General features: G+C 39.9%; 5 protein-coding genes across 11 annotated transcripts; 2 read left to right on the plus strand and 3 right to left on the minus strand.

Moving 5' to 3' along the window:
• Positions 1–2,042: 2,042 nt before the first annotated feature.
• On the minus strand, positions 2,043–4,491 carry kcns2 (potassium voltage-gated channel modifier subfamily S member 2). The gene is made up of 2 exons (XM_040165577.2): positions 4,197–4,491; positions 2,043–4,005 (listed from the first exon to the last, which is right to left on the minus strand). The coding sequence occupies exon 2, from the start codon at positions 4,001–4,003 to the stop codon at positions 2,564–2,566; it is 1,440 nt and encodes a 479-aa protein (XP_040021511.1). The 5' UTR covers positions 4,004–4,005; positions 4,197–4,491; the 3' UTR covers positions 2,043–2,563.
• Positions 4,492–8,928: 4,437 nt separating this feature from the next.
• nipal2 (NIPA like domain containing 2) lies at positions 8,929–28,422 on the plus strand. Of its 2 annotated transcripts, none has more exons than XM_040165579.2 (11): positions 8,929–9,142; positions 15,939–16,007; positions 16,529–16,697; positions 20,919–20,978; positions 21,708–21,829; positions 22,717–22,813; positions 23,047–23,182; positions 23,354–23,442; positions 25,595–25,658; positions 25,738–25,835; positions 25,992–28,422. In XM_040165579.2, exons 1-11 carry the CDS (start codon positions 9,029–9,031, stop codon positions 26,099–26,101), a joined length of 1,128 nt encoding a protein of 375 aa, XP_040021513.1. In that variant the 5' UTR covers positions 8,929–9,028; the 3' UTR covers positions 26,102–28,422. The 2 variants fall into 2 exon arrangements, with proteins under 2 accessions (XP_040021513.1, XP_040021514.1); XM_040165580.2 differs by lacking the exon at positions 8,929–9,142 and adding an exon at positions 14,587–14,765.
• Positions 28,423–29,546: 1,124 nt separating this feature from the next.
• Positions 29,547–41,646, minus strand: pop1 (POP1 homolog, ribonuclease P/MRP subunit). 4 transcript variants are annotated; one of them, XM_078094154.1, is made up of 17 exons: positions 41,428–41,646; positions 41,127–41,259; positions 40,698–40,841; positions 40,348–40,523; positions 39,999–40,262; positions 39,832–39,919; positions 39,523–39,701; positions 39,140–39,402; positions 38,934–39,027; positions 38,752–38,860; positions 38,541–38,660; positions 37,181–37,305; positions 36,864–37,055; positions 32,460–32,614; positions 31,312–31,551; positions 31,005–31,119; positions 29,547–30,631 (listed from the first exon to the last, which is right to left on the minus strand). In XM_078094154.1, exons 1-17 carry the CDS (start codon positions 41,434–41,436, stop codon positions 30,578–30,580), a joined length of 2,460 nt encoding a protein of 819 aa, XP_077950280.1. In that variant the 5' UTR covers positions 41,437–41,646; the 3' UTR covers positions 29,547–30,577. The 4 variants fall into 4 exon arrangements, with proteins under 4 accessions (XP_077950280.1, XP_040021923.2, XP_040021924.2 ...); XM_040165989.2 differs by lacking the exon at positions 31,005–31,119; XM_040165990.2 differs by lacking the exon at positions 31,005–31,119 and having other exon boundaries at positions 40,348–40,520; positions 41,428–41,643.
• Positions 41,647–45,500: 3,854 nt separating this feature from the next.
• On the plus strand, positions 45,501–54,811 carry LOC120810736 (uncharacterized). Of its 2 annotated transcripts, XM_078094161.1 has the most exons (4): positions 45,501–45,833; positions 47,959–49,263; positions 51,466–51,531; positions 51,660–53,510. In XM_078094161.1, exons 1-3 carry the CDS (start codon positions 45,746–45,748, stop codon positions 51,525–51,527), a joined length of 1,455 nt encoding a protein of 484 aa, XP_077950287.1. In that variant the 5' UTR covers positions 45,501–45,745; the 3' UTR covers positions 51,528–51,531; positions 51,660–53,510. The 2 variants fall into 2 exon arrangements, with proteins under 2 accessions (XP_077950287.1, XP_077950286.1); XM_078094160.1 differs by lacking the exons at positions 51,466–51,531; positions 51,660–53,510 and adding an exon at positions 54,561–54,811 and having other exon boundaries at positions 45,506–45,833.
• Positions 54,812–55,496: 685 nt separating this feature from the next.
• On the minus strand, positions 55,497–62,232 carry LOC120810737 (lysosomal-associated transmembrane protein 4B). Of its 2 annotated transcripts, XM_040165567.2 has the most exons (8): positions 61,950–62,232; positions 61,241–61,352; positions 59,933–60,006; positions 59,586–59,708; positions 59,346–59,444; positions 58,156–58,251; positions 57,997–58,026; positions 55,497–56,619 (listed from the first exon to the last, which is right to left on the minus strand). In XM_040165567.2, the coding sequence occupies exons 1-8, from the start codon at positions 62,106–62,108 to the stop codon at positions 56,539–56,541; spliced, it is 774 nt and encodes a 257-aa protein (XP_040021501.1). In that variant the 5' UTR covers positions 62,109–62,232; the 3' UTR covers positions 55,497–56,538. The 2 variants fall into 2 exon arrangements, with proteins under 2 accessions (XP_040021501.1, XP_040021502.1); XM_040165568.2 differs by lacking the exon at positions 57,997–58,026.
• Between the last annotated feature and the right edge of the window lie 81,417 nt (positions 62,233–143,649).

The following is a 143,649-nucleotide window of genomic DNA, read 5'->3' on the forward strand; positions in this document are numbered from 1 at the left end:
CAAAAGGAGGCTGATATAATTGGCCTCTGAGGGTGAATGTCAGTTTAAATGAGCTCCCAAGAAAAACCTTGAATTAGTATTTTCTAAGCAAGCCCAACCTTGTTGCCACTTGGTTATTCTCCCATCATCCCTTTAATGAATACAACCTAACCAAACAGCTTGTTGGTGTTTAATAATTTAGGACTTATAGGTATTGATGCATTTTGTTTCAGTTTTGCAATAAAAAAGAAAGTGACATGAAACTAATTGTATTTTGGTCTCTGGGGGTCTGTTGGGAGTTCCAGTACTGCAGGTGGCTGCTGTCAGTATGCTCAAACTAATTAGTTGTGAGTGCCAATATGTTTTGATGTTTCTTCTCATATAAATCTGGAGACAGTGAATTTAAGATGATCTTTGGACTGCGGGAGCAGATTGGTAGAGCTGAAGTGCCTGAGATGTGCATAAATGTCTGAATTATCTGTGAAAAATCATGGACAGTGGTGAAGATTTTTCCACCGTAGATTCTGCTAACAAATAAAGGATCTGTTCTATGGAAATCCCTCTACTGGCAAAAAAAATCTGAGATTAAATAACTGAAATCCTTGTGGCTATACACAATATAAGCTAATAAAACGATTTATTTTATAGAGCTGTTACTTGTACCAAATGACTCCTTAGATATTAAACTGTAATTTACAACGCTGCCAAGAGACTCCATTGTGTTCATGCCAGTTACAGAAGCTGGAACTCCTTTCTAAAATAAGAAAATGAAATCTTATCTTATCTTATAGCTATTAAGCAAACACCTTGAGAATCAATCTAAATGGGATATATTTGCATGTATTTTTCTGTTTACAGGCTGGAGACAAGGACACAAATTACTTGAGAGAAAAGGCCAGTATCTTTTCTGCTGTTTTCTCAGAGGGCCTTGGGGGTCTCTGTACAGTTGAATTCAGAAACGTAAGCAACACTTGGTGTGACATCGCTCATCATCCATTTCACATGTTAAAACAACTGCTAAGAAGATGTCGAGTTACACAAGGGTTTTGGTGTCCATATTGATAGCGCTCTAAACTGAAATATTATAAATGACTTGGATTGTTCTCTATGTCAAGATCATTTTTTTGACTGGAACCAAAAAGCATGTTTGTGTTTCATAGAATATCTTCCTCTCTAAACCAACACAATCTAAATGATCACATTTAGTTGGCTCCATATTAACCCAAATTCTGTAGTATGAGAATAAGCTGCTACCGCTCGGCAGATGATACAGAGCTCAGCGCTGCACACAGAATCGGTTCCAGACCTCCTTTGTGCTCGTATCAGTCAGAATTCTATAATAAGCATATGCCTCGCTGGGTGTATTTCTGTGCATGCTTTATTGTCAATGTGTGGATGTGACAACCCATGGGGACGAAAACATATGTATGTATCAATCCATTGTGATTTACGTATGAAAAGTGTTTTGTCTGGCCTATATGCCAAACATGCCCCCAAGAAACCCAATCGCTAAAGACCCATGTATCTAACATGTCACAGTGGTTGCCATTATGCCCATCACACTGTTACAAATGTCAGTCACAAAACATAAAACCCCTCCAGGTTCAGAGGTTTTATCTCAAACAGCATCCTGATCTCCAAAACCTGTTCGAAAAAATGTATACGAAAATCTTGAAGATACAAATTCGTAGTGATACATACTAAATAAATACGGACTGCAACTGATGACGTCACCCTATTCAAAGTGAATGGGGACCTGCACCCCGTAAACACACCTCATGAAGTCTAACGATGTAAAATAAATGTGTTATGATTGCATTTTTAACGATAAATCAATGTTAAATTGTAAGAATACAATACTAACCCTAACCCCCTCAAAAAATCCAATATGGCGGAGAGACGTTCACTCAAGAATCCAACATGGCGGAGAGACGTTCACTCAAGGGGCGTGGTTAACCACCGGCAGTTAGTATGTATTGTTAAGAATGTCTATGTAAAATATTTTGTATTCATTTTTATGAACAGGTTTTGGAGATCACGTCGCAAACAGTAGACGCTAGAAATGTTGTGCATTTTTGTTTAATACAGTTTGCTTTTCACCACACATCTGAAGTAAACCTGTTGCAACACAACAATTACACATCAACAACTATGAAAGCGTGAGAGCTGCAGTTACTGTCTGACATGACATGTACAGCTGGAGGATGGACTACAGTGTGACACCGTCTATAACTGCAAACAAGGCAGCATTCGCGTTTTTCATCTTACGTGCCCACGTTTTGGCGTTTAGATTGGCCATCATAAAGCACAGTGAAATATCATATTTATGTATCATCGCAGACTGCTCTGTACCTTCTCCTGCTTTTTCCTTGTCACTGTCACATAGAATAACACGTTATTGCACTGAGCTACAAGGAGACAAACGGTCAGACATCAGTGAAGGGAAGGAGTGTTTTTTTTCTGTCAGGGGTTTCAGCACCCTGGATAGCTCCACGTTCAGGGCCACGTTGAATGAGAGGCGTCACCTAGCCTGACCCCACCCCCACCACCCGTCCCGTCCCCATGTCCTTGATGAAACTCCGTCTCAGTGTATTGATTCGTTCAGGCTGTGCTCGCTTGGTGAGCTCCGGCTCATGTTAGACAAGCTCGCCATGAGGGATTTGACTTTATGCGCATAATAGTTCCTCAGGTTGACCGGGGGCACCTCCTTGATCCCCTCGTCGAAGTCGCAGCTCCTCATCGCAGCCTCCAGCTGCTTCTGTCTCTTGTAGAAGAGAGAGAATTTGTTGAAAATGAGCGTGATTGGAAGCACGACAACAAGGATCCCGGCCAAGATGCACGCCGAGGCGGTAAGCTTGCCAGCTATGGACACCGGCACCACGTCCCCGTATCCAACGGTGGTCATGCTGACGGTGGCCCACCACCAGCACGCCGGGATTGTGGAGAGATCGTCGCTGTCCTCTTTCTCCACCGTGTAGGCCATGACGGAGAAAAATGACACCCCGACGGCCAGGTAGAGGAGCAACAGGCCCACCTCCTTATAACTGTTCCTGAGGGTGGCCCCCAGCGAGCGCAGTCCGGTGGAGTGACGCGCCAGCTTCAGGATGCGGAAAATCCTCATCAGCCTCAGCACTTGCGCGACGCGTCCCAGATTGGCCAGCGTCGGGCTGCTCTCCACCACTAGGTTGACGAGGAGCGTCAGGTAAAACGGGAGGATGGACACCAGGTCGATCAGGTTCAACGGGTGCTCGAAGAAATGCGGCAGGTCCGGCGCCACCGTGAACCGGGCGACCAGCTCGAGAGTGAACCAGCCGATGCCGAAGTGCTCCATGGTCTCGAAACGGGGGTCTTCCGCGGGCAGCCCTTCGTCGTCCAACAGGCAGAACTCGCTCATGCTGTTCAGGCACATGGTCGCGATGGAGCCGAGCACGACGAGGATGGAGAGGATGCTAATGATGCGGCTGGCCACGGAGTAGCCGGGGTTGTCCAGCATCAACCACACGCGCCTCCGCGCGCTCCCGAGTGGCTGCTTGTCAAACTTCGTGGCGTCACTGTAAAACTCCAACAGCTCGTCGAAAGACGACGTGGTGCTCCCTTCGTCGCTCCTGTCGTCCCAGTCCTCCCGGTCCTGGTCCATTTTCCGGCAGTGGTAAGCGCTGCTGCAGCACGAATCGATGAAGAACTCGTTGATGCCCCAGTACTCGATCTCCTGGCTGAAAGAGAAGATGCACAGCTCGGCCATGACGTGCAGCCGGCCTGTGTTGTAGAAATTCAACACGTAGGGGAAGAGCGCCGGGTTCCTGTCGAAGTAGAACTCCTTCTCCGTGTCGTCGTAATCGTCGCACAGCTCCAGGATGGACTCTTTGGACTGGCAGTGGAGCAGGCGTGCGAGCCTCGTCTCGGGGAACCGGGAGAGGGTGTGGGACAGGAGGCGCTTCTTGAAGCCGCCCACGTTGATGTGGATGGCGGCGTTATCATGCGCGCGAGTCCCGCCGCGCAGCTCACCCAGGGCCTGACCCGTCATGTCTGGGGGGTGAAGGGGACATCGCACAGAAAGAAATGAGAAAAAACACATGGACACAGACGAAAAGACACACGCACATTCAGAGAGAATAAGACACATTTTTTACACCAAGAGAAACAGAAATTATTATTATGTATGGCAAACGAATAACAGAGATTTACATTGAGAGCAATGACTGAAACAAAGAACTTACTTTAAAGCGCTCACCGAACCCCCCACGAGAAGACTCCGCGTCTGAATCCGGTGACCGCATCCTGCACTTCGCGGACAAGTTGTGGCCCGTGTATCAGCCGGTAGTCCTTACATCCTGCACCCACCGACCAGACACCTCCTTCAGCCACAGGTTACATCTACAACAGAGGATTGTGGGGAGCCGCAGGAACACATCTACGCCCTGGCAGCCGCTTGTGATGTGAGAGGGAATCTCTCTCTCTCTCTCTCTCTCTCTCTCTCTCTCTCTCTCTCTCTCTCTCTCTCTCTCTCTCTCTGTGTGTGTGTCGCTGCGCAGCAACACGTAGTTCTCCATCTGCACCGCCCACCAGGAGTGATCTCAGCAGGAGATGGGTGGAGGCTCTGCGAGGACAGGAGATTGAGTAACCAACCAACAAAATAAACTATCGCAATGATGCGTTTCCAGTAGGCTTTCTACCAGATCCCTATAACTTCCAAGTACATATTTACCTCATCGAACGAGAGGCTAGATGTATTTACAGCATTTTATATCCGATAAGATCAATGGTTAACATCTGCAATGGGGGTTGACATAACTTTAAAATTAAATCCTATCTATTCTATTTCTATCGCTCATCTATTGGTCTAAATCTAGCAATTCCAATCACACAACTCATTTGTGTCTTACACCTTCCCTAATGCCTTGAATCTGACCCCCAGTTTGGAATGCAGGATTTCTGTTAAAACTTTAAACAAAGCTGTGGTTATTTTGTTTTATTGTACAACTGTTCCCTCGGGCCGAACAATAGACCTGGCTTTATGTCTAAGGGTGCGGTACACCTAACCTGTTTGGTTTGGTTTAAACAAACTCCCCTTTTGTTTGCTGCACAGTTTTCGTCCCAACACAGATGCTAAGCAGCAATGGTGAATGTTGTCGACATCACTTCATTCCGTTCTGTCCGAAGAAGGAGATTCTAATAGCAGCTATTGCTCCTCAGGCTGTGGCAACGACTGGCTGCTAGAACGGTTTACTTCTAAATAGGATCCATCATTTGCAGATTGTTACACCCAGGTAGCCCGTACATTAATATTTTATCACATTTGCTATTTTCCCCCCAACAGTTGGAGCTTAACACAAGCACCTTTAAAACCATGAGATTGCTCATACTTATTGGGTCTTTACAGTCATATTCACTCGCAGCGTCTTCTCGCACTGGATGCATTTTAGCCATTTAATAAAAACTAACCCTATGCTCTTCAGGTGCGCCCAATATGCTATTATAGATGATGTCATAGGTCGACAGATCCCCTACACCAGGGGAGTCAAACATACGGCCCGCAGGCTAAAGGCTGGCGCATGCTTCTGCGCCTGCGTCGTTGCGTCAATGCACTCGTTTCAATTCATGGTTCTAAAAGGCTTGCATGTGTTGCAGAGCAATTCCCCGCCAGAACAATAGGCGGAGTAATGTGTTTTTGTTGAAGACAACCTAGAGAGTCACGTCTTTGTGTGGGGAAGTTGTTGGTTTGTGTATTTAATTTATCATAGACATTATTGCCCCGTGCATCGCCACTGTTGCTTTTCATTGCGGACACATTTGTCCCATATTTTCCTCCACAACTTTGTTCACCCCTCATTAAAAAGAAAAGGCACGCAAGGAACACGCGAGGGGCTCTTGCGTCTGCGTGTCCTTGCGTCTTTCTGAAAACGCAGAAGCATAAACTAGGCTTTAGTACGGTGGCCCTGAAGTGCATAACACAACGGCAAATGGGAACGCTCAACGCAAATAGGAAAGCACAATGGCAGATAGGAAAACACAACAAAATTAACTCCTTACGGAAAGGGTAGTGCCTTATAGCAGAGGACGGACCCTTTTGATTGGACAGACGGACTGTCTGTCTTTTAACAGGAAATGATACAGGGCTCTCAAGTGTCACGCATTGAGCGAGACAGTCACGCACTCCATCCAATTCCTCACGCCAAGGAATCGGAGTCCGGTCCCCCGAACCACGGTGTAGCGTCCGCGGTACCCCCCCATAGCGTCCACGGGCCGTAGCGTCCGCGGTACCCCCCCGTAGCGTCCACCGCACTCCCCCCCACCAATTTATTTACAACAACAACAAAACACCGGCAAAACAACACTAGTAGGACACCTTTAAGACACTCGTAAAACAGTCTGTCTGTCCAATCAGAAGGGTCCGTCCTCTGCTATCTGCTATAAGGCCCTACCCTTTCTGTAAGAAGTTAATTTCGTTGTGTTTTCCTATTTGCAGTTGTGTTTTCCTATTTGCCATTGTGTTTTGCACTTCAGGGCCACTGTACTTTAGTACTTAGTGAGCGCATGCGTTAGACCAGTTTGGCAAGGCACTTAACCCAACATTGCTCCTTTAGCTGCGACTAGTGTGTGTGAATGTTAGTTACTGATGGCAGGTGGCTCTGTGTATTACCATACACATCATCAGTGTATCAGTGTCAGTGTATCAGTGTATGAATGGGTGAATGATGTCATGTAATGTTAAAGCGCTTTGAGTGGTTGGAAGACTAGAAAAGCGCTATACGAGTACAGTCCATTTACTCTGTGTTTATAGTACTGTAATGTAGTAATGCAAAACTGCAAAAAAATTTGAATCAAAGGTTGTTTGGGGATGTTATGTATTATGGGGTGCCTGTGCATCATTACAGGTCATTTAGCTCACACTTTTATCCAAAGCGACTTACATTGCATTTTTTCAACCCATGGCTTTTACATTTTTTCCCAGGGAGCAATTAGGGGTTAGGTGTCTTGCTCAGGGACACTTCGACGGGGGACATGGAGCAGCCAGGGTTCAAACCACCAACCTTGTGGTTCCCAGCGCCACCTGTCGACCCATCATCAGTTATCATCAGGAATCAGGAACATTTATTACCAAAATATGTTAGACATACAAGGAATTTGACTTGGCGGTTGGTGCATAACATCAACATGGTAAGACAATGGACAAGACACATAAGACAACTTAGTGCAAGAAAATAGAATAAATTTACAATTTTACTCTATCCTCTGTTCTCCGAGGTTCCTTAATGTTTACGATCTGTAGTGTTCTGGATATTTCCTACCATGTTTCCTCTTATTTCACACCATATTTCCTCTCAGAGTAAGCCTTATAATCCCAGAAAGGCGCCCACATGCCTTTTACTATTCCACATTTGGAAGGAGTTCGGATGTCACAGCTTTTAGGATTACATTAGGCTACAGCCAGTGTTTATCCTTTACCTGCTGGGAAGTGTTCATCTTCTGTGCAGCATATCTGATTTAGAGTCTTCCCGCTTAGTACTGAAATGTATCTCTGACGGCACACCTCAGATTTTATTAGCATGGGTGAAGAAGCTTGATGTTTGTATCAACTGCTCTGTTCAGGATTACTGCGGCTGTTTGTTCAGATTATTTGTTGTCTGCTTTCAATTGAAGCGGGCTGCTTTGATTAATTCTTCTCCCACACGGCTGTGTTTAATGGGCTGCTTTGTGGAGGGGGGACTATTCATGATAGATTATTCCGGAAAAGAGGTTTCCTTGGATCTGCTTCCTTGTTTGCAGGCCTTGCCTTCTAAAGAAATAGTTCTGTAACATTTAATTACAGCGAGATAGCTCGAGAGACAGCTTGAAATATCACAAACTACCAGTAAAGGAAGAAACACTATGAACACACTATGAAAGCCTCATTGTTAGTGTTCACAGTTAGATATAAAACAAAGGTTACATTGTTAAAGTTAGGCTGTGGAGGAGAACAGTTAAGATAGGGATTCTAAAATGCCATTTACATTTATTATTGGTTCCCACTCAGTTAAGCCTAGTTTATGCTTCTGCGTTTTCAGAGCGACGCAGACGCAAGACCCCCTTGCGTGTCCCTTGCGTACCTCCTAGCGTGTTTGCGTGTGCAAGCAACTCAAGCCTCCAGCAGCGCACAAGGCTGCGATTGGTCCGTTAACTACATCCTTCACGGAGTCTCACATTTCCGTTTTCATAGCCCGATACCGCCATTATTAAAACGAAAAATGTTTACGAGAGAACGGATCAGATTTAAGAACTTTTGTCGGAAGAAATGCGTACATATGACCACTTATACAAGCCGTCATTGGCGGGTTGTAGAAACGGGTTGGATTCACGAAGGGAGATCGCCGCAAACGCCGGTTTGCCGGTCGAGAGGTGCACAAAGTTGTGGAGGAAAATACGGGACAAACGTATCCGCGATGAAAAGCAACAGTGGCGATGCACGGGGCAATAAAGTCTATGATAAATAAACAAACAAATACATAAATAGACGTTACTTTCTAGGTCGTCGTCAACATATGTCATATGTATAATCATATACATATGTCATATGTGTCGTCTTGATTGCCTGCCAGCAGGGGGCAACGTGCTTAGTTACCGGGATGCAAATACATGTCCAGGTCAGGACGTCATGGGCCTCTGCGCGTGTACCTGCGCTGAAGCGCTCTTTGCACGAGCCACAGGAGCTGCACCCGTCCCCAATTGCTGCGTTCAAGGGCACCTAGTTATGTCGTATGTCAGCTAAGTGACCAATGAATACCGACAAAGTGGTTCTAGTAACAATGTGATGACGTACTTGAAGTTTAAGCAGACTATATTTCAAACTTGATTTTAATCAACGGCAAAATGCAAATCAATTTAAATAGCCTTTAACGATCTCAGATGTGCGGCCAACAGATGGAAACGTCTCATTTTTCCCGATAGCACGTGAATTGCGCCCCCCCCCCCCCCCCCACAACGCCCAACCTCTCCGGGCTCAAGCGGACGGGACGTGCAGGACGGAATGAGTTGAGCGGACGTCGCTGTTTAGCCCGACTTTTTCTACATCATGTCCGTATTAAATGACACGGACAACGTGGCAAACTCCAGTGCTCCTCAGCCGGCCCTCAACACGAGCTCCCCGGGGGCTCACCGGGCCGAGATCCTGGAGAATCCACTCCGGGTGAGTTTGATTCACTTCCACGCTGTTCGGTCGCGTAGCTTGTGTGGATGACCTACCAGTACTTGGTTATTTCATTGATTGCAGAATAGCTTAATGCATAACATAGACGAAAACACGCGTGTAATGTGAGATAAAAACGTATACTTTCAAGGACAACAAGAATATCACAAAAAGTACAGTGTTGTAGTGAATGTGACTGCATAATTCACCTTTGTTCCACAGTGTCACTCTAATCTTTTCCCACCAAATACCACTTAAAACAGCCAGTGTATTAAGCTAATTTCTGTGTCAGTGTGTTATTCCTTCGTTATCTTCATCTGTGATATAAAGCCAAGCTAAACCTGTTTCAACTGTCCAGATACTATCAGGACTGAAGAGATAAGAGGTAGGTGAGGATGCTCCCGGGCGACTAACTTTGAGGATCTCAGGAGGTCACAAACTAATGTGTAAGAGGAGATAAAGTTGGTCTGAAAATATTGTAAGTGCAAGTATAGCCTGCAGGACCAAAGCACTTTGGTTAATGAGCACTCAGTGTGAATCAGGTAGCCACGCCAGGCTGGGCTAAATCTGTTATGGCACCTGTCACGACTCTTTTCTAAAGTGATCGGGTCAAAGTCATTGTGTTGAAAGGTCTTTTTTTGCAAGTGGACTTGTAAGCTTAATTGAGCTCTGTGAATGTTAATATGTGCGTGTGTGTGGGGGTTTTGCTAACCCTAAGACTGACTCACAACAGGTGTCTTTTGTCCTTCCACTGCGCTGCTCCCATTCTCTTCACGCTCATCTTCCCCAATCGGTGGGTTTCCTGTGTGTGACATTAGCATCGGAGGGCAGAGGAGGCGTGAGTAATGACTAATGGCCCACGTGTGGGCTGGCAGAGAATGGATCTACTGTAAGAGTCCTGAGCCAGCTGGCTAATGGTCCCAGCTACCCACCATCCCAGAGAGAACACTGACAACCAGGGGACTGTCTGTCTGTCTGTCTGTCTACCCTGGTCTCGCCTCCCAGGGTGGGAACGCGTTAGTGCTGCGAGAGTGCATCAAGGTGGTCTGAGCTCCCCTCGGCAGTTGGCTCACGTGTTAATGGATGTGAACAGGAGTCATCTACGCGTCCCAAAGACATAACTGGCTCTTGTGATGGACTATTTCTCAAGCTCATTTGTTCATATGGAAGTGATTTGTGGCAAGGTTTAACAGGATTTTGAATAAGACATTTATAGGCAACTGAAATGTTACAATTCACTTTCTTGAAGCAAAACTACTCTGTGTGAAAGGGTTAATGTTGAAAAAAACATGTACAGCTCCGATACCCACATAGGAGTGCCCTCAGGGGGGCTGCCTGGTGCAAAGGGGGCTGCCTGGTGCCTCTTTGTCTCAGCAACAGACATGGTCTGTCTGTCCATCGCTCTGGTTCTTTTTCACAGCCACTAGCTCCATGTTCTGGTCTTGGATATTTAGTCCTTAGGGATTCTTAAGGTGACCACCTGATAATATATGTCTCATACACAAGATACATTGCCATTTTATTGGCATTTTGCCATATCCTTTGCCCTTTTTTAGAAGGTCCTTGAAATAACAAAATTGTGGGTTTGCTCCATCATCCCCAAGACATTATGTATTATGGGATGTACATTACAATATATATATATATATATATATATATATATATATATATATATATATATTGCATGTGTTCCCTAATGGTAGGTTGGGATTTGACCTTGCTTACAGCCTTTGTTTCAGCAGTCATAAAGTTGTTTGAGCTAAAGATGTTAGCAAGTAGTGACAACATGTTTGGCTTAAATTAGCTGTCAGACTTTTATTCATATTTTTATATAATCCAATGATAAACTGACAAAATAAAGTTCTCTGCTTCTACTGTGCCCATCATCTCTGTGTGGAAACTGACAGGCCTCATCCAGGGATCCGCCCATCGCAGGGACAGACAGATCCCCATTGTTAGTGGACACAACGGGCCATGCTGTCCATCTAGCTGTCTGTCTCTCTTTGACTCTGTGTTCTAGCGAGGACGAGGATCAATGCCGACCTTAGCTTTACATTAGCTTAAAGGCTCATTTCGTTGCTTCATCTTTAGTTTAGATTCAGGTAGGAGAGGTGTTCTGTTCTCATCCAGTGGTCATAATTTATTTTGCGCAAGTACTTGCTTATGGAAAATTGCTTGTCACAGGAGTGTGTAATATTTACAAACGCTCTTATGAAGATATATGTCCTTGTGAGGTTAGATGTAGGTAACAGGGTTCAGACCCTGAAGGGTTCTGAAGGGTTCAGAGATGTGCTAGTGCTGATGTTTTGATGATTTATACTGTTCAGTAGTTAGATACCCTTAGTAAAGTTCCACCAGATGAAGTGGATCCCCAAGGTCTTCCCATGCAGCCTCTGAACAATAGCACAAGAAAAGGTCCGCTCTATTAAACTTCATTGGTGAATCAGGAAAGCCTAAGGAGTACAGAGCAGTGCACTACTTTTGGTTTCCTTTAGTCACGTCAAGTGGGTAATGTTTGCTAAGTAAGTTACAACCCAAAGCCACTCCTAGTGTACCAGCCTCAGCTGCGTTTGTTTGCTCTTCCTGTGACAGGAACTCTCTCTCTCTCTCTGTTTATCTTCCTCTTGCTCTCCCTCTGTGGTATTGAGCTTCAGGCGCTCTCCGTTCCTCCAACACTGAGACAAAAACAGACAAGAAGAATAATATATTGTGCTAAGATGGAATTCACCTCCTTGCAAAGCTTAATGTAATGGCAGTAAATCCAGTTCCACAATTATATGAATATCTCCTCACAAAGACTGTATTTGTAACATGTGGACATATTTGTTGTGCACTTGTTACACTTAGACATCATACATGGCTCTGTTAGCAACCTGTCAATCCTAGTAGTCCTGCCTTAAAGTATACTCTGCTTTTCATTTGACTCTAAATGGACTATTATTTACTAAATTAACATTGTGCTGTATTAAAGAATACTTGAAACTAGAAATTGAGACCATAAACTCCTGTTTACTGAGGGAATAAATCAAGGGAGTCATCGATTCTATAGGACCAGGGAACCTGGTGGTCAGTAGAGAGAATTCATGTTTTAAGACACTTTTACATTGACTTCACTTGGCAGAACAGGGGGTTGCCGCCTGTCCTCACACTCCAAACGGCTACATATCCCGTGTGAAGTGTTTGCATCCAGCAGTGGGCTTCCACACACAACCCCTCAATATGCCCCCTGGACCCCTTCAATATAAACCTCGCATTGGACGCATTGCTCTTAATGTGCCGGTAATGATGGTTGTAGCTGGTTGTCATCTACGGTCCACTACAATTACCGAAGGGGGGCGTTTGTTTTTTGACAACGTTTTATCTCATAATTTCGACTTTCTATCCCCTTTCTTTAGTGCGGAAATGGGCTTCTATAGTTGTGTGAATGCATCACTCCAGCCATTCCAAAGACAGGGTTTGTAACCAATCAGATGTAGATACCTTGGTGACTGGCTCCGCCCCCCTTACTGTCAAAAAGTAAAACAGCGAGCGTGTAGAAAACACCTTCGAGCTCAACTCTCGAATTTTGACAGTGATTTGCCGCCATAGTAAACCCTGGATTGGTCGCCAGCCAATCGCAGGGCTAACGCAGAGACATACATTACCATTCACACTCACATTCACACACCTACGGGCAACTTAGAGTTCCCAATCAACCTGCTCCCCGGAGCATGTCTTTGGGCTGGGAGGAAGCCAGGGGAGAGAACCCACGCAGACAACATGCAGACTCCACACAGAAAGGCCACTGGGCGAAGTCGAACCCAGGACCTTCTTGCTGTGAGGCGACGGTGCTAACCACCACACCACCACGCCACCCACTGTAAACATAACACGACAAACTAACATGTTGAACATGGTTAACATTACCTGCTAAACAATTTTACAATAACCTTGTAATTTTCTTTAGGATGTAAGCATGCTACTTACTATCTACAGTATATAGCATTTGAGTTCCACATGGATGTACTCTTAGGCTTTCAAGGGAATCAATTAATTACTTTTGTATCGTTAATAATTGATAGGTAAATAAATATAATTTGTAGCCAGTTAAAGTCAGCAGCGCAGTTGTTGATCTCAGTGGGTCTCCAGTATATATTATTATAACACTGCTGTTCCACTTTGCCCTTGTGATAAAGCCCACTTGAGGACGAGACCTGCCTCTCTAAAAGAGAAGGTAATAAAACTGTGTTTGCTTTCCTGTAGTTTCTGAGGCTGACGGAGAGAGCAGAAGGCTCTTTTGCTCCCTCAGAGAATGTGCTTTGGTCTTTGCTTAATGCTGAATCAAAGAGCTCTATTCAGAGGGGAAGGAGCTCTAATGACAGCTCCTTCCCCTTAGGGTGCGACGACACGTTTCCTATTCTCTCATAATTTCCTCTGACAGAGCTCCAGAATAACTCTGGATCCTGTGTTTAGCTTTTGGATAATGTGACCCGACAAATTCAATCAGGAATCAGGAAAAATGTATTGCCAAAATATGTCAAACATACAAGGAATTTGTCTTTGCGGTTGGTGCGTGACAGTAGACAGTGTAACAATAGACAACAAGACAGCAGTGCACAAGTAATAAAATAAAGTAAAATGAAATGCTAATGCAATGGGTTATATGGGTTAGTATAAAACAAGAGAATAAAGTTAAAGTTAAGAATTTAAAATATTAAAAATGTAATTTGTGTCCACACGAATTACGAGTTGAATTCATTCAATCAAACGTTACAACAAATGTGCCTTTTCTAGTTGTATATGTAGTATTTACTTGTTCACACAATCTGGTTCTTCCTCCCTTTCATTTAGCAGCTTCTCCACCTCCTAGTCTTTTGTTTTAGTTCCCATCTCGCATCCTGCCCCTCCAGCCCTCTCTCTCATAATGCTCTTTCAAGAGATAAATACTTGGCTGCTGTTACTTCTTCTGCAGTGATTGAGTTTCTTTCTTTTTCCTCATTCATATTCCACCCCCACTGCATGCTTTCATTTCTTTGTAAACTTTGTCCACCCACAGCTACCTGTGTGTTTATGGCTTAGAATTAAATTTCCTCCTGGCAATCATTTTCTAAGCATATGAGGGAAATGTATCCTGACGTTTTCTTGAACACTTTGGAAGAAATAGATTCTGTTTCTCTTTTCGTCTCTTATGCACCAATTATCTACAAAAACGGTATCTTACCTTGTATCATGAGGTTTTTGGGCACCATGGCCAGTGTGTGATGTAGGTTGAAAACATTGTTTAATATGCAGGAATAGCAGAGAAACTAGTTTTCTGTAATGGTTACTGGTACCGATGCATGCTGGAACACAAAAGCACGACTCCGACACCGATGAAAGAGACAGGTAGCTTTACTCAAGTTCAGGCAGGTTCAAAACCGGAAGATCCGTCAGAAGGCAAACAAATCCAGAAGGGCAGGCGAGGAATCCGTAGACGAGGACAGGCAGGGTCGCAACCAGGATGGCAATAAGGCAGGCAATCAAATCGGAGTAGGAGCAGGCATGGAAGCAAAAGTATATTGGGCTAACTGGGAAAACACTGGAAAAAGTGGCAAATACACAAGACAATCTGGCAGGCAACAACCGAACGTGACAGGCTTAAATGGTGAGTGGCTGATGCAGGTGAGAAGGGCAAGGAGAGCCAGGTGAGGGTAATGAGCTGATAATGTGTGAAGATCTGAAATGACAGGAGAGTTAGAAAACATGCAGATGAGATGGCAACATACCAGGATGTGTCCAAATGTATGACAGTTTTTGTTTTTTTTAAAGCTTACTAAACAAAATGATTTGAATGAAGTAAATTCAACTTAGGAACCCCAAAAACAAAATGCCTTACAGCAAGCTTGATTTGTACCTTCTCAGCCGTGCCTATTGCCCAGAGCAGAATAGGGTGAGCCAAAAAATACACACGAATGAACAGCTGCTGCTGACATTTCAATCTGTCTACGGGCAGCTCTCCAAACCAATGTTCACACTAAATATTAAAGTATGTTATTTTCAGCAGACCACGTTACCCACCTACAGTCAGTCCCTGATAACAAGGCATCGAACTCAACAAGCTTTGTGTAATTTATTCATATTTATGGATAATTCATCAAATTAACTGGAACATTACTGAAATGAATAATTATGCACAAAAAAGTTGGTGAATTACGCGGTTACATAATAATTACATAACGTAGTAAAAGTGGAGTTAAATGCTCTGGGAGCCCTAAATCCCTAAATCCTTTTGAATTCTCCTTCGCATCTTTCATTGAAACTTCACTTCAGTAGGGTGTCACTCCACTGCCCAGTAAATCGCCCATTCTCTGCTTCTCCACCCTGCCTACTGCAGCAAGTGTGAAAATTCTCTGGAAAGTAAATGGCTCAATATAAAATATGGACATGTCATCCTTGTAGACAGCTGTGTTGGGTTGTGTCCCCTCCAAGGCCCAGTCCATATTTTTTAGGCATGCTAGTGTCTTTCGTCGGAAATATCTGGTTTTCACTTTGCCGCAGTTCTATTCCCCAAAATGTATTTTTGTGTCCAAACGTGTGCGTTAACCTGCATCCATGCATCTTTGTGAGGCATCGCATATCGGTGGGGGAATGCAGAGGATGGCCGATTGTTTGTGTTTGTGCGGCAAACATACAAGCGCAAGTGCCTTGGAGCAGAGCACCAGTGTCTCTGTGATTGTCGCGGAAATGACAGAGGTGTCAGACTTGCACAAAATATTGTGGGGTGTTTGTTGTGTGACGAGTAGTAATCTTGTGCCTTTTAACTGTTTGTTCCCCACAGACCTATCTCCTGGGAATCATAATATCCATATGTGGCAATATCCTCATCAGCATTTCACTTAACATACAGGTAGGAAGGCCCTTGACACCTGTTAAGACTCATTTCTCGAGTCTCTGAGCACAGCTAGACTTCCTCCCAAATAGTTGTCCAAATAGCTAATTGTTATGTAAAAGTAAAAGTAAAGGGTAAACAGTTGAAATAGTCTATGTCTAAACAGATGTTTGGCACATGCTAAACCTCCTTTTAATGCAGGGGCAGAAACTGGTGTGTTTGTGGCAGCCGCCAGGAGGGTCTGTAAGACAGACCAAAAGCTTCCACTTGATAAGGGCTGGAATAGGCTCAAAACCATTGTTTAATAGCATTAGCATCCTAGCTCATTGATTTGCTTAATTAGTGTCATTTGTGAGATGAAATGCTAATCAGCAGGTGGTGTAATGATGTGACAGTCTCTGTAATACTGGATCAAGATGTAATATATATGGCTGTGAAAGCTGTGGTTATTTGGGTGCTGTATGTTGTCTCAAGCAGCTCTCCAGTTATCAGCTGTGCTACTTCTGACTGATGCCTGTGGCTCCCTCTCTTCCCGGCAGAAATATGCCCACGTCCGTCAGTCTCAGCGAGACTCTAAGCCGTACTACACGTCCGCGGTGTGGTGGTGCGGCGTGGCTCTCATGGGGATCGGGGAGCTGGGAAACTTTGCCGCCTACGGCTTCGCCCCAGCATCGCTCATAGCCCCCCTGGGCAGTGTGTCTGTCATAGGTGAGTGCCACCTCTTCCCCCCTCATAATGATACAGGAAATGTTGCTTCCCCTGGGAACAACTGGAGGCAATACTATGCTAAAATGGACCGGTTGTATATGGGGGGAGCAAACTCTGTACTATGAATAGAGAAAGGGAGTTGTAGTATAGAACAGATACTATGCCGTTCCAAAAGTCTGGGAAATAGTTTTTTTTTCACTTGCTCAATAATAAAAAAATAGGCAATGTTTTGGCAAGTTCTTTGTTTTAAATATTGGGCATTTCTTGGTATATAATTAAGGTACAAATCTGTACAGTGCCTTGTAAATAAAAACTGAGAACTGCAATAAGAATGTTCTGTATTTATAGTTGTGCTATTTCCATCCTCGCAGCCATACATCTGGGCTGGCGAGGCAGATACTGTGCGCCTCAGAAACCTTTTTTACCACTAGTGGGTTGATCTACAGCCTTACACAGCAGATCAGTGTGTAGTTGCATGTTCATTTCTGTTCTAATTTCCTACATCAAGATGATTTCCACCCTTCAACTGTCGTGGGTGATTGAGGATGCCAAATTACTTTTGACGTTATAAATCCAACAAACCTGCTCCAGATATGATTTTTCAATTTTCTATAGCCCACAGTATGAACTTAAGCTGTCATGAGCTGAGCCCAAATCATTAGCCAATCAAAACAAAGGCCAGCCCGGTTGCTGCAGCGGCTCCATGCGAACACACAGCTCGCTCCTTGCATCAATCACTGGAGGAGGAGGTGGCGGCACTGAGTCATGGATATAAACGACAGCTATTACCCCAACGCTTTAAAACCATCCGTTTTTCCCACGGTCACGTCCCACCAAGCAGATGAATGGTGTTAAATATAAAGGTCTCCTGCGCCTCGTTTTCCGTAGATCTGTGACCTATTGGTGCTGTCCTTAAAGCCACGGGTGTTAGAGATTCCTGCACTCATTTACGTTTTACTATCATTATGGTCCCTAGGAAAACCAGCAATTGTTCAACACGAGGGTAGCTTGAGAGCAGCTGGAATGTGTCTTGGAGAATTAATGAAGGGAGTCGGAAAAGGAGAGGACGATGTCTGCTGCTGAGACAGTCTGTCCCCCTCAGTCTTAACAAGTGGAGACCGTCTCACATGTTGTACAAAAATGAGCAGACACACACAGAATGGGTTCCTAACTGGTTTTCTACAGCTTCTGCGGGAGGCCTTGTGTATGTAAACAAGAGGGAGGCTAGTGTCTGGGTTGTGTAAAAAGAGGGGAAAGGATTTTGGAGGATGGTGAGATGATGATGAGGAAGATCTGGGAAGACATTTCATCTAATGAGACGACCGAGGAAGAGGAGGACGGTTGTCGGACGGGGGGGGGGGATGATGCTGCTGTCATCCGTCTCTCCCAACATGTCACATCAGCACGCCGACACTCCACAACGAGTGAGTTCCACTGCCTCCTCCACGGAGGCCACTTCTCTCTGTTGGGAATGACAGCTGGTTGGACGGACCAAAGCCTCGGCCTCTGCGTCACGTAACAAGTCATCAGAAAGAGGAGGAAGAGAAATGGTTTTATTAATCAAAATAAATATTTGTCTTTTAGCGGGAAATGTAAACCTGTGACAAGGAAAATATCTAAAACTAACACTTCTCCAGGTTTAGATCTTAAAACACTTACTTACCAACTAACAGGATTAATGGGTTGAAATAACTACTAAAGTGGCATCACTTAAATATGGAAGTCATGTGACATATAAATCAACGCTGAGGACTCGTATCACACACGGCAGACCATTGGGTGCTCTTTCTTTGACCGTTTTCTTTGTTTCTGGTTAATTATAACAAGAATTATGTGTTTTACCACAAGGAGGGTCAATTACGACATATCTGAGAGAGCACAAGCACACACACACAGACACTGGAGCAATGACAGAAGTGTGGACCCCAGCGGTTATCACATTCTCATTTTATCAAGCCGTGTGAATCTCACTTCTTACAGAGTTGCTATGGTTACTGGTTGGATCCAGTTGGGCCCAGAGGCAAAGAAGGGGTCCTTAATGTATGTGTGAACATGCTCGTAGTATGAGATATTTCTTTCTAAATGTCCCCATTGACAGTAATGTCCCAGAGGGATTGTGCACATCCAGTGTTTCCCATACATAGACTAATTTGTCATCTCACACACACACACACACACAGTCCCTCCCCTCCGTGCACACGGCGTCCGTCTCCCGTGTCTTTTTAGCAAGCCCCGCAAAATCCTCTGACAGAAGTTGCGCATGTAGGCTGTAACAACAAGTAGTATGAAGTTTGTATAGGCGTGAATCCCTGTTTTGTATTTACTCCAATAAAGTTCTGTGTTACAAATTAATATTGAAGCAATTATTCCAGTTCAGCCGTTAGCCCCCACACATTGACGTTGGATCTCTGGGAAACACTGACATCCATGTCTCAAACACACTTGTCCTGTTGAAGAGGAAAATGTTTCTATATTCCAAAATATATCCAGCACCCTTTTCTATGGAATTGTTTAGGGATATAGCTATAGAATATATCCAGGTACGTAATGATTTCCAGTTGGACAGAGGAGGGAGAGGGAAAGCTAGAAGATGGCACACAGTTTCATTCTGTCCACTGCCAACTTGTCTCAGGGCTTGTTTTTTCTGTCTCAGGCAGTGAGTGCCTTTGTGTAGTCACTGATCCGTGCACGCCTGTCCCCGCCACAGTAAAACCATGTATACAGACCCCGGCCCTCCAGAACAAGATTGATCTGGGCAAGGTGACCCTGGTTGCTCTCCAGCGTTGCTATTTTTGACATGTATGATATTGACTAATAGCTTTACGGGAAGTGTGGCGAGGAATAGCCGCCCGTCGCGATTTGATGCTTATGAATTCATAACGAGTTCCATTTATCTGAGCACGCTGACACATTTGATCACGCTGATCAACATGGACATGTCGAGCATTGTGTACATATGAATTTATATAAATACACGTTCAAACACACTTGTGTGTGTCTGAGGGCTCTGTGTGTATGTGTTACTGCATGTGATTTGTTTGTACATACAATGTACATTATATATGAGTATACATTGTAAAATATCATTACTTTATATCATGTGATATTGTTAGGGATTTAAGCCAGAAGTTCACCCCTAGTGGTGGAATTATAGTATGTGTAATAATGTTTAGTGTTAGAACTGTAGTTTGTGATGTTAGATATTAGTTATTACATTAACATGTTAGATGAAGTGAATGCAATTTGAATCAAACACAATGTATAGTCATTTAAATCATATAAACTCTGTACATATTAGCATTCTGTCACAATGTGATGTTAAAACCTGGGGGTGGAGGCTAATTGCCGTCCTTTATGGATTTCTCCCAATTTTATCCCCAAAGAGGAGTTTTTAGGAGTTTTTTCTCCTGTCAGGTAGTAAATGAACAACTTAATGTAAGGCAGCCGACTGAGGCAAACGTCTTGAGTATTGGACCACATGAACTATTTAGATCTTATGATGAAGTGTGATGAACGGTGATCATTAATGATGTGTTGTAATTAAGGTGTACTAGTTAAAAGATGAAGACAAACTATGCATGCTTTGTTATATTCACTCATTGAGGCATAAAGCCAACTGTATCTACATTGAATGCATTGGAATGTGAGGGACAGATAGGACAGTGAGGTTTCAGGTTACAGCTACAGCTTCACACCTTGATGTGAAGGGGACAGTCCATGAGGGGACACTTTGAAGGAGAAGCCAATGACATTCAAATGCACCAAAGAAGACACACCTCAAGAGTTTTCAAAGAACCAAAGCGGGGAAAGGACTCTTAGAATTTCCCTGCAGCCGCTTTGATAAGTCGCTTTAGACTTGCTCAGAGAATTCTCTATCTCTATTCTCTTTCGCAAAATATTTTACTGTTCGCTTTGTATTTCACTTTGTAATTGTATTCCTTATATTGTTGTTTAGTTATTAAATACTTTTTGATTTTTGAATTTAAGCAAGCTGACTCTTTTGATTCTTCGTTTCCGGCCGGGACGAGAACAAAGGAGTGAGGCCTCCCTCGAGAGCTTTCCGAAACCCTAACAATATCAAGTATAGAGCCAGTGTGTTTGCAACGCTCGGGGTTCAATTGCTATTTTTTTTATCAAGTCAATCGTCAGTAAAGAATCCAGAAATGAATCCAGTTTTTTATTCATGGTTAAACTAACAGGCGTATATTTTTCTCTTTCCAGCCAGCGCTGTCATATCTGTGATTTTCCTCAAGGAGACGGTGCGTGTCTCTGACGTTGTTGGTAAGCAGATGCTCCGGTGTGGATCGCTGAGGACGTACTTGGAAGTGACATCTTAGAGACGAGACATATCGGAGTGACTTATCTCAGTGTGAAATCCATTGGGAGAGGAAACGGAAACATGCTGTCAAAACGTCTGCTTCTGCCAGTTGGGGAATAAAGTCATGTATTCAACAGACATTCTGTCATATTGTTTAATGAGAAGCTGCTGTTTGTCATAACAAACTGTGGAGTGCTGCTCAATGCTGGATTAAAAGTGTCCATCAGCACCTCAAAACGATCAGCAGCATCTGGGTTGTAGTCCTGTGGTTGACATATATCGTAAACATTTAACTGTATGAATTATGCCCAAAGATGTAACAGATTAATGATTTGTATTACCGGTATATAGCATAATATAAAATAATGTATGACAAATAATAACATGTGACATATCAAATTAATTGACAGCAATATCATCAATTGATGAATAATCTTTAAATGTTCTGTATAATAATAATAACCATATCCAAGAACTTTCATTCATATATAATTTTCACCATGTATGATTGGCCTCATTACTGAGCAGCTACATGATACACTTTGTTTAAAAAAATATTCACAACAGGAAGCATTTCAGATGTTTTAGTGGCTGTTTTAAAATCCTCTTCATTTAGTTTTTAGAATTTACTGTAGTAGTTAATTGAGACTGAGACTAAAACCATTTGACGACAATCTCCCTCTCCTCCACAGGTGGAAGCCTAGCAATAACGGGCACCTACGTCCTGGTGACCTTTGCCCCCCACACCATCACACACATCACAGCCCATCTGATCCAGTACTACATCGTCAGCTGGTACTTCGTGCTTTACCTTGTATGTAACCCTTACAGAGTCCAGTGTGTATGGTCCTGGGGAGTCAGTTTAGTAATTCACGCTGTTGTCCACTCAACATTTAAGCTAAATACTGCCCTCTCCTCATGGTTCTGAAAGGGAATTACCACAAACCTATTTGCTATCCTACTTCAAATGTTCCCTGTATGCACGGACGGCACAGACTTTGCTATTACCAAAGAGATTGCTTTGATGCAGAATGAAGCAGAGTGCTTTTTTCTCTCAACCTGCTCAGCGCAAAAATGTTAACGTCCCCTAGATGGTTTTTAAAAGGAAAATTTCTGTAGCAGAAGGTCAAATCCAGCTGCTTTTCCATTAACAAAAGAAAACCAAAGCCCCGGCATGAACGGCACCATTTCTATCAGTGTGTCATGAATACACATCAGACTTTCAGAGGGAAGACCTGTGGCTGCGCGGGAGGAACCGTGGGCTGGCCATTAGTCAGGAGAGGGAAATATCCAATGCTGTCTTCTGGCTAGTCCCAGGGGTCGTGCTATTGTCAAACGCTTTCATGTGTGACACTATAAAACAACCTCATTCACATCGTGTGCTGGCCTAAATTCTCCACGCACCTTTCCATGGAGAGGAGTGAAATAAGCCCACTGATTAACATATTTACTTTAAAGTAAATATTTATTTTAAAGTTCTCCTTGACATTTTTTTCCTTCATCCGCATTCTACCTTTACCTCAATTATTCTCCATCCAATAGAGCAGAATGCTAAACACCAGGCAACTCATTTCATTTCTCTGAATCTACAATGTTTCAATTATAGTTTGACACTCAATGCAGCACTTTGTTACACAGACAAGACAGTAAAAGTAACTCAAATTTCATGTTATTAATGATTTGTACATCCACTCTCAACAGTCCCTAGAGGTGCTTTTATTTTGCATCCTGCTCTACGTGTACAAGAAGAGGAATGTGAAGCACATCGTCGTGGTGATGCTGCTGGTGGCCCTGCTCGGTATGAACACATCAAAGCTGTCTGATTGAGGCCAGAGGTTCTGAATAAAGCTGTTTTTAGGCAGTTTGCTGTTGTTGCCTGGCTACCGAAACATGGACTCGCGCTCTGCCCATCGCTTCAGTCGAGAGCTGAGCAGAGCGTGATAAAAAAAACAACTAAAACTGCTCTACAAATCAGCATGAGCCTGTTGTGGCTCAATCCTGAAGTGATCTGTTGCTTGTCTATTGCTGCAGCCTCTCTGACAGTCATCTCAGTCAAAGCCGTGTCAGGAATGATCACAGAGACAATAAAAGGCCAGCTGCAGTTCATCTACCCCATCTTCTACGTCATGCTCGTCATCATGATTGCCTCCTGCGCCTTCCAGATCAAGTTAGTCAAGGTTTTTCTTCTTTGTCTAATCTCATGTCGTGGGTTTAAAATGGACTTCCCGGGTACCGAACAAAGAGGGAAATGAGACTTTGGGTATGATGATAGAGGAATAGGCCGCTACATGTTGGGATTATGTTCACTGCAGTTCTACAATCTCCTCTCTCTCGGCAGATTTCTCAATCAGGCAATGAAAATGTTTGACGCCACCGAGGTGGTTCCTATCAACTTTGTGTTTTTCACTGCCAGTGCCATTGTAGCAGGTATGTCACCTTTAAAGGCATCCCTCTTTGCAGGGATTGCACCTCACTCACTGCCTTCTGTTATCCTATAAAAAGACCATTACAACGACATGTTTCTTTAAATCCATTGTCCCGGTGCCACAAATTAATAATCAACCATTTTTATCAGTCATAACTACTCAGGTAAAACCAATTAAGTGGCAGAATTCAATATTTTTGACTGTGCAGTAGTAGTATGAGAGGAGCTCCTCAGCTTCGATTCTATGCAGATCCCCGACCGGGGATCAGTCACCATCACCACGGCAACCTTTTATTGCTGCTAGACACACACAAGTTACACACACACACAGACTTTTTTTCTACTCATTTACTCTTTCAACAAAGAAAAGCTTTACTATGTTCCATATATTTTTGGTATTTTTCTTAATTTTAAAAAGAGCAATAGGGCTGTCACAGTTTGAGACATGCATGATTAGGTTGAATGGTGACTCTAAATTGCCGTAGGTGTGTGGATGTGAGTGTGTCTGTCTCTGTGTCAGCCCTCCGATCGAATGCCGACCAATCCAGGGTGTACCCCGTCTCTCGCCTGCGGGATTGACTGTAGGCCCCCTGCATATATAATCACTAGCTAACAGAGTGACTTGTCCAACTGAAACAACTGCTGCTCTGAAACTGCTTGTGTTGTTTTAGGTTTGTATTCAGCTCATGAACTTAAGATGCCATGTTTTTGAAGCCTGAATGGAACAAGGTCACAAGGCTATTATTGTTTACCCTGCGACAGCGTGTGAATATAGCAGCTGTGAAAAGGACACACCTCTTCCTACCTGCCTATGGAGCTAGACCTGCCTATGGAGTTTCAATATAAAAAGCCACAATGGGAAAACTCTGAATGGAGCTGTGTTTTTTCATTTTTCAAAATAAAAGATCAGGATGAGGCTTGTTTTCCACCCTACTGCTTTGTGTCCAACAATCACCTGCAGTTTAAAAAGATTATTCCATCCCAAAACTTAATTCAACATCCACAATTAAAAGTATAGTTTTAGTTATAGTTTTTTATTTTATTTCCATGAAAGTTCAGTGAAATTAGGAAGTTATTCTTAACGGAGATGACGATTTTTGTAGTTGGTATTAACCAACAGGCTGAGTACCACAAACAGCAAAGGGAAGGGAAAGAGTATTACAAGGCATTTTTGTGTTTTGGTTAATTGGCGTCAGAAAAGGAAAAAAAAGATTCCAACTTTTTCTGATGTGTTTTAAGACTCACTGTAATATATTGAAATCAATTCATGCCACAACTCACTGTAAAGATGGTGATTCACTCGTATGTGTGAACCACTAGCGAGTACTAGCGAAAGCCCCAAAGTATTTATAGCGTGTGTTCTGCCAGGTCTCCATCTGGTCGTAATAGTGTTCTTTGCTAGTGGGAAAGACACACCCTATAAACAATTTATTATTATTGAACTGGACCTGTCATCAGTAAATCCAATACCTTCTTTGTTAATCTTCAAGTAGATCAACTGCTAGTGACGTGACAACCAAACGTGCCGTTTTTGCTCTGATGGCCTATAATGTACATCCATCACAGAGGGGAAGCCACAAGGCGTGTGGGGATTTGAGCTATATTACTCTGCCCACCCACACATAACCAGCAGTTGACTGCACTAAACAACAAGGTGCTGATGTATTGGATCTGGCATAAGACCTTAGGCTGGCGCATGCTTCTGCGTCTGCGTCATTGCGTCGACGCACTCGTTTCAATTCATGGTTCTGCGTGTGTTGCAGAGCAATTCACCGCCAGAACAGGCGGAGTAACGTGTTTTGTTGAAGACGACCTAGAGAGTCACGTCTATTTATTTATTTGTTTATTTATTTATCATAGACTTTATTGTCCTGTGCATCGCCACTGCTGCTTTTCATCGCGGACAAAAGTGGCATTATGAAATAAAAGTACCATGAAATAATTAAATGTATTTAATATTTATGTATTTATTGCCTCATTTATTTATTTCATGATGTATTTCAAATGCATATTTCATGTATTTACGTATTTATTCATTTATTTAATTTTGACTAAAACGGCATTCCATATTATCCCAGTGTAGTGCTTGATCGGAATAAACTGCACTACGTTACCTAGTGAAATGTATTTTAATGGACTTTCTCCCTTTTGCAGGGATAGTGTTTTACCAGGAATTTGAAGGCTTGGCGTTACTAAACATTTTTATGTTTCTTTTTGGGTAAGTATTCCAAAAGCAAACCAGTATCTGCAGCTCATTAAACTAGCATTTACAGTCGCTCCATTAAACTCTTTTGCAGCTGTCTGCTGTCTTTTCTGGGAGTTTTCCTGATAGCCAGAAACAGGCCAAAAATAAAGCAACAGGATCCAGATTTTATCGCATTGGATAAGATTCCAAGTAAGTTTTTGAATCAGCTGTGTTCCTGTTACTATATATTGGTCAGCGGTGACTGCTCTCAATCTGCTGGCAGTAACCATGGATTTTTCCGAAGGCTAATGTCTGCAACCCGGCCATCACGATCCCTCTAATGAGCTCTGCTGTCCGTGTTCACAGGCAGAAGCCACACAGACAAAGTGCAGCCGGAGGCCAACACTCAGACATACGGATCGCTGGCAGCCAAACTCATGTGCAACAGCGCCAGCCGGACCCGCCACAACTCCTAAGAGCGGCTCCATTGGGACTGGGCCTTTGGGGGGGGGGATCTGTATGTGTGCAATAATAGCTTTATTTATTAATTCCCAGTTGGCGACCACATTATATTTTTGAAAATCAAATCTAAATATTTCTTTAAATATTCCATACGTGTCTAGAGTTAAAAAGGTATAGGCAGCATTGTTACGAGATGAAGTCAATTTGAAAAAAAGTTCAAGGCGGTCACTCTGATGTCTGTCTTCCAATATAACATGCGTGTTAAGTTAATCAATTAGTTAGTTTTCAGTTTTCAATAAACAAAGACACAATCTGATGTTCCAATGGTCTGTAAACTTCCTGGAGTTCAGCAAAACAAGTAAACTACTTCCCTCTAGTGGTGGTGGGGGCTCAGAGACCATTACACAGCTCGGTACATGTGTGCTGTTGATCTGGAGAAGGGACACACTGGAAACCGATCGGTTTAAGCTCCCAACACTCATCCAACAGGTTTGACTCATCTCTCAAACCAGATAATCTCCTCAAACACCAATGCAATCCCTACACTGCTACCAAGCTAGTGATGCAAAGCATAGGACAAGATCAGATTATGGCAGCGTCGGAAATACACGAGGGCAAAGGCCAAAATTGCCCCCAAGAAATATAATTTTGCCCCCGTTATCACGAGGAGAGGGGCAAAAAATGCCCCCATAATTTCCTCCAACAGTAATTACAATTTAGTTAACTTTGTCAAAAACATCGTAGCCGTAATGACCTGGGGTGTATTCCAGAAAGCTTGTTATGTGAAAACTCAGAGTAAGTTAACCCTGAAATGAGGAAAACTGAGTTATCCGTTCCAGATAGAGAGGTAACTGAAACTCTGAGTCAATCACCATGGTAACAGACTATGTGAACATAACCTGCTCGCTGGCAGGTTTACTATAAGAAACCCAGAGTTTCTACCCGTCTCCTCCCACATGAAGAAAGCTGGTAGACATGGATTGCCCATTCCTACCAAATGCAATTGACATCGAAGCCGTCGTGATTCGAAATGCTTTACGTCGCGAGAGAGTCTTCCGACCCAGATTAGACGTTTTATCATTTCCAGAGGAATTTCTGTTAGAACGCTACCGCTTTACTGGTAACTAGGAAACATATGGACAACATTTAATTCCTACAGTTCCACATACAGATTTAACATGGTATTGACCGAAAATCTCATTGTTTCAAGCTGTGCTGTGGGTTGGTGATGCCCAACCATGTTCTGTTCAACGACAAGAATGTGCTAGTTATCCATTAACTATGCTCATCACTTTAGTCTACATGTCAAACTCCAAATTCCACTCAAGAATGTGAATGGGCAGAGCACTGCCAGTAGATAATATTAAGACACACTTCAGTAGGCCCCTTCGGATCTCTCCCTGTGGCAGCAGACAGTTTCCTCATCATCATCCTCCTCCTCCTGTGATGCAGGAAAAGATACTGTTACTGTATACTTTTAACTACCATCTGAGGCAAGATCTGAGTATCTGCAGGGTTTACAACTGTGCAGATGACACCATCCACAACTGTTGGGTGGGTGGATATATATTAATTAAAAAGTAGGCTATATATATACACACACACTACCGTTCAAAAGTTTAGGGTCACTTAGAAATGTCCTTTTTTTCAATGAAGATAACATTAAACTAATCAGAAATACACTCTATACATTGTTAATGTGGTAAATGACTATTCTAGGTGGAATCATCTGGTTTTTAATGAAATATCTACATTGTATTGGTGTATAGAGGCCCATTTCCAGCAACTATCACTTGAGTCTTTTAATGGCACATTGTGTTTGCTAATTGTCTACATTTCCACAGATTACCTCAACAAATGAACAGCTAGAATGCCAACGGTCTGTAATGCTATAATTGCTGCAAATGGAGCATTCTTTGACGAAAGCATAGTTTGAAGAACAAAATTAATATTTCAAATAAGAATTATTTCTAATGTTGTCAATGTCTTGACTATATTTTCTATTCATTTTTCCAACTCATTTGATAAATAAAAGTGTTTTCACGGAAAACACAAAATTGTCTCGGTGACAGGTTCGGAAGAGCTTCCCCCAGGGTTACCTTCAGCCACCGGGCGACCACTGTTTTGTCTGAGGGCCGGCTCCTCCGCCTCTGTCAGAGGTGGTGGAGGTGGCTCTCCACCTGTTTTTCGGGCCTCTGCCTTCTTTCCGTTGTCTGAGCAGAACTCAATGTTTCTTTGTTTTTTAATTAGTATTTTAATGTGTTGGTGTAGGCTACAGCGGCACATTTTAAATGACTTCGATAGGTATGAAATAAAAATGTGTCTGTAAGTGTAAGTGTTGCTCTTTTGTTTTCTGTTGTCATGGTGACTCGTGGGGCTCCATTGATGATGGCTTTTTATAATCGTCATGCACGCGCTTAACTCAAGGTGAACATGCTCCGAGTTGATTGAACTAACGCAGATCAGCTGTTCTGGAACCGGATACTCAGAGCTTCTCATCTCAGAGTAAGTCAACTCGGAGTTCAGGGATAGACTCAGAGTTTGTTGAACCTCCTTTCTGGAATACCCCCCTGATTAAGTTGCCTTTGAATGTTTTGATTCTCGCCTTGAAGGATTTTTTTTAAAGGAGCGCTTCTTGCACTTGTTCTTGTGCAGGAGAGCGATTCCAGCCTCCGTCACAGTTTTCTGGTTCAAAAGGAAAGAAAGATTAAGAAAAAAAACATTGAAAGATGGAAGACACATTAGCTTGAGGTGGAGGAAAACAAGAGAAAACATTAAGAAATACGCATCCTTTCGTCACCAGACGATTATTTTGAAATGATTTAGCTAACGTTGGCTAGCTCTGATTGGCTATTTAACTGACAGCTACGAAGACTTGCTAGCTAGCTAACGTTAGAGTGCAGTCAATGAGAGATGTTTCCACTCTCTTCTCATAAGTTACTGCCATCTTGTGGTTAACAGCCAATACTCTATTTGGGTAAAATACAATTAGTTTAGACTGCAGTTGCACTGCAAATGTTTTGAACAGGAGTAACCAGCTCAATAACAGACAACTGTGGAAGCTGTGAATCTGATGCAAAGACAGCGTTCTGCAGAATGGTCAAGCAGTTTGACATTGCTGAACATATTGCTAAACATGAGAAACTACAAAGAAATAATAAAATTGAATGAGTCTGATCTATGTTTTGGTTTAAAAAAAATCTAAGAAAACACTTTGAATCTGTAGACTGCCTAATAGGCTTATTCCTGCCATTTGATGAAAAATGCAAAAAATGTCCAGTCACTGGGGGCAAAAAGTGCCCCCTAAATATGTAAATTCCCTACCCTGGATTATATATGTGTATAGTCAGTATAGCTATGAACAGAATGTTAGAGTACCAGTTCAGTGCAACTTAATGTGTGCAGTCACACTTGTGTGGTTTTAAATCTAAGCTACAGCAACTAACCAAAGATGACCAATTTAGTTGTGCAGAATGTGTATTTTATTAAGATGTTTAAAGAAAATTCCATTCAGTGATTTTTTAAAACAAACTTTTTTTATCTTAAAAACAAACATAATTACTCCTAACATATTGAGTGTGGTTTTAAAGGGACTTAAATGAGCTTCATTTTGGAAACCCAGTTGTATTGAACGTATTCCTTTGTAGAGCAGTCCTCTGAGTCAGGCGTCGATATGAAAACCAACTTTCCTCAACTGAAAATTAAGAATGCCTATTCCAGAGTAAAACACACAAAATAAGCTGTTCCAACATGGCCACTAGGTACTTTTAGTCAGGCCTGCTGCATGCAAGAAATATTCAGTTCAGAGTGATCACTTGGTGGATTGCTCTTGAATTCTGTGAGGGCTCAGCTGCTTCCATCACACCTCAAGGTTGACTTTAGCAAAGCGGTAATGCATGGCCGCGGGGTTGCGCAGCAGCAACATTCCTCTGTGTTCCATCGGCTGGTTGAGGAGGGTGTGGAGGAGAGCGGCCACGCTGACGAACCCCAGCGCCTCCCCGCATCCGGCAGACAGCGAGAAGTCGCCGTGCGTGACCCAGCCCAGCGTCACCCGGGAGCAGTGAGAGGTGACGCTCGGCAGAGGGTCTGACCACAGCCCGAAAGTGAGGTCCGGGGAAGACTGGAGGGGGGGGGGCACTGAAGACAGGGGGCCTTCAGATGTGCTGGGATTTGGTTCAGGGGAAGGGTCCGACTCTTTAGCCTCCGTCTTCTCAGAGGCAGCAGCCGTCTTGGTTCCCTTCTGTTGGCGTCTAGTGCGTCTTTCAAAGGGCTCTCTGTGTGGCGGCTCCACAGGGCCACAGGCGCCGGGTTCTTTGCCCAGCAGCTTCAGGTCCTCAGCAGTCGGCGCGCAGACCATGGCGTGGAGCTCTGGTTTGCCCTTGGACAGCAGTGACAACCGCACCCACACCAGACTGGTCCCATGTGCAGAGAGAAACCGCGTCATTGCCGACATGTCGAGGGGCGACACCCCGCCGCGTGCCCTTTGACCTTTAGAAGTTGTTGGTCCGCACCAACCAGAAAGCAGCCTTAGGGACTTCCTGTTCCTGGGGAAAAAAGACAAATAATTACATTTAGAAAATTGATTCATATGCCAAAAGAAAAGTTAAAACACCACCAGAGGGACAATGCGTTTGGTTGAAGCCCAGTTTTTATTCCAAATGCTGAACACAAAAAAGGCAGCAAGTGGACAGTGAAAATCCATCTCATTTATTCTCATCAGTTCAATAATAATAAGTCAGTTTTTACTCAAAGCTGCTGTGATGTTTTATGAGGATCGATGAAAGTCTCCCCCCTCCACTATATAAACTGCTGCAATACATAATACGTCTGATGTATTGCAGCAGTTTAAGGCTGGATGTACTATGGGTGTTCTCATCAGGGACGTGATGATTAAAAAGGTAGGGAGAAGCACCATACCTCAAGCCTGTCAGAAGCTGCGCTCTCATTGGCAAAAACGAATAGGAAAGAAGTAATGATTGAGGCCACCGCCCCCACCCCCCTTAAAAACAGTGCACATATCTTCTCAAGGGACCTTTCAAGTCAAGTGTATTAACATAGTTAGAAGTGTGATTTAGAGGTGCAGAAGTGTGATTTAGAGGTGCAGGATGTAAAGAAGAGTTTGGCATAAAGCTGCAGTGGGTGTGTCTTAAGTTAAATACTGACATGAGCTTATTCTCACAATAAGACCAAAAATGAATGTTAAGTATACAAGACAAGCACTTACCTCAGTACAGTGACTTGCCGTGGAGGCTTTGTGGCGGTGGTTTCTCCGCAAGGCCTCACCTCCTCCATCATCATCATCTCTGCGTCAGCCTGCGTTTTGGTTTGGGTTTGTCGTTCTCCTTCGTTCTGCTCTCCTTCGCTCAAGATCAGATCCCACTCCTCAGCCAGCTGTTGCCATGGGCAACAGAATGGGGCCAGACAGCCATGTTTAATGTAATTGGGCCTTTTGGCAGGCGGATACCTACAAGAAGAGGGTACGGTCAAAGAAAGTATTTGTATAGTACATTCCAAAGTGCTTCACTAAAAACCATTAAAACAAAGGAAGAATACATTGATTTGAAAGAATAGACATTACGCCAAAAAGATGCCATGTAGTTTAAGACATAAGATGCAGTAGTAGATGGTGAAGGTAAAAGCAGCAGTCAACAGAAAAGTCTTCAGTCTTAATCTAAAGCCTCGTAGTCTCAGCAGACATGCAGCTTTCTGGGAGTTTCTTCTAGATGTGTGGAGCAGAAGAACTGAAGCTGCTTCTCCACATTTGGTTCTGACTCTGGGAACAGGAAGGAGACCCTAACCCGACCACCTGAGGGGTCGGGTTAGGGTCTGGGCCGGGTTGGTTCCTAAGGTAGCAGCAGGTCAGACATGTCCAGCTGCTTTGGAGCAGTCCTACTAATTTCTAAAACAAATGAGTGCTGCTCTGGCAGATAGAAGAAAAGCCCACCACCGTCACCCTCTACCTGTGTGCATGCCAGTAAAATACCTGCATAATTAACCTTTATCACAGCCAATTCACTGACCTAATGAGCTTGAGCTTGATTGTAGTCAAAGTAAAACAGTACAAAGAATCTCTAGTTCAAATAAGCTCAGTATCAACTGACTGTTTAACTGAAACATGTTCCTTTGCAATTTAAAAAGGTCATGGGAAGTTTGCCAGTGGTTCATTAGAACATATTGAAACAACTCCATGAGTAAGATGGAGCCCTTTTATTCGGTTTTTCAGCAGTAGGCTGTCATACCAATGACAGTCAAAAATAATATAATATGATACACAACCTCTATGTCAGAACAACATGTGGCCACAGTACTACAATAGAGTATAAGAGTTACACAGCATTTATATTTTGGGTTCCTATCCATTCTTCAGCAGACCTTTTGAACTTTGACAGGAGCTGGGCCTCCTGCTCCTCCTGAAAGCGAGCGCCTGCAGGGCAGTCTGGGTAATCATGGGGGAAGTGTGCAGCTCCCTTATTCTCAGAGTGTTTCAGACTCATGGTCAGGCCTCCAATGCCAACTCCTCTGTACACCTTGCAGAGGAAGAGACAAAACAGATGGGTGAAAGTTAAGCAAACCCTACGGGCTTTAAATTTCAAGGTACATTTAACACGTCACAGTGCTCGTTGAAAATAAATGGAACCGCCCCGAAAAAAGAACAAAATCACAAAATTTAATCACTCAAGCTATCCTATTAAAACAGCTGAAATTGTTAGCAGAATACACTGCAAAGAGAAATTGTGGACACGCCTAATTATGAATCCCAACAGCTCTTCATGAAAGACCCTCCCTGCGTAGCTGTTGTGAGGCATAGATGATTGGTTAAGGTTAGGCATTGACCTTGAGTATTAAGGGTCAGGAAAGCCCATTGTTCAAGGCACCAGACCCTAACAAATTCGGTTAACAGGAAATCTGCAGGCATGGACCCCTATTACAGTGGTTGAAAGGTCTTGCCAAGATGAGCAGTGAGATGTATAATAAGTTAGCTTGTTATGCATTGGAACAACGCAAAAAGAGTCACAGGAACCATCAGCCTCCAGCCAACTGTTTGACTCATATCTGATCACCCGTTTCTATGGAGGTTAGCCAACAGAACACATCAAAATGGCTGCTGCTCTGGGGGCTATTGCACAAAAGTAGAATAAAGAAATTTGTTGCACATTTGCCGAGCCAGGATGAGAAGGGGGAGCTAAGCAGTGGTGTTTTCCTGCAGACACCAAGGGAAGCCAGGCTTCAATTTTTTTCAGAACTTATTTAAATCATCATTAATGATTAATAATTTAATAAAAACGTTTTAACAGTTTACGTAATCCCTGTGTGTTGCATCTGTCGTCTCCTCCTCGTCGTCTCTCTTCATTCATTATTGAGCCTTTTATGATGTGTAAAACAGCGCCCCTCTAAATGTTACGTGGTGCATGAGCATTGAAAACATGGTACTGCATGCTGTTGTCTCAGACAAGTTGCAGTTGTCTCCATGAGTTGGCCTCCCTTGATGAAAAAAAAAAAAAAAAAAAGATTAACCAATCAGTTGAGGCTATTGTGACGACACTGCTCCCCTGTGATTGCTCAGGGGGGTATTCCAGAAAGTAGGTTCAACAAACTGAGTCTATCCCTGAACTCCGAGTTGACTTACTCTGAGATGAGAAGCTCTGAGTATCCGGTTCCACAACAGCTGATCTGCATTAGTTCAATCAACTCGGAGCATGTTCACCTTGAGTTAAGCGCGTGCATGACGATTATAAAAAGCCATCATCAATCCAGCACCGACAGCACGAGTCACCATGACAACAGTAAATAAAAGAGCAAGCTATTTCACTGCGATGGAGTTGGAGGTCCTTCTACAGGCCTACGGTGAGCATGCGCATGTATTTCGCCGTAAATGCAATACAGCTGCAGCAGCGAAGGAGAGAGAGACTGCGTGGGGAAAAATTGCTGCCCGAGTCAACGCGTAAGTTTGAATGAACTGTTCCATTGACATAAAATTTAACCGTAAGATCGTGGCAGCCTATAGATGCAATCCAACAGGGGAAAAAAGGACCTGGAAGCAGCTAAAAATGAAATATAAAAACATAATTGAAAAAAGGTATGGCATATATAGCTAGGCTATGATTGCACCTCACTTTAATTTTAATTCATTTAATTGACTTAGGCTATTAAACAAAGTAAATTAATTCAGTGGCTACTTGAAATAGTAAATTAAACCCCTAATAAAATTTTGTTTTTACAGGTATTTTCACTTAATACCCCACTTAAGTATAAAATAAAAATGTGTCCAAGTGTCTCCTATTAAAGTCATTTAAAATGTGACACTGTAGCCTACACCAATACTCATTAAAATACTAATTAAAAAAAAAGAAACATTGGCGTTTTGCTCAGCCAACAGAAAGAAGGCGCAGTAATAGGAATGTGTGTCCCATCTATGCATCCTATCACATTTGGAAGCCCTGCAAAATGACAGCTAATTAAGCTTCTGAGGTCGCAGCAGAATGTACAGCATAATTTAAAATAATATATGATTTCTACATCAGTCACCTGCAATCCTGTGGAATTCCTCTTTGATGGTTCTAAGAGGTTTGTGTCCGGGAAACACCACCATCACGGGTAACACGTGTTTCAGTGCGAGAGGAACTTTCCTCAGAGCTCTACAAACTGGTGCCTTGCCAAAGTGCTCTGCATCCCCGATGTTAAAAAGAAAACTACCATTTGCAAAAAAACACAAAGACTCACAAGATGTGCTCCGATGTGAGTGCACGTCCGCGGTGTGTGAGGTTGGTGATATACGGCCGGAGAACGTTCGTGAGATAAATGATACCTTGTGAGGAAAAGCGGTAGCTTTCTAACAGAAATTCCTCTGGAAATGATAAAACTTCTAATCTGGGTCGGAAGACTCTCTCGCGACGTAAAGCATTTCGAATCACGACGGATTTGGTAGGAATGGGCGATCCATATCTACCAGCTTTCTTCATGTGGGAGGAGACGGGTAGAAACTCTGGGTTTCTTATAGTAAACCTGCCAGCGAGCAGGTTATGTTCACATAGTCTGTTACCATGGTGATTGACTCAGAGTTTCAGTTACCTCTCTATCTGGAACGGATAACTCAGTTTCCCTGATCTCAGGTTTAACTTACTCTGAGTTTTCACATAACCCGCTTTCTGGAATACCCCACAGGACAGTGTCATGGGAAGTTGTTGGCATCACACCCCAAATCAAATCACAAATCACAGTATGTCATAAACGTCATTGAATGAAATAACGGAAGATTTGTGTTGGTAAGCTAGTGAAAGTATTAAGCGCAATGATGGAGATTTGTATTATTTAGTAAAACATAATTTTACTAAACTGCCTTTAGAGCAGCAATTCCGAATTAAATCTGCGATCTGATTGGCTAGTGCCTGTTCTGTCGTATTTGCATAAAAGGTGCTGTGAGTGAACCGGTGCCCAGCTTGAAAGCTCCTGTGGGTAACTTTGCATTGCGGACTGAAAGATAATGTCTTCTCCATCAATTTATCAGTTCGCTACAATATGTTGGATTCATGTTAATGTGTATTTAAAAGACAATAAATACAACAAGAAATTTAAATTTGTGGGGAAAAAGAAATCCAAGAATTTGGCCCCCCCGCCGCAGTACCTCCGCGGACCCCCTGTTGAAGACCTGTGCTTTAAGTAGCTGGTAGAGAGAGAGCTCAAAGGGTCGGTTAGATAACAAGCGTGTGCATATCAATAACCTGCGTGTGTAAATCCCGATAAAATGATGCTGGACACTGTAATAATTCACCTGACTACATGAAATAGCAACATAAAATTTTCTGCCCCCACCCCCGTAAGAGGGGTTGTGTCTCACTTTTCACGCTTCCTCAACCACGCCACTGGAGCCAAGTCAATCTGGGTGTACATAGCTGGGATAAGCGTGCATTCACAGCTTTCATAAATAGACCACGGTATAAATCACAGATTTACTCCAATCCAATCCGGTTTATTTTTAAAGCTCAGTTTAAATTAACACAAAGGTTCCTAAAGTGCTGTACAATAAAATAAACACAATAAAACATAAATAAATCAACTGTCCTCCCCAGATAAAATATCTGTGCACATAAAATCAACAACCTACGTAGTGTTTAAAAGCCAAAGAGGTGCATTTACTGATGCAGAAATGGAGAAAACGCACGCGGCATATTTTTCACCTGCTGAGCAGCAACTAATTACGGAAATTTATGAGGAGGTGAAGTATACAATATGTAAAAAAGGAAATACGGCTGCTGTAAGAAAAAGCTTAGCGGACAAAGTGTCTTTGCGTAGCCTACCATGTAAAGCATTATATAAATCAAATTATTTAGCCTACTTAGGGAATAGATATTTCTCTGAAAATTAACCCGAAAGACTAGGCCCAATCCAAACCCAGGCTCGTTTGAACTGATTTACTACAATATATGGTGTTGTCTGGTAACTGTGTGGAGTCTTTGATTTCCGATGTAACTTTGGTAACGTTTGTGGGTTTAAAGGGGAGCCTTTGAAAAGTATTTGACATTTTATGCCGGCAGGTTATAGTTTCTGTAAACCCAGATACCCGATCCGCCATTTAGCTTTCATTTAGCATATTTACTGTAGGTTGATAAGGTAAGCTGATAAGGGGAATTCATTACAATTGTAACTCTAGATCAAGTTAAACAAACACTACTGTTGGTAGGTAAAATAAAAGTGTTCGAGAATGGATGTGCATACTCCTTCCTGGCAGAAATGAAGATATAATGAAGTAAAATCCACTAGACTGTTCATGTTACCTACCAGTGGGACCCAGAAGGCCATGCCCCACCCTTTGGGAAGCAGCAGGTCCCATCCAGCCCCCCAGCAGCTCATCTCATGCCCCACATGCTTGCCAGGCTGGTGAACCAGGAGCACGGGTACCCGGCCCTGCAGGGGAGTGGGGCTGATCCTGGAGCCCGGCACTAGCACCTCGCTCTTCATGCGGTTCAGCTCCTTTAAAATAATGTGTATAACATACTCGAGGTGAGAGCCATCGCAGCTCAGTCAAGCGGGTGAGATGGTATTTAAGAAAAAGCTCAATAACCACCTCTGAAAAGTATGGTTAGATATATAACTACCTTTTGGGATATCTTGTTATCCGTGACGTTGTCACGAACAGAGCGCTCCCACAGGCTGCTCTGACAGCAGGGTGCCGGTACACCTCGCAGCATCAGCTCCCTCCTCTTCACTTCCTCTCCCACCTCTGAAACAAACAGCACACACATGACTCACTCCTGTACATCTGCTACCACTAGGGCTGTCACGATAAATTTTTGTTGTGCGATTATTGTACCAACATTTGTTGCGATATTATTGCGATTTTCAGACCACTTTATGCCACTGATAATATAATAGGATAGTAATACAAGTATGGTCTTTCAAAGAATAAAGAACATTTTATTCGTCAGAGTAGTTAGACATTAGTTGATGTTTTAGCCGACACGTTATTGGCTTTCTGCTCTCATTCTGCTGACAGCCAAAATGTTCCCACACCGGAGCTTAAGATTGTGGCTTCGTAACCAAGTCCATTTGGACTTGTCTGTCCTAATTGTCTGTAGATGTCACGAAAAATAACTTCATAGCTGTAATTGTATTCATTACTGTATTGTAATTCGCTTTGGACAAAAGCGTCAGCTAAATGACATGTAATGAGACAATTTCCACGGCATATCAAATGATATACCAAAATCATTAAAAGACATCTCATATGAAAACCTGTTCCAGGTACCCTCTGAAAATGAACACAGGATCTAACAAACAAAGCTGACCTTCTGTTTGCCTCACCCACAGCCCTTAGGATATATATAGAATATGAGCAGGTACTAGCTAAGAAAGCATGCGCGTGTGTAAGCATCGTCCTAATGCTTAGTGCATTTATTTTGGCCTCTTACTGTGATATTCTGAAATGTGCAAATGTCCTTTTAGAAGTGAGCTAAATGAGTCAGACGCTGTCGGTCACTGAGGGCGTGTTTGGAGCACAGGGTCCTGCCAGGAATCGAACCTGGAACATCTGCATGGGCAGGCAGAGGCCCCCTGGAGCACAGTACCAGATATGTACTCACTGACACGACCTCATGACCATAAACACCAGACTGATTCTATGCTCAACAAGCAAGGTGGCGTGTCCACCGACCACTGCTCGAACGTTCATCGAATGAATGCACCCGACGAATGGTGTTCATCGAATGAATGCACCCCACGAATGGTTAATCCCCCCCAGTGTGTTGCACTCACTACTACACTGTGTGCTTTCTGGTAGTTCTGTCCAAACCCTCACGGCCTATAATACCTATATGCATGTCATATTTAATGTCAAGGTTTTGCCTGCACGTCTCAATCCATGTGCACACTATAGGAAATGTAAACATTCATTCCCCCTCAACCCTGTGTAGACAAACTGCTCACTGTCCACTGTGCGTCTGGTAGGTCAGATTTTACCTTGTGCCTGCTTCACACAGGGTAAAGCTTTAACCTTCTTTGTAGGTAAAGTCAGCCTGGGGTCATCAACAGTCAGACCCAGCACTGTGCCTGAGGGGAGCTCTCCAGTCGAATAGATGCCTGGATGATCACATAGTTGCATTAACATGCATACAAATACCTCACTAAACTGTAAAAAGTAGTATTATGAAGAATTTTTATTCACATTGACCTTTCAGCAGGTGAAAGACATCAGCTTGTTGTCGATGCAGATTCATCCTGCTCTCGTTTCTGCACTGCTCGGGCCACCAGAGGGGAGAGGGCTGGGATTTACTAATTTCCTTGAAAAAATAAACAACTCACATTAAACACAGTCCTTCAGCATGAAATGCAAACCTCTTTTGGGAGTCTTACATTACAGTCTGTAGCCGCTTTCATAGTTTCCACCAGAACAGAATGAGACTGTGGTCCAATCAGACGGTAGCGGACAATCTCCATTGTGAGGTCACTGCAACAGATGTCAATTAAGATTATCTGCATCACAGGTGGGAGTGATAATAATTAGTGCCACACTTTACTCAGTTTGCCTCTCAATGAAATGCCCCACTAACTACTCTAACCTTATAACTATCCCATTTGACGTAGACTTCCAAGTTATTGGGGTGTTGGGAGATCTCGTTCCATCTCCCAGGGTCTTCTTGGCAGGAGGTCCTCTTTCATTTTTACAGGTCCGCTTTCTTTTGGTGCCAGTCATCTGCTTAGCCTCAGGGGTCTTTCCAGGTTCTGACTGTGGTTCTAGAGTGGGAAAAACCTCAGCAGGTGGAACTGGAGGAAGTACAGCCTCACAAACCTGGCAGACGGTTTGTAACTCAGGAAGAAGGTCCTGGAAGGAGCACACAGGTTAGAGTTAATGGTCATCAGATAAACCACAATCAAACCTTTCAACTACTTTGTCATCCAATCAGACAGTTACACCCAATTATTTTGTAAAGCACCCCAGCACCTGTTTAATAGTGGGATGAGCCCAAATCCACAGCTGCCTGTGGGTTGAGCCCTGTACACGGGGTCTCCAGAGGAATGTGACAGGGCCCAGGGGTTGCGTCGGGTACTGTCCTGCTCTGTACACCACTACACTGCCCTGTCTTTGCCCTGAGAGACACAGTGCTGCAGCGAACGTAGGACCTGGAAAACACACACCACTCGCATGTTGCACCAGTAGTTCTATCTAAACTTGAAACTTCACTCTGAGAAAAGCCCTCCCCCCCATCTGAAAAAAAAACCAAATGGGTTTTTTTCTGAATGGTGTTCTCACCAGCCTCCTTGCTAGTCAACTGGGACAGAGAAGACAGCAGCTCGACTTCCTCTCCTTGTAGTTCTATGCAGCAGTAGTAAGACAGGTCCTGAGTAAGAAAAGAAAAAAAAGTCATGTTTTTCGTACTGCCAGTTAATAATTGTCGCACATGAGTGAAAGGTGGTTACCTGCAGCAGGCAGTGGCTGCTCATTGCCCTGTAACTAGGCCTGTAGCACTTGTATGTGGGTCGGACCCCAAGGCAGTAGCCCCACCTCTTCACCATGTGGAAGCGCTTGGCATGCCAAATGTGAGTCTCCAGCCAGATGTTCTTCCTCTGGCGGCGGTTGAACTCCAGAAGCAGATTTCCGTGGTGGCGGCGGGCCTTTCGGCTCCTGCCCTTTGCCTCTTCCTTCTTCTTCTTCTTGGAGCCGGCTTGGAGACTCTTCTCTCGCTGGAGGAGGACACAGAAATGTCAATGTACTCAGAGAAGGACGGCTCATGGAACACCAGATGTAGAACAATATTTTGAGCATTACCAATCTGTTGGCCAACTCTCTGAGCCTGCAGGGGAGCCGCTTGGTGTTGTGGCTCATGGCCCGTCTCCTCATGTGTTTGGGTAGGGCTCCAAACACATGGCAGCTGCCCGTTGTCTTGGTAACTGCTTTCAGCATGGTGCTCACTTCCGCTGCCCGGGCCCTGGCAAAAGCTCCTGCTGAGTATCGGAGAGGCACGGATATTTATTTTCGGATCGTGTTCTACGGTTTGCAGTAAGAGTAATGGTGTTAGTTGGATGTTCATGGCTAAAGGAAAAAAATCAGAGTGATGGAGACATGCTTACTTACTAATTAAGTAAACTGTGAATTGGATAGCGGGACAAGGTGTTTACCAGTGATGTGGTTGGGCATCTCCTTGGTGTAGACTCCACCATCTCTCTGGTGTCCTCGGACCCACCCACCCCGTGGGTGAGGGTTCTCTGGCTGTTCTGTGTTAGGATGGATGCTAGATGGATCCTTGCCACCACCAGCTTCGCCTGGGGGGGAAGATCATTAGGTTGTCATCTGCCTCATGCTTCAAGAATGCGTTTGTTAGAGAAGCATGATGATCAACTATGAACAACTATGGAAGGGGTTCCGTTCCAGGACTTCACTGAATAAATCAAAGTTTAGAGAAACTGCCTCCACAAAAGGCGGATCCTGGAACAGTGAAAGACAATGACACCGAAGCTGACATGTGCAGAGCAAGCAGCAGCATGAGACCTCGAGGAGCGGAGACAGACACGTTGGACCAGAACCGGGGAGAAGAGAAGGCAAGGTACCGGTGACCGGGGAGTCCCCGCCGGTCCTCCGTGCGCTGTTCTCCGCATCGCCTGGAGAAGATGGGTACTGGACACTGGCGGGCTGGTTTCTCATCTTCTTCTGGCGCATCTTCACCTTCGCTGCAGACATTTTCTACAGAGAACAACACGTTGCCTGTTAGATGTCAGCTCACCGACGGGCTGCCAGTGTACACTGAGCTAACGTTAGCACGCTAGCTAGCCAATGTCACTCCGCGGTCTGCGTTGGTCTGTTTAGTTTGTTTTTAACAACGAAGGTTACGTATTAAAGAAAAGAACACACAGTTTCCATGACGTATGTTCACAGCTAGATCCGCCAGAACAATTGCAGAAGTGAAGCCTCCCTCCAGATACAAGTCTTCTCTTATCCCATGCAGCTACCATGTGGATCGCCTCACTGGTGACGTAATGCTGCTTCCTGGCAGGTTGGGTTCATGGGATTTGTAGTATGTCGGCGCAACTTAAGGCATGCTTCTGCAACTGCGTCTGCGTCTTTACGCGCAGGAATCAAGCAGCAAAAGAGTGTTTACGAGAGAACGGAGCAGATTTAAGAACTTTTGTCGGAAGAAATGCGTAAATATGACCGCTTATACAAGCCGTCATTGGCGGGTTGTAGAAGCGGGTTGGATTCATGGAGTGAGATCGCCGCAAACGCCGGTTTGCCGGTCGAGAGGTGCACAAAATTGTGGAGGAAAATACGGGACAAATGTGTCCGCGATGAAAAGCAGCAGTGTCGATGTACGGGGCAATAAAGTCTATGATAAATAAATAAACAAACCAACGACTTCCACCCACAAGACGTGACTCTCTAGGTAGTCTTCAACAAAAACACGTTACTCCACCTGTTATTCTGGAGGTGAATTGCTCTACAACACACGCAAACCTTTTTGAACCTCCGTAAGTGCGTCAGGGTGCAGATCGGGACTGGCATTTCTACTATGGAGGACAAAAAATTACTTAATTATAAATAAATACAGGAATAAATAAATAAATGCGTCAATAAATGTATAGATAAATGCTGAAATAAATATGGAAATAAATAGAAGTTGATAATCAAACAGGTCATAAACAAATGCATATCATATTTATTTGATTGGGTGACGTGGCGCAGGGGTAGAGAGGGTGTGCTGGGAACCGCAAGGTTGGTGGTTCAAGCCCCGGCTGCCCCATGTCCCATGTCGAAGAGTCCCTGAGCAAGACACCTAACCCCTCCCCAGGCAAAATGGGAAAAAAAATGCCATGGGTTAAAAACAGAAATTTAGAAATACAACTTACATTTGCTTTGGATAAATTAATGAATGTAAGTTGCTTTGGATAAAAGCGTCAGCTCAATGACCTGTAATATAATGTATTTCTAAATTTCTGTTCGCCTACATTTCTACATTTATTTATGTGAGCATCTGTATGCTAATGAGGTGCTTCTGTCTGAAGCAGGATTGGTTACAGGAGTGTGATCTCTCCTGGTCTACTATTTCTGTCTTGAAGTTAGCTCCTTAGCTGAAGTTGTTGTTGGCATTTGGCTACATGGTTTTGTTTTTACAAATCATTTCAAATCAATTGTTAGCAAACAATTTAGAGAAGCATGTGAAGGACACACTTTTTACACGGTTGCCATGGAATAAACTCTTCAATATATGACAATGCAATGAAGTTAAATGGGGTCTGATTTGAGACATGTTTAATTAAGTACAATTGCATCGGTTTGACCCTGCTGCGTTCATGAACTCAACAAGGGAAATATTTTTAACTTAAAATATAAATTACATGTAAAATGGATATGACAGAGGCATCAGGTTCAAATTAAAGCTCTGGTTACATTTCATTTATTTCTACAGCACATAGCTGGGTTCAGATTAACACAGGAACACGCAGTCTCTTAAAATAATCTCAATTTTTAACTGCAGTTTACTACAGATGGACGTCGACTTGTGATCAACGTGTGCTATTTTACTGTGAGTTAGGTCACATTTCTTTGTTGTCTCTTCTGACTTTTGTCCTGTGGTTTTTGATGACCAGAGTCCACGACCTATGAACTCCATTAAAGGACAACAATTTGCATGAAACTGGGACTCAAATTGTACAGCAACATCCCAACACTGGATACCAAATGATGGTTGGGCAATTTAATCCACAACGCACACATATACAAGGTAAATTACAGTTGTCATTATTTGTTGGATTATTTACTTGTGCAGTTTTAAACTGTGATCAGATGAGATGCCAACAGTGTTAACTCTAGACTAACCTTTTATTTCTATTGTGGAGTCTGAAGGAGAGCTTTGCTAAAGTCGATTTTGATTGGCAAACAGTACTTTTCAAGAGATTAACACAGATATTTGTAATAAACTGTCATTGTAAGCAGACTAAATTATTTATTTTCCCATCAGGATAGAAAGGCTCTGGAGAGACGTTTATAACGGCGTACATGATCTCTTCTACACCATCTTTAACAACCTTGAGGGAGAAGACCTTCTCAATCAGCGACTACGTACCGAGGGAAACCAGTCCCACTGAGAACGAGGGAAACCAGTCCCACTACGCACCAAGGGAAACCAGTCCGCCGCTGCTACTGTGGACCCAATACGTGTGTGAATTCATTCAGTAATTTTATTTTTATTGTGACCGTACTTTCCTACATGGGACAATGCAACATGAACCTGCGCTTATCTAACATTACACTAAGTTCTTTTGTATATTATTAATAATGTGGGGAAGGTTCATTCAAAAGTGCATGTATCAGAAGCATAATGTAACTAACAGAGAGGCCTGTACATTATTTTCAGTCTGCATATCATGGGCACTTGCTAAAATGTTGCGATCAAACGAGGAACAGTGTTTTAGAGAGATCATTATACATCTTAGCTCTTCCCTATATATTAATTAATTTGCTCTCTGGGATTGTAATCCATCTCTTTCTGATGTCACAGCTGTTCATATGCATCCAGAATCCAAGGAAGTGATATTTACAACAAGGTTCTATAAAATTAACTCACTGAAAATGGCTCCGTTCTATAGAAATGTTGACCATGAGAACGTAAACTTTTGGCTGAACAGGCTCTTTAACCTCAACCCTTTTAACTGGAGGTCGACATGGAGGTTGGAGTTGACGGACATGGCCGTGTGGTCATCGTCGGCCTGGTGTTCTGGTACCTGAAGTTTAGCTGCAACGCTGATGGGCCCCTGTCCAATGTGTTGGATATCTTTGTACAAACTGTATGCTTAATATGAGAAATGCTCCAGTAAATGCCTCTTGTCACCTGCTGCATGATGCAGGGGGAAGTTAAATAAATGCTCTGATGAAGCATAGATTTGAAATCACTGTTGAATTGCACTCTTATTTCCCAAACTCTATTCTGTTTCACATGAATAAAAATATCATTTTTTTTTTTTTTAATAAGCAGGCTTAGACATTTTTCTCAAATGACACTGAACATATTTGAATCTGAAAATATAAGATTTGAATTTGAAAATATAAAATCTGCAACCGAAAAATATAATAGAGTGAAAATCAAAAAATATATATGTGAAGATTGAAAAGAAATGTTTTATTAAAAAAAATATAGAGCTGCGTCAAAACTATATTCATCCCGAAAATATTTTTCGTCCACTTATTTTTATTTTGAATACATTGTTGTATTTTTCAATGTTCAACAACAAAACTTTCAGGTTCACATTTGTTTTTCAAATGAACAAAACTTTTGACCTGAATTTGGCTCCTAGACGTTGCAGAAGGAACTTGTTGGTGGTTTGCGGTTCTCGGTGCTGCAAAAAAAATAAAGCAGTGAACGCCACACGGCTATCTAACAGTTTAATACAACGTTAGTATGTTGGCATCTTGAACAACAGCATTTAGGAAACGTTAGCTAAACACGTTAAACAGGAACAGTTCTCAAGCTGCAGCCACATGCCAGCCGGCCGAAGCCACGAGCGCCGCTAGCAGCTTTAGATGTGCTCTACAGGAGCGATGGGCTGGGGATCGATTGCTTCTGTCTCGCTTCTCTACTTGACCAATCCTGCTCAAGCATCAGGTTCGGACCGCCTGAGTGCATTACGGACACAGAAATACAGACATAAATAAATAAATACAGAAATGTATAAATAAATGAATGTAGAAATACAGAAATGTAGCAATAAATTAATTTAGAAATACAGAAATGTAGAAATAGATTTATTTAATTATGTTCTGTTTAGGTATCAACTTATATTAATACATTTATTTATACACGTATTTAAGCATGTATTTATACATTTATTCATTTATTTATTTATACTCATTTTTTGTCCTCCATATTCTTCTCGATGGGACACTCCCACAAAGTTGGAGGACACACACTTCACTCGCACGCTTTGTCCCGCCCCCTTCTCTCCTGTGTGAATAGTGTGTCTGTGAGACAGTCGGTGAACACTTTGCTGCTTTCTGGGCTGGGGACGCACAGGGCCATGCACTCGCACAGATAATAGTCCCCGGTTCCTCTCAGTGACCGTAGAGCAGTAGCGTGCAGTAGTGTTCTGCGCTCACGGAGAGCCGTTAACGTCACATAGCAATACGTGCCGAGTGTGTTGTTCTTCTGTTTGAATTCGTCTCGGCTGTCTTTTCCGACATGGGGTGCTCTTCATCCAGCGCGCAGACCCTCGACCAAGAGAACAGACCAGGTACGAAGCCGGAGGAGAGCCATGGCGACCCGCTGGGTGAGTATGGGCCCTGTGCAGAGGTTAACTGCACGTACCTGTCATTCCTGAAGCAACGTGTGTGTGTGTGTGTGTGTGTGTGTGTGTGTGTGTGTGTGTGTGTGTGTGTGTGTGTGTGTGTGTGTGTGTGTGTGTGTGTGTGTGTGTGTGTGTGTGTGTGTGAGAGAGAGAAAGTATACTGGCTGCTCAAGAACACTGTGTGCTTTCCTTTTCCGCTCTGTATTACTACAGAGGGACCTCGTTTTATTCATTTATCTTATATAACGTTAACTCAGACATTTATGTATGGACCAGCAGGACCAGCTTCTGCCACGTAACATTACAATGGTCTGGTTGCATACATTTGACTAAAGACCCCCCAAAATAAATATATTTTACTAGACCAAACGATGTGATCCAAAAGATGGCCCCCGTCATGCCATACATGATAAAGAGTGCCTGGTTGCAAAGCAGAAAGAGCAGGGCCGGCCGGGAGATGCCCGGTACCTTCAGGCTGCTCAGACGTTCCTCTGCATGGCGTTCAGCATCTAAACCTGCAGTCGTTGTGCTCACATGGACTTGGTTTCTAAGCCTGTACACGCCCCCCGAGCAGCCTGACACAGAACGTGATTGTTGATTTATGGGTTCAACCCACTGGTACATGGCTGTGTCATGCCTGGCACAGCTGCATATACAGTGTGTTCGTCCTACATCTCTAGACATATGAAGGACTTCTTTGAATGGGTCCCTTTAGCTATGATTTGAACGGAGAAGAGATTACACCTTGTGGGGGAAAGAGGGCAAATGAGCAAAGCCTAACGGACCACCATGCCCTCATTCCACTTGGCGCACTTCCTCTGTATTTGTGTCCAGCCTTTCAATCTACCACTACGTCACCGTGTGATGTTTGTGTTTGGCAATGTCTGTCACCTGGAGTAGCTCGGGCCCATCTCCAGGCCCCTTACATCACCCCAACAAGAGAACCCCTTATTTGCCCATGAAAAGCTTCTCTAAATGTGGGTGGAGGATTTAAACCATACAGTGTGTGTGACCACACCAGCTGTATGCCATCCAAAGCCACCACTGTGCCCATCCCCTGTCCTCCACCCCCCCCCCCCTCCTTACTGTGCACTGTTTTGACTGGGATCTCTGTCAACTCTGGCTGCTAAATTGTGTTGACGTGCGAGTCGTCCATGCTTGGAGAGGCCGTCTACACCCAAACAGACTTTCTGACAGCAGGTTCTGGCCTGCTGTGCGCAACAGCAGCTTAGGTCGTAGTGCGAGGCGGATTTCTGCTGAGAGAACGGCACGCTGGTGGACAACATTTCCCTAAAAAGAAAGCAGATCGAATTTAAAAGTTGCCAAAACGCATGTCTGAAACCTCGTTCTTATTAGAAATCGTTGACTTGTGCTGTTGTACACTAGCTTATTTGAGTTGCCAAGCCGTCGCATTCCCTTCCACCCATCACTCTCATCTGCTTTCACTACCTCTGACAGGCAAATAACATCAGGAAGCTACAGCGTCCAAGCTATCCCCCACGCTCTCTCTGTCATTTGTGAACAGCGTGCAGCCAGTGGTTTCTGTAAAGTAGTTGGCTGTGAAACATCTACTGAGGGGAAACCTCAATGAGACACTCTGTAAAGGCTCCGCTCGGCTTTTCCTAGAACTTGGATGTTACAGTTCCAGGCTGCAAAGCCATTGTGGCGTGTATTTCATTTCCTCCTCGAGAGGCTTGCGCCTCATCTGGGCTTTAGACGGATGCAGGTTTCAATATGAGGCATTTCCATCTGCGGAAATTAAAGGGCGGGCACGGACTGATCATCATTTTAAAACCAGTTTATGAATGTACACATTTTATGGATTAAAGACAAGAACATCCATAACATAAATTACGACAGAAGACTCATGGTTGAATGTCGCAGTTAGGATGGATTTTTCTACAAATGTTGAAGACGAATGCTGTATTTGCAGATGTAGTCATTTATTACTAACATCATTCAATGTTTAGATTTCCTCAAGGATCCTCCAAGGTGTTTCCAGAATTTTCTTTAAATGTCACAGATTATTCACAAAGGACTGCTGGTGCTAGATGTCCGCTCGCCATATATGCTAATCGTGCTTCCTTTGTCGTCCCTGTGTTGACAGCTGTCGGAAACGGCTTCATTGCGGAAGACGCACAAACCATAGAGGACCAGATGCAGTTGCCTGTGCAGACGGCCCTACTGGATGATCTCCAACGGGGAGCCGATGAGGAGGCGGAGGCTGTGTTGGTAGCCCTGGAGGCCCAGGAGGATCTTGGCTCTGGAGAAGATCTCCTCACCGCCCTCGAGCCTCAACCAGAACCTGTCAGCCCTCTAGAGCCGACTCCAAAGGCTGGCTCTCTAGCTGAAGTTGCTACCGTGTCCCTGCAGCCTGTGGAGGAAGCTGTGCATGTAGGAAGTGTAGTGCCTGAGGCTGCTGCGGAGGACCGAGTCCTTGTGGAGGCATCAGAGGAAGTCCCTGCAGTTGAAGCCGTCGCGCAGACTGAGGCCCCTGCAGTTGAAGCCGTCGCGCAGACTGAGGCCCCTGCAGTTGAAGCCGTCGCGCAGACTGAGGCCCCTGCAGTTGAAGCCGTCGCGCAGACTGAGGCCCCTGCAGTTGAAGCCGTCGCGCAGACTGAGGCCCCTGCAGTTGAAGCCGTCGCGCAGACTGAGGCCCCTGCAGTTGAAGCCGTCGCGCAGACTGAGGCCCCTGCAGTTGAAGACGTTGTGCAGACTGAGGCCCCTGATCGTGAAGACGTTGTGCAGACCTCCCCTGAGGCCGCCGCCCCTTTTGCTCAACTGGTTATATCTGAGCCAAGGGAGGCTTCAGCGATTCTGGAAGAGGTGGCGACTGGGGCGGCCAAGAATCCCGCTGAAGTACTCGCTCCTTTGGAGGCTGATGCACCAGCCAATGTCTCTACAGCGCCTTGTGAAGCTTTGGCACCAGCACCAAGTGAGGCTTCTGCAGCAGGTGATGCTGCTGTTCCAATTGAAGGTGTGGCAGCAGGTGATGCTGCAGCTCTGGGTGACGGTGCAGCAGGAGGTGACGCTGCAGCTCCGGGCGAAAGTGCACTACCTGAAAAAGCTGAATCCTCAGCCCCAGTAGAGGCAGCACAGCTTCTGATAGATACAAAGATTGCTGCAGCAACTATTCCAGAGTTGCCTCCATTGTCTCCAGCCACCGCACCTCCTGCAGCCTCAGCAGAGAGCGCCCCACTAGCAGAACCCTCATGCTCTGCTGAAGCCGTGTCTGCTCCAGCTCTAGGGGCTGAATCTGCTGCTGTTGCGATCCAGGACGCCCAAGTTCCAAAAGCTTCAGTGGAAACTGCAACCTCAGAGCCTGCAGCAGACTGTGCAGCCTCAGCGGAGGCTCCCGTGGTGGAGTCCACCCCAGCTGAAGCACCTTCAGCACCTGAGCCTTCACCTAAAGGTATGTCAATCTGACGAACACCCCGATATTGCTCTCATTTTGTTTAGCTTTCTTTTCCATCAATGGGAGGGATGATGGGTCGTGGCTTTCATTTAATTTAATGATTTCCTGCCAAACCGGTCATATTGACTGTGATTTTGAGGCGTTAAGCCACACTTTTATTTTATTGTTGCACCAATACTGAAAGAGGGCTGGGCTTTTGGGTGCATTTCAAGGGTTGCCCCTTGCTGACATTATATATATTATATATATATATATTTTTTGTTTTTGTTTTTGTTTTTCCATTCTTTTTTTTGAAAGAGAGGTTGACCGTGGTTGCGACTTGCGTAACGATGGTCCTTTTCTATCAAGGTTTGACGTGATCTCACCCGTCACTGTTCATGTGGGGGCACTTGTCCTGCCCTTCCTTACTATTGGGTCCTTGGAGCCCCTCTTCGGGTAACGGCAGTACCACTACAGCAAATCTGATGGAGTTTGGCTCAACATTCCATAGGCCACCAAACTAGGTCCTAATGTCCCTATGGTCGTAGTACTCAACCTTCTGTACGCAGCCTCCATTGAGGTGATGCAGGAGTCGATGATGGTAGTATCCAACACCACCACCCCACACATCGGCGTACACATTTACTTAACTTGCACTGATGGTAATCATTTAATGAATAAGCTTCAAGTGAACATGGGAGGGTATGTTTGTGAGTGTTTGAGTATGTGTAGTGTAGAGTTTGTCAACAACAGATTGTCCTTTTTAAAATGTTCTAATTTGTATTTTTCTTTATTTTTTATAAATTATTATGTTCAAAGGGCAACCTGTGGACTTTCTGAAGTCTTTTTGCAATGTGAATTTGCAGTTCTGTTTTAGAATAAAGGGTGTAAATCAAAGCTTTTTTTTAATGTTGATTTTTATCAGATTCATCGATGAATCAAAATAAAAATCGACCGATTAATCCATTATCAAAATAATCGTTTGTTGCAGCCCTAGTGCTAACCTACGCCCCCCTAAAGATTGCGGAGGTTCGGTCTTTTGCCGTAGGGATCCTTCCCCACGCGGCGTGGCCCTACGTTACCAGGGTCACGCCGCGTGGAGGCAGCAGACTTGCTTGAGTAGGTAATTAGCCCACCCCTCGTACAATCCCAAAGACATCTATGCAAACATGCCTTAGGCACTAAGCATATGCAAACAAGCAGAGAGAGGGACACTTAATATAGGTACACTATTAATGGTCTTGGATGTTGGTAACTAAGCATGTATCAAATATACAAAAAACTCTTTTAATGAAGGATCTCTCACATCGGTTCCCGTCCACACTCCTCCTGCGATTAGTCAGAGCTGGCAGGATGAACAGGATATTGTTGGGCCAAAACGGATGACGCAGTTTGAGGAACCTGTTGATTATAGCAGGAGGGAACATGTCAGCACAACGGATCCAGTCACGCAACTCTCGCTCACTATCCTCCATTGTGAACTGACTCTAGAGTAATCATGCCCTGCTGCTGTCTATTGCTTAAGGCCATGTAACAATGCTCTGCAAGCCAGACTGCATTCTAGGTGTCATACAGCGTGATAATTGAATCATTTTACGGGGCTGACAATCTCAGTCAGTAGTCATGTGTGTGAATGCTCTGATTCTGCTCAGATTATCATTCACTTAGACATTTCCTTTAGAGCATGTTGTAGTTTGTTCCCTTTGTTGGAAAAATAAAGTGACAATCCAAAATCAATGTGTCAAGTCTGCATTCCAAAGGCATTACATGCCCAAGTCCTCCTGCACCCACTCTTCTCTCCGAGAACACCCTGTACTTTTAGGGTGGAGACCCCCCCTCCAAGCAGCTCCTGAATAATACTAGCCTGGTGTGAAAGACCCATTGCACATGAGACTGACTCTCCCTGGAGGCTGTGCTGTGTGCATGCCACCCCAATTACAGTATTGTGTGTGCCTGTTCAGGTAAACCAGTTCAGCAGAACCAGGTGGCTAAGAAAGGAACGCTGTAGTTGTGTTTTCAGTTTGGTCATAGTCAGGCTTAATGTTCCCTCAGCATATAAGATTACTATGGGATGTGCTATGTTGTGTATTGAATTCTTCTGTGTGTGTGTGTGTGTGTGTGTGTGTGTGTGTGTGTGTGTGTGTGTGTGTGTGTGTGTGTGTGTGTGTGTGTGTGTGTGTGTGTGTGTGTGTGTGTGTGTGTGTGTGTGTGTGTGTGCAGTGAGGTCTTCAGCTGAGGCTTCTCACGGTACAGAGGGCGGAAAGGGAAAAAAGAAGGATTGAGTCGGTAAGAGCACAACCAAAATCTACACCTAAAACCCCACACACATATACCACAGGAGCTACTCGTTATCCCAAAAAATGAAGGGAAAATTGTTTGTATGATGTTCACTAATTGAAACTATTTTATTTCAGGGAGAAGATTGTATCAAAATAAGAGAACCCCAAAGCTGCCTGTAAGGGACTAAGACTTAAGCAATAAACATTTTTCACCACGTCTATTCACCACACAAGATTTATTAATATGCGCTGTGCCTTAATATCACAACATTCTTCTACATCTGTAAATACAAACATGTCTTATTTTATAGAGAGCTTAAGTGATACCACATACTTTACTCACACACGGATCTGTGCAAAGAAGATGTTCTAAAAACACTTGATGAGTACGATTGGTGCAATATTCTGTAAACACTTTAAAACCGCTGCTGGAATACAAGCCAAATGCAACTGTGAAAAGCATTCTGCAAGGACTTGAGGAAAGGGCAACTCTAAACAGTCAGGATGAACAGCACCCTTTCCTTTATACCCTGCATTAGGGATTTTAAAGGATCATGTTCCCATAGATTACTTTTAGATTTTGTAGGTGTCATGAAGCCTGAATACTGCCATATATCTACGTTTCTATCTGTACTACACATTATACAGTTACATTACAGGTAATTTAAGCTGACGCTTTTATCCAAAGCGACTTACATTGTATTTTTACGCATGGCTTTTACATTTTTGCCCGGGGAGCAATTAGGGGTTAGGTGTCTTGCTCAGGGACACTTCGACATGGGACATGGAGCAGCCGGGGCTCGAACCACTCGCTACCCCTGCGCTACGTTGACACTAATTACAGCCTTCTTTTAATTAACAGGAGTGACAGTGGTTAATTTTGAGTAAACTGTTGAGTGTGTGAAACACTGATTAGCACTACTGTAGTCAAATCCAGATGCATACAGATGATAAGATGCAAAAGCTTGGTCATCCCAACAGCAGTCACTGGCAGGTTGAGGAGGCAGATGATCCAAGTACTGGTACGCCGTCTTGCTGTTCCATGAAGCCATTTAGTGCTGCTGTTGATGACACGGTCTCCCTGGCGTTTCCATCTCTAAACTCAGAAGGACAAGCAGAGTGCCTTACGTACATCTCACGTCTGGCCTCGCAATAATCACGTGATTTCATTTTTCTTGAGATCAAGACGTAATTTTTTGTTATCTCGAGACAAGAAAGCTTGCTTTCCTGTGTCAAGTTAAGTTATGCAAATTCAGAAAGAAAAGGCATGTCTAAAGATAATTTGATGATTTCTCCCAACGAGATGAATTGCTTTCTGGAGATAATTATGGAGAACCCATAAAGTAGTTAATTTGATCACACAAGCCCAGAGAGGCAACACTGCCAGCAGTTTAAATATTTTTAATTAGTTGTTATCTTGAGATAACAAATCTTATTTTCACATGATACCGAGTTTCATGGATTCTGGAAAAAACAGAAGGCAGATTTGTCCTTCCAAGATTTTCTTGGAAGGACAAAACAATTATTGGGTCCTAAAAATGAGTTTTTTTTATCTCACAGTTCAGTTGTAATTAACGCTTTAACTTATCTATTTCCGGCCAGGCTATTCTCCTCAATGTTAACGGATCCAAAATATATCTCTAACAGAAAGACACATTTCAGAAGTAATGATAGGAATTTGCATTTTGCTAAGCTGGTTTCCTCATAATAAATATTAACTTGTGAGCTTGAGATTATGGAACAGACAGTAGTGCAAGCACAACCTTTCTCCTTCTCTGTAAGAGATCACCTGGTGGATGTATTTTTTTGTAATTATTAGTTATACATGCTGTGTCACCAAAGCTTTAAAAGGTGATTTTATTTGTGTAGGACGTGATGTATGTTGGACCTTTTCATCTGTTTCTTTCTCTGTTCTAAACTAATTTTATGATCTTGTTTGATTCTGCTAACCTAGTGTACAGAATAAAGTTTTACTCACTACAACAATGCTTTTTGTTTTTTTCTTTTTTAAATAGAATGGGACTCTATTTTAGTTATGGAGGCCACCATGTTTCATATGTTCAAAAACACAAGTGCGTGATGAGCCATCCCGGGGATACAGAGTCGACCAAAGCTTTGTCAAAAAAATCATTTCCAAGATGTGTGCAGTGAGAAAGAAGGTTTGTGTGAGTCAGGGTTTACAGAGAATGGTCCCAAAAAGGAAATATCCAGTTAGCGTATGAGTGAGTTGTATGGACAGAAATGCCTTGCTGGTGTTAGAGGAGAATGGGCAGACTGGTTTGAGATGATAGAAAGGCCCCAGTAACTCAAATAACCACTTGTCACAACCAGGGAATGCAGAATAGCATCTCTGAACTCACAACAAGTGGAACCTTGAAGATGGGCTACAGCAGAAGAAGACCACACTGGGTATCACTCCTGTCAGCTAACAACAGGAAACTGAGACTACAATTCTCACAGGCTCACCACAATGAGACAATAGAAGATTCTAAACAACATTGCCTGATCTGATGAGTGTTGATTTCAGCAGCGACATTAAAATAGTAGGGTCAGAATGTTGGCGTAAACAACATTAAGGCATGGATCCATCCTGCCTTGTATTAACTGTTCAGGTTGCTGGTGGTGGTGGGGGTTATTTTCTTGGCACACTTTGGGCCCCTTAGTACCAATTGAGAATACTTTTATCTAGAAGCATATCACCATTTTATTTGAGCTGCTTGTTCATTTGATTAATTTCAAGATGAGACTTGTTTAACTATTTATTTAGGTATTTCATTAATGCTTTTCTCTCTGTAAAGTACTTTTGATTTCCCTGTTTATAATAACAATGTCAATTCTAATAATAACCTTCATACTGTACCACAATAGAGAGTTTCAATGTTTATCCCTGTTTTGTGTGGACAGGTATTTCCTAACTTGATATCAATAAAAATGATTGTAAAAAAAAAAAGCTAAATGAATAGCAGGACACATTGGAAACATGTCTTTTTTCCTTTGTTGTTTTCCCATTCACCTGTGTTTCTTCCTACACTACAGCATTTCCGAAGAACAGATCAGACCCACAGCGCGAAGCCATGCTCCTACCATCCCACAGATGTGTGTTACGTGTCAGGCTGGGGCAAGACACCTTTCCCCCATCCTGCCTGTGGATTTCTCTTGGCTTGGTCTCTGTCCTGTTCCAGGTGCAATCAAGGTGGAACTGCACTGTTTTGCAAACGGCATGTTTTAATATGCCGTGGGACATGCCGAAACTGTAAATAAAGGCACTATTTTCCATACTGTCAGAAGTGGGTGTTTAGCACTGATGTCCTTTGCACACATCTTTATTACCTGCCTCATTTCTTTGAAAATACGAACTTCTAAAACTTCTTTCCTCCAAGTATGTAAGTAGAGTTCTTAACAGACTAACAGACTCATGCCATCAGGAAAATACATCCAAAACTACTTACCGTTATCAGTTTTCTGTGTCGGAAGGGTCTCAATAAATCTCCACAGGGAGCGAAGAGTTCGTCGCCACTAGCTCACATCCCAGCTCTGTGGCTCTCGCTATCTGTCCAGCCTTTGTTCTTCCCCTCACTCCATCTACTCTGCGTTTACTCCCCGATTCAAACCACGGAGACGCCTCTTTTTCACCTCAAACAATCTCTGCTTACTTTCAGATAGCCGGGACTAAACTCTTAATTCTACACCTTTAAACCTTTTATAACGAGATATTGGCAGAGGTCGAGAGCCATGAACTTGCTCATGCAGAGTTTTTTCTTACGTTATAAAATAAAAAGAGTTTGTTTTAATCGACCTGCCTTCGACACAATGAGCCCAACGATTATTTTCAACATTGACCTTTTTTCTACATTTGATTGTCTATAAAGTTTTGTCTATAAACGATTATGTACAGATTTATTTAAATCAATAGTTTCTTTCAAACCTTTGAGTTCACACACAACCTTGTACATTCAAAATAAAACAACCATCTGCCGGTAAAATTTGACTTTTAATACACCAATAAATGTTACATCTTTTATTTCTCATACAGCTGTCCTTGCCATACATGTTTGGCCAAAGAGCAGCTGGAAAAGTAGCTGCATCTGATGGAGCAGACTTGGTGGTTACGCAGAGCAGAAGCTCCCGTTGGTTTCAACTGAAAAAACACAACCAGGGCCCTTGTCTACTGAGCTCCAGGACACAGAGAGGCCCCAATCCAGTTGACTCATCAGAGCGACTTCACACAGCAAACAGATTTCAGATCAGCACCTCTTATGTGCTTTAAAAATAGATAAATAGCTGGGAATACGTTTTTCTCGTCCATTGATAGAAACATACAGTTACATTTAAAAGTGATGGCGGTCAACCAGCAAAACTCCACTCCAGATAAAATCAGAAAAATCAAACGGTAAAAGACGGCGATATTTTCGATATATGTCCTAGGTTTTTTGAGATCATGTCAGAATATAGGCAGATACGTTTCTTTGGGAACACCAATCAAGGTGACACTTCACACATAGGCCCCCTCACCCTATAAATGGCAGCCCATCAGAGAGAAAGTAATGAATAATAAAGGCAATCCAACCCCGATCACGAAACCAGACAAACGGGAAACACTTATGAGAATTTGTGCTGTAATGTAATATAGGACTATCAAAGGTAGGACACAAAATACTACCACGAATGTACACAGAGCGTGACTAGAATTAATACAAATATATAGAATCTAACACTTTCTCGTGACATTTTGCACCCAGGTTCAAATGCATTGGGATGCGCATCGTGTCTGGAAACAACAAGCTCACAAATAACAAACGTGAAGGGATAAGAGGTCACGGTGGTGGTGGAGGTGTGTGCATGTGCCTACAAAGATTTCATATGGTTCGGTGCATGCATGGGTGTGCTGAAATGCCTGTGCTGGACGCTGGAGAGGCAGAGTGGTGCATACATCTTGCTGGGGCAGGAGGGGGGCGGGGGGAGGAAGGGGGAAAGTAACAGCAGGCTTCAGTCAGCAGAAACCTCAGAATATTTCTTATGCCGTGGCAGTGGTGTACAGTTGAGGAGCCTGTTTAGCAGGGACGCTGACGCTGTCATCATACGGAGGCAGCAGCACCTGGAGATGAAGGAGCGAAGAGTTGACTCAATTCAAATGAATAGTGTTAAATAGTGGCTATAATTTCCTAATTATTAAGTTTAAACTATCAAACAAAATTGGATAATGTAACCAGTGCAAAGTAAAATACATTAAGCAAAGCAAGGCATCTATATCTGTATGACACATTTCATACAGAATTAAACTGGTGGACAAAAAGTATCTTGCCATGAAAACATCAGACTACATTAAAGTACATAAAAGTACATTGTTTAAGTTATATCTAAAAAGTTGAAATAAGTACGATGACAAACTTCACATAGGTCCTATATATGTATATAAGATAATGTATATATGTATACATATAAATGTATACACTAAGTAGTAGAAGTAGTTATAATACTAGTAGTTATAAGTAGTATAAGTAGTTATAATCAGAGTGTGGGGCAGCGGGGGAACAGCTATAAGGGGGCCAGGGCCTGAGCAGTAGGACACCGACCCAGAAACACCCAAACGGAGCTCACTGACTGTACGGCTGTGCCCCCGTTGCCATTATAATGGCTTTACCAGCTTGGAGCCCGATCTGTCAGTCCAAGTCTGTCCAATTCTCCATTCTCCGTGTTAGTGAATGAAAAACTACCTGCAGCTAAGCCCATCGTTTTAATTCCTCCCTCCCCCAACATGGGGACTTTGCAGCTGTCAGACCGGGCTAAGAGGAAACCTACGCAGGTGGTGAAACACAACTTAATTGATGGATTAAATAAGGAAATTATTTTGTTTTACATATCAAGATCAGATATTGTTTCATTTAGGATCTCTTGATGACAATATAAACATAGCTAATTAAACACATGCACACACTGGATGGATGTTTTTTTTTCATGTACTGTTCATTTCTACATTTCATCAATGTGTGCTGACTAGTGAATCATCTGGTTTCTTACATGTTTTAATCCATCGTGGAAATATTCTTCTTACAGTTAACGTAGACTTATGGCTGTAGTAAGATCTGTCTGTAGCATGCAACACCTCATGGGAAAAAAAGTATGAATATTCACACAAAAAAAATGGTGTGATAAAAGTGTTAGCTAAATGACCTGTGATGTAATGTAATGGTCTGACAAGGGGGAAAAAGTTCTTGAAAAATGTGTATTTCTACTACTTCAAGTGAAGTATTAGAAAACCACTAAGCTAGGCCGAGACTTAGTTGGTGTCAATGCTTGTTTATCTTCTAACAGAAAGATAGTTTTTGCCTGTTATCAACTAAGACCAACGCAAAAAAATGTAATCTTACTAACAGGTGTTGCCTGTGAAACAAAAGCCTAATATATCTTAAAGTTCTGTGCCATAGAGCTCCATAGTTGACCAAAATCAAAATTACTAAGGAGTGTTACCCACCGCACATGTTCCGGCCCCGGATTTAACGATCTGTTGACAAGAACAACATTGCCACCGTCATCTTGCCACCGTCATCTTTTAAACCTTGATTTCAAACTATGGGGCCGTCATGGTGAAATGGGTGCCATAGCACAAAGCATATCAGCAGAGGTGACTTACCGTGGTGTCATTGGTGGTGACATAGAGCAGGATTTCTGAAGCCCCCCGCCCACTCACATATCTGTAGCAGTTCCACACACATGCCATCAGGTAGGCCTGTAGGGGAAATAAAAATCAATTCATTCATGTCGAATGAGATACAGATGGTGGCATACATATCACAAATGCTATAATAAAAGTATGTTACTCAAAGAAAATCTGACTTACAGAGAAAAGGAACACATATAATACAGATAACAATTAATTCAACCACCTGTTCATTCTCACTTCAATTCAATTTGTTTGATATAGCCCAAAATCCCAATTTTGACATATCCATTTCTAAAAATGACTATCAAAACCATAACTGCTGCAACTAAAAATAAGCCTTTCATTTATAATCTCAGATTGACATTGGTTATTACAGAATAAACTGGACCAGGCTTCAAACTGCGCTTCTGCCAAGTAACCTGCCTTCTCTACTAACCTATCTATGAGAAAATTACTAATTCTCTCTTGATTTATTCCCTCACTAGCAGTTCCCTTGTTAACATTAGTTTATGGTCTCAATCTCTAGTTTCAAGTCGTCTGTAATACAGCATGATGGTCATTTAGTAAATGATGGTACATTTAGAGTTAAACGCGCCATAAAACAGGGGATGCTTTATTGCGATTCTACTGTGACAGGTCACTACTGCTATCAGCAGAGGTGACTTACCGTGGTGTCATTGGTGGTGAGCATCACTCTTTTACTATAAAATTGAAACTTTTACTTTCTGTTTCCGGAAAAGCCAACAAACCCCCAAAGTCATTAGGATTCATCCTAGCGGTAACCTAAATGGCCGTACTGAATGCCATGACAATCCATCCAGTAGCTGTAGAGCAGTGACGTGAGGTTCGTGGCTGGGGAGGCACTGACTCTTTCAAAGTCAGATTCACAAATATATGAATTCAACAAAGTAGCATAAATTCACCATTCAACTGGGTGCTTGCACTTCGACTACTGGTCATGTTTCATATCCCGTATCGTATATTCTTTTATAATACAGGGCAGATGAAATCAAGCGTTGTGATTGGTTGAGAGTGAGTCACGGGGAGTACTGAATTGAGCCACTGTTGTAAGAAAAGCAAACAGAATCCTTGGCAGGCCTGCCATTAGTGCTGCTGATTGTATGAAGAGGACATGTAAAAGAAGGTAGGAAGACCCTTACCTTGAAGCTGAGAATGGAGCCAATGAAGAGCAGCACGGTGAGGACCAAACACACGTTACTTAGAGCAGCAATCTCCTCTTTGTAGGGGAAGTTGTCAGGCTGCACGGGAGGCCCAAAAAACACAAGCAGCACTCAGTTGATTTCGGTTAAAGGAGCACCAGGAGCTAGATAGTAGCTGTGCATCTGACCATTTTGCTCCTCAATTTTATATATGGTATGGTAATACTTGAAGTTTCTCACCAGCTGCTGCAGGTAGTCTTGTACTGTGTTTGGGTAAACTACAATGCTCACAGCAACCAGTGCATTGAGAGCAAAGTCAAATATTTGGTAGCAAAAAAACGGGATGATCCAGGCAGCTCGCAGCTGAAACAGAGATATTGTAGTTATGGTGATGAATCAGAGAATAAAAACTGAGCTACTTCACCAGCACCGTTGACCTAAATCAGAGCTACAACACTCAAGTCGCCTGGCAACATTCATGAATTTTTCAAATGGCTGTTCTGGAAATGAACTCAGGAAGATCCTTTGGCCTGACAAACACAATCAATGTTGGCTTTAATCACCAGTAGAATCTCGGGAATCATTACCTTGTATGCACCATATGTTGCCATTCCACAGATCAGTACCATCAGCAGGGAGATGGCTGAGGCGATGCACATGTCTGCAGAAGAGAGAAGAACGCTTAAGAGGTCAGCGGGAGGTCACTTCACCTCAGACATGCGATTTTGGAGATTTCAAATCAAATTTGTAATAATGTTCCCAACATAGTGTCCGTTTGAGAACTAATCCCACTCAGAAGATAAATGGCAAGCTGCATCAGTCATGCAGACAAGGCTGGGCTGGAACTGTGGCCAGCTTCAGAGGGGCCTCGTCAAGCTGAGATGTTTTTATTTTTTGTTTCTGACATAGCCACAACAAATTGAGATGGACAAGTCCAATATTCACTCTTTTTTGGTATTGTCCAACTCCTAAGAGAAATATTGTTTTTTCTGCTGCTAAAAGTTCCATTATGTTCTGTTTCTCTGAAAACCGTTGTCTGATGTTGAAGCCTCAGTAAAACATGCCACTGAAGTAAGCATTCACGGTCCAAGTCATATATTGATGTGGATGTTTAATTGTGTTTTTTTAAAAAGCAATCACTACTTGTGTACAGAGTTGGGTATGAATAGCTCATAGGGCAAAATGTAGTGATGGGAATGGCGTCCCAGTGGAAAATGGTGACGGATGTTGATCTTTGCAAAATGTATCGGCTCTGAATCGGTCTGATGTTAAGTAAACAACCATTGAGCATATCATGTGGGCCAAGCACTTCTGTCACAAAAGGTTACTAAGCTTAAAAGTTTGATATTTAATCAAAAACATATTACTCCACATGTTTAATTTAAAATACCCCCCCAGATTTAACAATTTGAAGTAGGCAGAACCTGTAAAACATAATTCTGAGGAAGCCATGACTCTACTGGGACTAACAGTCTGTGAAACTCTTCACCACTGAGCGGAGAGACTAAGTAGAGGTTGTACACATAGGAATCGCTGACTGTATAGAGCCTCCACCTCAAATACACAATACAAGTCTCAAATACACACAAAAAATTAAATACTCCCACTTTGGCTTGCAATGTGAACGCAGCTAAATAAAGTCAAATTAGTCTAACGTTGAGCGAGAAATCAGATACTCTGTCCCTTCAGTGTTCAACACCAGCAACAAAACAGCAGAGGAATATGATAACACAGAAAGACAGAGTCCTGTTTATTGCCTGATCTGAGGCAAATTTGTAATTTGAGATTTTGGGCTATACAAAATAAAATGATTTAGAATTGAAGTGTTGAATGCAATAAATAATGAGAATCACACATCTGGTTCAGGTATCGTGAGATATGCATAGTACACTTACTGGCATCATCCATGACATCCAGGTCATTAGCCAGCTCAGCGCTGGTCAGGTGGTACTGCTCAGGATCACTGAGCGCTGTGAGCAGGATGAGCAACACCACGGCATTGATGAGCTTAAGGACAGAGGACATATGGGGAGATAAAGAAAACAACATGGACGGGCACACAGGGAATATAGGCGAACATTTGGAATAAGTGTAACACAGATTGTAGAACCCCCAAGTAATGATTCAAACTTTTCCCAGAGGAGTGTTAATAACAGGTCTGCAGTAAGTCCTGGGTGGCACAGCTCCTAATGCAGATGACTCATACATCCTCGTTGATCAGGTTAATTTGATGGAAAATTCAGAGCAGTCCAAAGGTCTGACACAAGAGCTGCTACCTGAGGAGACCCCATGCTGATTTATTCATAGGGAGGATATCTCCACATGGGCTGTTTGGTTCAGGTCCCCCTCTCTCCAGCCCAGTCAGTTCAATACTGAGGCTACCTTTTTTACGTTTTGATCAAGTGTGAGAATATATATTTCTATATATATCTATATATATATAGAAATACGTCTTTTATAGGCCTCTGTCGACGTCAAAAACATAAATGGACAGAATGATCAAATTAGCCATATTGAAATTGTATTATCAGCAGAATAATTCAAACCTTTGTGCCTTGCATAATGATGCTGATGTTTTCATTGTGATTGACAGGCGGTGCTTACCATGTACCAGACCCCCAAGATGATGGTCCCTGTGCGGACATGGCAGCACACACAGCAGCTGGTGGAGAACCAGCGGTCCCACGGGGAGATCCTCATCTTGTCGGCTGACAACCGCGCGACGTTTACTGAAGAAGAGAGCGCGCGCTGTCCAGTCAACATCCACGTTAACGACAAACGGGATCCGAGTGCCACTCACCGGTCCTGTTCTTATCACCGCAAGCAGCACAATGGAACGGAACGGCCCTAAGCTAGCGGCATGCAACGGCGCTACTTCCGGTTTAAAAATAAACCCAAATAATTAATTTAGTGGAGGCGTAACCAAACAAACAAAAACATATTTTGGTAATAAATGTTCCTGATTCCGGAAATATCCTTTAGATTATATGTATTTAAATGAATAGTAGATGAAATGTTTTGACCATCACCTGCTTCTCTCTCTGGTCCTGGATGTCACCAGAGCCTCTTTGACTCCCTGCATTTCTAATAATCTAATTGTTCCACTTTACTTGTATTCAAAGAAAACAGTTGTGACATTGTATAAACTGGTTTGACTACATAATTAAACATCTTAATGAAAAGTTAAAATCATTAAATCACTGTAGGAGGGAAGTTCTAAAATCATTTAGCAGTGTAGTTAAACTTTTTACGACATTTTAATGAAAAGGACCACATATATGACAAAATTGTAATGGTTTTGTGACAGCGAGTGTCAAAACCATCCATATATGACGGTTTAATGTCGCTCTAAGAAATGAAGAAAAACGTTTTTCTTAAGTTTGACAAATAGGTCTGCTATGACATGTTTATGACAGGTTTTGTTGTCTTGGTTTATGTCAAGTTGTCATAACAAGGACATCTCAAACAATGTCACCTTTGCATCAAAAGTGACATAATTTACCGAATGACACTTAACAACAACTGTCATAAGTATTCCTTGATATTCATGACAGCTCTCATGTCATGGTAATGACAATGTTATGTAAGTCTAATGAACACCCATTCAAGTAAAGTGTTACCCAGTGTTTTCCTAAAACTAGCACCTCAGGAAAATACATTTATCTGTTTTATGATGGTATCATGGTTTGTGAATAGTTTTCCAACCTTTTTTGTTCACACTAAGTTTTGGTGCATTCTGGACTTTTAAGGCGTTTGCAGGCCGAGAGAAGGCTTAAAAACGCACAGAACACAAGAATGCATTGGTTAACAGTGTTTTCCTAAATCTAGCACCTCAGGAAAGTACATTTATTCTTTTCATGATGGTATCATGGTTTGTGAATAGTTTTCCAACCTTTTTTGTTCAAACTAAGTTTTGGTGCATTCTTGACTATTAAGGCGTTTTCAGGCCGAGAGAAAGCTGAAAACGCACAGAACACAAGAATGCATTGGTTAACAGTGTTTTCCTAAATCTAGCACCTCAGGAAAGTACATTTATCCTTTTCATGATGGTATCATGGTTTGTGAATAGTTTTCCAACCTTTTTTGTTCAAACTAAGTTTTGGTGCATTCTTGACTATTAAGGCGTTTTCAGGCCGAGAGAAAGCTGAAAACGCACAGAACACAAGAATGCATTGGTTAACAGTGTTTTCCTAAAACTAGCACCTCAGGAAAGTACATTTATCCTTTTCATGATGGTATCATGGTTTGTGAATAGTTTTCCAACCTTTTTTGTTCAAACTAAGTTTTGGTGCATTCTTGACTATTAAGGCTTTTGCAGGCCGAGAGAAAGCTGCAAACGCACAGAACACAAGAATGCATTGGTTAACAGTGTTTTCCTAAAACTAGCACCTCAGGAAAGTACATTTATCTGTTTTATGATGGTATCATGGTTTGTGAATAGTTTTCCAACCTTTTTTGTTCAAACTAAGTTTTGGTGCTTACATGACTAGTAAGGCGTTTTCAGGCCGAGAGAAAGCTGAAAACGCACAGAACACAAGAATGCATTTGTTAACAGTGTTTTCCTAAATCTAGCACCTCAGGAAAGTACATTTATCGTTTTCATGATGGTATAATGGTTTGTGAATAGTTTTCCAACCTTTTTTGTTTAAACTAAGTTTTGGTGCATTCTTGACTATTAAGGCGTTTGCAGGCCGAGAGAAAGCTGAAAACGCACAGAACACAAGAATGTATTGGTTAACAGTGTTTTCCTAAAACTAGCACCTCAGGAAAGTACATTTATCTGTTTTATGATGGTATCATGGTTTGTGAATAGTTTTCCAACCTTTTTTGTTCAAACTAAGTTTTGGTGCTTACATGACTAGTAAGGCGTTTTCAAGCCGAGAGAAAGCTGAAAACGCACAAAACACAAGAATGCATTGGTTAACAGTGTTTTCCTAAAACTAGCACCTCAGGAAAGTACATTTATCCTTTTCATGATGGTATCATGGTTTGTGAATAGTTTTCCAACCTTTTTTGTTTAAACTAAGTTTTGGTGCATTCTTGACTATTAAGGCTTTTGCAGGCCGAGAGAAAGCTTAGAAACGCACAAAACACAAGAATGCATTGGTTAACAGTGTTTTCCTAAAACTAGCACCTCAGGAAAGTACATTTATCCTTTTCATGATGGTATCATGGTTTGTGAATAGTTTTCCAACCTTTTTTGTTTAAACTAAGTTTTGTTGCATTCTTGACTATTAAGGCGTTTGCAGGCCGAGAGAAAGCTGAAAACGCACAGAACACAAGAATGCATTGGTTAACAGTGTTTTCCTAAATCTAGCACCTCAGGAAAGTACATTTATCTGTTTTATGATGGTATCATGGTTTGTGAATAGTTTTCCAACCTTTTTTGTTCAAACTAAGTTTTGGTGCATTCTTGACTATTAAGGCGTTTGCAGGCCGAGAGAAAGCTGAAAACGCACAGAACACAAGAATGCATTGGTTAACAGTGTTTTCCTAAAACTAGCACCTCAGGAAAGTACATTTATCCTTTTCATGATGGTATAATGGTTTGTGAATAGTTTTCCAACCTTTTTTGTTCAAACTAAGTTTTGGTGCATTCTTGACTATTAAGGCGTTTTGCAGGCCGAGAGAAAGCTGAAAACGCACAGAACACAAGAATGCATTGGTTAACAGTGTTTTCCTAAATCTAGCACCTCAGGAAAGTACATTTATCCTTTTCATGATGGTATCATGGTTTGTGAATAGTTTTCCAACCTTTTTTGTTCAAACTAAGTTTTGGTGCTTACATGACTATTAAGGCGTTTTCAGGCCGAGAGAAAGCTGAAAACGCACAGAACACAAGAATGCATTGGTTAACAGTGTTTTCCTAAAACTAGCACCTCAGGAAAGTACATTTATCTGTTTTATGATGGTATCATGGTTTGTGAATAGTTTTCCAACCTTTTTTGTTTAAACTAAGTTTTGGTGCATTCTTGACTATTAAGGCGTTTGCAGGCCGAGAGAAAGCTGAAAACGCACAGAACACAAGAATGCATTGGTTAACAGTGTTTTCCTAAAACTAGCACCTCAGGAAAGTACATTTATCCTTTTCATGATGGTATCATGGTTTGTGAATAGTTTTCCAACCTTTTTTGTTTAAACTAAGTTTTGGTGCATTCTTGACTATTAAGGCGTTTGCAGGCCGAGAGAAAGCTGAAAACGCACAGAACACAAGAATGCATTGGTTAACAGTGTTTTCCTAAAACTAGCACCTCAGGAAAGTACATTTATCTGTTTTATGATGGTATCATGGTTTGTGAATAGTTTTCCAATCTTTTTTGTTCAAACTAAGTTTTGGTGCTTACATGACTAGTAAGGCGTTTTCAGGCCGAGAGAAAGCTGAAAACGCACAGAACACAAGAATGCATTGGTTAACAGTGTTTTCCTAAAACTAGCACCTCAGGAAAGTACATTTATCCTTTTCATGATGGTATCATGGTTTGTGAATAGTTTTCCAACCTTTTTTGTTTAAACTAAGTTTTGGTGCATTCTTGACTATTAAGGCGTTTGCAGGCCGAGAGAAAGCTGAAAACGCACAGAACACAAGAATGTATTGGTTAACAGTGTTTTCCTAAAACTAGCACCTCAGGAAAGTACATTTATCTGTTTTATGATGGTATCATGGTTTGTGAATAGTTTTCCAACCTTTTTTGTTCAAACTAAGTTTTGGTGCTTACATGACTAGTAAGGCGTTTTCAGGCCGAGAGAAAGCTGAAAACGCACAGAACACAAGAATGCATTTGTTAACAGTGTTTTCCTAAATCTAGCACCTCAGGAAAGTACATTTATCCTTTTCATGATGGTATAATGGTTTGTGAATAGTTTTCCAACCTTTTTTGTTCAAACTAAGTTTTGGTGCATTCTTGACTATTAAGGCGTTTTCAGGCCGAGAGAAAGCTGAAAACGCACAGAACACAAGAATGCATTGGTTAACAGTGTTTTCCTAAATCTAGCACCTCAGGAAAGTACATTTATCCTTTTCATGATGGTATCATGGTTTGTGAATAGTTTTCCAACCTTTTTTGTTCAAACTAAGTTTTGGTGCTTACATGACTATTAAGGCGTTTTCAGGCCGAGAGAAAGCTGAAAACGCACAGAACACAAGAATGCATTGGTTAACAGTGTTTTCCTAAAACTAGCACCTCAGGAAAGTACATTTATCCTTTTCATGATGGTATCATGGTTTGTGAATAGTTTTCCAACCTTTTTGGTTTAAACTAAGTTTTGGTGCATTCTTGACTATTAAGGCTTTTGCAGGCCGAGAGAAAGCTTAGAAACGCACAAAACACAAGAATGCATTGGTTAACAGTGTTTTCCTAAAACTAGCACCTCAGGAAAGTACATTTATCCTTTTCATGATGGTATCATGGTTTGTGAATAGTTTTCCAACCTTTTTTGTTCAAACTAAGTTTTGGTGCTTACATGACTAGTAAGGCGTTTTCAGGCCGAGAGAAAGCTGAAAACGCACAGAACACAAGAATGCATTGGTTAACAGTGTTTTCCTAAAACTAGCACCTCAGGAAAGTACATTTATCTGTTTTATGATGGTATCATGGTTTGTGAATAGTTTTCCAACCTTTTTTGTTCAAACTAAGTTTTGGTGCTTACATGACTAGTAAGGCGTTTTCAGGCCGAGAGAAAGCTGAAAACGCACAGAACACAAGAATGCATTGGTTAACAGTGTTTTCCTAAATCTAGCACCTCAGGAAAGTACATTTATCCTTTTCATGATGGTATCATGGTTTGTGAATAGTTTTCCAACCTTTTTTGTTCAAACTAAGTTTTGGTGCATTCTTGACTATTAAGGCGTTTTCAGGCCGAGAGAAAGCTGAAAACGCACAGAACACAAGAATGCATTGGTTAACAGTGTTTTCCTAAATCTAGCACCTCAGGAAAGTACATTTATCCTTTTCATGATGGTATCATGGTTTGTGAATAGTTTTCCAACCTTTTTTGTTCAAACTAAGTTTTGGTGCTTACATGACTATTAAGGCGTTTTCAGGCCGAGAGAAAGCTGAAAACGCACAGAACACAAGAATGCATTGGTTAACAGTGTTTTCCTAAAACTAGCACCTCAGGAAAGTACATTTATCCTTTTCATGATGGTATCATGGTTTGTGAATAGTTTTCCAACCTTTTTGGTTTAAACTAAGTTTTGGTGCATTCTTGACTATTAAGGCTTTTGCAGGCCGAGAGAAAGCTTAGAAACGCACAAAACACAAGAATGCATTGGTTAACAGTGTTTTCCTAAAACTAGCACCTCAGGAAAGTACATTTATCCTTTTCATGATGGTATCATGGTTTGTGAATAGTTTTCCAACCTTTTTTGTTTAAACTAAGTTTTGTTGCATTCTTGACTATTAAGGCGTTTGCAGGCCGAGAGAAAGCTGAAAACGCACAGAACACAAGAATGCATTGGTTAACAGTGTTTTCCTAAATCTAGCACCTCAGGAAAGTACATTTATCTGTTTTATGATGGTATCATGGTTTGTGAATAGTTTTCCAACCTTTTTTGTTTAAACTAAGTTTTGGTGCATTCTTGACTATTAAGGCGTTTGCAGGCCGAGAGAATACTGAAAACGCACAGAACACAAGAATGCATTGGTTAACAGTGTTTTCCTAAAACTAGCACCTCAGGAAAGTACATTTATCTGTTTTATGATGGTATCATGGTTTGTGAATAGTTTTCCAACCTTTTTTGTTCAAACTAAGTTTTGGTGCATTCTTGACTATTAAGGCGTTTGCAGGCCGAGAGAAAGCTGAAAACGCACAGAACACAAGAATGCATTGGTTAACAGTGTTTTCCTAAAACTAGCACCTCAGGAAAGTACATTTATCTGTTTTATGATGGTATCATGGTTTGTGAATAGTTTTCCAACCTTTTTTGTTCAAACTAAGTTTTGGTGCTTACATGACTAGTAAGGCGTTTTCAGGCCGAGAGAAAGCTGAAAACGCACAGAACACAAGAATGCATTTGTTAACAGTGTTTTCCTAAATCTAGCACCTCAGGAAAGTACATTTATCCTTTTCATGATGGTATCATGGTTTGTGAATAGTTTTCCAACCTTTTTTGTTCAAACTAAGTTTTGGTGCATTCTTGACTATTAAGGCGTTTTGCAGGCCGAGAGAAAGCTGAAAACGCACAGAACACAAGAATGCATTGGTTAACAGTGTTTTCCTAAATCTAGCACCTCAGGAAAGTACATTTATCCTTTTCATGATGGTATCATGGTTTGTGAATAGTTTTCCAACCTTTTTTGTTCAAACTAAGTTTTGGTGCTTACATGACTATTAAGGCGTTTTCAGGCCGAGAGAAAGCTGAAAACGCACAGAACACAAGAATGCATTGGTTAACAGTGTTTTCCTAAAACTAGCACCTCAGGAAAGTACATTTATCTGTTTTATGATGGTATCATGGTTTGTGAATAGTTTTCCAACCTTTTTTGTTTAAACTAAGTTTTGGTGCATTCTTGACTATTAAGGCGTTTGCAGGCCGAGAGAAAGCTGAAAACGCACAGAACACAAGAATGCATTGGTTAACAGTGTTTTCCTAAAACTAGCACCTCAGGAAAGTACATTTATCCTTTTCATGATGGTATCATGGTTTGTGAATAGTTTTCCAACCTTTTTGGTTTAAACTAAGTTTTGGTGCATTCTTGACTATTAAGGCGTTTGCAGGCCGAGAGAAAGCTGAAAACGCACAGAACACAAGAATGCATTGGTTAACAGTGTTTTCCTAAAACTAGCACCTCAGGAAAGTACATTTATCTGTTTTATGATGGTATCATGGTTTGTGAATAGTTTTCCAACCTTTTTTGTTCAAACTAAGTTTTGGTGCTTACATGACTAGTAAGGCGTTTTCAAGCCGAGAGAAAGCTGAAAACGCACAAAACACAAGAATGCATTGGTTAACAGTGTTTTCCTAAAACTAGCACCTCAGGAAAGTACATTTATCCTTTTCATGATGGTATCATGGTTTGTGAATAGTTTTCCAACCTTTTTTGTTTAAACTAAGTTTTGGTGCATTCTTGACTATTAAGGCGTTTGCAGGCCGAGAGAAAGCTGAAAACGCACAGAACACAAGAATGTATTGGTTAACAGTGTTTTCCTAAAACTAGCACCTCAGGAAAGTACATTTATCTGTTTTATGATGGTATCATGGTTTGTGAATAGTTTTCCAACCTTTTTTGTTCAAACTAAGTTTTGGTGCTTACATGACTAGTAAGGCGTTTTCAGGCCAAGAGAAATCTGAAAACGCACAGAACACAAGAATGCATTTGTTAAAAGTGTTTTCCTAAATCTAGCACCTCAGGAAAGTACATTTATCCTTTTCATGATGGTATAATGGTTTGTGAATAGTTTTCCAACCTTTTTTGTTCAAACTAAGTTTTGGTGCTTACATGACTAGTAAGGCGTTTTCAGGCCGAGAGAAAGCTGAAAACGCACAGAACACAAGAATGCATTGGTTAACAGTGTTTTCCTAAAACTAGCACCTCAGGAAAGTACATTTATCTGTTTTATGATGGTATCATGGTTTGTGAATAGTTTTCCAACCTTTTTTGTTTAAACTAAGTTTTGGTGCATTCTTGACTATTAAGGCGTTTGCAGGCCGAGAGAAAGCTGAAAACGCACAGAACACAAGAATGTATTGGTTAACAGTGTTTTCCTAAAACTAGCACCTCAGGAAAGTACATTTATCTGTTTTATGATGGTATCATGGTTTGTGAATAGTTTTCCAACCTTTTTTGTTCAAACTAAGTTTTGGTGCTTACATGACTAGTAAGGCGTTTTCAGGCCGAGAGAAAGCTGAAAACGCACAGAACACAAGAATGCATTTGTTAACAGTGTTTTCCTAAATCTAGCACCTCAGGAAAGTACATTTATCCTTTTCATGATGGTATAATGGTTTGTGAATAGTTTTCCAACCTTTTTTGTTCAAACTAAGTTTTGGTGCATTCTTGACTATTAAGGCGTTTTCAGGCCGAGAGAAAGCTGAAAACGCACAGAACACAAGAATGCATTGGTTAACAGTGTTTTCCTAAATCTAGCACCTCAGGAAAGTACATTTATCCTTTTCATGATGGTATAATGGTTTGTGAATAGTTTTCCAACCTTTTTTGTTCAAACTAAGTTTTGGTGCATTATTGACTATTAAGGCGTTTGCAGGCCGAGAGAAAGCTGAAAACGCACAGAACACAAGAATTCATTGGTTAACAGTGTTTTCCTAAATCTAGCACCTCAGGAAAGTACATTTATCCTTTTCATGATGGTATCATGGTTTGTGAATAGTTTTCCAACCTTTTTTGTTCAAACTAAGTTTTGGTGCTTACATGACTAGTAAGGCGTTTTCAGGCCGAGAGAAAGCTGAAAACGCACAGAACACAAGAATGCATTGGTTAACAGTGTTTTCCTAAAACTAGCACCTCAGGAAAGTACATTTATCTGTTTTATGATGGTATCATGGTTTGTGAATAGTTTTCCAACCTTTTTTGTTTAAACTAAGTTTTGGTGCTTACATGACTAGTAAGGCGTTTTCAGGCCGAGAGAAAGCTGAAAACGCACAGAACACAAGAATGCATTTGTTAACAGTGTTTTCCTAAATCTAGCACCTCAGGAAAGTACATTTATCTGTTTTATGATGGTATCATGGTTTGTGAATAGTTTTCCAACCTTTTTTGTTCAAACTAAGTTTTGGTGCTTACATGACTAGTAAGGCGTTTTCAGGCCGAGAGAAGGCTGAAAACGCACAGAACACAAGAATGCATTTGTTAACAGTGTTTTCCTAAATCTAGCACCTCAGGAAAGTACATTTATCCTTTTCATGATGGTATAATGGTTTGTGAATAGTTTTCCAACCTTTTTTGTTCAAACTAAGTTTTGGTGCATTCTTGACTATTAAGGCGTTTTCAGGCCGAGAGAAAGCTGAAAACGCACAGAACACAAGAATGCATTGGTTAACAGTGTTTTCCTAAATCTAGCACCTCAGGAAAGTACATTTATCCTTTTCATGATGGTATCATGGTTTGTGAATAGTTTTCCAACCTTTTTTGTTCAAACTAAGTTTTGGTGCTTACATGACTATTAAGGCGTTTTCAGGCCGAGAGAAAGCTGAAAACGCACAGAACACAAGAATGCATTGGTTTACAGTGTTTTCCTAAAACTAGCACCTCAGGAAAGTACATTTATCCTTTTCATGATGGTATCATGGTTTGTGAATAGTTTTCCAACCTTTTTTGTTTAAACTAAGTTTTGGTGCATTCTTGACTATTAAGGCGTTTGCAGGCCGAGAGAAAGCTGAAAACGCACAGAACACAAGAATGCATTGGTTAACAGTGTTTTCCTAAAACTAGCACCTCAGGAAAGTACATTTATCTGTTTTATGATGGTATCATGGTTTGTGAATAGTTTTCCAACCTTTTTTGTTCAAACTAAGTTTTGGTGCTTACATGACTAGTAAGGCGTTTTCAGGCCGAGAGAAAGCTGAAAACGCACAGAACACAAGAATGCATTGGTTAACAGTGTTTTCCTAAAACTAGCACCTCAGGAAAGTACATTTATCTGTTTTATGATGGTATCATGGTTTGTGAATAGTTTTCCAACCTTTTTTGTTCAAACTAAGTTTTGGTGCTTACATGACTAGTAAGGCGTTTTCAGGCCGAGAGAAAGCTGAAAACGCACAGAACACAAGAATGCATTGGTTAACAGTGTTTTCCTAAATCTAGCACCTCAGGAAAGTACATTTATCCTTTTCATGATGGTATCATGGTTTGTGAATAGTTTTCCAACCTTTTTTGTTCAAACTAAGTTTTGGTGCTTACATGACTATTAAGGCGTTTTCAGGCCGAGAGAAAGCTGAAAACGCACAGAACACAAGAATGCATTGGTTAACAGTGTTTTCCTAAAACTAGCACCTCAGGAAAGTACATTTATCTGTTTTATGATGGTATCATGGTTTGTGAATAGTTTTCCAACCTTTTTTGTTCAAACTAAGTTTTGGTGCTTACATGACTAGTAAGGCGTTTTCAAGCCGAGAGAAAGCTGAAAACGCACAAAACACAAGAATGCATTGGTTAACAGTGTTTTCCTAAAACTATCACCTCAGGAAAGTACATTTATCCTTTTCATGATGGTATCATGGTTTGTGAATAGTTTTCCAACCTTTTTTGTTTAAACTAAGTTTTGGTGCATTCTTGACTATTAAGGCTTTTGCAGGCCGAGAGAAAGCTTAGAAACGCACAAAACACAAGAATGCATTGGTTAACAGTGTTTTCCTAAATCTAGCACCTCAGGAAAGTACATTTATCCTTTTCATGATGGTATCATGGTTTGTGAATAGTTTTCCAACCTTTTTTGTTTAAACTAAGTTTTGGTGCATTCTTGACTATTAAGGCGTTTGCAGGCCGAGAGAAAGCTGAAAACGCACAGAACACAAGAATGCATTGGTTAACAGTGTTTTCCTAAAACTAGCACCTCAGGAAAGTACATTTATCCTTTTCATGATGGTATCATGGTTTGTGAATAGTTTTCCAACCTTTTTTGTTTAAACTAAGTTTTGGTGCATTCTTGACTAGTAAGGCGTTTGCAGGCCGAGAGAAAGCTGAAAACGCACAGAACACAAGAATGCATTGGTTAACAGTGTTTTCCTAAAACTAGCACCTCAGGAAAGTACATTTATCCTTTTCATGATGGTATCATGGTTTGTGAATAGTTTTCCAACCTTTTTTGTTCAAACTAAGTTTTGGTGCATTCTTGACTATTAAGGCGTTTGCAGGCCGAGAGAAAGCTGAAAACGCACAGAACACAAGAATGCATTGGTTAACAGTGTTTTCCTAAAACTAGCACCTCAGGAAAGTACATTTATCTGTTTTATGATGGTATCATGGTTTGTGAATAGTTTTCCAACCTTTTTTGTTCAAACTAAGTTTTGGTGCTTACATGACTAGTAAGGCGTTTTCAGGCCGAGAGAAAGCTGAAAACGCACAGAACACAAGAATGCATTGGTTAACAGTGTTTTCCTAAAACTAGCACCTCAGGAAAGTACATTTATCCTTTTCATGATGGTATCATGATTTGTGAATAGTTTTCCAACCTTTTTTGTTCAAACTAAGTTTTGGTGCATTCTTGACTATTAAGGCGTTTGCAGGCCGAGAGAAAGCTGAAAACGCACAGAACACAAGAATGCATTGGTTAACAGTGTTTTCCTCAAACTAGCACCTCAGGAAAGTACATTTATCCTTTTCATGATGGTATCATGGTTTGTGAATAGTTTTCCAACCTTTTTTGTTCAAACTAAGTTTTGGTGCATTCTTGACTATTAAGGCGTTTTCAGGCCGAGAGAAAGCTGAAAACGCACAGAACACAAGAATGCATTGGTTAACAGTGTTTTCCTAAAACTAGCACCTCAGGAAAGTACATTTATCTGTTTTATGATGGTATCATGGTTTGTGAATAGTTTTCCAACCTTTTTTGTTCAAACTAAGTTTTGGTGCTTACATGACTAGTAAGGCGTTTTCAAGCCGAGAGAAAGCTGAAAATGCACAGAACACAAGAATGCATTGGTTAACAGTGTTTTCCTAAATCTAGCACCTCAGGAAAGTACATTTATCCTTTTCGTGATGGTATCATGGTTTGTGAATAGTTTTCCAACCTTTTTTGTTTAAACTAAGTTTTGGTGCTTACATGACTATTAAGGCGTTTTCAGGCCGAGAGAAAGCTGAAAACGCACAGAACACAAGAATGCATTGGTTAACAGTGTTTTCCTAAAACTAGCACCTCAGGAAAGTACATTTATCTGTTTTATGATGGTATCATGGTTTGTGAATAGTTTTCCAACCTTTTTTGTTCAAACTAAGTTTTGGTGCTTACATGACTAGTAAGGCGTTTTCAAGCCGAGAGAAAGCTGAAAACGCACAAAACACAAGAATGCATTGGTTAACAGTGTTTTCCTAAAACTATCACCTCAGGAAAGTACATTTATCCTTTTCATGATGGTATCATGGTTTGTGAATAGTTTTCCAACCTTTTTTGTTTAAACTAAGTTTTGGTGCATTCTTGACTATTAAGGCGTTTGCAGGCCGAGAGAAAGCTGAAAACGCACAGAACACAAGAATGCATTGGTTAACAGTGTTTTCCTAAATCTAGCACCTCAGGAAAGTACATTTATCCTTTTCATGATGGTATCATGGTTTGTGAATAGTTTTCCAATCTTTTTTGTTCAAACTAAGTTTTGGTGCTTACATGACTATTAAGGCGTTTTCAGGCCGAGAGAAAGCTGAAAACGCACAGAACACAAGAATGCATTGGTTAACAGTGTTTTCCTAAAACTAGCACCTCAGGAAAGTACATTTATCTGTTTTATGATGGTATCATGGTTTGTGAATAGTTTTCCAACCTTTTTTGTTCAAACTAAGTTTTGGTGCTTACATGACTAGTAAGGCGTTTTCAAGCCGAGAGAAAGCTGAAAACGCACAAAACACAAGAATGCATTGGTTAACAGTGTTTTCCTAAAACTATCACCTCAGGAAAGTACATTTATCCTTTTCATGATGGTATCATGGTTTGTGAATAGTTTTCCAACCTTTTTTGTTCAAACTAAGTTTTGGTGCATTCTTGACTATTAAGGCGTTTGCAGCCCGAGAGAAGGCTTAAAAACGCACAGAACACAAGAATGCATTGGTTAACAGTGTTTTCCTAAATCTAGCACCTCAGGAAAGTACATTTATCCTTTTCATGATGGTATCATGGTTTGTGAATAGTTTTCCAACCTTTTTTGTTCAAACTAAGTTTTGGTGCTTACATGACTAGTAAGGCGTTTTCAGGCCGAGAGAAAGCTGAAAACGCACAGAACACAAGAATGCATTGGTTAACAGTGTTTTCCTAAAACTAGCACCTCAGGAAAGTACATTTATCCTTTTCATGATGGTATCATGGTTTGTGAATAGTTTTCCAACCTTTTTTGTTCAAACTAAGTTTTGGTGCATTCTTGACTATTAAGGCGTTTGCAGGCCGAGAGAAAGCCGAAAACGCACAGAACACAAGAATGCATTGGTTAACAGTGTTTTCCTAAAACTAGCACCTCAGGAAAGTACATTTATCTGTTTTATGATGGTATCATGGTTTGTGAATAGTTTTCCAACCTTTTTTGTTCAAACTAAGTTTTGGTGCTTACATGACTAGTAAGGCGTTTTCAGGCCGAGAGAAAGCTGAAAACGCACAGAACACAAGAATGCATTTGTTAACAGTGTTTTCCTAAATCTAGCACCTCAGGAAAGTACATTTATCCTTTTCATGATGGTATCATGGTTTGTGAATAGTTTTCCAACCTTTTTTGTTCAAACTAAGTTTTGGTGCATTCTTGACTATTAAGGCGTTTTCAGGCCGAGAGAAAGCTGAAAACGCACAGAACACAAGAATGCATTGGTTAACAGTGTTTTCCTAAATCTAGCACCTCAGGAAAGTACATTTATCATTTTCATGATGGTATCATGGTTTGTGAATAGTTTTCCAACCTTTTTTGTTCAAACTAAGTTTTGGTGCTTACATGACTATTAAGGCGTTTTCAGGCCGAGAGAAAGCTGAAAACGCACAGAACACAAGAATGCATTGGTTAACAGTGTTTTCCTAAAACTAGCACCTCAGGAAAGTACATTTATCTGTTTTATGATGGTATCATGGTTTGTGAATAGTTTTCCAACCTTTTTTGTTCAAACTAAGTTTTGGTGCTTACATGACTAGTAAGGCGTTTTCAGGCCAAGAGAAATCTGAAAACGCACAGAACACAAGAATGCATTTGTTAACAGTGTTTTCCTAAATCTAGCACCTCAGGAAAGTACATTTATCCTTTTCATGATGGTATAATGGTTTGTGAATAGTTTTCCAACCTTTTTTGTTCAAACTAAGTTTTGGTGCTTACATGACTAGTAAGGCGTTTTCAGGCCGAGAGAAAGCTGAAAACGCACAGAACACAAGAATGCATTGGTTAACAGTGTTTTCCTAAAACTAGCACCTCAGGAAAGTACATTTATCTGTTTTATGATGGTATCATGGTTTGTGAATAGTTTTCCAACCTTTTTTGTTTAAACTAAGTTTTGGTGCATTCTTGACTATTAAGGCGTTTGCAGGCCGAGAGAAAGCTGAAAACGCACAGAACACAAGAATGTATTGGTTAACAGTGTTTTCCTAAAACTAGCACCTCAGGAAAGTACATTTATCTGTTTTATGATGGTATCATGGTTTGTGAATAGTTTTCCAACCTTTTTTGTTCAAACTAAGTTTTGGTGCTTACATGACTAGTTAGGCGTTTTCAGGCCGAGAGAAAGCTGAAAACGCACAGAACACAAGAATGCATTGGTTGACAGTGTTTTCCTAAAACTAGCACCTCAGGAAAGTACATTTATCCTTTTCATGATGGTATCATGGTTTGTGAATAGTTTTCCAACCTTTTTTGTTCAAACTAAGTTTTGGTGCTTACATGACTAGTAAGGCGTTTTCAAGCCGAGAGAAAGCTGAAAACGCACAGAACACAAGAATGCATTGGTTAACAGTGTTTTCCTGAAACTAGCACCTCAGGAAAGTACATTTATCCTTTTCATGATGGTATCATGGTTTGTGAATAGTTTTCCAACCTTTTTTGTTCAAACTAAGTTTTGGTGCATTCTTGACTATTAAGGCCTTTGCAGGCCGAGAGAATGCTGAAAACGCACAGAACACAAGAATGCATTGGTTAACAGTGTTTTCCTAAACTAGCACCTCAGGAAAGTACATTTATCCTTTTCATGATGGTATCATGGTTTGTGAATAGTTTTCCAACCTTTTTTGTTCAAACTAAGTTTTGGTGCTTACATGACTAGTAAGGCGTTTTCAGGCCGAGAGAAAGCTGAAAACGCACAGAACACAAGAATGCATTGGTTAACAGTGTTTTCCCAAAACTAGCACCTCAGGAAAGTACATTTATCTGTTTTATGATGGTATCATGGTTTGTGAATAGTTTTCCAACCTTTTTTGTTCAAACTAAGTTTTGGTGCTTACATGACTAGTAAGGCGTTTTCAGGCCGAGAGAAATCTGAAAACGCACAGAACACAAGAATGCATTGGTTAACAGTGTTTTCCTAAAACTAGCACCTCAGGAAAGTACATTTATCTGTTTTATGATGGTATCATGGTTTGTGAATAGTTTTCCAACCTTTTTTGTTCAAACTAAGTTTTGGTGCTTACATGACTAGTAAGGCGTTTTCAGGCCGAGAGAAAGCTGAAAACGCACAGAACACAAGAATGCATTGGTTAACAGTGTTTTCCTAAATCTAGCACCTCAGGAAAGTACATTTATCCTTTTCATGATGGTATCATGGTTTGTGAATAGTTTTCCAACCTTTTTTGTTCAAACTAAGTTTTGGTGCATTCTTGACTATTAAGGCGTTTTCAGGCCGAGAGAAAGCTGAAAACGCACAGAACACGAGAATGCATTGGTTAACAGTGTTTTCCTAAATCTAGCACCTCAGGAAAGTACATTTATCATTTTCATGATGGTATCATGGTTTGTGAATAGTTTTCCAACCTTTTTTGTTCAAACTAAGTTTTGGTGCTTACATGACTATTAAGGCGTTTTCAGGCCGAGAGAAAGCTGAAAACGCACAGAACACAAGAATGCATTGGTTGACAGTGTTTTCCTAAAACTAGCACCTCAGGAAAGTACATTTATCCTTTTCATGATGGTATCATGGTTTGTGAATAGTTTTCCAACCTTTTTTGTTCAAACTAAGTTTTGGTGCTTACATGACTAGTAAGGCGTTTTCAAGCCGAGAGAAAGCTGAAAACGCACAGAACACAAGAATGCATTGGTTAACAGTGTTTTCCTGAAACTAGCACCTCAGGAAAGTACATTTATCCTTTTCATGATGGTATCATGGTTTGTGAATAGTTTTCCAACCTTTTTTGTTCAAACTAAGTTTTGGTGCATTCTTGACTGTTAAGGCCTTTGCAGGCCGAGAGAATGCTGAAAACGCACAGAACACAAGAATGCATTGGTTAACAGTGTTTTCCTAAACTAGCACCTCAGGAAAGTACATTTATCCTTTTCATGATGGTATCATGGTTTGTGAATAGTTTTCCAACCTTTTTTGTTCAAACTAAGTTTTGGTGCTTACATGACTAGTAAGGCGTTTTCAGGCCGAGAGAAAGCTGAAAACGCACAGAACACAAGAATGCATTGGTTAACAGTGTTTTCCCAAAACTAGCACCTCAGGAAAGTACATTTATCTGTTTTATGATGGTATCATGGTTTGTGAATAGTTTTCCAACCTTTTTTGTTCAAACTAAGTTTTGGTGCTTACATGACTAGTAAGGCGTTTTCAGGCCGAGAGAAATCTGAAAACGCACAGAACACAAGAATGCATTGGTTAACAGTGTTTTCCTAAAACTAGCACCTCAGGAAAGTACATTTATCTGTTTTATGATGGTATCATGGTTTGTGAATAGTTTTCCAACCTTTTTTGTTCAAACTAAGTTTTGGTGCTTACATGACTAGTAAGGCGTTTTCAGGCCGAGAGAAAGCTGAAAACGCACAGAACACAAGAATGCATTGGTTAACAGTGTTTTCCTAAATCTAGCACCTCAGGAAAGTACATTTATCCTTTTCATGATGGTATCATGGTTTGTGAATAGTTTTCCAACCTTTTTTGTTCAAACTAAGTTTTGGTGCATTCTTGACTAGTAAGGCGTTTTCAGGCCGAGAGAAAGCTGAAAACGCACAGAACACGAGAATGCATTGGTTAACAGTGTTTTCCTAAATCTAGCACCTCAGGAAAGTACATTTATCCTTTTCATGATGGTATCATGGTTTGTGAATAGTTTTCCAACCTTTTTTGTTCAAACTAAGTTTTGGTGCTTACATGACTATTAAGGCGTTTTCAGGCCGAGAGAAAGCTGAAAACGCACAGAACACAAGAATGCATTGGTTAACAGTGTTTTCCTAAAACTAGCACCTCAGGAAAGTACATTTATCTGTTTTATGATGGTATCATGGTTTGTGAATAGTTTTCCAACCTTTTTTGTTCAAACTAAGTTTTGGTGCTTACATGACTAGTAAGGCGTTTTCAAGCCGAGAGAAAGCTGAAAACGCACAGAACACAAGAATGCATTGGTTAACAGTGTTTTCCTGAAACTAGCACCTCAGGAAAGTACATTTATCCTTTTCATGATGGTATCATGGTTTGTGAATAGTTTTCCAACCTTTTTTGTTCAAACTAAGTTTTGGTGCATTCTTGACTATTAAGGCGTTTGCAGGCCGAGAGAAAGCTGAAAACGCACAGAACACAAGAATGCATTGGTTAACAGTGTTTTCCTAAACTATCACCTCAGGAAAGTACATTTATCCTTTTCATGATGGTATCATGGTTTGTGAATAGTTTTCCAACCTTTTTTGTTCAAACTAAGTTTTGGTGCTTACATGACTAGTAAGGCGTTTTCAGGCCGAGAGAAAGCTGAAAACGCACAGAACACAAGAATGCATTGGTTAACAGTGTTTTCCCAAAACTAGCACCTCAGGAAAGTACATTTATCTGTTTTATGATGGTATCATGGTTTGTGAATAGTTTTCCAACCTTTTTTGTTCAAACTAAGTTTTGGTGCTTACATGACTAGTAAGGCGTTTTCAGGCCGAGAGAAAGCTGAAAACGCACAGAACACAAGAATGCATTGGTTAACAGTGTTTTCCTAAATCTAGCACCTCAGGAAAGTACATTTATCCTTTTCATGATGGTATCATGGTTTGTTAATAGTTTTCCAACCTTTTTTGTTCAAACTAAGTTTTGGTGCATTCTTGACTATTAAGGCGTTTGCAGGCCGAGAGAAAGCTGAAAACGCACAGAACACAAGAATGCATTGGTTAACAGTGTTTTCCTAAAACTAGCACCTCAGGAAAGTACATTTATCTGTTTTATGATGGTATCATGGTTTGTGAATAGTTTTCCAACCTTTTTTGTTCAAACTAAGTTTTGGTGCATTCTTGACTATTAAGGCGTTTGCAGGCCGAGAGAAAGCTTAAAACGCACAGAACACAAGAATGCATTGGTTAACAGTGTTTTCCTAAAACTAGCACCTCAGGAAAGTACATTTATCCTTTTCATGATGGTATCATGGTTTGTGAATAGTTTTCCAACCTTTTTTGTTCAAACTAAGTTTTGGTGCATTCTTGACTATTAAGGCGTTTGCAGGCCGAGAGAAAGCTGAAAACGCACAGAACACGAGAATGCATTGGTTAACAGTGTTTTCCTAAATCTAGCACCTCAGGAAAGTACATTTATCCTTTTCATGATGGTATCATGGTTTGTGAATAGTTTTCCAACCTTTTTTGTTCAAACTAAGTTTTGGTGCTTACATGACTATTAAGGCGTTTTCAGGCCGAGAGAAAGCTGAAAACGCACAGAACACAAGAATGCATTGGTTAACAGTGTTTTCCTAAAACTAGCACCTCAGGAAAGTACATTTATCTGTTTTATGATGGTATCATGGTTTGTGAATAGTTTTCCAACCTTTTTTGTTCAAACTAAGTTTTGGTGCTTACATGACTAGTAAGGCGTTTTCAAGCCGAGAGAAAGCTGAAAACGCACAGAACACAAGAATGCATTGGTTAACAGTGTTTTCCTGAAACTAGCACCTCAGGAAAGTACATTTATCCTTTTCATGATGGTATCATGGTTTGTGAATAGTTTTCCAACCTTTTTTGTTCAAACTAAGTTTTGGTGCATTCTTGACTATTAAGGCGTTTGCAGGCCGAGAGAAAGCTGAAAACGCACAGAACACAAGAATGCATTGGTTAACAGTGTTTTCCTAAACTATCACCTCAGGAAAGTACATTTATCCTTTTCATGATGGTATCATGGTTTGTGAATAGTTTTCCAACCTTTTTTGTTCAAACTAAGTTTTGGTGCTTACATGACTAGTAAGGCGTTTTCAGGCCGAGAGAAAGCTGAAAACGCACAGAACACAAGAATGCATTGGTTAACAGTGTTTTCCCAAAACTAGCACCTCAGGAAAGTACATTTATCTGTTTTATGATGGTATCATGGTTTGTGAATAGTTTTCCAACCTTTTTTGTTCAAACTAAGTTTTGGTGCTTACATGACTAGTAAGGCGTTTTCAGGCCGAGAGAAAGCTGAAAACGCACAGAACACAAGAATGCATTGGTTAACAGTGTTTTCCTAAATCTAGCACCTCAGGAAAGTACATTTATCCTTTTCATGATGGTATCATGGTTTGTTAATAGTTTTCCAACCTTTTTTGTTCAAACTAAGTTTTGGTGCATTCTTGACTATTAAGGCGTTTGCAGGCCGAGAGAAAGCTGAAAACGCACAGAACACAAGAATGCATTGGTTAACAGTGTTTTCCTAAAACTAGCACCTCAGGAAAGTACATTTATCTGTTTTATGATGGTATCATGGTTTGTGAATAGTTTTCCAACCTTTTTTGTTCAAACTAAGTTTTGGTGCATTCTTGACTATTAAGGCGTTTGCAGGCCGAGAGAAAGCTTAAAACGCACAGAACACAAGAATGCATTGGTTAACAGTGTTTTCCTAAAACTAGCACCTCAGGAAAGTACATTTATCCTTTTCATGATGGTATCATGGTTTGTGAATAGTTTTCCAACCTTTTTTGTTCAAACTAAGTTTTGGTGCATTCTTGACTATTAAGGCGTTTGCAGGCCGAGAGAAAGCTGAAAACGCACAGAACACAAGAATGCATTGGTTAACAGTGTTTTCCTAAAACTAGCACCTCAGGAAAGTACATTTATCCTTTTCATGATGGTATCATGGTTTGTGAATAGTTTTCCAACCTTTTTTGTTCAAACTAAGTTTTGGTGCATTCTTGACTATTAAGGCGTTTGCAGGCCGAGAGAAAGCTGAAAACGCACAGAACACAAGAATGCATTGGTTAACAGTGTTTTCCTAAAACTAGCACCTCAGGAAAGTACATTTATCTGTTTTATGATGGTATCATGGTTTGTGAATAGTTTTCCAACCTTTTTTGTTCAAACTAAGTTTTGGTGCTTACATGACTAGTAAGGCGTTTTCAGGCCGAGAGAAAGCTGAAAACGCACAGAACACAAGAATGCATTGGTTAACAGTGTTTTCCTAAAACTAGCACCTCAGGAAAGTACATTTATCCTTTTCATGATGGTATCATGGTTTGTGAATAGTTTTCCAACCTTTTTTGTTCAAACTAAGTTTTGGTGCATTCTTGACTATTAAGGCGTTTTCAGGCCGAGAGAAAGCTGAAAACGCACAAAACACAAGAATGCATTGGTTAACAGTGTTTTCCTAAAACTAGCACCTCAGGAAAGTACATTTATCTGTTTTATGATGGTATCATGGTTTGTGAATAGTTTTCCAACCTTTTTTGTTCAAACTAAGTTTTGGTGCTTACATGACTAGTAAGGCGTTTTCAGGCCGAGAGAAAGCTGAAAACGCACAGAACACAAGAATGCATTGGTTGACAGTGTTTTCCTAAAACTAGCACCTCAGGAAAGTACATTTATCCTTTTCATGATGGTATCATGGTTTGTGAATAGTTTTCCAACCTTTTTTGTTCAAACTAAGTTTTGGTGCATTCTTGACTATTAAGGCGTTTGCAGGCCGAGAGAAAGCTGAAAACGCACAGAACACAAGAATGCATTGGTTAACAGTGTTTTCCTAAAACTAGCACCTCAGGAAAGTACATTTATCCTTTTCATGATGGTATCATGGTTTGTGAATAGTTTTCCAACCTTTTTTGTTCAAACTAAGTTTTGGTGCATTCTTGACTATTAAGGCGTTTGCAGGCCGAGAGAAAGCTGAAAACGCACAGAACACAAGAATGCATTGGTTAACAGTGTTTTCCTAAAACTAGCACCTCAGGAAAGTACATTTATCTGTTTTATGATGGTATCATGGTTTGTGAATAGTTTTCCAACCTTTTTTGTTCAAACTAAGTTTTGGTGCTTACATGACTAGTAAGGCGTTTTCAGGCCGAGAGAAAGCTGAAAACGCACAGAACACAAGAATGCATTGGTTAACAGTGTTTTCCTAAAACTAGCACCTCAGGAAAGTACATTTATCCTTTTCATGATGGTATCATGGTTTGTGAATAGTTTTCCAACCTTTTTTGTTCAAACTAAGTTTTGGTGCATTCTTGACTATTAAGGCGTTTTCAGGCCGAGAGAAAGCTGAAAACGCACAAAACACAAGAATGCATTGGTTAACAGTGTTTTCCTAAAACTAGCACCTCAGGAAAGTACATTTATCTGTTTTATGATGGTATCATGGTTTGTGAATAGTTTTCCAACCTTTTTTGTTCAAACTAAGTTTTGGTGCTTACATGACTAGTAAGGCGTTTTCAAGCCGAGAGAAAGCTGAAAACGCACAGAACACAAGAATGCATTGGTTAACAGTGTTTTCCTGAAACTAGCACCTCAGGAAAGTACATTTATCCTTTTCATGATGGTATCATGGTTTGTGAATAGTTTTCCAACCTTTTTTGTTCAAACTAAGTTTTGGTGCATTCTTGACTATTAAGGCGTTTGCAGGCCGAGAGAAAGCTGACAACGCACAGAACACAAGAATGCATTGGTTAACAGTGTTTTCCTAAATCTAGCACCTCAGGAAAGTACATTTATCCTTTTCATGATGGTATCATGGCTTGTGAATAGTTTTCCAACCTTTTTTGTTCAAACTAAGTTTTGGTGCATTCTTGACTATTAAGGCGTTTGCAGGCCGAGAGAAAGATTAAAACGCACAGAACACAAGAATGCATTGGTTAACAGTGTTTTCCTAAAACTAGCACCTCAGGAAAGTACATTTATCCTTTTCATGATGGTATCATGGTTTGTGAATAGTTTTCCAACCTTTTTTGTTCAAACTAAGTTTTGGTGCTTACATGACTAGTAAGGCGTTTTCAAGCCGAGAGAAAGCTGAAAACGCACAGAACACAAGAATGCATTGGTTAACAGTGTTTTCCTAAAACTAGCACCTCAGGAAAGTACATTTATCCTTTTCATGATGGTATCATGGTTTGTGAATAGTTTTCCAACCTTTTTTGTTCAAACTAAGTTTTGGTGCATTCTTGACTAATTAAGGCGTTTTCAGGCCGAGAGAAAGCTGAAAACGCACAGAACACAAGAATGCATTGGTTAACAGTGTTTTCCTAAATCTAGCACCTCAGGAAAGTACATTTATCCTTTTCATGATGGTATCATGGTTTGTGAATAGTTTTCCAACCTTTTTTGTTCAAACTAAGTTTTGGTGCATTCTTGACTATTAAGGCGTTTTCAGGCCGAGAGAAAGCTGAAAACGCACAGAACACGAGAATGCATTGGTTAACAGTGTTTTCCTAAATCTAGCACCTCAGGAAAGTACATTTATCCTTTTCATGATGGTATCATGGTTTGTGAATAGTTTTCCAACCTTTTTTGTTCAAACTAAGTTTTGGTGCTTACATGACTATTAAGGCGTTTTCAGGCCGAGAGAAAGCTGAAAACGCACAGAACACAAGAATGCATTGGTTAACAGTGTTTTCCTAAAACTAGCACCTCAGGAAAGTACATTTATCTGTTTTATGATGGTATCATGGTTTGTGAATAGTTTTCCAACCTTTTTTGTTCAAACTAAGTTTTGGTGCTTACATGACTAGTAAGGCGTTTTCAAGCCGAGAGAAAGCTGAAAACGCACAGAACACAAGAATGCATTGGTTAACAGTGTTTTCCTGAAACTAGCACCTCAGGAAAGTACATTTATCTTTTTCATGATGGTATCATGGTTTGTGAATAGTTTTCCAACCTTTTTTGTTCAAACTAAGTTTTGGTGCATTCTTGACTATTAAGGCGTTTGCAGGCCGAGAGAAAGCTGAAAACGCACAGAACACAAGAATGCATTGGTTAACAGTGTTTTCCTAAACTAGCACCTCAGGAAAGTACATTTATCCTTTTCATGATGGTATCATGGTTTGTGAATAGTTTTCCAACCTTTTTTGTTCAAACTAAGTTTTGGTGCTTACATGACTAGTAAGGCGTTTTCAGGCCGAGAGAAAGCTGAAAACGCACAGAACACAAGAATGCATTGGTTAACAGTGTTTTCCTAAATCTAGCACCTCAGGAAAGTACATTTATCCTTTTCATGATGGTATCATGGTTTGTTAATAGTTTTCCAACCTTTTTTGTTCAAACTAAGTTTTGGTGCATTCTTGACTATTAAGGCGTTTGCAGGCCGAGAGAAAGCTGAAAACGCACAGAACACAAGAATGCATTGGTTAACAGTGTTTTCCTAAAACTAGCACCTCAGGAAAGTACATTTATCCTTTTCATGATGGTATCATGGTTTGTGAATAGTTTTCCAACCTTTTTTGTTCAAACTAAGTTTTGGTGCATTCTTGACTATTAAGGCGTTTGCAGGCCGAGAGAAAGCTGAAAACGCACAGAACACAAGAATGCATTGGTTAACAGTGTTTTCCTAAAACTAGCACCTCAGGAAAGTACATTTATCCTTTTCATGATGGTATCATGGTTTGTGAATAGTTTTCCAACCTTTTTTGTTCAAACTAAGTTTTGGTGCATTCTTGACTATTAAGGCGTTTGCAGGCCGAGAGAAAGCTGAAAACGCACAGAACACAAGAATGCATTGGTTAACAGTGTTTTCCTAAAACTAGCACCTCAGGAAAGTACATTTATCTGTTTTATGATGGTATCATGGTTTGTGAATAGTTTTCCAACCTTTTTTGTTCAAACTAAGTTTTGGTGCTTACATGACTAGTAAGGCGTTTTCAGGCCGAGAGAAAGCTGAAAACGCACAGAACACAAGAATGCATTGGTTAACAGTGTTTTCCTAAAACTAGCACCTCAGGAAAGTACATTTATCCTTTTCATGATGGTATCATGGTTTGTGAATAGTTTTCCAACCTTTTTTGTTCAAACTAAGTTTTGGTGCATTCTTGACTATTAAGGCGTTTTCAGGCCGAGAGAAAGCTGAAAACGCACAGAACACAAGAATGCATTGGTTAACAGTGTTTTCCTAAATCTAGCACCTCAGGAAAGTACATTTATCCTTTTCATGATGGTATCATGGCTTGTGAATAGTTTTCCAACCTTTTTTGTTCAAACTAAGTTTTGGTGCATTCTTGACTATTAAGGCGTTTGCAGGCCGAGAGAAAGCTGAAAACGCACAGAACACAAGAATGCATTGGTTAACAGTGTTTTCCTAAAACTAGCACCTCAGGAAAGTACATTTATCTGTTTTATGATGGTATCATGGTTTGTGAATAGTTTTCCAACCTTTTTTGTTCAAACTAAGTTTTGGTGCTTACATGACTAGTAAGGCGTTTTCAGGCCGAGAGAAAGCTGAAAACGCACAGAACACAAGAATGCATTGGTTAACAGTGTTTTCCTAAAACTAGCACCTCAGGAAAGTACATTTATCTGTTTTATGATGGTATCATGGTTTGTGAATAGTTTTCCAACCTTTTTTGTTCAAACTAAGTTTTGGTGCTTACATGACTAGTAAGGCGTTTTCAGGCCGAGAGAAAGCTGAAAACGCACAGAACACAAGAATGCATTGGTTAACAGTGTTTTCCTAAAACTAGCACCTCAGGAAAGTACATTTATCAGTTTTATGATGGTATCATGGTTTGTGAATAGTTTTCCAACCTTTTTTGTTCAAACTAAGTTTTGGTGCTTACATGACTAGTAAGGCGTTTGCAGGCCGAGAGAAAGCTGAAAACGCACAGAACACAAGAATGCATTGGTTAACAGTGTTTTCCTAAAACTAGCACCTCAGGAAAGTACATTTATCCTTTTCATGATGGTATCATGGTTTGTTAATAGTTTTCCAACCTTTTTTGTTCAAACTAAGTTTTGGTGCATTCTTGACTATTAAGGCGTTTGCAGGCCGAGAGAAAGCTGAAAACGCACAGAACACAAGAATGCATTGGTTAACAGTGTTTTCCTAAAACTAGCACCTCAGGAAAGTACATTTATCCTTTTCATGATGGTATCATGGTTTGTGAATAGTTTTCCAACCTTTTTTGTTCAAACTAAGTTTTGGTGCTTACATGACTAGTAAGGCGTTTTCAGGCCGAGAGAAAGCTGAAAACGCACAGAACACAAGAATGCATTGGTTAACAGTGTTTTCCTAAAACTAGCACCTCAGGAAAGTACATTTATCCTTTTCATGATGGTATCATGGTTTGTGAATAGTTTTCCAACCTTTTTTGTTCAAACTAAGTTTTGGTGCATTCTTGACTATTAAGGCGTTTTCAGGCCGAGAGAAAGCTGAAAACGCACAGAACACAAGAATGCATTGGTTAACAGTGTTTTCCTAAAACTAGCACCTCAGGAAAGTACATTTATCTGTTTTATGATGGTATCATGGTTTGTGAATAGTTTTCCAACCTTTTTTGTTCAAACTAAGTTTTGGTGCTTACATGACTAGTAAGGCGTTTTCAGGCCGAGAGAAAGCTGAAAACGCACAGAACACAAGAATGCATTGGTTGACAGTGTTTTCCTAAAACTAGCACCTCAGGAAAGTACATTTATCCTTTTCATGATGGTATCATGGTTTGTGAATAGTTTTCCAACCTTTTTTGTTCAAACTAAGTTTTGGTGCTTACATGACTAGTAAGGCGTTTTCAAGCCGAGAGAAAGCTGAAAACGCACAGAACACAAGAATGCATTGGTTAACAGTGTTTTCCTGAAACTAGCACCTCAGGAAAGTACATTTATCCTTTTCATGATGGTATCATGGTTTGTGAATAGTTTTCCAACCTTTTTTGTTCAAACTAAGTTTTGGTGCTTACATGACTAGTAAGGCGTTTTCAGGCCGAGAGAAAGCTGAAAACGCACAGAACACAAGAATGCATTGGTTAACAGTGTTTTCCTAAAACTATCACCTCAGGAAAGTACATTTATCCTTTTCATGATGGTATCATGGTTTGTGAATAGTTTTCCAACCTTTTTTGTTCAAACTAAGTTTTGGTGCTTACATGACTAGTAAGGCGTTTTCAAGCCGAGAGAAAGCTGAAAACGCACAGAACACAAGAATGCATTGGTTAACAGTGTTTTCCTTAAACTAGCACCTCAGGAAAGTACATTTATCCTTTTCATGATGGTATCATGGTTTGTGAATAGTTTTCCAACCTTTTTTGTTCAAACTAAGTTTTGGTGCATTCTTGACTATTAAGGCATTTTCAGGCCGAGAGAAAGCTGAAAACGCACAGAACACAAGAATGCATTGGTTAACAGTGTTTTCCTAAAACTAGCACCTCAGGAAAGTACATTTATCTGTTTTATGATGGTATCATGGTTTGTGAATAGTTTTCCAACCTTTTTTGTTCAAACTAAGTTTTGGTGCTTACATGACTAGTAAGGCGTTTTCAGGCCGAGAGAAAGCTGAAAACGCACAGAACACAAGAATGCATTGGTTAACAGTGTTTTCCTAAAACTAGCACCTCAGGAAAGTACATTTATCCTTTTCATGATGGTATCATGGTTTGTGAATAGTTTTCCAACCTTTTTTGTTCAAACTAAGTTTTGGTGCATTCTTGACTATTAAGGCGTTTGCAGGTCGAGAGAAAGCTGAAAACGCACAGAACACAAGAATGCATTGGTTAACAGTGTTTTCCTAAAACTAGCACCTCAGGAAAGTACATTTATCTGTTTTATGATGGTATCATGGTTTGTGAATAGTTTTCCAACCTTTTTTGTTCAAACTAAGTTTTGGTGCTTACATGACTAGTAAGATGTTTTCAGGCCGAGAGAAAGCTGAAAACGCACAGAACACAAGAATGCATTGGTTAACAGTGTTTTCCTAAAACTAGCACCTCAGGAAAGTACATTTATCCTTTTCATGATGGTATCATGGTTTGTGAATAGTTTTCCAACCTTTTTTGTTCAAACTAAGTTTTGGTGCTTACATGACTAGTAAGGCGTTTTCAAGCCGAGAGAAAGCTGAAAACGCACAGAACACAAGAATGCATTGGTTAACAGTGTTTTCCTGAAACTAGCACCTCAGGAAAGTACATTTATCCTTTTCATGATGGTATCATGGTTTGTGAATAGTTTTCCAACCTTTTTTGTTCAAACTAAGTTTTGGTGCTTACATGACTAGTAAGGCGTTTTCAGGCCGAGAGAAAGCTGAAAACGCACAGAACACAAGAATGCATTGGTTAACAGTGTTTTCCTAAAACTAGCACCTCAGGAAAGTACATTTATCCTTTTCATGATGGTATCATGGTTTGTGAATAGTTTTCCAACCTTTTTTGTTCAAACTAAGTTTTGGTGCATTCTTGACTATTAAGGCGTTTTCAGGCCGAGAGAAAGCTGAAAACGCACAGAACACAAGAATGCATTGGTTAACAGTGTTTTCATAAATCTAGCACCTCAGGAATGTACATTTATCTGTTTTATGATGGTATCATGGTTTGTGAATAGTTTTCCAACCTTTTTTGTTCAAACTAAGTTTTGGTGCTTACATGACTAGTAAGGCGTTTTCAAGCCGAGAGAAAGCTGAAAACGCACAGAACACAAGAATGCATTGGTTAACAGTGTTTTCCTGAAACTAGCACCTCAGGAAAGTACATTTATCCTTTTCATGATGGTATCATGGTTTGTGAATAGTTTTCCAACCTTTTTTGTTCAAACTAAGTTTTGGTGCTTACATGACTAGTAAGGCGTTTTCAGGCCGAGAGAAAGCTGAAAACGCACAGAACACAAGAATGCATTGGTTAACAGTGTTTTCCTAAAACTAGCACCTCAGGAAAGTACATTTATCCTTTTCATGATGGTATCATGGTTTGTGAATAGTTTTCCAACCTTTTTTGTTCAAACTAAGTTTTGGTGCATTCTTGACTATTAAGGCGTTTTCAGGCCGAGAGAAAGCTGAAAACGCACAGAACACAAGAATGCATTGGTTAACAGTGTTTTCATAAATCTAGCACCTCAGGAATGTACATTTATCTGTTTTATGATGGTATCATGGTTTGTGAATAGTTTTCCAACCTTTTTTGTTCAAACTAAGTTTTGGTGCTTATATGACTAGTAAGGCGTTTTCAGGCCGAGAGAAAGCTGAAAACGCACAGAACACAAGAATGCATTGGTTAACAGTGTTTTCCTAAAACTAGCACCTCAGGAAAGTACATTTATCCTTTTCATGATGGTATCATGGTTTGTGAATAGTTTTCCAACCTTTTTTGTTCAAACTAAGTTTTGGTACTTACATGACTATTAAGGCGTTTGCAGGCCGAGAGAAAGCTGAAAACGCACAGAACACAAGAATGCATTGGTTAACAGTGTTTTCCTAAAACTAGCACCTCAGGAAAGTACATTTATCTGTTTTATGATGGTATCATGGTTTGTGAATAGTTTTCCAACCTTTTTTGTTCAAACTAAGTTTTGGTGCTTACATGACTAGTAAGGCGTTTTCAGGCCGAGAGAAAGCTGAAAACGCACAGAACACAAGAATGCATTGGTTGACAGTGTTTTCCTAAAACTAGCACCTCATGAAAGTACATTTATCCTTTTCATGATGGTATCATGGTTTGTGAATAGTTTTCCAACCTTTTTTGTTCAAACTAAGTTTTGGTGCATTCTTGACTATTAAGGCGTTTGCAGGTCGAGAGAAAGCTGAAAACGCACAGAACACAAGAATGCATTGGTTAACAGTGTTTTCCTAAAACTAGCACCTCAGGAAAGTACATTTATCCTTTTCATGATGGTATCATGGTTTGTGAATAGTTTTCCAACCTTTTTTGTTCAAACTAAGTTTTGGTGCTTACATGACTAGTAAGGCGTTTTCAAGCCGAGAGAAAGCTGAAAACGCACAGAACACAAGAATGCATTGGTTAACAGTGTTTTCCTGAAACTAGCACCTCAGGAAAGTACATTTATCCTTTTCATGATGGTATCATGGTTTGTGAATAGTTTTCCAACCTTTTTTGTTCAAACTAAGTTTTGGTGCTTACATGACTAGTAAGGCGTTTTCAGGCCGAGAGAAAGCTGAAAACGCACAGAACACAAGAATGCATTGGTTAACAGTGTTTTCCTAAAACTAGCACCTCAGGAAAGTACATTTATCCTTTTCATGATGGTATCATGGTTTGTGAATAGTTTTCCAACCTTTTTTGTTCAAACTAAGTTTTGGTGCATTCTTGACTATTAAGGCGTTTGCAGGCCGAGAGAAAGCTGAAAACGCACAGAACACAAGAATGCATTGGTTAACAGTGTTTTCATAAATCTAGCACCTCAGGAAAGTACATTTATCTGTTTTATGATGGTATCATGGTTTGTGAATAGTTTTCCAACCTTTTTTGTTCAAACTAAGTTTTGGTGCTTACATGACTAGTAAGGCGTTTTCAGGCCGAGAGAAAGCTGAAAACGCACAGAACACAAGAATGCATTGGTTAACAGTGTTTTCCTAAAACTAGCACCTCAGGAAAGTACATTTATCCTTTTCATGATGGTATCATGGTTTGTGAATAGTTTTCCAACCTTTTTTGTTCAAACTAAGTTTTGGTACTTACATGACTATTAAGGCGTTCGCAGGCCGAGAGAAAGCTGAAAACGCACAGAACACAAGAATGCATTGGTTAACAGTGTTTTCCTAAAACTAGCACCTCAGGAAAGTACATTTATCTGTTTTATGATGGTATCATGGTTTGTGAATAGTTTTCCAACCTTTTTTGTTCAAACTAAGTTTTGGTGCTTACATGACTAGTAAGGCGTTTGCAGGCCGAGAGAAAGCTGAAAACGCACAGAACACAAGAATGCATTGGTTGACAGTGTTTTCCTAAAACTAGCACCTCAGGAAAGTACATTTATCCTTTTCATGATGGTATCATGGTTTGTGAATAGTTTTCCAACCTTTTTTGTTCAAACTAAGTTTTGGTGCTTACATGACTAGTAAGGCGTTTTCAGGCCGAGAGAAAGCTGAAAACGCACAGAACACAAGAATGCATTGGTTAACAGTGTTTTCCTAAAACTAGCACCTCAGGAAAGTACATTTATCCTTTTCATGATGGTATCATGGTTTGTGAATAGTTTTCCAACCTTTTTTGTTCAAACTAAGTTTTGGTGCTTACATGACTAGTAAGGCGTTTTCAGGCCGAGAGAAAGCTGAAAACGCACAGAACACAAGAATGCATTGGTTGACAGTGTTTTCCTAAAACTAGCACCTCAGGAAAGTACATTTATCCTTTTCATGATGGTATCATGGTTTGTGAATAGTTTTCCAACCTTTTTTGTTCAAACTAAGTTTTGGTGCTTACATGACTAGTAAGGCGTTTTCAGGCCGAGAGAAAGCTGAAAACGCACAGAACACAAGAATGCATTGGTTGACAGTGTTTTCCTAAAACTAGCACCTCAGGAAAGTACATTTATCCTTTTCATGATGGTATCATGGTTTGTGAATAGTTTTCCAACCTTTTTTGTTCAAACTAAGTTTTGGTGCTTACATGACTAGTAAGGCGTTTTCAAGCCGAGAGAAAGCTGAAAACGCAAAGAACACAAGAATGCATTGGTTAACAGTGTTTTCCTGAAACTAGCACCTCAGGAAAGTACATTTATCCTTTTCATGATGGTATCATGGTTTGTGAATAGTTTTCCAACCTTTTTTGTTCAAACTAAGTTTTGGTGCATTCTTGACTATTAAGGCGTTTGCAGGCCGAGAGAAAGCTGACAACGCACAGAACACAAGAATGCATTGGTTGACAGTGTTTTCCTAAATCTAGCACCTCAGGAAAGTACATTTATCCTTTTCATGATGGTGTCATGGCTTGTGAATAGTTTTCCAACCTTTTTTGTTCAAACTAAGTTTTGGTGCATTCTTGACTATTAAGGCGTTTGCAGGCCGAGAGAAAGATTAAAACGCACAGAACACAAGAATGCATTGGTTAACAGTGTTTTCCTAAAACTAGCACCTCAGGAAAGTACATTTATCCTTTTCATGATGGTATCATGGTTTGTGAATAGTTTTCCAACCTTTTTTGTTCAAACTAAGTTTTGGTGCTTACATGACTAGTAAGGCGTTTTCAGGCCGAGAGAAAGCTGAAAACGCACAGAACACAAGAATGCATTGGTTAACAGTGTTTTCCTAAAACTAGCACCTCAGGAAAGTACATTTATCCTTTTCATGATGGTATCATGGTTTGTGAATAGTTTTCCAACCTTTTTTGTTCAAACTAAGTTTTGGTGCTTACATGACTAGTAAGGCGTTTTCAGGCCGAGAGAAAGCTGAAAACGCACAGAACACAAGAATGCATTGGTTAACAGTGTTTTCCTAAAACTAGCACCTCAGGAAAGTACATTTATCAGTTTTATGATGGTATCATGGTTTGTGAATAGTTTTCCAACCTTTTTTGTTCAAACTAAGTTTTGGTGCTTACATGACTAGTAAGGCGTTTGCAGGCCGAGAGAAAGCTGAAAACGCACAGAACACAAGAATGCATTGGTTAACAGTGTTTTCCTAAAACTAGCACCTCAGGAAAGTACATTTATCCTTTTCATGATGGTATCATGGTTTGTGAATAGTTTTCCAACCTTTTTTGTTCAAACTAAGTTTTGGTGCTTACATGACTAGTAAGGCGTTTTCAAGCCGAGAGAAAGCTGAAAACGCACAGAACACAAGAATGCATTGGTTAACAGTGTTTTCCTAAAACTAGCACCTCAGGAAAGTACATTTATCCTTTTCATGATGGTATCATGGTTTGTGAATAGTTTTCCAACCTTTTTTGTTCAAACTAAGTTTTGGTGCATTCTTGACTATTAAGGCGTTTTCAGGCCGAGAGAAAGCTGAAAACGCACAGAACACAAGAATGCATTGGTTAACAGTGTTTTCCTAAAACTAGCACCTCAGGAAAGTACATTTATCTGTTTAATGATGGTATCATGGTTTGTGAATAGTTTTCCAACCTTTTTTGTTCAAACTAAGTTTTGGTGCTTACATGACTAGTAAGGCGTTTTCAGGCCGAGAGAAAGCTGAAAACGCACAGAACACAAGAATGCATTGGTTGACAGTGTTTTCCTAAAACTAGCACCTCAGGAAAGTACATTTATCCTTTTCATGATGGTATCATGGTTTGTGAATAGTTTTCCAACCTTTTTTGTTCAAACTAAGTTTTGGTGCTTACATGACTAGTAAGGCGTTTTCAAGCCGAGAGAAAGCTGAAAACGCACAGAACACAAGAATGCATTGGTTAACAGTGTTTTCCTAAAACTAGCACCTCAGGAAAGTACATTTATCCTTTTTATGATGGTATCATGGTTTGTGAATAGTTTTCCAACCTTTTTTGTTCAAACTAAGTTTTGGTGCTTACATGACTAGTAAGGCGTTTTCAGGCCGAGAGAAAGCTGAAAACGCACAGAACACAAGAATGCATTGGTTAACAGTGTTTTCCTAAAACTAGCACCTCAGGAAAGTACATTTATCCTTTTCATGATGGTATCATGGTTTGTGAATAGTTTTCCAACCTTTTTTGTTCAAACTAAGTTTTGGTGCTTACATGACTAGTAAGGCGTTTTCAAGCCGAGAGAAAGCTGAAAACGCACAGAACACAAGAATGCATTGGTTAACAGTGTTTTCCTGAAACTAGCACCTCAGGAAAGTACATTTATCCTTTTTATGATGGTATCATGGTTTGTGAATAGTTTTCCAACCTTTTTTGTTCAAACTAAGTTTTGGTGCATTCTTGACTATTAAGGCGTTTTCAGGCCGAGAGAAAGCTGAAAACGCACAGAACACAAGAATGCATTGGTTAACAGTGTTTTCCTAAAACTAGCACCTCAGGAAAGTACATTTATCCTTTTCATGATGGTATCATGGTTTGTGAATAGTTTTCCAACCTTTTTTGTTCAAACTAAGTTTTGGTGCATACATGACTAGTAAGGCGTTTTCAGGCCGAGAGAAAGCTGAAAACGCACAGAACACAAGAATGCATTGGTTGACAGTGTTTTCCTAAAACTAGCACCTCAGGAAAGTACATTTATCCTTTTCATGATGGTATCATGGTTTGTGAATAGTTTTCCAACCTTTTTTGTTCAAACTAAGTTTTGGTGCTTACATGACTAGTAAGGCGTTTTCAGGCCGAGAGAAAGCTGAAAACGCACAGAACACAAGAATGCATTGGTTGACAGTGTTTTCCTAAAACTAGCACCTCAGGAAAGTACATTTATCCTTTTCATGATGGTATCATGGTTTGTGAATAGTTTTCCAACCTTTTTTGTTCAAACTAAGTTTTGGTGCTTACATGACTAGTAAGGCGTTTTCAAGCCGAGAGAAAGCTGAAAATGCACAGAACACAAGAATGCATTGGTTAACAGTGTTTTCCTAAAACTAGCACCTCAGGAAAGTACATTTATCCTTTTCATGATGGTATCATGGTTTGTGAATAGTTTTCCAACCTTTTTTGTTCAAACTAAGTTTTGGTGATTTCTTGACTATTAAGGCGTTTGCAGGCCGAGAGAAAGCTGAAAACGCACAGAACACAAGAATGCATTGGTTAACAGTGTTTTCCTAAAACTAGCACCTCAGGAAAGTACATAAATCCTTTTCATGATGGTATCATGGTTTGTGAATAGTTTTCCAACCTTTTTTGTTCAAACTAAGTTTTGGTGCTTACATGACTAGTAAGGCGTTTTCAAGCCGAGAGAAAGCTGAAAACGCACAGAACACAAGAATGCATTGGTTAACAGTGTTTTCCTAAAACTAGCACCTCAGGAAAGTACATTTATCTGTTTTATGATGGTATCATGGTTTGTGAATAGTTTTCCAACCTTTTTTGTTCAAACTAAGTTTTGGTGCTTACATGACTAGTAAGGCGTTTTCAAGCCGAGAGAAAGCTGAAAACGCACAGAACACAAGAATGCATTGGTTAACAGTGTTTTCCTGAAACTAGCACCTCAGGAAAGTACATTTATCCTTTTCATGATGGTATCATGGTTTGTGAATAGTTTTCCAACCTTTTTTGTTCAAACTAAATTTTGGTGCATTCTTGACTATTAAGGCGTTTGCAGGCCGAGAGAAAGCTGAAAACGCACAGAACACAAGAATGCATTGGTTAACAGTGTTTTCCTAAAACTAGCACCTCAGGAAAGTACATTTATCTGTTTTATGATGGTATCATGGTTTGTGAATAGTTTTCCAACCTTTTTTGTTCAAACTAAGTTTTGGTGCTTACATGACTAGTAAGGCGTTTTCAGGCCGAGAGAAAGCTGAAAACGCACAGAACACAAGAATGCATTGGTTAACAGTGTTTTCCTAAAACTAGCACCTCAGGAAAGTACATTTATCTGTTTTATGATGGTATCATGGTTTGTGAATAGTTTTCCAACCTTTTTTGTTCAAACTAAGTTTTGGTGCTTACATGACTAGTAAGGCGTTTTCAGGCCGAGAGAAAGCTGAAAACGCACAGAACACAAGAATGCATTGGTTAACAGTGTTTTCCTAAAACTAGCACCTCAGGAAAGTACATTTATCAGTTTTATGATGGTATCATGGTTTGTGAATAGTTTTCCAACCTTTTTTGTTCAAACTAAGTTTTGGTGCTTACATGACTAGTAAGGCGTTTGCAGGCCGAGAGAAAGCTGAAAACGCACAGAACACAAGAATGCATTGGTTAACAGTGTTTTCCTAAAACTAGCACCTCAGGAAAGTACATTTATCCTTTTCATGATGGTATCATGGTTTGTTAATAGTTTTCCAACCTTTTTTGTTCAAACTAAGTTTTGGTGCATTCTTGACTATTAAGGCGTTTGCAGGCCGAGAGAAAGCTGAAAACGCACAGAACACAAGAATGCATTGGTTAACAGTGTTTTCCTAAAACTAGCACCTCAGGAAAGTACATTTATCTGTTTTATGATGGTATCATGGTTTGTGAATAGTTTTCCAACCTTTTTTGTTCAAACTAAGTTTTGGTGCTTACATGACTAGTAAGGCGTTTTCAGGCCGAGAGAAAGCTGAAAACGCACAGAACACAAGAATGCATTGGTTAACAGTGTTTTCCTAAAACTAGCACCTCAGGAAAGTACATTTATCCTTTTCATGATGGTATCATGGTTTGTGAATAGTTTTCCAACCTTTTTTGTTCAAACTAAGTTTTGGTGCATTCTTGACTATTAAGGCGTTTTTAGGCCGAGAGAAAGCTGAAAACGCACAGAACACAAGAATGCATTGGTTAACAGTGTTTTCCTAAAACTAGCACCTCAGGAAAGTACATTTATCTGTTTTATGATGGTATCATGGTTTGTGAATAGTTTTCCAACCTTTTTTGTTTAAACTAAGTTTTGGTGCTTACATGACTAGTAAGGCGTTTTCAAGCCGAGAGAAAGCTGAAAACGCACAGAACACAAGAATGCATTGGTTAACAGTGTTTTCCTGAAACTAGCACCTCAGGAAAGTACATTTATCCTTTTCATGATGGTATCATGGTTTGTGAATAGTTTTCCAACCTTTTTTGTTCAAACTAAGTTTTGGTGCATTCTTGACTATTAAGGCGTTTGCAGGCCGAGAGAAAGCTGAAAACGCACAGAACACAAGAATGCATTGGTTAACAGTGTTTTCCTAAAACTAGCACCTCAGGAAAGTACATTTATCTGTTTTATGATGGTATCATGGTTTGTGAATAGTTTTCAAACCTTTTTTGTTCAAACTAAGTTTTGGTGCTTACATGACTAGTAAGGCGTTTTCAGGCCGAGAGAAAGCTGAAAACGCACAGAACACAAGAATGCATTGGTTAACAGTGTTTTCCTAAAACTAGCACCTCAGGAAAGTACATTTATCTGTTTTATGATGGTATCATGGTTTGTGAATAGTTTTCCAACCTTTTTTGTTCAAACTAAGTTTTGGTGCTTACATGACTAGTAAGGCGTTTGCAGGCCGAGAGAAAGCTGAAAACGCACAGAACACAAGAATGCATTGGTTAACAGTGTTTTCCTAAAACTAGCACCTCAGGAAAGTACATTTATCCTTTTCATGATGGTATCATGGTTTGTTAATAGTTTTCCAACCTTTTTTGTTCAAACTAAGTTTTGGTGCATTCTTGACTATTAAGGCGTTTGCAGGCCGAGAGAAAGCTGAAAACGCACAGAACACAAGAATGCATTGGTTAACAGTGTTTTCCTAAAACTAGCACCTCAGGAAAGTACATTTATCCTTTGCATGATGGTATCATGGTTTGTGAATAGTTTTCCAACCTTTTTTGTTCAAACTAAGTTTTGGTGCTTACATGACTAGTAAGGCGTTTTCAGGCCGAGAGAAAGCTGAAAACGCACAGAACACAAGAATGCATTGGTTGACAGTGTTTTCCTAAAACTAGCACCTCAGGAAAGTACATTTATCCTTTTCATGATGGTATCATGGTTTGTGAATAGTTTTCCAACCTTTTTTGTTCAAACTAAGTTTTGGTGCATTCTTGACTATTAAGGCGTTTTCCGGCCGAGAGAAAGCTGAAAACGCACAGAACACAAGAATGCATTGGTTAACAGTGTTTTCCTAAAACTAGCACCTCAGGAAAGTACATTTATCTGTTTAATGATGGTATCATGGTTTGTGAATAGTTTTCCAACCTTTTTTGTTCAAACTAAGTTTTGGTGCTTACATGACTAGTAAGGCGTTTTCAGGCCGAGAGAAAGCTGAAAACGCACAGAACACAAGAATGCATTGGTTGACAGTGTTTTCCTAAAACTAGCACCTCAGGAAAGTACATTTATCCTTTTCATGATGGTATCATGGTTTGTGAATAGTTTTCCAACCTTTTTTGTTCAAACTAAGTTTTGGTGCTTACATGACTAGTAAGGCGTTTTCAAGCCGAGAGAAAGCTGAAAACGCACAGAACACAAGAATGCATTGGTTAACAGTGTTTTCCTAAAACTAGCACCTCAGGAAAGTACATTTATCTGTTTCATGATGGTATCATGGTTTGTGAATAGTTTTCCAACCTTTTTTGTTCAAACTAAGTTTTGGTGCTTACATGACTAGTAAGGCGTTTTCAGGCCGAGAGAAAGCTGAAAACGCACAGAACACAAGAATGCATTGGTTAACAGTGTTTTCCTAAAACTAGCACCTCAGGAAAGTACATTTATCCTTTTCATGATGGTATCATGGTTTGTGAATAGTTTTCCAACCTTTTTTGTTCAAACTAAGTTTTGGTGCATTCTTGACTATTAAGGCGTTTGCAGGTCGAGAGAAAGCTGAAAACGCACAGAACACAAGAATGCATTGGTTAACAGTGTTTTCCTAAAACTAGCACCTCAGGAAAGTACATTTATCTGTTTTATGATGGTATCATGGTTTGTGAATAGTTTTCCAACCTTTTTTGTTCAAACTAAGTTTTGGTGCTTACATGACTAGTAAGGCGTTTTCAAGCCGAGAGAAAGCTGAAAACGCACAGAACACAAGAATGCATTGGTTAACAGTGTTTTCCTGAAACTAGCACCTCAGGAAAGTACATTTATCCTTTTCATGATGGTATCATGGTTTGTGAATAGTTTTCCAACCTTTTTTGTTCAAACTAAGTTTTGGTGCTTACATGACTAGTAAGGCGTTTTCAGGCCGAGAGAAAGCTGAAAACGCACAGAACACAAGAATGCATTGGTTAACAGTGTTTTCCTAAAACTAGCACCTCAGGAAAGTACATTTATCTGTTTTATGATGGTATCATGGTTTGTGAATAGTTTTCCAACCTTTTTTGTTCAAACTAAGTTTTGGTGCTTACATGACTAGTAAGGCGTTTTCAGGCCGAGAGAAAGCTGAAAACGCACAGAACACAAGAATGCATTGGTTAACAGTGTTTTCCTAAAACTAGCACCTCAGGAAAGTACATTTATCCTTTTCATGATGGTATCATGGTTTGTGAATAGTTTTCCAACCTTTTTTGTTCAAACTAAGTTTTGGTGCATTCTTGACTATTAAGGCGTTTGCAGGTCGAGAGAAAGCTGAAAACGCACAGAACACAAGAATGCATTGGTTAACAGTGTTTTCCTAAAACTAGCACCTCAGGAAAGTACATTTATCTGTTTTATGATGGTATCATGGTTTGTGAATAGTTTTCCAACCTTTTTTGTTCAAACTAAGTTTTGGTGCTTACATGACTAGTAAGGCGTTTTCAAGCCGAGAGAAAGCTGAAAACGCACAGAACACAAGAATGCATTGGTTAACAGTGTTTTCCTGAAACTAGCACCTCAGGAAAGTACATTTATCCTTTTCATGATGGTATCATGGTTTGTGAATAGTTTTCCAACCTTTTTTGTTCAAACTAAGTTTTGGTGCATTCTTGACTATTAAGGCGTTTGCAGGCCGAGAGAAAGCTGAAAACGCACAGAACACAAGAATGCATTGGTTAACAGTGTTTTCCTAAAACTAGCACCTCAGGAAAGTACATTTATCTGTTTTATGATGGTATCATGGTTTGTGAATAGTTTTCCAACCTTTTTTGTTCAAACTAAGTTTTGGTGCTTACATGACTAGTAAGGCGTTTTCAGGCCGAGAGAAAGCTGAAAACGCACAGAACACAAGAATGCATTGGTTAACAGTGTTTTCCTAAAACTAGCACCTCAGGAAAGTACATTTATCTGTTTTATGATGGTATCATGGTTTGTGAATAGTTTTCCAACCTTTTTTGTTCAAACTAAGTTTTGGTGCTTACATGACTAGTAAGGCGTTTTCAGGCCGAGAGAAAGCTGAAAACGCACAGAACACAAGAATGCATTGGTTAACAGTGTTTTCCTAAAACTAGCACCTCAGGAAAGTACATTTATCAGTTTTATGATGGTATCATGGTTTGTGAATAGTTTTCCAACCTTTTTTGTTCAAACTAAGTTTTGGTGCTTACATGACTAGTAAGGCGTTTGCAGGCCGAGAGAAAGCTGAAAACGCACAGAACACAAGAATGCATTGGTTAACAGTGTTTTCCTAAAACTAGCACCTCAGGAAAGTACATTTATCCTTTTCATGATGGTATCATGGTTTGTTAATAGTTTTCCAACCTTTTTTGTTCAAACTAAGTTTTGGTGCATTCTTGACTATTAAGGCGTTTGCAGGCCGAGAGAAAGCTGAAAACGCACAGAACACAAGAATGCATTGGTTAACAGTGTTTTCCTAAAACTAGCACCTCAGGAAAGTACATTTATCCTTTGCATGATGGTATCATGGTTTGTGAATAGTTTTCCAACCTTTTTTGTTCAAACTAAGTTTTGGTGCTTACATGACTAGTAAGGCGTTTTCAGGCCGAGAGAAAGCTGAAAACGCACAGAACACAAGAATGCATTGGTTGACAGTGTTTTCCTAAAACTAGCACCTCAGGAAAGTACATTTATCCTTTTCATGATGGTATCATGGTTTGTGAATAGTTTTCCAACCTTTTTTGTTCAAACTAAGTTTTGGTGCATTCTTGACTATTAAGGCGTTTTCCGGCCGAGAGAAAGCTGAAAACGCACAGAACACAAGAATGCATTGGTTAACAGTGTTTTCCTAAAACTAGCACCTCAGGAAAGTACATTTATCTGTTTAATGATGGTATCATGGTTTGTGAATAGTTTTCCAACCTTTTTTGTTCAAACTAAGTTTTGGTGCTTACATGACTAGTAAGGCGTTTTCAGGCCGAGAGAAAGCTGAAAACGCACAGAACACAAGAATGCATTGGTTGACAGTGTTTTCCTAAAACTAGCACCTCAGGAAAGTACATTTATCCTTTTCATGATGGTATCATGGTTTGTGAATAGTTTTCCAACCTTTTTTGTTCAAACTAAGTTTTGGTGCTTACATGACTAGTAAGGCGTTTTCAAGCCGAGAGAAAGCTGAAAACGCACAGAACACAAGAATGCATTGGTTAACAGTGTTTTCCTAAAACTAGCACCTCAGGAAAGTACATTTATCTGTTTTATGATGGTATCATGGTTTGTGAATAGTTTTCCAACCTTTTTTGTTCAAACTACGTTTTGGTGCTTACATGACTAGTAAGGCGTTTTCAGGCCGAGAGAAAGCTGAAAACGCACAGAACACAAGAATGCATTGGTTAACAGTGTTTTCCTAAAACTAGCACCTCAGGAAAGTACATTTATCCTTTTCATGATGGTATCATGGTTTGTGAATAGTTTTCCAACCTTTTTTGTTCAAACTAAGTTTTGGTGCATTCTTGACTATTAAGGCGTTTGCAGGTCGAGAGAAAGCTGAAAACGCACAGAACACAAGAATGCATTGGTTAACAGTGTTTTCCTAAAACTAGCACCTCAGGAAAGTACATTTATCTGTTTTATGATGGTATCATGGTTTGTGAATAGTTTTCCAACCTTTTTTGTTCAAACTAAGTTTTGGTGCTTACATGACTAGTAAGGCGTTTTCAAGCCGAGAGAAAGCTGAAAACGCACAGAACACAAGAATGCATTGGTTAACAGTGTTTTCCTGAAACTAGCACCTCAGGAAAGTACATTTATCCTTTTCATGATGGTATCATGGTTTGTGAATAGTTTTCCAACCTTTTTTGTTCAAACTAAGTTTTGGTGCTTACATGACTAGTAAGGCGTTTTCAGGCCGAGAGAAAGCTGAAAACGCACAGAACACAAGAATGCATTGGTTAACAGTGTTTTCCTAAAACTAGCACCTCAGGAAAGTACATTTATCTGTTTTATGATGGTATCATGGTTTGTGAATAGTTTTCCAACCTTTTTTGTTCAAACTAAGTTTTGGTGCTTACATGACTAGTAAGGCGTTTTCAGGCCGAGAGAAAGCTGAAAACGCACAGAACACAAGAATGCATTGGTTAACAGTGTTTTCCTAAAACTAGCACCTCAGGAAAGTACATTTATCTGTTTTATGATGGTATCATGGTTTGTGAATAGTTTTCCAACCTTTTTTGTTCAAACTAAGTTTTGGTGCTTACATGACTAGTAAGGCGTTTTCAAGCCGAGAGAAAGCTGAAAACGCACAGAACACAAGAATGCATTGGTTAACAGTGTTTTCCTGAAACTAGCACCTCAGGAAAGTACATTTATCCTTTTCATGATGGTATCATGGTTTGTGAATAGTTTTCCAACCTTTTTTGTTCAAACTAAGTTTTGGTGCTTACATGACTAGTAAGGCGTTTTCAGGCCGAGAGAAAGCTGAAAACGCACAGAACACAAGAATGCATTGGTTGACAGTGTTTTCCTAAAACTAGCACCTCAGGAAAGTACATTTATCCTTTTCATGATGGTATCATGGTTTGTGAATAGTTTTCCAACCTTTTTTGTTCAAACTAAGTTTTGGTGCATTCTTGACTATTAAGGCGTTTTCAGGCCGAGAGAAAGCTGAAAACGCACAGAACACAAGAATGCATTGGTTAACAGTGTTTTCATAAAACTAGCACCTCAGGAAAGTACATTTATCTGTTTTATGATGGTATCATGGTTTGTGAATAGTTTTCCAACCTTTTTTGTTCAAACTAAGTTTTGGTGCTTACATGACTAGTAAGGCGTTTTCAGGCCGAGAGAAAGCTGAAAACGCACAGAACACAAGAATGCATTGGTTAACAGTGTTTTCCTAAAACTAGCACCTCAGGAAAGTACATTTATCCTTTTCATGATGGTATCATGGTTTGTGAATAGTTTTCCAACCTTTTTTGTTCAAACTAAGTTTTGGTACTTACATGACTATTAAGGCGTTTGCAGGCCGAGAGAAAGCTGAAAACGCACAGAACACAAGAATGCATTGGTTAACAGTGTTTTCCTAAAACTAGCACCTCAGGAAAGTACATTTATCTGTTTTATGATGGTATCATGGTTTGTGAATAGTTTTCCAACCTTTTTTGTTCAAACTAAGTTTTGGTGCTTACATGACTAGTAAGGCGTTTTCAGGCCGAGAGAAAGCTGAAAACGCACAGAACACAAGAATGCATTGGTTGACAGTGTTTTCCTAAAACTAGCACCTCAGGAAAGTACATTTTTCCTTTTCATGATGGTATCATGGTTTGTGAATAGTTTTCCAACCTTTTTTGTTCAAACTAAGTTTTGGTGCTTACATGACTAGTAAGGCGTTTTCAAGCCGAGAGAAAGCTGAAAACGCACAGAACACAAGAATGCATTGGTTAACAGTGTTTTCCTGAAACTAGCACCTCAGGAAAGTACATTTATCCTTTTTATGATGGTATCATGGTTTGTGAATAGTTTTCCAACCTTTTTTGTTCAAACTAAGTTTTGGTGCATTCTTGACTATTAAGGCGTTTTCAGGCCGAGAGAAAGCTGAAAACGCACAGAACACAAGAATGCATTGGTTAACAGTGTTTTCCTAAAACTAGCACCTCGGGAAAGTACATTTATCCTTTTCATGATGGTATCATGGTTTGTGAATAGTTTTCCAACCTTTTTTGTTCAAACTAAGTTTTGGTGCTTACATGACTAGTAAGGCGTTTGCAGGCCGAGAGAAAGCTGAAAACGCACAGAACACAAGAATGCATTGGTTAACAGTGTTTTCCTAAAACTAGCACCTCAGGAAAGTACATTTATCCTTTTCATGATGGTATCATGGTTTGTTAATAGTTTTCCAACCTTTTTTGTTGAAACTAAGTTTTGGTGCATTCTTGACTATTAAGGCGTTTGCAGGCCGAGAGAAAGCTGAAAACGCACAGAACACAAGAATGCATTGGTTAACAGTGTTTTCCTAAAACTAGCACCTCAGGAAAGTACATTTATCCTTTTCATGATGGTATCATGGTTTGTGAATAGTTTTCCAACCTTTTTTGTTCAAACTAAGTTTTGGTGCATTCTTGACTATTAAGGCGTTTTCCGGCCGAGAGAAAGCTGAAAACGCACAGAACACAAGAATGCATTGGTTAACAGTGTTTTCCTAAAACTAGCACCTCAGGAAAGTACATTTATCTGTTTAATGATGGTATCATGGTTTGTGAATAGTTTTCCAACCTTTTTTGTTCAAACTAAGTTTTGGTGCTTACATGACTAGTAAGGCGTTTTCAGGCCGAGAGAAAGCTGAAAACGCACAGAACACAAGAATGCATTGGTTGACAGTGTTTTCCTAAAACTAGCACCTCAGGAAAGTACATTTATCCTTTTCATGATGGTATCATGGTTTGTGAATAGTTTTCCAACCTTTTTTGTTCAAACTAAGTTTTGGTGCTTACATGACTAGTAAGGCGTTTTCAAGCCGAGAGAAAGCTGAAAACGCACAGAACACAAGAATGCATTGGTTAACAGTGTTTTCCTAAAACTAGCACCTCAGGAAAGTACATTTATCTGTTTTATGATGGTATCATGGTTTGTGAATAGTTTTCCAACCTTTTTTGTTCAAACTAAGTTTTGGTGCTTACATGACTAGTAAGGCGTTTTCAGGCCGAGAGAAAGCTGAAAACGCACAGAACACAAGAATGCATTGGTTAACAGTGTTTTCCTAAAACTAGCACCTCAGGAAAGTACATTTATCCTTTTCATGATGGTATCATGGTTTGTGAATAGTTTTCCAACCTTTTTTGTTCAAACTAAGTTTTGGTGCATTCTTGACTATTAAGGCGTTTGCAGGTCGAGAGAAAGCTGAAAACGCACAGAACACAAGAATGCATTGGTTAACAGTGTTTTCCTAAAACTAGCACCTCAGGAAAGTACATTTATCAGTTTTATGATGGTATCATGGTTTGTGAATAGTTTTCCAACCTTTTTTGTTCAAACTAAGTTTTGGTGCTTACATGACTAGTAAGGCGTTTGCAGGCCGAGAGAAAGCTGAAAACGCACAGAACACAAGAATGCATTGGTTAACAGTGTTTTCCTAAAACTAGCACCTCAGGAAAGTACATTTATCCTTTTCATGATGGTATCATGGTTTGTTAATAGTTTTCCAACCTTTTTTGTTCAAACTAAGTTTTGGTGCATTCTTGACTATTAAGGCGTTTGCAGGCCGAGAGAAAGCTGAAAACGCACAGAACACAAGAATGCATTGGTTAACAGTGTTTTCCTAAAACTAGCACCTCAGGAAAGTACATTTATCTGTTTTATGATGGTATCATGGTTTGTGAATAGTTTTCCAACCTTTTTTGTTCAAACTAAGTTTTGGTGCTTACATGACTAGTAAGGCGTTTTCAGGCCGAGAGAAAGCTGAAAACGCACAGAACACAAGAATGCATTGGTTAACAGTGTTTTCCTAAAACTAGCACCTCAGGAAAGTACATTTATCCTTTTCATGATGGTATCATGGTTTGTGAATAGTTTTCCAACCTTTTTTGTTCAAACTAAGTTTTGGTGCATTCTTGACTATTAAGGCGTTTTTAGGCCGAGAGAAAGCTGAAAACGCACAGAACACAAGAATGCATTGGTTAACAGTGTTTTCCTAAAACTAGCACCTCAGGAAAGTACATTTATCTGTTTTATGATGGTATCATGGTTTGTGAATAGTTTTCCAACCTTTTTTGTTTAAACTAAGTTTTGGTGCTTACATGACTAGTAAGGCGTTTTCAAGCCGAGAGAAAGCTGAAAACGCACAGAACACAAGAATGCATTGGTTAACAGTGTTTTCCTGAAACTAGCACCTCAGGAAAGTACATTTATCCTTTTCATGATGGTATCATGGTTTGTGAATAGTTTTCCAACCTTTTTTGTTCAAACTAAGTTTTGGTGCATTCTTGACTATTAAGGCGTTTGCAGGCCGAGAGAAAGCTGAAAACGCACAGAACACAAGAATGCATTGGTTAACAGTGTTTTCCTAAAACTAGCACCTCAGGAAAGTACATTTATCTGTTTTATGATGGTATCATGGTTTGTGAATAGTTTTCAAACCTTTTTTGTTCAAACTAAGTTTTGGTGCTTACATGACTAGTAAGGCGTTTTCAGGCCGAGAGAAAGCTGAAAACGCACAGAACACAAGAATGCATTGGTTAACAGTGTTTTCCTAAAACTAGCACCTCAGGAAAGTACATTTATCTGTTTTATGATGGTATCATGGTTTGTGAATAGTTTTCCAACCTTTTTTGTTCAAACTAAGTTTTGGTGCTTACATGACTAGTAAGGCGTTTGCAGGCCGAGAGAAAGCTGAAAACGCACAGAACACAAGAATGCATTGGTTAACAGTGTTTTCCTAAAACTAGCACCTCAGGAAAGTACATTTATCCTTTTCATGATGGTATCATGGTTTGTTAATAGTTTTCCAACCTTTTTTGTTCAAACTAAGTTTTGGTGCATTCTTGACTATTAAGGCGTTTGCAGGCCGAGAGAAAGCTGAAAACGCACAGAACACAAGAATGCATTGGTTAACAGTGTTTTCCTAAAACTAGCACCTCAGGAAAGTACATTTATCCTTTGCATGATGGTATCATGGTTTGTGAATAGTTTTCCAACCTTTTTTGTTCAAACTAAGTTTTGGTGCTTACATGACTAGTAAGGCGTTTTCAGGCCGAGAGAAAGCTGAAAACGCACAGAACACAAGAATGCATTGGTTGACAGTGTTTTCCTAAAACTAGCACCTCAGGAAAGTACATTTATCCTTTTCATGATGGTATCATGGTTTGTGAATAGTTTTCCAACCTTTTTTGTTCAAACTAAGTTTTGGTGCATTCTTGACTATTAAGGCGTTTTCCGGCCGAGAGAAAGCTGAAAACGCACAGAACACAAGAATGCATTGGTTAACAGTGTTTTCCTAAAACTAGCACCTCAGGAAAGTACATTTATCTGTTTAATGATGGTATCATGGTTTGTGAATAGTTTTCCAACCTTTTTTGTTCAAACTAAGTTTTGGTGCTTACATGACTAGTAAGGCGTTTTCAGGCCGAGAGAAAGCTGAAAACGCACAGAACACAAGAATGCATTGGTTGACAGTGTTTTCCTAAAACTAGCACCTCAGGAAAGTACATTTATCCTTTTCATGATGGTATCATGGTTTGTGAATAGTTTTCCAACCTTTTTTGTTCAAACTAAGTTTTGGTGCTTACATGACTAGTAAGGCGTTTTCAAGCCGAGAGAAAGCTGAAAACGCACAGAACACAAGAATGCATTGGTTAACAGTGTTTTCCTAAAACTAGCACCTCAGGAAAGTACATTTATCTGTTTCATGATGGTATCATGGTTTGTGAATAGTTTTCCAACCTTTTTTGTTCAAACTAAGTTTTGGTGCTTACATGACTAGTAAGGCGTTTTCAGGCCGAGAGAAAGCTGAAAACGCACAGAACACAAGAATGCATTGGTTAACAGTGTTTTCCTAAAACTAGCACCTCAGGAAAGTACATTTATCCTTTTCATGATGGTATCATGGTTTGTGAATAGTTTTCCAACCTTTTTTGTTCAAACTAAGTTTTGGTGCATTCTTGACTATTAAGGCGTTTGCAGGTCGAGAGAAAGCTGAAAACGCACAGAACACAAGAATGCATTGGTTAACAGTGTTTTCCTAAAACTAGCACCTCAGGAAAGTACATTTATCTGTTTTATGATGGTATCATGGTTTGTGAATAGTTTTCCAACCTTTTTTGTTCAAACTAAGTTTTGGTGCTTACATGACTAGTAAGGCGTTTTCAAGCCGAGAGAAAGCTGAAAACGCACAGAACACAAGAATGCATTGGTTAACAGTGTTTTCCTGAAACTAGCACCTCAGGAAAGTACATTTATCCTTTTCATGATGGTATCATGGTTTGTGAATAGTTTTCCAACCTTTTTTGTTCAAACTAAGTTTTGGTGCTTACATGACTAGTAAGGCGTTTTCAGGCCGAGAGAAAGCTGAAAACGCACAGAACACAAGAATGCATTGGTTAACAGTGTTTTCCTAAAACTAGCACCTCAGGAAAGTACATTTATCTGTTTTATGATGGTATCATGGTTTGTGAATAGTTTTCCAACCTTTTTTGTTCAAACTAAGTTTTGGTGCTTACATGACTAGTAAGGCGTTTTCAGGCCGAGAGAAAGCTGAAAACGCACAGAACACAAGAATGCATTGGTTAACAGTGTTTTCCTAAAACTAGCACCTCAGGAAAGTACATTTATCCTTTTCATGATGGTATCATGGTTTGTGAATAGTTTTCCAACCTTTTTTGTTCAAACTAAGTTTTGGTGCATTCTTGACTATTAAGGCGTTTGCAGGTCGAGAGAAAGCTGAAAACGCACAGAACACAAGAATGCATTGGTTAACAGTGTTTTCCTAAAACTAGCACCTCAGGAAAGTACATTTATCTGTTTTATGATGGTATCATGGTTTGTGAATAGTTTTCCAACCTTTTTTGTTCAAACTAAGTTTTGGTGCTTACATGACTAGTAAGGCGTTTTCAAGCCGAGAGAAAGCTGAAAACGCACAGAACACAAGAATGCATTGGTTAACAGTGTTTTCCTGAAACTAGCACCTCAGGAAAGTACATTTATCCTTTTCATGATGGTATCATGGTTTGTGAATAGTTTTCCAACCTTTTTTGTTCAAACTAAGTTTTGGTGCATTCTTGACTATTAAGGCGTTTGCAGGCCGAGAGAAAGCTGAAAACGCACAGAACACAAGAATGCATTGGTTAACAGTGTTTTCCTAAAACTAGCACCTCAGGAAAGTACATTTATCTGTTTTATGATGGTATCATGGTTTGTGAATAGTTTTCCAACCTTTTTTGTTCAAACTAAGTTTTGGTGCTTACATGACTAGTAAGGCGTTTTCAGGCCGAGAGAAAGCTGAAAACGCACAGAACACAAGAATGCATTGGTTAACAGTGTTTTCCTAAAACTAGCACCTCAGGAAAGTACATTTATCTGTTTTATGATGGTATCATGGTTTGTGAATAGTTTTCCAACCTTTTTTGTTCAAACTAAGTTTTGGTGCTTACATGACTAGTAAGGCGTTTTCAGGCCGAGAGAAAGCTGAAAACGCACAGAACACAAGAATGCATTGGTTAACAGTGTTTTCCTAAAACTAGCACCTCAGGAAAGTACATTTATCAGTTTTATGATGGTATCATGGTTTGTGAATAGTTTTCCAACCTTTTTTGTTCAAACTAAGTTTTGGTGCTTACATGACTAGTAAGGCGTTTGCAGGCCGAGAGAAAGCTGAAAACGCACAGAACACAAGAATGCATTGGTTAACAGTGTTTTCCTAAAACTAGCACCTCAGGAAAGTACATTTATCTGTTTCATGATGGTATCATGGTTTGTGAATAGTTTTCCAACCTTTTTTGTTCAAACTAAGTTTTGGTGCTTACATGACTAGTAAGGCGTTTTCAGGCCGAGAGAAAGCTGAAAACGCACAGAACACAAGAATGCATTGGTTAACAGTGTTTTCCTAAAACTAGCACCTCAGGAAAGTACATTTATCCTTTTCATGATGGTATCATGGTTTGTGAATAGTTTTCCAACCTTTTTTGTTCAAACTAAGTTTTGGTGCATTCTTGACTATTAAGGCGTTTTTAGGCCGAGAGAAAGCTGAAAACGCACAGAACACAAGAATGCATTGGTTAACAGTGTTTTCCTAAAACTAGCACCTCAGGAAAGTACATTTATCTGTTTTATGATGGTATCATGGTTTGTGAATAGTTTTCCAACCTTTTTTGTTCAAACTAAGTTTTGGTGCTTACATGACTAGTAAGGCGTTTTCAAGCCGAGAGAAAGCTGAAAACGCACAGAACACAAGAATGCATTGGTTAACAGTGTTTTCCTGAAACTAGCACCTCAGGAAAGTACATTTATCCTTTTCATGATGGTATCATGGTTTGTGAATAGTTTTCCAACCTTTTTTGTTCAAACTAAGTTTTGGTGCATTCTTGACTATTAAGGCGTTTGCAGGCCGAGAGAAAGCTGAAAACGCACAGAACACAAGAATGCATTGGTTAACAGTGTTTTCCTAAAACTAGCACCTCAGGAAAGTACATTTATCTGTTTTATGATGGTATCATGGTTTGTGAATAGTTTTCAAACCTTTTTTGTTCAAACTAAGTTTTGGTGCTTACATGACTAGTAAGGCGTTTTCAGGCCGAGAGAAAGCTGAAAACGCACAGAACACAAGAATGCATTGGTTAACAGTGTTTTCCTAAAACTAGCACCTCAGGAAAGTACATTTATCTGTTTTATGATGGTATCATGGTTTGTGAATAGTTTTCCAACCTTTTTTGTTCAAACTAAGTTTTGGTGCTTACATGACTAGTAAGGCGTTTGCAGGCCGAGAGAAAGCTGAAAACGCACAGAACACAAGAATGCATTGGTTAACAGTGTTTTCCTAAAACTAGCACCTCAGGAAAGTACATTTATCCTTTTCATGATGGTATCATGGTTTGTTAATAGTTTTCCAACCTTTTTTGTTCAAACTAAGTTTTGGTGCATTCTTGACTATTAAGGCGTTTGCAGGCCGAGAGAAAGCTGAAAACGCACAGAACACAAGAATGCATTGGTTAACAGTGTTTTCCTAAAACTAGCACCTCAGGAAAGTACATTTATCCTTTGCATGATGGTATCATGGTTTGTGAATAGTTTTCCAACCTTTTTTGTTCAAACTAAGTTTTGGTGCTTACATGACTAGTAAGGCGTTTTCAGGCCGAGAGAAAGCTGAAAACGCACAGAACACAAGAATGCATTGGTTGACAGTGTTTTCCTAAAACTAGCACCTCAGGAAAGTACATTTATCCTTTTCATGATGGTATCATGGTTTGTGAATAGTTTTCCAACCTTTTTTGTTCAAACTAAGTTTTGGTGCATTCTTGACTATTAAGGCGTTTTCCGGCCGAGAGAAAGCTGAAAACGCACAGAACACAAGAATGCATTGGTTAACAGTGTTTTCCTAAAACTAGCACCTCAGGAAAGTACATTTATCTGTTTAATGATGGTATCATGGTTTGTGAATAGTTTTCCAACCTTTTTTGTTCAAACTAAGTTTTGGTGCTTACATGACTAGTAAGGCGTTTTCAGGCCGAGAGAAAGCTGAAAACGCACAGAACACAAGAATGCATTGGTTGACAGTGTTTTCCTAAAACTAGCACCTCAGGAAAGTACATTTATCCTTTTCATGATGGTATCATGGTTTGTGAATAGTTTTCCAACCTTTTTTGTTCAAACTAAGTTTTGGTGCTTACATGACTAGTAAGGCGTTTTCAAGCCGAGAGAAAGCTGAAAACGCACAGAACACAAGAATGCATTGGTTAACAGTGTTTTCCTAAAACTAGCACCTCAGGAAAGTACATTTATCTGTTTCATGATGGTATCATGGTTTGTGAATAGTTTTCCAACCTTTTTTGTTCAAACTAAGTTTTGGTGCTTACATGACTAGTAAGGCGTTTTCAGGCCGAGAGAAAGCTGAAAACGCACAGAACACAAGAATGCATTGGTTAACAGTGTTTTCCTAAAACTAGCACCTCAGGAAAGTACATTTATCCTTTTCATGATGGTATCATGGTTTGTGAATAGTTTTCCAACCTTTTTTGTTCAAACTAAGTTTTGGTGCATTCTTGACTATTAAGGCGTTTGCAGGTCGAGAGAAAGCTGAAAACGCACAGAACACAAGAATGCATTGGTTAACAGTGTTTTCCTAAAACTAGCACCTCAGGAAAGTACATTTATCTGTTTTATGATGGTATCATGGTTTGTGAATAGTTTTCCAACCTTTTTTGTTCAAACTAAGTTTTGGTGCTTACATGACTAGTAAGGCGTTTTCAAGCCGAGAGAAAGCTGAAAACGCACAGAACACAAGAATGCATTGGTTAACAGTGTTTTCCTGAAACTAGCACCTCAGGAAAGTACATTTATCCTTTTCATGATGGTATCATGGTTTGTGAATAGTTTTCCAACCTTTTTTGTTCAAACTAAGTTTTGGTGCTTACATGACTAGTAAGGCGTTTTCAGGCCGAGAGAAAGCTGAAAACGCACAGAACACAAGAATGCATTGGTTAACAGTGTTTTCCTAAAACTAGCACCTCAGGAAAGTACATTTATCTGTTTTATGATGGTATCATGGTTTGTGAATAGTTTTCCAACCTTTTTTGTTCAAACTAAGTTTTGGTGCTTACATGACTAGTAAGGCGTTTTCAGGCCGAGAGAAAGCTGAAAACGCACAGAACACAAGAATGCATTGGTTAACAGTGTTTTCCTAAAACTAGCACCTCAGGAAAGTACATTTATCCTTTTCATGATGGTATCATGGTTTGTGAATAGTTTTCCAACCTTTTTTGTTCAAACTAAGTTTTGGTGCATTCTTGACTATTAAGGCGTTTGCAGGTCGAGAGAAAGCTGAAAACGCACAGAACACAAGAATGCATTGGTTAACAGTGTTTTCCTAAAACTAGCACCTCAGGAAAGTACATTTATCTGTTTTATGATGGTATCATGGTTTGTGAATAGTTTTCCAACCTTTTTTGTTCAAACTAAGTTTTGGTGCTTACATGACTAGTAAGGCGTTTTCAAGCCGAGAGAAAGCTGAAAACGCACAGAACACAAGAATGCATTGGTTAACAGTGTTTTCCTGAAACTAGCACCTCAGGAAAGTACATTTATCCTTTTCATGATGGTATCATGGTTTGTGAATAGTTTTCCAACCTTTTTTGTTCAAACTAAGTTTTGGTGCATTCTTGACTATTAAGGCGTTTGCAGGCCGAGAGAAAGCTGAAAACGCACAGAACACAAGAATGCATTGGTTAACAGTGTTTTCCTAAAACTAGCACCTCAGGAAAGTACATTTATCTGTTTTATGATGGTATCATGGTTTGTGAATAGTTTTCCAACCTTTTTTGTTCAAACTAAGTTTTGGTGCTTACATGACTAGTAAGGCGTTTTCAGGCCGAGAGAAAGCTGAAAACGCACAGAACACAAGAATGCATTGGTTAACAGTGTTTTCCTAAAACTAGCACCTCAGGAAAGTACATTTATCTGTTTTATGATGGTATCATGGTTTGTGAATAGTTTTCCAACCTTTTTTGTTCAAACTAAGTTTTGGTGCTTACATGACTAGTAAGGCGTTTTCAGGCCGAGAGAAAGCTGAAAACGCACAGAACACAAGAATGCATTGGTTAACAGTGTTTTCCTAAAACTAGCACCTCAGGAAAGTACATTTATCAGTTTTATGATGGTATCATGGTTTGTGAATAGTTTTCCAACCTTTTTTGTTCAAACTAAGTTTTGGTGCATTCTTGACTATTAAGGCGTTTGCAGGCCGAGAGAAAGCTGAAAACGCACAGAACACAAGAATGCATTGGTTAACAGTGTTTTCCTAAAACTAGCACCTCAGGAAAGTACATTTATCCTTTGCATGATGGTATCATGGTTTGTGAATAGTTTTCCAACCTTTTTTGTTCAAACTAAGTTTTGGTGCTTACATGACTAGTAAGGCGTTTTCAGGCCGAGAGAAAGCTGAAAACGCACAGAACACAAGAATGCATTGGTTGACAGTGTTTTCCTAAAACTAGCACCTCAGGAAAGTACATTTATCCTTTTCATGATGGTATCATGGTTTGTGAATAGTTTTCCAACCTTTTTTGTTCAAACTAAGTTTTGGTGCATTCTTGACTATTAAGGCGTTTTCCGGCCGAGAGAAAGCTGAAAACGCACAGAACACAAGAATGCATTGGTTAACAGTGTTTTCCTAAAACTAGCACCTCAGGAAAGTACATTTATCTGTTTAATGATGGTATCATGGTTTGTGAATAGTTTTCCAACCTTTTTTGTTCAAACTAAGTTTTGGTGCTTACATGACTAGTAAGGCGTTTTCAGGCCGAGAGAAAGCTGAAAACGCACAGAACACAAGAATGCATTGGTTGACAGTGTTTTCCTAAAACTAGCACCTCAGGAAAGTACATTTATCCTTTTCATGATGGTATCATGGTTTGTGAATAGTTTTCCAACCTTTTTTGTTCAAACTAAGTTTTGGTGCTTACATGACTAGTAAGGCGTTTTCAAGCCGAGAGAAAGCTGAAAACGCACAGAACACAAGAATGCATTGGTTAACAGTGTTTTCCTAAAACTAGCACCTCAGGAAAGTACATTTATCTGTTTCATGATGGTATCATGGTTTGTGAATAGTTTTCCAACCTTTTTTGTTCAAACTAAGTTTTGGTGCTTACATGACTAGTAAGGCGTTTTCAGGCCGAGAGAAAGCTGAAAACGCACAGAACACAAGAATGCATTGGTTAACAGTGTTTTCCTAAAACTAGCACCTCAGGAAAGTACATTTATCCTTTTCATGATGGTATCATGGTTTGTGAATAGTTTTCCAACCTTTTTTGTTCAAACTAAGTTTTGGTGCATTCTTGACTATTAAGGCGTTTGCAGGTCGAGAGAAAGCTGAAAACGCACAGAACACAAGAATGCATTGGTTAACAGTGTTTTCCTAAAACTAGCACCTCAGGAAAGTACATTTATCTGTTTTATGATGGTATCATGGTTTGTGAATAGTTTTCCAACCTTTTTTGTTCAAACTAAGTTTTGGTGCTTACATGACTAGTAAGGCGTTTTCAAGCCGAGAGAAAGCTGAAAACGCACAGAACACAAGAATGCATTGGTTAACAGTGTTTTCCTGAAACTAGCACCTCAGGAAAGTACATTTATCCTTTTCATGATGGTATCATGGTTTGTGAATAGTTTTCCAACCTTTTTTGTTCAAACTAAGTTTTGGTGCTTACATGACTAGTAAGGCGTTTTCAGGCCGAGAGAAAGCTGAAAACGCACAGAACACAAGAATGCATTGGTTAACAGTGTTTTCCTAAAACTAGCACCTCAGGAAAGTACATTTATCTGTTTTATGATGGTATCATGGTTTGTGAATAGTTTTCCAACCTTTTTTGTTCAAACTAAGTTTTGGTGCTTACATGACTAGTAAGGCGTTTTCAGGCCGAGAGAAAGCTGAAAACGCACAGAACACAAGAATGCATTGGTTAACAGTGTTTTCCTAAAACTAGCACCTCAGGAAAGTACATTTATCCTTTTCATGATGGTATCATGGTTTGTGAATAGTTTTCCAACCTTTTTTGTTCAAACTAAGTTTTGGTGCATTCTTGACTATTAAGGCGTTTGCAGGTCGAGAGAAAGCTGAAAACGCACAGAACACAAGAATGCATTGGTTAACAGTGTTTTCCTAAAACTAGCACCTCAGGAAAGTACATTTATCTGTTTTATGATGGTATCATGGTTTGTGAATAGTTTTCCAACCTTTTTTGTTCAAACTAAGTTTTGGTGCTTACATGACTAGTAAGGCGTTTTCAAGCCGAGAGAAAGCTGAAAACGCACAGAACACAAGAATGCATTGGTTAACAGTGTTTTCCTGAAACTAGCACCTCAGGAAAGTACATTTATCCTTTTCATGATGGTATCATGGTTTGTGAATAGTTTTCCAACCTTTTTTGTTCAAACTAAGTTTTGGTGCATTCTTGACTATTAAGGCGTTTGCAGGCCGAGAGAAAGCTGAAAACGCACAGAACACAAGAATGCATTGGTTAACAGTGTTTTCCTAAAACTAGCACCTCAGGAAAGTACATTTATCTGTTTTATGATGGTATCATGGTTTGTGAATAGTTTTCCAACCTTTTTTGTTCAAACTAAGTTTTGGTGCTTACATGACTAGTAAGGCGTTTTCAGGCCGAGAGAAAGCTGAAAACGCACAGAACACAAGAATGCATTGGTTAACAGTGTTTTCCTAAAACTAGCACCTCAGGAAAGTACATTTATCTGTTTTATGATGGTATCATGGTTTGTGAATAGTTTTCCAACCTTTTTTGTTCAAACTAAGTTTTGGTGCTTACATGACTAGTAAGGCGTTTTCAGGCCGAGAGAAAGCTGAAAACGCACAGAACACAAGAATGCATTGGTTAACAGTGTTTTCCTAAAACTAGCACCTCAGGAAAGTACATTTATCAGTTTTATGATGGTATCATGGTTTGTGAATAGTTTTCCAACCTTTTTTGTTCAAACTAAGTTTTGGTGCATTCTTGACTATTAAGGCGTTTGCAGGCCGAGAGAAAGCTGAAAACGCACAGAACACAAGAATGCATTGGTTAACAGTGTTTTCCTAAAACTAGCACCTCAGGAAAGTACATTTATCCTTTTCATGATGGTATCATGGTTTGTTAATAGTTTTCCAACCTTTTTTGTTCAAACTAAGTTTTGGTGCATTCTTGACTATTAAGGCGTTTGCAGGCCGAGAGAAAGCTGAAAACGCACAGAACACAAGAATGCATTGGTTAACAGTGTTTTCCTAAAACTAGCACCTCAGGAAAGTACATTTATCCTTTGCATGATGGTATCATGGTTTGTGAATAGTTTTCCAACCTTTTTTGTTCAAACTAAGTTTTGGTGCTTACATGACTAGTAAGGCGTTTTCAGGCCGAGAGAAAGCTGAAAACGCACAGAACACAAGAATGCATTGGTTGACAGTGTTTTCCTAAAACTAGCACCTCAGGAAAGTACATTTATCCTTTTCATGATGGTATCATGGTTTGTGAATAGTTTTCCAACCTTTTTTGTTCAAACTAAGTTTTGGTGCATTCTTGACTATTAAGGCGTTTTCCGGCCGAGAGAAAGCTGAAAACGCACAGAACACAAGAATGCATTGGTTAACAGTGTTTTCCTAAAACTAGCACCTCAGGAAAGTACATTTATCTGTTTAATGATGGTATCATGGTTTGTGAATAGTTTTCCAACCTTTTTTGTTCAAACTAAGTTTTGGTGCTTACATGACTAGTAAGGCGTTTTCAGGCCGAGAGAAAGCTGAAAACGCACAGAACACAAGAATGCATTGGTTGACAGTGTTTTCCTAAAACTAGCACCTCAGGAAAGTACATTTATCCTTTTCATGATGGTATCATGGTTTGTGAATAGTTTTCCAACCTTTTTTGTTCAAACTAAGTTTTGGTGCTTACATGACTAGTAAGGCGTTTTCAAGCCGAGAGAAAGCTGAAAACGCACAGAACACAAGAATGCATTGGTTAACAGTGTTTTCCTAAAACTAGCACCTCAGGAAAGTACATTTATCTGTTTTATGATGGTATCATGGTTTGTGAATAGTTTTCCAACCTTTTTTGTTCAAACTAAGTTTTGGTGCTTACATGACTAGTAAGGCGTTTTCAGGCCGAGAGAAAGCTGAAAACGCACAGAACACAAGAATGCATTGGTTAACAGTGTTTTCCTAAAACTAGCACCTCAGGAAAGTACATTTATCCTTTTCATGATGGTATCATGGTTTGTGAATAGTTTTCCAACCTTTTTTGTTCAAACTAAGTTTTGGTGCATTCTTGACTATTAAGGCGTTTGCAGGTCGAGAGAAAGCTGAAAACGCACAGAACACAAGAATGCATTGGTTAACAGTGTTTTCCTAAAACTAGCACCTCAGGAAAGTACATTTATCTGTTTTATGATGGTATCATGGTTTGTGAATAGTTTTCCAACCTTTTTTGTTCAAACTAAGTTTTGGTGCTTACATGACTAGTAAGGCGTTTTCAAGCCGAGAGAAAGCTGAAAACGCACAGAACACAAGAATGCATTGGTTAACAGTGTTTTCCTGAAACTAGCACCTCAGGAAAGTACATTTATCCTTTTCATGATGGTATCATGGTTTGTGAATAGTTTTCCAACCTTTTTTGTTCAAACTAAGTTTTGGTGCTTACATGACTAGTAAGGCGTTTTCAGGCCGAGAGAAAGCTGAAAACGCACAGAACACAAGAATGCATTGGTTAACAGTGTTTTCCTAAAACTAGCACCTCAGGAAAGTACATTTATCTGTTTTATGATGGTATCATGGTTTGTGAATAGTTTTCCAACCTTTTTTGTTCAAACTAAGTTTTGGTGCTTACATGACTAGTAAGGCGTTTTCAGGCCGAGAGAAAGCTGAAAACGCACAGAACACAAGAATGCATTGGTTAACAGTGTTTTCCTAAAACTAGCACCTCAGGAAAGTACATTTATCTGTTTTATGATGGTATCATGGTTTGTGAATAGTTTTCCAACCTTTTTTGTTCAAACTAAGTTTTGGTGCTTACATGACTAGTAAGGCGTTTTCAAGCCGAGAGAAAGCTGAAAACGCACAGAACACAAGAATGCATTGGTTAACAGTGTTTTCCTGAAACTAGCACCTCAGGAAAGTACATTTATCCTTTTCATGATGGTATCATGGTTTGTGAATAGTTTTCCAACCTTTTTTGTTCAAACTAAGTTTTGGTGCTTACATGACTAGTAAGGCGTTTTCAGGCCGAGAGAAAGCTGAAAACGCACAGAACACAAGAATGCATTGGTTGACAGTGTTTTCCTAAAACTAGCACCTCAGGAAAGTACATTTATCCTTTTCATGATGGTATCATGGTTTGTGAATAGTTTTCCAACCTTTTTTGTTCAAACTAAGTTTTGGTGCATTCTTGACTATTAAGGCGTTTTCAGGCCGAGAGAAAGCTGAAAACGCACAGAACACAAGAATGCATTGGTTAACAGTGTTTTCATAAAACTAGCACCTCAGGAAAGTACATTTATCTGTTTTATGATGGTATCATGGTTTGTGAATAGTTTTCCAACCTTTTTTGTTCAAACTAAGTTTTGGTGCTTACATGACTAGTAAGGCGTTTTCAGGCCGAGAGAAAGCTGAAAACGCACAGAACACAAGAATGCATTGGTTGACAGTGTTTTCCTAAAACTAGCACCTCAGGAAAGTACATTTATCCTTTTCATGATGGTATCATGGTTTGTGAATAGTTTTCCAACCTTTTTTGTTCAAACTAAGTTTTGGTGCTTACATGACTAGTAAGGCGTTTTCAAGCCGAGAGAAAGCTGAAAACGCACAGAACACAAGAATGCATTGGTTAACAGTGTTTTCCTGAAACTAGCACCTCAGGAAAGTACATTTATCCTTTTCATGATGGTATCATGGTTTGTGAATAGTTTTCCAACCTTTTTTGTTCAAACTAAGTTTTGGTGCTTACATGACTAGTAAGGCGTTTTCAGGCCGAGAGAAAGCTGAAAACGCACAGAACACAAGAATGCATTGGTTGACAGTGTTTTCCTAAAACTAGCACCTCAGGAAAGTACATTTATCCTTTTCATGATGGTATCATGGTTTGTGAATAGTTTTCCAACCTTTTTTGTTCAAACTAAGTTTTGGTGCATTCTTGACTATTAAGGCGTTTTCAGGCCGAGAGAAAGCTGAAAACGCACAGAACACAAGAATGCATTGGTTAACAGTGTTTTCATAAAACTAGCACCTCAGGAAAGTACATTTATCTGTTTTATGATGGTATCATGGTTTGTGAATAGTTTTCCAACCTTTTTTGTTCAAACTAAGTTTTGGTGCTTACATGACTAGTAAGGCGTTTTCAGGCCGAGAGAAAGCTGAAAACGCACAGAACACAAGAATGCATTGGTTGACAGTGTTTTCCTAAAACTAGCACCTCAGGAAAGTACATTTATCCTTTTCATGATGGTATCATGGTTTGTGAATAGTTTTCCAACCTTTTTTGTTCAAACTAAGTTTTGGTGCTTACATGACTAGTAAGGCGTTTTCAAGCCGAGAGAAAGCTGAAAACGCACAGAACACAAGAATGCATTGGTTAACAGTGTTTTCCTGAAACTAGCACCTCAGGAAAGTACATTTATCCTTTTCATGATGGTATCATGGTTTGTGAATAGTTTTCCAACCTTTTTTGTTCAAACTAAGTTTTGGTGCTTACATGACTAGTAAGGCGTTTTCAGGCCGAGAGAAAGCTGAAAACGCACAGAACACAAGAATGCATTGGTTAACAGTGTTTTCCTAAAACTAGCACCTCAGGAAAGTACATTTATCTGTTTTATGATGGTATCATGGTTTGTGAATAGTTTTCCAACCTTTTTTGTTCAAACTAAGTTTTGGTGCTTACATGACTAGTAAGGCGTTTTCAGGCCGAGAGAAAGCTGAAAACGCACAGAACACAAGAATGCATTGGTTAACAGTGTTTTCCTAAAACTAGCACCTCAGGAAAGTACATTTATCCTTTTCATGATGGTATCATGGTTTGTGAATAGTTTTCCAACCTTTTTTGTTCAAACTAAGTTTTGGTGCATTCTTGACTATTAAGGCGTTTGCAGGTCGAGAGAAAGCTGAAAACGCACAGAACACAAGAATGCATTGGTTAACAGTGTTTTCCTAAAACTAGCACCTCAGGAAAGTACATTTATCTGTTTTATGATGGTATCATGGTTTGTGAATAGTTTTCCAACCTTTTTTGTTCAAACTAAGTTTTGGTGCTTACATGACTAGTAAGGCGTTTTCAAGCCGAGAGAAAGCTGAAAACGCACAGAACACAAGAATGCATTGGTTAACAGTGTTTTCCTGAAACTAGCACCTCAGGAAAGTACATTTATCCTTTTCATGATGGTATCATGGTTTGTGAATAGTTTTCCAACCTTTTTTGTTCAAACTAAGTTTTGGTGCATTCTTGACTATTAAGGCGTTTGCAGGCCGAGAGAAAGCTGAAAACGCACAGAACACAAGAATGCATTGGTTAACAGTGTTTTCCTAAAACTAGCACCTCAGGAAAGTACATTTATCTGTTTTATGATGGTATCATGGTTTGTGAATAGTTTTCCAACCTTTTTTGTTCAAACTAAGTTTTGGTGCTTACATGACTAGTAAGGCGTTTTCAGGCCGAGAGAAAGCTGAAAACGCACAGAACACAAGAATGCATTGGTTAACAGTGTTTTCCTAAAACTAGCACCTCAGGAAAGTACATTTATCAGTTTTATGATGGTATCATGGTTTGTGAATAGTTTTCCAACCTTTTTTGTTCAAACTAAGTTTTGGTGCATTCTTGACTATTAAGGCGTTTGCAGGCCGAGAGAAAGCTGAAAACGCACAGAACACAAGAATGCATTGGTTAACAGTGTTTTCCTAAAACTAGCACCTCAGGAAAGTACATTTATCCTTTTCATGATGGTATCATGGTTTGTGAATAGTTTTCCAACCTTTTTTGTTCAAACTAAGTTTTGGTGCATTCTTGACTATTAAGGCGTTTGCAGGCCGAGAGAAAGCTGAAAACGCACAGAACACAAGAATGCATTGGTTAACAGTGTTTTCCTAAAACTAGCACCTCAGGAAAGTACATTTATCTGTTTTATGATGGTATCATGGTTTGTGAATAGTTTTCCAACCTTTTTTGTTCAAACTAAGTTTTGGTGCTTACATGACTAGTAAGGCGTTTTCAGGCCGAGAGAAAGCTGAAAACGCACAGAACACAAGAATGCATTGGTTAACAGTGTTTTCCTAAAACTAGCACCTCAGGAAAGTACATTTATCAGTTTTATGATGGTATCATGGTTTGTGAATAGTTTTCCAACCTTTTTTGTTCAAACTAAGTTTTGGTGCATTCTTGACTATTAAGGCGTTTGCAGGCCGAGAGAAAGCTGAAAACGCACAGAACACAAGAATCCATTGGTTAACAGTGTTTTCCTAAAACTAGCACCTCAGGAAAGTACATTTATCCTTTTCATGATGGTATCATGGTTTGTTAATAGTTTTCCAACCTTTTTTGTTCAAACTAAGTTTTGGTGCATTCTTGACTATTAAGGCGTTTGCAGGCCGAGAGAAAGCTGAAAACGCACAGAACACAAGAATGCATTGGTTAACAGTGTTTTCCTAAAACTAGCACCTCAGGAAAGTACATTTATCCTTTGCATGATGGTATCATGGTTTGTGAATAGTTTTCCAACCTTTTTTGTTCAAACTAAGTTTTGGTGCTTACATGACTAGTAAGGCGTTTTCAGGCCGAGAGAAAGCTGAAAACGCACAGAACACAAGAATGCATTGGTTGACAGTGTTTTCCTAAAACTAGCACCTCAGGAAAGTACATTTATCCTTTTCATGATGGTATCATGGTTTGTGAATAGTTTTCCAACCTTTTTTGTTCAAACTAAGTTTTGGTGCATTCTTGACTATTAAGGCGTTTTCCGGCCGAGAGAAAGCTGAAAACGCACAGAACACAAGAATGCATTGGTTAACAGTGTTTTCCTAAAACTAGCACCTCAGGAAAGTACATTTATCTGTTTAATGATGGTATCATGGTTTGTGAATAGTTTTCCAACCTTTTTTGTTCAAACTAAGTTTTGGTGCTTACATGACTAGTAAGGCGTTTTCAGGCCGAGAGAAAGCTGAAAACGCACAGAACACAAGAATGCATTGGTTGACAGTGTTTTCCTAAAACTAGCACCTCAGGAAAGTACATTTATCCTTTTCATGATGGTATCATGGTTTGTGAATAGTTTTCCAACCTTTTTTGTTCAAACTAAGTTTTGGTGCTTACATGACTAGTAAGGCGTTTTCAAGCCGAGAGAAAGCTGAAAACGCACAGAACACAAGAATGCATTGGTTAACAGTGTTTTCCTAAAACTAGCACCTCAGGAAAGTACATTTATCTGTTTTATGATGGTATCATGGTTTGTGAATAGTTTTCCAACCTTTTTTGTTCAAACTAAGTTTTGGTGCTTACATGACTAGTAAGGCGTTTTCAGGCCGAGAGAAAGCTGAAAACGCACAGAACACAAGAATGCATTGGTTAACAGTGTTTTCCTAAAACTAGCACCTCAGGAAAGTACATTTATCCTTTTCATGATGGTATCATGGTTTGTGAATAGTTTTCCAACCTTTTTTGTTCAAACTAAGTTTTGGTGCATTCTTGACTATTAAGGCGTTTGCAGGTCGAGAGAAAGCTGAAAACGCACAGAACACAAGAATGCATTGGTTAACAGTGTTTTCCTAAAACTAGCACCTCAGGAAAGTACATTTATCTGTTTTATGATGGTATCATGGTTTGTGAATAGTTTTCCAACCTTTTTTGTTCAAACTAAGTTTTGGTGCTTACATGACTAGTAAGGCGTTTTCAAGCCGAGAGAAAGCTGAAAACGCACAGAACACAAGAATGCATTGGTTAACAGTGTTTTCCTGAAACTAGCACCTCAGGAAAGTACATTTATCCTTTTCATGATGGTATCATGGTTTGTGAATAGTTTTCCAACCTTTTTTGTTCAAACTAAGTTTTGGTGCTTACATGACTAGTAAGGCGTTTTCAGGCCGAGAGAAAGCTGAAAACGCACAGAACACAAGAATGCATTGGTTAACAGTGTTTTCCTAAAACTAGCACCTCAGGAAAGTACATTTATCTGTTTTATGATGGTATCATGGTTTGTGAATAGTTTTCCAACCTTTTTTGTTCAAACTAAGTTTTGGTGCTTACATGACTAGTAAGGCGTTTTCAGGCCGAGAGAAAGCTGAAAACGCACAGAACACAAGAATGCATTGGTTAACAGTGTTTTCCTAAAACTAGCACCTCAGGAAAGTACATTTATCTGTTTTATGATGGTATCATGGTTTGTGAATAGTTTTCCAACCTTTTTTGTTCAAACTAAGTTTTGGTGCTTACATGACTAGTAAGGCGTTTTCAAGCCGAGAGAAAGCTGAAAACGCACAGAACACAAGAATGCATTGGTTAACAGTGTTTTCCTGAAACTAGCACCTCAGGAAAGTACATTTATCCTTTTCATGATGGTATCATGGTTTGTGAATAGTTTTCCAACCTTTTTTGTTCAAACTAAGTTTTGGTGCTTACATGACTAGTAAGGCGTTTTCAGGCCGAGAGAAAGCTGAAAACGCACAGAACACAAGAATGCATTGGTTGACAGTGTTTTCCTAAAACTAGCACCTCAGGAAAGTACATTTATCCTTTTCATGATGGTATCATGGTTTGTGAATAGTTTTCCAACCTTTTTTGTTCAAACTAAGTTTTGGTGCATTCTTGACTATTAAGGCGTTTTCAGGCCGAGAGAAAGCTGAAAACGCACAGAACACAAGAATGCATTGGTTAACAGTGTTTTCATAAAACTAGCACCTCAGGAAAGTACATTTATCTGTTTTATGATGGTATCATGGTTTGTGAATAGTTTTCCAACCTTTTTTGTTCAAACTAAGTTTTGGTGCTTACATGACTAGTAAGGCGTTTTCAGGCCGAGAGAAAGCTGAAAACGCACAGAACACAAGAATGCATTGGTTAACAGTGTTTTCCTAAAACTAGCACCTCAGGAAAGTACATTTATCCTTTTCATGATGGTATCATGGTTTGTGAATAGTTTTCCAACCTTTTTTGTTCAAACTAAGTTTTGGTACTTACATGACTATTAAGGCGTTTGCAGGCCGAGAGAAAGCTGAAAACGCACAGAACACAAGAATGCATTGGTTAACAGTGTTTTCCTAAAACTAGCACCTCAGGAAAGTACATTTATCTGTTTTATGATGGTATCATGGTTTGTGAATAGTTTTCCAACCTTTTTTGTTCAAACTAAGTTTTGGTGCTTACATGACTAGTAAGGCGTTTTCAGGCCGAGAGAAAGCTGAAAACGCACAGAACACAAGAATGCATTGGTTGACAGTGTTTTCCTAAAACTAGCACCTCAGGAAAGTACATTTTTCCTTTTCATGATGGTATCATGGTTTGTGAATAGTTTTCCAACCTTTTTTGTTCAAACTAAGTTTTGGTGCTTACATGACTAGTAAGGCGTTTTCAAGCCGAGAGAAAGCTGAAAACGCACAGAACACAAGAATGCATTGGTTAACAGTGTTTTCCTGAAACTAGCACCTCAGGAAAGTACATTTATCCTTTTTATGATGGTATCATGGTTTGTGAATAGTTTTCCAACCTTTTTTGTTCAAACTAAGTTTTGGTGCATTCTTGACTATTAAGGCGTTTTCAGGCCGAGAGAAAGCTGAAAACGCACAGAACACAAGAATGCATTGGTTAACAGTGTTTTCCTAAAACTAGCACCTCAGGAAAGTACATTTATCCTTTTCATGATGGTATCATGGTTTGTGAATAGTTTTCCAACCTTTTTTGTTCAAACTAAGTTTTGGTGCATTCTTGACTATTAAGGCGTTTGCAGGTCGAGAGAAAGCTGAAAACGCACAGAACACAAGAATGCATTGGTTAACAGTGTTTTCCTAAAACTAGCACCTCAGGAAAGTACATTTATCTGTTTTATGATGGTATCATGGTTTGTGAATAGTTTTCCAACCTTTTTTGTTCAAACTAAGTTTTGGTGCTTACATGACTAGTAAGGCGTTTTCAAGCCGAGAGAAAGCTGAAAACGCACAGAACACAAGAATGCATTGGTTAACAGTGTTTTCCTGAAACTAGCACCTCAGGAAAGTACATTTATCCTTTTCATGATGGTATCATGGTTTGTGAATAGTTTTCCAACCTTTTTTGTTCAAACTAAGTTTTGGTGCTTACATGACTAGTAAGGCGTTTTCAGGCCGAGAGAAAGCTGAAAACGCACAGAACACAAGAATGCATTGGTTAACAGTGTTTTCCTAAAACTAGCACCTCAGGAAAGTACATTTATCTGTTTTATGATGGTATCATGGTTTGTGAATAGTTTTCCAACCTTTTTTGTTCAAACTAAGTTTTGGTGCTTACATGACTAGTAAGGCGTTTTCAGGCCGAGAGAAAGCTGAAAACGCACAGAACACAAGAATGCATTGGTTAACAGTGTTTTCCTAAAACTAGCACCTCAGGAAAGTACATTTATCTGTTTTATGATGGTATCATGGTTTGTGAATAGTTTTCCAACCTTTTTTGTTCAAACTAAGTTTTGGTGCTTACATGACTAGTAAGGCGTTTTCAAGCCGAGAGAAAGCTGAAAACGCACAGAACACAAGAATGCATTGGTTAACAGTGTTTTCCTGAAACTAGCACCTCAGGAAAGTACATTTATCCTTTTCATGATGGTATCATGGTTTGTGAATAGTTTTCCAACCTTTTTTGTTCAAACTAAGTTTTGGTGCTTACATGACTAGTAAGGCGTTTTCAGGCCGAGAGAAAGCTGAAAACGCACAGAACACAAGAATGCATTGGTTGACAGTGTTTTCCTAAAACTAGCACCTCAGGAAAGTACATTTATCCTTTTCATGATGGTATCATGGTTTGTGAATAGTTTTCCAACCTTTTTTGTTCAAACTAAGTTTTGGTGCATTCTTGACTATTAAGGCGTTTTCAGGCCGAGAGAAAGCTGAAAACGCACAGAACACAAGAATGCATTGGTTAACAGTGTTTTCATAAAACTAGCACCTCAGGAAAGTACATTTATCTGTTTTATGATGGTATCATGGTTTGTGAATAGTTTTCCAACCTTTTTTGTTCAAACTAAGTTTTGGTGCTTACATGACTAGTAAGGCGTTTTCAGGCCGAGAGAAAGCTGAAAACGCACAGAACACAAGAATGCATTGGTTAACAGTGTTTTCCTAAAACTAGCACCTCAGGAAAGTACATTTATCCTTTTCATGATGGTATCATGGTTTGTGAATAGTTTTCCAACCTTTTTTGTTCAAACTAAGTTTTGGTACTTACATGACTATTAAGGCGTTTGCAGGCCGAGAGAAAGCTGAAAACGCACAGAACACAAGAATGCATTGGTTAACAGTGTTTTCCTAAAACTAGCACCTCAGGAAAGTACATTTATCTGTTTTATGATGGTATCATGGTTTGTGAATAGTTTTCCAACCTTTTTTGTTCAAACTAAGTTTTGGTGCTTACATGACTAGTAAGGCGTTTTCAGGCCGAGAGAAAGCTGAAAACGCACAGAACACAAGAATGCATTGGTTGACAGTGTTTTCCTAAAACTAGCACCTCAGGAAAGTACATTTTTCCTTTTCATGATGGTATCATGGTTTGTGAATAGTTTTCCAACCTTTTTTGTTCAAACTAAGTTTTGGTGCTTACATGACTAGTAAGGCGTTTTCAAGCCGAGAGAAAGCTGAAAACGCACAGAACACAAGAATGCATTGGTTAACAGTGTTTTCCTGAAACTAGCACCTCAGGAAAGTACATTTATCCTTTTTATGATGGTATCATGGTTTGTGAATAGTTTTCCAACCTTTTTTGTTCAAACTAAGTTTTGGTGCATTCTTGACTATTAAGGCGTTTTCAGGCCGAGAGAAAGCTGAAAACGCACAGAACACAAGAATGCATTGGTTAACAGTGTTTTCCTAAAACTAGCACCTCGGGAAAGTACATTTATCCTTTTCATGATGGTATCATGGTTTGTGAATAGTTTTCCAACCTTTTTTGTTCAAACTAAGTTTTGGTGCTTACATGACTAGTAAGGCGTTTGCAGGCCGAGAGAAAGCTGAAAACGCACAGAACACAAGAATGCATTGGTTAACAGTGTTTTCCTAAAACTAGCACCTCAGGAAAGTACATTTATCCTTTTCATGATGGTATCATGGTTTGTTAATAGTTTTCCAACCTTTTTTGTTGAAACTAAGTTTTGGTGCATTCTTGACTATTAAGGCGTTTGCAGGCCGAGAGAAAGCTGAAAACGCACAGAACACAAGAATGCATTGGTTAACAGTGTTTTCCTAAAACTAGCACCTCAGGAAAGTACATTTATCCTTTTCATGATGGTATCATGGTTTGTGAATAGTTTTCCAACCTTTTTTGTTCAAACTAAGTTTTGGTGCTTACATGACTAGTAAGGCGTTTTCAGGCCGAGAGAAAGCTGAAAACGCACAGAACACAAGAATGCATTGGTTAACAGTGTTTTCCTAAAACTAGCACCTCAGGAAAGTACATTTATCCTTTTCATGATGGTATCATGGTTTGTGAATAGTTTTCCAACCTTTTTTGTTCAAACTAAGTTTTGGTGCATTCTTGACTATTAAGGCGTTTTCCGGCCGAGAGAAAGCTGAAAACGCACAGAACACAAGAATGCATTGGTTAACAGTGTTTTCCTAAAACAAGCACCTCAGGAAAGTACATTTATCTGTTTAATGATGGTATCATGGTTTGTGAATAGTTTTCCAACCTTTTTTGTTCAAACTAAGTTTTGGTGCTTACATGACTAGTAAGGCGTTTTCAGGCCGAGAGAAAGCTGAAAACGCACAGAACACAAGAATGCATTGGTTGACAGTGTTTTCCTAAAACTAGCACCTCAGGAAAGTACATTTATCCTTTTCATGATGGTATCATGGTTTGTGAATAGTTTTCCAACCTTTTTTGTTCAAACTAAGTTTTGGTGCTTACATGACTAGTAAGGCGTTTTCAAGCCGAGAGAAAGCTGAAAACGCACAGAACACAAGAATGCATTGGTTAACAGTGTTTTCCTAAAACTAGCACCTCAGGAAAGTACATTTATCTGTTTTATGATGGTATCATGGTTTGTGAATAGTTTTCCAACCTTTTTTGTTCAAACTAAGTTTTGGTGCTTACATGACTAGTAAGGCGTTTTCAGGCCGAGAGAAAGCTGAAAACGCACAGAACACAAGAATGCATTGGTTAACAGTGTTTTCCTAAAACTAGCACCTCAGGAAAGTACATTTATCCTTTTCATGATGGTATCATGGTTTGTGAATAGTTTTCCAACCTTTTTTGTTCAAACTAAGTTTTGGTGCATTCTTGACTATTAAGGCGTTTGCAGGTCGAGAGAAAGCTGAAAACGCACAGAACACAAGAATGCATTGGTTAACAGTGTTTTCCTAAAACTAGCACCTCAGGAAAGTACATTTATCTGTTTTATGATGGTATCATGGTTTGTGAATAGTTTTCCAACCTTTTTTGTTCAAACTAAGTTTTGGTGCTTACATGACTAGTAAGGCGTTTTCAGGCCGAGAGAAAGCTGAAAACGCACAGAACACAAGAATGCATTGGTTAACAGTGTTTTCCTAAAACTAGCACCTCGGGAAAGTACATTTATCCTTTTCATGATGGTATCATGGTTTGTGAATAGTTTTCCAACCTTTTTTGTTCAAACTAAGTTTTGGTGCTTACATGACTAGTAAGGCGTTTTCAAGCCGAGAGAAAGCTGAAAACGCACAGAACACAAGAATGCATTGGTTAACAGTGTTTTCCTGAAACTAGCACCTCAGGAAAGTACATTTATCCTTTTCATGATGGTATCATGGTTTGTGAATAGTTTTCCAACCTTTTTTGTTCAAACTAAGTTTTGGTGCTTACATGACTAGTAAGGCGTTTTCAGGCCGAGAGAAAGCTGAAAACGCACAGAACACAAGAATGCATTGGTTAACAGTGTTTTCCTAAAACTAGCACCTCAGGAAAGTACATTTATCCTTTTCATGATGGTATCATGGTTTGTGAATAGTTTTCCAACCTTTTTTGTTCAAACTAAGTTTTGGTGCATTCTTGACTATTAAGGCGTTTTCAGGCCGAGAGAAAGCTGAAAACGCACAGAACACAAGAATGCATTGGTTAACAGTGTTTTCCTAAAACTAGCACCTCAGGAAAGTACATTTATCCTTTTCATGATGGTATCATGGTTTGTGAATAGTTTTCCAACCTTTTTTGTTCAAACTAAGTTTTGGTGCATTCTTGACTATTAAGGCGTTTGCAGGCCGAGAGAAAGCTGAAAACGCACAGAACACAAGAATGCATTGGTTAACAGTGTTTTCCTAAAACTAGCACCTCAGGAAAGTACATTTATCCTTTTCATGATGGTATCATGGTTTGTGAATAGTTTTCCAACCTTTTTTGTTCAAACTAAGTTTTGGTACTTACATGACTATTAAGGCGTTTGCAGGCCGAGAGAAAGCTGAAAACGCACAGAACACAAGAATGCATTGGTTAACAGTGTTTTCCTAAAACTAGCACCTCAGGAAAGTACATTTATCTGTTTTATGATGGTATCATGGTTTGTGAATAGTTTTCCAACCTTTTTTGTTCAAACTAAGTTTTGGTGCTTACATGACTAGTAAGGCGTTTGCAGGCCGAGAGAAAGCTGAAAACGCACAGAACACAAGAATGCATTGGTTGACAGTGTTTTCCTAAAACTAGCACCTCAGGAAAGTACATTTATCCTTTTCATGATGGTATCATGGTTTGTGAATAGTTTTCCAACCTTTTTTGTTCAAACTAAGTTTTGGTGCATTCTTGACTATTAAGGCGTTTGCAGGTCGAGAGAAAGCTGAAAACGCACAGAACACAAGAATGCATTGGTTAACAGTGTTTTCCTAAAACTAGCACCTCAGGAAAGTACATTTATCTGTTTTATGATGGTATCATGGTTTGTGAATAGTTTTCCAACCTTTTTTGTTCAAACTAAGTTTTGGTGCATTCTTGACTATTAAGGCGTTTTCAGGCCGAGAGAAAGCTGAAAACGCACAGAACACAAGAATGCATTGGTTAACAGTGTTTTCCTAAAACTAGCACCTCAGGAAAGTACATTTATCCTTTTCATGATGGTATCATGGTTTGTGAATAGTTTTCCAACCTTTTTTGTTCAAACTAAGTTTTGGTGCATACATGACTAGTAAGGCGTTTTCAGGCCGAGAGAAAGCTGAAAACGCACAGAACACAAGAATGCATTGGTTGACAGTGTTTTCCTAAAACTAGCACCTCAGGAAAGTACATTTATCCTTTTCATGATGGTATCATGGTTTGTGAATAGTTTTCCAACCTTTTTTGTTCAAACTAAGTTTTGGTGCTTACATGACTAGTAAGGCGTTTTCAGGCCGAGAGAAAGCTGAAAACGCACAGAACACAAGAATGCATTGGTTGACAGTGTTTTCCTAAAACTAGCACCTCAGGAAAGTACATTTATCCTTTTCATGATGGTATCATGGTTTGTGAATAGTTTTCCAACCTTTTTTGTTCAAACTAAGTTTTGGTGCTTACATGACTAGTAAGGCGTTTTCAAGCCGAGAGAAAGCTGAAAATGCACAGAACACAAGAATGCATTGGTTAACAGTGTTTTCCTAAAACTAGCACCTCAGGAAAGTACATTTATCCTTTTCATGATGGTATCATGGTTTGTGAATAGTTTTCCAACCTTTTTTGTTCAAACTAAGTTTTGGTGCTTACATGACTAGTAAGGCGTTTTCAAGCCGAGAGAAAGCTGAAAACGCACAGAACACAAGAATGCATTGGTTAACAGTGTTTTCCTGAAACTAGCACCTCAGGAAAGTACATTTATCCTTTTCATGATGGTATCATGGTTTGTGAATAGTTTTCCAACCTTTTTTGTTCAAACTAAGTTTTGGTGCATTCTTGACTATTAAGGCGTTTGCAGGCCGAGAGAAAGATTAAAACGCACAGAACACAAGAATGCATTGGTTAACAGTGTTTTCCTAAAACTAGCACCTCAGGAAAGTACTTAAATCCTTTTCATGATGGTATCATGGTTTGTGAATAGTTTTCCAACCTTTTTTGTTCAAACTAAGTTTTGGTGCTTACATGACTAGTAAGGCGTTTTCAAGCCGAGAGAAAGCTGAAAACGCACAGAACACAAGAATGCATTGGTTAACAGTGTTTTCCTAAAACTAGCACCTCAGGAAAGTACATTTATCTGTTTTATGATGGTATCATGGTTTGTTAATAGTTTTCCAACCTTTTTTGTTCAAACTAAGTTTTGGTGCTTACATGACTAGTAAGGCGTTTTCAGGCCGAGAGAAAGCTGAAAACGCACAGAACACAAGAATGCATTGGTTAACAGTGTTTTCCTAAAACTAGCACCTCAGGAAAGTACATTTATCTGTTTTATGATGGTATCATGGTTTGTGAATAGTTTTCCAACCTTTTTTGTTCAAACTAAGTTTTGGTGCTTACATGACTAGTAAGGCGTTTTCAAGCCGAGAGAAAGCTGAAAACGCACAGAACACAAGAATGCATTGGTTAACAGTGTTTTCCTGAAACTAGCACCTCAGGAAAGTACATTTATCCTTTTCATGATGGTATCATGGTTTGTGAATAGTTTTCCAACCTTTTTTGTTCAAACTAAGTTTTGGTGCTTACATGACTAGTAAGGCGTTTTCAGGCCGAGAGAAAGCTGAAAACGCACAGAACACAAGAATGCATTGGTTAACAGTGTTTTCCTAAAACTATCACCTCAGGAAAGTACATTTATCCTTTTCATGATGGTATCATGGTTTGTGAATAGTTTTCCAACCTTTTTTGTTCAAACTAAGTTTTGGTGCTTACATGACTAGTACGGCGTTTTCAAGCCGAGAGAAAGCTGAAAACGCACAGAACACAAGAATGCATTGGTTAACAGTGTTTTCCTTTAACTAGCACCTCAGGAAAGTACATTTATCCTTTTCATGATGGTATCATGGTTTGTGAATAGTTTTCCAACCTTTTTTGTTCAAACTAAGTTTTGGTGCATTCTTGACTATTAAGGCGTTTTCAGGCCGAGAGAAAGCTGAAAACGCACAGAATACAAGAATGCATTGGTTGACAGTGTTTTCCTAAAACTAGCACCTCAGGAAAGTACATTTATCTGTTTTATGATGGTATCATGGTTTGTGAATAGTTTTCCAACCTTTTTTGTTCAAACTAAGTTTTGGTGCTTACATGACTAGTAAGGCGTTTTCAGGCCGAGAGAAAGCTGAAAACGCACAGAACACAAGAATGCATTGGTTAACAGTGTTTTCCTAAAACTAGCACCTCAGGAAAGTACATTTATCCTTTTCATGATGGTATCATGGTTTGTGAATAGTTTTCCAACCTTTTTTGTTCAAACTAAGTTTTGGTGCATTCTTGACTATTAAGGCGTTTGCAGGCCGAGAGAAAGCTGAAAACGCACAGAACACAAGAATGCATTGGTTAACAGTGTTTTCCTAAAACTAGCACCTCAGGAAAGTACATTTATCTGTTTTATGATGGTATCATGGTTTGTGAATAGTTTTCCAACCTTTTTTGTTCAAACTAAGTTTTGGTGCTTACATGACTAGTAAGGCGTTTTCAGGCCGAGAGAAAGCTGAAAACGCACAGAACACAAGAATGCATTGGTTAACAGTGTTTTCCTAAAACTAGCACCTCAGGAAAGTACATTTATCTGTTTTATGATGGTATCATGGTTTGTGAATAGTTTTCCAACCTTTTTTGTTCAAACTAAGTTTTGGTGCTTACATGACTAGTAAGGCGTTTTCAGGCCGAGAGAAAGCTGAAAACGCACAGAACACAAGAATGCATTGGTTAACAGTGTTTTCCTAAAACTAGCACCTCAGGAAAGTACATTTATCCTTTTCATGATGGTATCATGGTTTGTGAATAGTTTTCCAACCTTTTTTGTTCAAACTAAGTTTTGGTGCATTCTTGACTATTAAGGCGTTTTCCGGCCGAGAGAAAGCTGAAAACGCACAGAACACAAGAATGCATTGGTTAACAGTGTTTTCCTAAATCTAGCACCTCAGGAAAGTACATTTATCCTTTTCATGATGGTATCATGGCTTGTGATTAGTTTTCCAACCTTTTTTGTTCAAACTAAGTTTTGGTGCATTCTTGACTATTAAGGCGTTTGCAGGCCGAGAGAAAGCTGAAAACGCACAGAACACAAGAATGCATTGGTTAACAGTGTTTTCCTAAAACTAGCACCTCAGGAAAGTACATTTATCAGTTTTATGATGGTATCATGGTTTGTGAATAGTTTTCCAACCTTTTTTGTTCAAACTAAGTTTTGGTGCTTACATGACTAGTAAGGCGTTTGCAGGCCGAGAGAAAGCTGAAAACGCACAGAACACAAGAATGCATTGGTTAACAGTGTTTTCCTAAAACTAGCACCTCAGGAAAGTACATTTATCCTTTTCATGATGGTATCATGGTTTGTTAATAGTTTTCCAACCTTTTTTGTTCAAACTAAGTTTTGGTGCATTCTTGACTATTAAGGCGTTTGCAGGCCGAGAGAAAGCTGAAAACGCACAGAACACAAGAATGCATTGGTTAACAGTGTTTTCCTAAAACTAGCACCTCAGGAAAGTACATTTATCCTTTTCATGATGGTATCATGGTTTGTGAATAGTTTTCCAACCTTTTTTGTTCAAACTAAGTTTTGGTGCTTACATGACTAGTAAGGCGTTTTCAAGCCGAGAGAAAGCTGAAAACGCACAGAACACAAGAATGCATTGGTTAACAGTGTTTTCCTAAAACTAGCACCTCAGGAAAGTACATTTATCCTTTTCATGATGGTATCATGGTTTGTGAATAGTTTTCCAACCTTTTTTGTTCAAACTAAGTTTTGGTGCATTCTTGACTATTAAGGCGTTTTCAGGCCGAGAGAAAGCTGAAAACGCACAGAACACAAGAATGCATTGGTTAACAGTGTTTTCCTAAAACTAGCACCTCAGGAAAGTACATTTATCTGTTTTATGATGGTATCATGGTTTGTGAATAGTTTTCCAACCTTTTTTGTTCAAACTAAGTTTTGGTGCTTACATGACTAGTAAGGCGTTTTCAAGCCGAGAGAAAGCTGAAAACGCACAGAACACAAGAATGCATTGGTTAACAGTGTTTTCCTGAAACTATCACCTCAGGAAAGTACATTTATCCTTTTCATGATGGTATCATGGTTTGTGAATAGTTTTCCAACCTTTTTTGTTCAAACTAAGTTTTGGTGCTTACATGACTAGTAAGGCGTTTTCAGGCCGAGAGAAAGCTGAAAACGCACAGAACACAAGAATGCATTGGTTAACAGTGTTTTCCTAAAACTATCACCTCAGGAAAGTACATTTATCCTTTTCATGATGGTATCATGGTTTGTGAATAGTTTTCCAACCTTTTTTGTTCAAACTAAGTTTTGGTGCATTCTTGACTATTAAGGCGTTTTCAGGCCGAGAGAAAGCTGAAAACGCACAGAACACAAGAATGCATTGGTTAACAGTGTTTTCCTAAAACTAGCACCTCAGGAAAGTACATTTATCCTTTTCATGATGGTATCATGGTTTGTGAATAGTTTTCCAACCTTTTTTGTTCAAACTAAGTTTTGGTGCATTCTTGACTATTAAGGCGTTTGCAGGTCGAGAGAAAGCTGAAAACGCACAGAACACAAGAATGCATTGGTTAACAGTGTTTTCCTAAAACTAGCACCTCAGGAAAGTACATTTATCTGTTTTATGATGGTATCATGGTTTGTGAATAGTTTTCCAACCTTTTTTGTTCAAACTAAGTTTTGGTGCTTACATGACTAGTAAGGCGTTTTCAGGCCGAGAGAAAGCTGAAAACGCACAGAACACAAGAATGCATTGGTTAACAGTGTTTTCCTAAAACTAGCACCTCAGGAAAGTACATTTATCCTTTTCATGATGGTATCATGGTTTGTGAATAGTTTTCCAACCTTTTTTGTTCAAACTAAGTTTTGGTGCTTACATGACTAGTAAGGCGTTTTCAGGCCGAGAGAAAGCTGAAAACGCACAGAACACAAGAATGCATTGGTTGACAGTGTTTTCCTAAAACTAGCACCTCAGGAAAGTACATTTATCCTTTTCATGATGGTATCATGGTTTGTGAATAGTTTTCCAACCTTTTTTGTTCAAACTAAGTTTTGGTGCTTACATGACTAGTAAGGCGTTTTCAAGCCGAGAGAAAGCTGAAAACGCACAGAACACAAGAATGCATTGGTTAACAGTGTTTTCCTGAAACTAGCACCTCAGGAAAGTACATTTATCCTTTTCATGATGGTATCATGGTTTGTGAATAGTTTTCCAACCTTTTTTGTTCAAACTAAGTTTTGGTGCATTCTTGACTATTAAGGCGTTTGCAGGCCGAGAGAAAGATTAAAACGCACAGAACACAAGAATGCATTGGTTAACAGTGTTTTCCTAAAACTAGCACCTCAGGAAAGTACTTAAATCCTTTTCATGATGGTATCATGGTTTGTGAATAGTTTTCCAACCTTTTTTGTTCAAACTAAGTTTTGGTGCTTACATGACTAGTAAGGCGTTTTCAAGCCGAGAGAAAGCTGAAAACGCACAGAACACAAGAATGCATTGGTTAACAGTGTTTTCCTAAAACTAGCACCTCAGGAAAGTACATTTATCTGTTTTATGATGGTATCATGGTTTGTGAATAGTTTTCCAACCTTTTTTGTTCAAACTAAGTTTTGGTGCTTACATGACTAGTAAGGCGTTTTCAGGCCGAGAGAAAGCTGAAAACGCACAGAACACAAGAATGCATTGGTTAACAGTGTTTTCCTAAAACTAGCACCTCAGGAAAGTACATTTATCCTTTTCATGATGGTATCATGGTTTGTGAATAGTTTTCCAACCTTTTTTGTTCAAACTAAGTTTTGGTGCTTACATGACTAGTAAGGCGTTTTCAAGCCGAGAGAAAGCTGAAAACGCACAGAACACAAGAATGCATTGGTTAACAGTGTTTTCCTAAAACTAGCACCTCAGGAAAGTACATTTATCTGTTTTATGATGGTATCATGGTTTGTGAATAGTTTTCCAACCTTTTTTGTTCAAACTAAGTTTTGGTGCTTACATGACTAGTAAGGCGTTTTCAGGCCGAGAGAAAGCTGAAAACGCACAGAACACAAGAATGCATTGGTTAACAGTGTTTTCCTAAAACTAGCACCTCAGGAAAGTACATTTATCCTTTTCATGATGGTATCATGGTTTGTGAATAGTTTTCCAACCTTTTTTGTTCAAACTAAGTTTTGGTGCATTCTTGACTATTAAGGCGTTTTTAGGCCGAGAGAAAGCTGAAAACGCACAGAACACAAGAATGCATTGGTTAACAGTGTTTTCCTAAAACTAGCACCTCAGGAAAGTACATTTATCTGTTTTATGATGGTATCATGGTTTGTGAATAGTTTTCCAACCTTTTTTGTTCAAACTAAGTTTTGGTGCTTACATGACTAGTAAGGCGTTTTCAAGCCGAGAGAAAGCTGAAAACGCACAGAACACAAGAATGCATTGGTTAACAGTGTTTTCCTGAAACTAGCACCTCAGGAAAGTACATTTATCCTTTTCATGATGGTATCATGGTTTGTGAATAGTTTTCCAACCTTTTTTGTTCAAACTAAGTTTTGGTGCTTACATGACTAGTAAGGCGTTTTCAGGCCGAGAGAAAGCTGAAAACGCACAGAACACAAGAATGCATTGGTTAACAGTGTTTTCCTAAAACTATCACCTCAGGAAAGTACATTTATCCTTTTCATGATGGTATCATGGTTTGTGAATAGTTTTCCAACCTTTTTTGTTCAAACTAAGTTTTGGTGCTTACATGACTAGTACGGCGTTTTCAAGCCGAGAGAAAGCTGAAAACGCACAGAACACAAGAATGCATTGGTTAACAGTGTTTTCCTTAAACTAGCACCTCAGGAAAGTACATTTATCCTTTTCATGATGGTATCATGGTTTGTGAATAGTTTTCCAACCTTTTTTGTTCAAACTAAGTTTTGGTGCATTCTTGACTATTAAGGCGTTTTCAGGCCGAGAGAAAGCTGAAAACGCACAGAATACAAGAATGCATTGGTTAACAGTGTTTTCCTAAAACTAGCACCTCAGGAAAGTACATTTATCTGTTTTATGATGGTATCATGGTTTGTGAATAGTTTTCCAACCTTTTTTGTTCAAACTAAGTTTTGGTGCTTACATGACTAGTAAGGCGTTTTCAGGCCGAGAGAAAGCTGAAAACGCACAGAACACAAGAATGCATTGGTTAACAGTGTTTTCCTAAAACTAGCACCTCAGGAAAGTACATTTATCCTTTTCATGATGGTATCATGGTTTGTGAATAGTTTTCCAACCTTTTTTGTTCAAACTAAGTTTTGGTGCATTCTTGACTATTAAGGCGTTTGCAGGCCGAGAGAAAGCTGAAAACGCACAGAACACAAGAATGCATTGGTTAACAGTGTTTTCCTAAAACTAGCACCTCAGGAAAGTACATTTATCTGTTTTATGATGGTATCATGGTTTGTGAATAGTTTTCCAACCTTTTTTGTTCAAACTAAGTTTTGGTGCTTACATGACTAGTAAGGCGTTTTCAGGCCGAGAGAAAGCTGAAAACGCACAGAACACAAGAATGCATTGGTTAACAGTGTTTTCCTAAAACTAGCACCTCAGGAAAGTACATTTATCTGTTTTATGATGGTATCATGGTTTGTGAATAGTTTTCCAACCTTTTTTGTTCAAACTAAGTTTTGGTGCTTACATGACTAGTAAGGCGTTTTCAGGCCGAGAGAAAGCTGAAAACGCACAGAACACAAGAATGCATTGGTTAACAGTGTTTTCCTAAATCTAGCACCTCAGGAAAGTACATTTATCCTTTTCATGATGGTATCATGGCTTGTGATTAGTTTTCCAACCTTTTTTGTTCAAACTAAGTTTTGGTGCATTCTTGACTATTAAGGCGTTTGCAGGCCGAGAGAAAGCTGAAAACGCACAGAACACAAGAATGCATTGGTTAACAGTGTTTTCCTAAAACTAGCACCTCAGGAAAGTACATTTATCAGTTTTATGATGGTATCATGGTTTGTGAATAGTTTTCCAACCTTTTTTGTTCAAACTAAGTTTTGGTGCTTACATGACTAGTAAGGCGTTTGCAGGCCGAGAGAAAGCTGAAAACGCACAGAACACAAGAATGCATTGGTTAACAGTGTTTTCCTAAAACTAGCACCTCAGGAAAGTACATTTATCCTTTTCATGATGGTATCATGGTTTGTTAATAGTTTTCCAACCTTTTTTGTTCAAACTAAGTTTTGGTGCATTCTTGACTATTAAGGCGTTTGCAGGCCGAGAGAAAGCTGAAAACGCACAGAACACAAGAATGCATTGGTTAACAGTGTTTTCCTAAAACTAGCACCTCAGGAAAGTACATTTATCCTTTTCATGATGGTATCATGGTTTGTGAATAGTTTTCCAACCTTTTTTGTTCAAACTAAGTTTTGGTGCTTACATGACTAGTAAGGCGTTTTCAAGCCGAGAGAAAGCTGAAAACGCACAGAACACAAGAATGCATTGGTTAACAGTGTTTTCCTAAAACTAGCACCTCAGGAAAGTACATTTATCCTTTTCATGATGGTATCATGGTTTGTGAATAGTTTTCCAACCTTTTTTGTTCAAACTAAGTTTTGGTGCATTCTTGACTATTAAGGCGTTTTCAGGCCGAGAGAAAGCTGAAAACGCACAGAACACAAGAATGCATTGGTTAACAGTGTTTTCCTAAAACTAGCACCTCAGGAAAGTACATTTATCTGTTTTATGATGGTATCATGGTTTGTGAATAGTTTTCCAACCTTTTTTGTTCAAACTAAGTTTTGGTGCTTACATGACTAGTAAGGCGTTTTCAAGCCGAGAGAAAGCTGAAAACGCACAGAACACAAGAATGCATTGGTTAACAGTGTTTTCCTGAAACTAGCACCTCAGGAAAGTACATTTATCCTTTTCATGATGGTATCATGGTTTGTGAATAGTTTTCCAACCTTTTTTGTTCAAACTAAGTTTTGGTGCTTACATGACTAGTAAGGCGTTTTCAGGCCGAGAGAAAGCTGAAAACGCACAGAACACAAGAATGCATTGGTTAACAGTGTTTTCCTAAAACTATCACCTCAGGAAAGTACATTTATCCTTTTCATGATGGTATCATGGTTTGTGAATAGTTTTCCAACCTTTTTTGTTCAAACTAAGTTTTGGTGCATTCTTGACTATTAAGGCGTTTTCAGGCCGAGAGAAAGCTGAAAACGCACAGAACACAAGAATGCATTGGTTAACAGTGTTTTCCTAAAACTAGCACCTCAGGAAAGTACATTTATCCTTTTCATGATGGTATCATGGTTTGTGAATAGTTTTCCAACCTTTTTTGTTCAAACTAAGTTTTGGTGCATTCTTGACTATTAAGGCGTTTGCAGGTCGAGAGAAAGCTGAAAACGCACAGAACACAAGAATGCATTGGTTAACAGTGTTTTCCTAAAACTAGCACCTCAGGAAAGTACATTTATCTGTTTTATGATGGTATCATGGTTTGTGAATAGTTTTCCAACCTTTTTTGTTCAAACTAAGTTTTGGTGCTTACATGACAAGTAAGGCGTTTTCAGGCCGAGAGAAAGCTGAAAACGCACAGAACACAAGAATGCATTGGTTAACAGTGTTTTCCTAAAACTAGCACCTCAGGAAAGTACATTTATCCTTTTCATGATGGTATCATGGTTTGTGAATAGTTTTCCAACCTTTTTTGTTCAAACTAAGTTTTGGTGCTTACATGACTAGTAAGGCGTTTTCAAGCCGAGAGAAAGCTGAAAACGCACAGAACACAAGAATGCATTGGTTAACAGTGTTTTCCTGAAACTAGCACCTCAGGAAAGTACATTTATCCTTTTCATGATGGTATCATGGTTTGTGAATAGTTTTCCAACCTTTTTTGTTCAAACTAAGTTTTGGTGCTTACATGACTAGTAAGGCGTTTTCAGGCCGAGAGAAAGCTGAAAACGCACAGAACACAAGAATGCATTGGTTAACAGTGTTTTCCTAAAACTAGCACCTCAGGAAAGTACATTTATCCTTTTCATGATGGTATCATGGTTTGTGAATAGTTTTCCAACCTTTTTTGTTCAAACTAAGTTTTGGTGCTTACATGACTAGTAAGGCGTTTTCAAGCCGAGAGAAAGCTGAAAACGCACAGAACACAAGAATGCATTGGTTAACAGTGTTTTCCTGAAACTAGCACCTCAGGAAAGTACATTTATCCTTTTCATGATGTCAAGTCAAGTCAAGTCATTTTATTTTGTATAGCCCAGAATCGCAAATTACAAATTTGCCTCAGAGGGCTTTACAGTCTGTACACATACGACATCCTCTGCCCCGAAACCCACCATCGGCACAGGAAAAACTCCCCAAAAAATGAAAAAACCCTTACAAGAGGGAAAAAAGGGAAGAAACCTTAGGGAGAACGTCAGAGGAGGGATCCCACTCCCGGGATGGACAGACTACAATGGATGCCATGTGTACAGAATGAACAATGTATAATACATGCAATTCCTATGACAGAAATGATTCAAGTAATTGTGAGTAGTAAGCCAGGCGCACAGCAGGACCACTGCAGAGGCAACCACCATCAGATAGAACCACCATCCACAGAATCCTGTGGGGAGGGAGAGCACAGAGATTTTAGGAGAGGGTAATGTCGGTTTATGAGTAAAGTAATATGATTAATATCTAAAATAATGATGATGATGATGATGATGATGGCAGCAGCAGGCGTCAGCATGGCCACAGTAGGTGTCAGGACCAGGGTCCCGAAGGAACCACGATCTATGGAGACCTGATAGGGGCGAAAGCACAAAAAAAAACTCCCGGAAAGAAGCTGAATTAGTCATGTGCATTAATAAAACTTGAATTATGGTAGAAAGAGAGCGTGAGAGAGGAGCTCGGTGTGTCCTAAGAATTCCCCCGGCATTCTAAGCCTATAGCAGCTTAACTAAGGGCTGGTCCGGACTAACCTGAGCCAGCCCTAACTATAGGCAGAATCAAAGAGGAACGTTTTAAGTTTTACTTTAAAAGAGCTAACCGAATCTGCCCCCCGGACTGAAAGTGGAACCTGGTTCCACAAAAGAGGAGCTTGATAACTTTTCATGATGGTATCATGGTTTGTGAATAGTTTTCCAACCTTTTTTGTTCAAACTAAGTTTTGGTGCTTACATGATGGTATCATGGTTTGTGAATAGTTTTCCAACCTTTTTTGTTTAAACTAAGTTTTGGTGCTTACATGACTAGTAAGGCGTTTTCAGGCCGAGAGAAAGCTGAAAACGCACAGAACACAAGAATGCATTGGTTAACAGTGTTTTCCTAAATCTAGCACCTCAGGAAAGTACATTTATCCTTTTCATGATGGTATCATGGCTTGTGATTAGTTTTCCAACCTTTTTTGTTCAAACTAAGTTTTGGTGCATTCTTGACTATTAAGGCGTTTGCAGGCCGAGAGAAAGCTGAAAACGCACAGAACACAAGAATGCATTGGTTAACAGTGTTTTCCTAAAACTAGCACCTCAGGAAAGTACATTTATCAGTTTTATGATGGTATCATGGTTTGTGAGTAGTTTTCCAACCTTTTTTGTTCAAACTAAGTTTTGGTGCTTACATGACTAGTAAGGCGTTTGCAGGCCGAGAGAAAGCTGAAAACGCACAGAACACAAGAATGCATTGGTTAACAGTGTTTTCCTAAAACTAGCACCTCAGGAAAGTACATTTATCCTTTTCATGATGGTATCATGGTTTGTTAATAGTTTTCCAACCTTTTTTGTTCAAACTAAGTTTTGGTGCATTCTTGACTATTAAGGCGTTTGCAGGCCGAGAGAAAGCTGAAAACGCACAGAACACAAGAATGCATTGGTTAACAGTGTTTTCCTAAAACTAGCACCTCAGGAAAGTACATTTATCTGTTTTATGATGGTATCATGGTTTGTGAATAGTTTTCCAACCTTTTTTGTTCAAACTAAGTTTTGGTGCTTACATGACTAGTAAGGCGTTTGCAGGCCGAGAGAAAGCTGAAAACGCACAGAACACAAGAATGCATTGGTTAACAGTGTTTTCCTAAAACTAGCACCTCAGGAAAGTACATTTATCCTTTTCATGATGGTATCATGGTTTGTTAATAGTTTTCCAACCTTTTTTGTTCAAACTAAGTTTTGGTGCATTCTTGACTATTA

This window comes from Gasterosteus aculeatus, chromosome 20, assembly GCF_964276395.1.
Source record: "Gasterosteus aculeatus chromosome 20, fGasAcu3.hap1.1, whole genome shotgun sequence".
In the NCBI taxonomy this organism is placed as follows: Eukaryota; Metazoa; Chordata; class Actinopteri; order Perciformes; family Gasterosteidae; genus Gasterosteus; species Gasterosteus aculeatus.

Excerpts from the sequence above, each read along its gene's own strand:
- nipal2 (XM_040165579.2), top strand. The coding sequence starts at position 9,029 with ATGTCCGTATTAAATGACACGGACAACGTGGCAAACTCCAGTGCTCCT. Across the intron at positions 9,143-15,938 it reads TCCTGGAGAATCCACTCCGG|ACCTATCTCCTGGGAATCAT; the intron begins GTGAGTTTGATT and ends TGTTCCCCACAG. Across the intron at positions 20,979-21,707 it reads GCGTGTCTCTGACGTTGTTG|GTGGAAGCCTAGCAATAACG; the intron begins GTAAGCAGATGC and ends TCTCCTCCACAG.
- LOC120810736 (XM_078094160.1), top strand. The coding sequence starts at position 45,746 with ATGGGGTGCTCTTCATCCAGCGCGCAGACCCTCGACCAAGAGAACAGA. Across the intron at positions 45,834-47,958 it reads GAGCCATGGCGACCCGCTGG|CTGTCGGAAACGGCTTCATT; the intron begins GTGAGTATGGGC and ends CTGTGTTGACAG. Across the intron at positions 49,264-54,560 it reads ACCTGAGCCTTCACCTAAAG|CATTTCCGAAGAACAGATCA; the intron begins GTATGTCAATCT and ends CCTACACTACAG.
- kcns2 (XM_040165577.2), bottom strand. The coding sequence starts at position 4,003 with ATGACGGGTCAGGCCCTGGGTGAGCTGCGCGGCGGGACTCGCGCGCAT.
- LOC120810737 (XM_040165567.2), bottom strand. The coding sequence starts at position 62,108 with ATGTTGACTGGACAGCGCGCGCTCTCTTCTTCAGTAAACGTCGCGCGG. Across the intron at positions 61,353-61,949 it reads TCTTGGGGGTCTGGTACATG|CTCATCAATGCCGTGGTGTT; the intron begins GTAAGCACCGCC and ends TCTGTCCTTAAG. Across the intron at positions 59,445-59,585 it reads AAGACTACCTGCAGCAGCTG|CCTGACAACTTCCCCTACAA; the intron begins GTGAGAAACTTC and ends CCTCCCGTGCAG.
- pop1 (XM_040165989.2), bottom strand. Across the intron at positions 39,028-39,139 it reads TCAAATGGGATAGTTATAAG|TGACCTCACAATGGAGATTG; the intron begins GTTAGAGTAGTT and ends CATCTGTTGCAG. Across the intron at positions 32,615-36,863 it reads TGGCCTTCTGGGTCCCACTG|GTGTACAGAGGAGTTGGCAT; the intron begins GTAGGTAACATG and ends TTCCTCTGCAAG.